At 44.4% G+C, this 129146-nt stretch overlaps 3 protein-coding genes and 1 non-coding gene across 5 annotated transcripts; 1 reads left to right on the forward strand and 3 right to left on the reverse strand.

Moving 5' to 3' along the window:
* Window positions 1-8757: 8757 nt before the first annotated feature.
* VPS35 (VPS35 retromer complex component) lies at window positions 8758-44848 on the reverse strand. Its single transcript, XM_012773853.3, has 17 exons — window positions 44705-44848; window positions 36978-37076; window positions 35433-35529; window positions 34086-34209; window positions 33396-33578; window positions 28566-28779; window positions 25848-25931; window positions 25307-25416; window positions 23310-23406; window positions 23055-23203; window positions 20348-20555; window positions 19778-19933; window positions 17744-17866; window positions 12622-12801; window positions 11740-11979; window positions 11189-11332; window positions 8758-9712 (listed from the first exon to the last, which is right to left on the reverse strand). The coding sequence occupies exons 1-17, from the start codon at window positions 44705-44707 to the stop codon at window positions 9533-9535; spliced, it is 2391 nt and encodes a 796-aa protein (XP_012629307.1). The 5' UTR covers window positions 44708-44848; the 3' UTR covers window positions 8758-9532.
* Window positions 44849-45164: 316 nt separating this feature from the next.
* ORC6 (origin recognition complex subunit 6) lies at window positions 45165-52557 on the forward strand. The gene is made up of 7 exons (XM_012773855.3): window positions 45165-45338; window positions 46549-46678; window positions 47839-48002; window positions 48356-48445; window positions 49555-49667; window positions 50394-50462; window positions 51377-52557. Exons 1-7 carry the CDS (start codon window positions 45274-45276, stop codon window positions 51502-51504), a joined length of 759 nt encoding a protein of 252 aa, XP_012629309.1. The 5' UTR covers window positions 45165-45273; the 3' UTR covers window positions 51505-52557.
* A 5357-nt stretch (window positions 52558-57914) lies between these two features.
* Window positions 57915-120336, reverse strand: MYLK3 (myosin light chain kinase 3). Of its 2 annotated transcripts, none has more exons than XM_075995600.1 (13): window positions 101717-102671; window positions 93134-93218; window positions 90880-91309; window positions 86314-86768; window positions 84922-85027; window positions 84340-84433; window positions 83756-83865; window positions 82712-82853; window positions 72751-72821; window positions 63585-63713; window positions 61788-61940; window positions 60699-60831; window positions 57915-59374 (listed from the first exon to the last, which is right to left on the reverse strand). In XM_075995600.1, exons 1-13 carry the CDS (start codon window positions 102191-102193, stop codon window positions 59315-59317), a joined length of 2445 nt encoding a protein of 814 aa, XP_075851715.1. In that variant the 5' UTR covers window positions 102194-102671; the 3' UTR covers window positions 57915-59314. The 2 variants fall into 2 exon arrangements, with proteins under 2 accessions (XP_075851715.1, XP_075851714.1); XM_075995599.1 differs by lacking the exon at window positions 101717-102671 and adding an exon at window positions 119888-120336 and having other exon boundaries at window positions 57919-59374.
* LOC142862996 (U6 spliceosomal RNA) lies at window positions 119474-119579 on the reverse strand. The gene has a single exon (XR_012913886.1). It is a non-coding gene; the product is annotated as a U6 spliceosomal RNA (small nuclear RNA).
* Window positions 120337-129146: the final 8810 nt, after the last annotated feature.

Here is a 129146-nt window from a genome sequence, read left to right on the forward strand (position 1 = left end):
TGAGCAAGAGCGACACCCCCGTCTCTACTATAAATAGAAAGAAATAATTGCCCAACTAATATATATAGAAAGAATTAGCCGGCCATGGTGGCGCATGCCTGTAGTCCCAGCCACTTGGGAGGCTGAGGCAGGAGGATTGCTTGAGCCCAGAAGTTTGAGGTTACTGTGAGCTAGGCTAACGCCGAGGCACTCGTTCTAGCCTGGGCAACAAAGCAAGATTCTGTCTCAAAAAAAAAAAAAGAATGGTATGAACCTTCTATAACCTTTAACTTTTATATCCACTTAATTTTTTAATGATTTACATATTGAATAAGTAGTTTTAAAAACTAATAAATTAAACAAAATTATCTTTTAACAAACCTAATACTTATGTCTTATAACATTTTTATTAAAAGAATTTTTGTATAGAGTTGCTTTCCTTTTATCTAGAAGTTTTAATTGCATGTACTAATCATGTCAACTCTTAGAAAGACCTAGGAAGTTAAAGTAACTTCGAACTGTTAGTCACAAATTTTACTAGTATTACTAAATATAAAGCTAAGATATTAAGGTATAAGCTTAAACTTATGTTTAAGAACTAATGTGCTAGTATTCCACCTTGTAAATGATCCAGATATTTTATGATTATCTTTGTTAACATAATGACTTCAAGATTTAAATTACATGAAAACTTTATTTGTATTTATTGTATTTGTATTTACCTAATTTATCTATTTTAGCAGTTCATTTAGATCTTAGCTATTAAAAGTTTAAGTTACTTTTCTTTTATTAACCTTTTTTTTTTTGAGACAGAGTCTCTCACTTTGTTGCCCAGGCTAGAGTGAGTGCCGTGGGGTCAGCCTGGCTCACAGCAACCTCAAACTCCTGGGCTCAAGCAATCCTCCTGCCTCAGCTTCCAAGTAGCTGGGACTACAGGCATGGGCCACCACACCCGGCTAATTTTTTCTATATATATATTAGTTGGCCAATTAATTTCTTTCTAATTTTATAGTAGAGACGGGGTCTTGCTCTTGCTCAGGCTGGTTTCCCACTCCTGACCTCGAGCAATCCGCCCGCCTCGGCCTCCCAGAGTGCTAAGATTACAGGCGTGAGCCACCGCGCCCGGCCTGTCATTCACTTTTTATCTTAAAATAAATTGCTATACAAAAATTAATAATTTAGAAATTTTTTCTAGGCAAAAATTTTGTTACAGCAACATAATGTACACATAACCAGCTAGCTTGTAAAGAGTAGGACAAAAATGGACAAGACCAAGGTAAAACCAAAGCTTTCAATTTAAGTTCTTTAACTACATACAACTTTTAGGGCAACTTTGAATCCCTAACAGTACTGTTAATATTAGATGATAGTTACACCTAATATTAGATGATAGGTACACCTAATATTAGATGATAGGTACACCTAATATTAGATGATAGGTACACCTTTTGTGTACCTTTCTACAGGCATTTAATCAGTGGAAGTAAAACTACATTTGCATTTTAAACTACATTTAAAAGACCAAAACAAAAACGTTTTCATAAACCTTTGACGATTAAATTTGGTTTTTTGCTCTACTTGGTGTTTTATTTATTCTAATTTGCTTACACTTAGGTACATTTGCATTTTTACCTTAAAGTTAAATACGTAAGTATTGTAAGTATTTTTGTTGGTAACTCAGATTTAGTGATTATCATTTGACAAAATACTAAATTTACATTACTTATCAAAAATCACACATTATTTTGTCTTTGGCTGAGTTTATATTTTTATAACCTTTATATCAAATCTTTACACCTCAAGAACATAAAAATGCCCAGTAAAACCCAGGCAAAAACAAATGTATACTGACAATTTTGAAAGCATTTTTACTATTACATTACTACTAACATCTTTTTATTTTTTAATAATAACACAGCTTATTTACCAAAGATTACTAAATTCACATGAAGCATTTGGGTTTAATTTATGAGCGCTCCCTTAATTTTAAGCCAGTCCGGAACCACATAAGCACAAACACATAATACAGGCGAAGACATAAAACATACCCAAACATATACACTCTCTCACACACATACACCCACACAAAGTTCTAATAGATTTTACCCTAGAACTCTAGCCATGAAATGGCAACTCAAACTCACCAGTCTGTAAGAGACAGCTGGATTTACATTTCTTCTGATGAGACTGGAACTTGTTCGCAAGGCAAACTTTAGTTGCCCTGACAGATGGCCTAATTAGGCCTGTGGATCAAAGTTTTGGGGAAAGCAGTTTCCATGGCAGTGTGATTAAAAAAAAACAAAACGGGGAGGGGGAGGATTAAAAAACAACAACAAAAAAAAAAACCTTTACCTCTCCCCCCCTTTTTTCTTCAGTTCAAAGAAGTTTTTCAATGTTAACATTTTAGCTAGAACTGGCTGCAGGGTCTCTAGGTAGCCTTTCAATTGTAAATACTGTAAACAATGAGTTATCTTAACATCAGTAGCCAGCAAAGAAGAGAGAGAAATAAGATTGAGACATTTAATAGTGCTAGGTCGACCATTTCAGCTCTGAATTTTCCTTGAAGTAATTTTGCCCTTTCATAAAAACTTGTGCACAAGAATTAGCTATAACGGTTGGGCGCGGTGGCTCATGCCTGTAATCCTAGCACTCTGGGAGGCCGAGGCAGGAGGATCGCTCAAGGTCAGGAGTTCAAAACCAGCCTGAGCAAGAGCGAGACCCCGTCTCTACTATAGAAATTAATTGGCTAACTAATATATATAGAAAAAATTAGCCGGGCATGGTGGTGCATGCCTGTAGTCCCAGCTACTCGGGAGGCTGAGGCAGGGGGATCGCTTGAGCCCAGGAGTTTGAGGTTGCTGTGAGCTAGGCTGACGCCACGGCACTCACTCTAGCCTGGGCAAGAGCGAGACCCCGTCTCTACTACTATAAATAGAAAGAAATTAATTGGCTAACTAATATATATAGAAAAAATTAGCCGGGCATGGTGGCGCATGCCTGTAGTCCCAGCTACTCGGGAGGCTGAGGCAGAAGGATCACTCGAGCCCAGGAGTTTGAGGTTGCTGTGAGCTAGGCTGACGCCACGGCACTCACTCTAGCCTGGGCAACAAAGTGAGACTCTGTCTCAAAAAAAAAAAAAAAAAAAAAAAAGAATTAGCTATAACCAGCTGGAGTCCTAGAAAACCTGGCATGCCTTTGAATCTTTTCATTTACAAAAGTACTTGCAAGTAGAGGCGCCATAAACCAACTGGAGTGCCTAACAGGAGTCATTATCCTTGCTCTTCCTGGTTCTTAAAGAATTTGTTTCTCATTTTTTTTTCAAGGAATTGAACTGTGGTCTAGGGTTTGGTGTCCTGGATCAGAGTGTGCTGCCTGTGGGTGGGGCTCCTCAATGTTTCACCATTGAGTCGGTCCCGCCCTCATAAGTGTCTCAGTTTCTCTCTTTGGGGGCCGACTACCCCTGAGAGGGCTCAAAACAAAACACCGAGTGATCAGCTCTTATATGCGTTTCCTGAAGGAGCCTTCTTTTAATTAATTTGTTGGGGGGTTCCCTATGGGGCTACTTGTGTCTCAGGGAATCACCCCAGGCAACTCTCATTCAGGGCCCTGGTCGCCCAGGGCTGCCTTAGGTCTGGGAGGAGAAAGCTGCCCCTTATCTTCCGAGCTGAGAAACTCAGTCTCTCATTTATCTACAAACAGGACAGTTGGGTTCCTTGCGCAAATACGTAGACAAGCCAATTGAAACTAGTTTTGAGAGGAAAAAAGGCAACGGAGAAAGCCCTTTAGAGTGCACCTCCAAACCTAAATTAGGATCCCAAACAACAATTCCTAGGAAAAGAACCAGCTCAGAATAAACCAAGACCAAAACGGGAGGTCCGGATCTCAGGAGGACTTACCAGTCCCGCTGAGGAGAAGCTCGGAGTCGGAGGCCTCAAAGGGCCATGCCGGTGCCTGGCGCCAAGTCCGCGCTGCTCCTCAGGCGGTCCTGAGTCTTCTTTGAGATCCTGCCGGCTACGCCAACATTGTCAACAGAAAAAAACTCTGCAAAATAATTTTAAAGAGATTTATTCTGAGACAAATTTGAGGACCATGACCCGGAGCCACTGCCAAGAGGCCTTGATCAGTGGACTTGCTGTGACTGGGTTATAGTTTGGTTTTTATACATTTTAGTGAGAAAGGGGTTACAGGTAAAGTCATAAATTAATATGTGGGAGGCATACATTGGTTTGGCCTAAAAAGGTGGGACATCTGGGGGGGGCTTATAGGTTATAGGTGGGTTTAAAGATTCTTTGGACTGTAATTGGTTAAAGACATGAAGCTTTGTCTAAAGGCTTGGAATGTTTTAACATAAGGAGCTGTTATCAGAGAGAAGCCACTGGACATAGATTTGTTGTGTCAATTGAGGGCCTGCAGGTGTGTCTTGCATACCCTTGGGCCTGTTAATGGGTTACAAAGGAAGTCTCTAAGAAGGGAGGGGGCATGATAAGGCAAGTCTGACCTCCTTCCTCCTGGCAGGCAATTTTGCTTTAGTATATTCCTTTGGCCACGAGGGGGTCCATTCAGTCAGCTGGTGGGGGGGTGAGCCTTACAATTTTATTTTGGTTCACAAACCCCATTCTGTATCCACTCTGCCACCTGAGTTTCAGAAAAACATTCATCAACTGCTGTGCCCCGGAACCGCCAAGACCCACCTGCATAGGTACATATGATGGAAATGTCTCCTGTACCCGGTCGCCTAAACCCCTCATACTCCATGAAGTAAAGGTAGTCATAATGCTTCTGTAGACCACTGCCGCCCACTTCACCTTTGCCACAGGGAATCATGGAACCCACATAAGAAACAAGTGAAACAAGTTCCTACAAGTATCTTTATAATGTTGTCTTTGGAATTGTCTAGGGCTTTGGCATTCAAAGAATGGTCCCTGGATCAGCAGCATGGGGTTTACCTGTGGGCTTATTAGAAATGGAATCTCTGCCCCCCCCCCCCCGTTCCCCCCCATTTGCTGAGTTCTAGAATCCACATTTTAACAAGACCCCTGAATGATTAGTGTGTTTAGTAAAGTTTAAGAAGCATTGGTCCAGGGGATGTATAGGAAGATAAAAATGGTTGAGAAAAATGATTTTGTAATACCTTATCTCCTGTGGAGACATCCTATTTTAAAACCACTACAGCTCAAGTTTATGTTAATTTTACCAAATTTATACACATGTCCTATTCAATTCATTTTATTCCTTGATAAGTCTCACCAGTTTAAGTATATTCAACCCTTTTGTTTGTACTAATATATGACAGTATTCAATCACCTTTGTGTGTATATAATTAAAGGTCACAGGCTTGAATAAAGAATGGTAGAAGCCAATTTTACAAAACATACCAGATATTACATTCTCCATTTACAGAAACATACCAGACAAAAGTACTCCTTTCAAATGCAAAGATGCGCCAGCCTAGGTAGACATTTCTGATGCCTCCGGAGATTTTGGAAGGGTGGACCCAGTTTTGTTGTACACTGCAGGGTGACCTAGAGGGGTGGATAGTAGTAAGATCTACCCCAGCCCACTTCCAAATGATTAGTTTTGAATAACAAGCCAGGAAATGTTTTTCTTTAATCACACTCAAGTGTGCACCAAATGTGTGTGTTGGCAACTGAATCAGCGTCTGTCGCCCATCCCCAGGACATCCCCATAGGAAGGCCTCAGTCTCCAGATTTCCCCACCCTTACATTACATGGTCTGGAATTCCCACCATCAAAGACAATTCTGTCAGGAAATCCTTTCAACTCCCTTCTGCTTGAGCCTTATTACCTTCCATTCTCAGAATGAGATAGCAAATGTAATGAAAACCCCTCTGGAATCTAGACTTTGTGTTTAAATCCCCTCTCACTGGCTATGATGGTACGTTTATTCTTTGTGGTGTGTCATATTCTCAATGGCTCTGAGAGTTGCACATGATCTGTGCTACAGCCACTTGTCATTCTCCTTTGAAGTACGTACACTACATGCCCACCCTCTTTTAGCTGCAAATAGCAATTTACAGCCTAGCCAGGGCCCTTAATGGGAAGGGAGGTATCATTAACCTGCTGACCTTAGGGCTTAAGAACCAGTCAGAAGCATGAATTTCCAGGTGAAGACACAATCATCTGGGCTCTCAGAATCACCGGTTTTGAGTGGAGGCAGGAAAGAGAAGATAGGAAGGCCTAACACAGCAGGCATCTCTCATCCAACTCATATCTTCCTCTTAGATTTGTCCTCCTGTGACTGACCCCTCATCATGGAATTTAATGCCATTCAGCACCAAACCTGCCCTGGTTCAGTGCTGATATCCGGTTGTGAAGGATTTTCCCCCCATCTATTAAGGATAGGTATTTTTTGGTTTTTTTTTGAGACAGTCTCACTCTGCTGGCCGGGCTAGAGTGCCATGGTGTCAGCCTAGCTCACAGCAACCTCAAACTCTTGGCCTCAAGGGATCCTTCTGCCTCAGCCTCCCGAGTAGCTGGGACTACAGGCATGTACCACCATGCCCGACTAATTTTTTCTATATATTTTTAGTTGGCCAATTAATTTCTTTCTATTTTTAGTAGAGACAGGGTCTCATTCTTGCTAAGGCTGGTCTCCAACTCCTGACCTTGAGTGATCCACCCACCTCGGCCTCCCAGAGTGCTAGGATTATAGGCATGAGCCACCTCACTGGCCAAGGACAGGTACTTTTTTGTAAGATACAATAAAAATTACTAGAAAAAGGGTGGTAGGAGACCTACAAAACACAAACCCAAATTTTATCATTACATTTAATAGATGTAAAATTACTTTATCAAATTGCTACAAAGTTTTTAAATGCTAAGTCAATTTTTTAAAATAATTCATTACAGACAAGCAAGAGTTTAATTTGCTCAGTCCATGGATCATACCTGTTAAATATGGGGCTGCAGGTCAAGTATTAGCCTCACAAGGCTAAATGGAAAATTGTATTTGAAGTTCCATGAAAATGTACATAACCCTCTCCAGGACTTCCCCAACACCCAGTCACCGAAAGCCCTTCTTCAGTGCTCTCCTGGACATGCCCTTATCATATTCTGTAACCAGGGGTCTGTCTTCACACCACACTAAAATTCCTGAAACTAGGGACGGTATCTTGTTCACCTTTATATTTAGTGCCTATCTGGGATATAGTAGGTGCTCAATTTTTTGTTTGTTTGTTTGTTTTTTGAGACAGAGTCTGGCTAGAGTGCCATGGTGTCAGCCTAGCTCACAGCAACCTCAAACTCCTGGGCTCAGGCAATCCTCCTACCTCAGCCTCCCAGGTAGCTGGGACTACAGGCATGTGCTGCCATGCCCGGCTAATTTATATATATGTGTGTATATATAAATATATATACATATTTTTTAGTTGTCCAGCTAATTTCTATTTTTTTTAGTAGAGACGGCGTCTCGCTCTTGCTCAGGCTGGTCTCTAACTCATGAACTCAAACAATACACCCACCTCAGCCTTCCAGAATGCTAGGATTACAGGTGTGAGCTACCACGCCCAGCTGGTGCTCAGTTTTTACTGAATAAAGAAATCTGTATTGTAAGGAGGCATGGGCAATATATGTAACCTTAACATTTGGACCCCCATAATATGCTAAAATAAATTTAAAAAAAAGAAATCTGTATTAGCAGCACTTTGATACCCTTTGTTTTTTAAATCTGGTCTCTTTACCACAACCCAGAAAATGAGATACTTTACACCCTGTACCTCTGATCCGTCCTCTCCAATTGAGCTCAAATGCAAGTATTCTCAAGTCATCTATTTTTTACTTTTCCAGCTACATTTTACATAACATGTAAATAAAATGGACAAGTCAACCTTTAATCCATAATCAAGTTTATAAAGGATAAATTAACACTTGCAAAGAACAGAAAGGGCTTTGTTGGACTAAGACCACAGGAAGGCTTAACATGATATATTTTAATGGTACTAATTTTATCACTTTAGAAACATTTATTCATGTAAAGCCTAACAAGTGCTAGACAATGGGAGGGCAGATGGTGGGGTGTTAAGTGATATAGTCATTTAAAAATGTCTATAAATTCTTTGCTATTTCTCCCTTCTCGAGGTGAAACTTAATTTCCCGACCTTTGAGTATGGACTAGACTTAATGACTCTCTTCTAATAGAATAAGGCCAAAATGATAGTGTTGCTTCCACAGTTACGTCTTAAAAAGGTACTGTGGTTTCCTCCTTGCTCTCTTTCAGATCATTCACTCTGCGGAAGCCAGCTACCACACTGTGAGGACACTCAAGCCACCCTATAGGAAGACCCTCGAGGAGAGGAACTCATGCCTCTAGCTAACGCGAGTGAGCTTACAAATCAGCCCCAACACTCAGATGGCTGCAGCCCAGCCAAGCTGTCATCCGCAGCCTTATGCAACACCCTGAGTCGGAACCGCCAGTTAGGCTGCTCCCGAATTCCTCATCTGTAAGACTGTGAGATAAATGCTTGTTTTAAGACACTAAGTTTTGGGATAATTTGTTATAGTAGATAACTAGAATAGGTGGTGAGCCTTTTGGGAGTTCATGTGAATTCGTCACACCTTAGGAAACGCAGGGTAAGGCTGAGGAAAGCAAATGGGTATACATGACAAAAGAGTAGATGGTGCCTTGTTCAACAAGTGTTTAAAACTGGAGTTGAATAAGTGAGCTCTATGAACATATGAGAATGCCTATTAAATTCCACAGGGTTCTACTAGCTCCTTTTATCAATCAAGATAGTATGAAAGGAAAAAAAAAGTTCCAAAATTATTAAGAGCAACTTTATTGTTTCACTGGTGCAAAAAAAAAAAAAACTTAAAAAAAACATGATAATTGTGATGCATTTCCCTCTAAATTTACAATAATGAATGTTGTACATAAATTATATAAGATCACATTTTCAATTTTATACTATTTAGAACCAAATTATTTTGATAAATATGACCAGAGGACAACGTTAAGTTCTAAATAGACGGTTGAGTCCAAATATGCAAAATATAGCTTCTGGTTTTGACCATGGTACTTTAAGATTCTCAAACATGCATTAACATATTCTAGTTTTAGGGAAAATATTACACATGGCCTTATGTTGCATTAGGGAAAAAGCCCAAGCTGAATTTCACGTGGTATTCCTTTCTGCTAAATTAATCTCAAATTGGACTAGAGAACAAAGAGACAGACACTTTTGGGTTAGTACTCCCCAGTAATGAAGAAAATACACCATCAACAATGAAACATAACAGAAAAAAAGGAAGGAGAACTTCATTAGTAGCTGAGATAAGTGGTTTTTGTATTTGTTTTTTTACAGGTCACAGGAATTTTAAATAGCAGATCAGTCATGCTACCTGAACACTTATGAACTGAATAACTTTATAAGGTCCTGAAGGTGAGTGTCGGAGGTGCTGGGTAAAACACAGCACAGGTAAGATATGGGAAACTTACCTCAGCATTTCTGAAAGGCACAATCTATGGACAGGAAACCTAGTATAATAAAACCCTTACTGAATATACATGGAAAGGAGTACAGTGAGCTGGTTCCTTTTCAGAGGATGAGACCTTCATAAATTGGCCCCTCAGACTCTGGTGACTCCCGCCTCAAGCGCAAATGCTCCAGCGTGTTATGGAAATGTTTGTTAATCTGCTCTGTTTCTTCACTGGACTCAAGATTTGGGAGGTCTTCTCGGATCTTTTGGATAAGCTGATTTAAAACCTGAATTGTTACCTACAAAAGAATATGTACAATTTCATGATAAACGATGTACCACAAAAATAAGATAATAACACTGTTTTGAAGAGCTTGTGTTACTCTAATCAATTACTTAAGTAATTATGAAAAAACAAAGGCGAGAACATGATTCCTGATTTGAGGAACAACTATTGACTATTCATCAAAAAAAAAAAAAAAGAATCAAGCAAATTACTTAACCTACAAATCTTTTTTTTTTTTTTGAGACACAGTCTCACTCTTTTGCCCGGGCTAGAGTGCCATGGCATCAGCCCAGCTGACAGCAACCTCAAACTCTTGAGCTTAAGCAATCCTTCTGCCTCAGCCTCCCAAGTTGCTGGGACTACAGGCATGTGCCACCATGCCCGGCTAATTTTTTCTACATATTTTTAGTTGGCCAATTAATTTCTTTCTATTTTTAGTAGAGACAGGGTCTCATTCTTGGTCAGGCTGGTCTAGAACTGACCTTAAGCAATCCTCCTAGAGGGCTAGGATTACAGGCGTGAGCCACTGCGCCCAACCTAACCTATAAATCTTGACCAAGACTGTACTGCTGGCCAAGAACGGTGGCTCACGCCTGTAAGCCTAGCTCTCTGGGAGGCCGAGGTGGGCGGATTGCTCCAGGTCAGGAGTTCGAAAGGGAGGCTGAGGCAGAAGGATTGCTTAAGCCAGGAGTTTGAGGTTGCTGTGAGCTAGGCTGACGCCACGGCACTCACTGTAGCCTAGGCAACAAAGCGAGACTCTGTCTCAAAAAAAAAAAAAAAAAAAAAAAAAAGACTGTACTGCTCAAAGGATAATGCATGTAGGAATTATCCTAAACTAGTCCATGATGATAAATCAGCCCACTATTTAGCACTTGCAAATTATTTTGTATTTTTCCAATGGATAGTGATTCTTTTCTTTTGAGACAGAGTCTCACTTTGTTGCCCAGGCTAGAGTGAGTGCCGTGGCGTCAGCCTGGCTCACAGCAACCTCAATCTCCGGGGCTCAGCGATCCTACTGCCTCAGCCTCCCAAGTAGCTGGGACTACAGGCATGCGCCACCATGCCCGGCTAATTTTTTGTATATATATTTTTTAGTTGGTCAATTAATTTATTTCTATTTTTGGTAGAGACGGGGTCTCGCTCAGGCTGGTTTCGAACTCCTGACCTTGAGCAATCCGCCCGCCTCGGCCTCCCAAAGTGCTAGGATTACAGGCGTGAGCCACCGGATAGTGATTATTTTTTACAATACTCCTAAGCGAAAGAGATGAGAATTTTCTTGTACACATTAGTTCTTCAATTAAAGAGACATATCTATGTAGACAGAAAAGGATTTTGCATGATGAAAGAAACCAGTAGGTGGACTTGCAAAGTCTGACCTTGCAGACAAAATACAAAATATCAGAATGATAAGCTTTTGTATGTATCAAATCTTCTAAGAGCAGGAAAGGAAAGTATCAGTTCACTAACAACACTTTATGAATTCACTTACCGCATCATTTTCCTTTTCATAAAAATAGATATATCTGTTCAGAATTTCTATAAACAGCTGCACTTGTAGAGAGGGGTCCATGCACTGATTTGCTATTTTTAGAGCTTTCTTTAGGCACTCCATTACCCTCTTGCCTCCGTGAAGCTAAAATAAACGAGTAGGGAGATAGTGCAGAGATTAATGAACCAAACTACCCATTTTCATACAAACAAATGCAACATTACAGTGTTCTTTTGTGTTTTAAAGGGACACAACAAATTTAAATACTCTTCATTCTTCTTTTTTTTAAATATATAGCTGTATTAAAAAAAACAACAAAACAGGTAGGTAGTGGTATAAACTTGCTATGTTACAACATCCTCAGAGTGGAAGCTTCACCACAAGATGAGACTCTGTATACATTACTGCCCACTTCATTTCTTTTAACAAAACAAAGCAATTTTGTCAGATTTCGAAGCACCCCAAATGTTTCACCTCCAGAGCACAAGGCCATGGCAATCAATCCCCGTTAATGATCCAGTCTCCTATAATGCAGTCAGGAATGGCCTTACCTCCTCCCCGTTTTTGTCTGTGTTTCTGCCAGACCAGAAGAGATGTGCACAGGTGCTCACAGCTCGGCCCTGATCAGGTTTCTTCAGAAGTTTGGATGCAGCAAGTGCACACTGAGTCCTCAAGGGCTCATGATTCTCTTCACTGAAGCACTTCATCCTTTCAAAAGTACCAATGATCAAGGTGATGGCAGCCAGCTGTGCTTTGGAATCACTTATTTCATCTTCATACAGAGAAAATGCCTAGTGGACATAAAGCAGAAAGGATTTTTAGGGACTAACCATCTACTTTTTAAGTGTTTTCCAAAGTCCTTCACACCAAACCTCCATCCTGTGAGACATTCTGCAGTTCCTTCATATCAGAACATGCTGTGCCCTCTCTTGGAGAGGCACAACACACAGCAGAAATGGTAAAAATGCTCACAAGTTGCAATAAAGAAACCTGTTTCAGAGCCAGGTGCGATGATATGCACTCGTAGTCCCAGCTACGTGGGAGGCTGAAGCAGGATGATTACTTGAACCAGGAGTTCTAATGCAGCCTGGGCAACATAGTGAAATCTCATCTCTTAAAAAAAGAAAGACAGAAAGAAAGAAACCCCTTTCAACTTTGTTTAATCCAGAGTTCCTGAATTGCCCTTTTTTCCATGAAACACTTTTACCATGACCCGCTTGGAAATCTTAGATTTCATCAGAACCCAGCACCCAGTTTTGCTGCTCCATATCAGTCAATGACTATAATATTACAGGTTCCACGATGGAGAGAAAGCAGTAGTTACATATTCAATGAAAACAGTAAATACACATGCACTACCACTGTAATTACAAACAAGTGTTTGAACTTAGCGAAACTGACTAGACAACCCAGAAAAGAGAACAGATCATCACCTGGGACATAAATTCATATGCTACTGTTTCATGATTTTCAAAACCAATTTCTCCAGCAGCTAGCGCTCCTTGAAGAAAAAGTCTTAAGGGTAATTCTGCCAGCTCTGCTTTGATCAAAGCACTGATAGTCTGGTGAGCAAATGAAAAAATCTTCTGGCATTTCTTTTCCCATTTGTCATCCTAAAACAAGAAAAAATATTTTAAGTTACCATAAGTTCAAAATTAACTTGCTCAAGAATATCCAACTTATTTAAAGTTCCTAATAGAACAAAACAGTGAAAGCTCTAAGTTAAGCTTACAGTTTTCTTGTCACTTTACTTCTCTGTCTCATTTATGGAATACACAAATATATCAAGAAGACAATCTTTTCAAAAAATCCATTTGACTCTGGGAGGCCAAGGCAGGAGAGTCGCTTGAGCTCAGTAGTTCAAGACCAGCCTGAGCAAGAGCGAGACCCGTCTCTACTATAAATAGAAAGAAAATAATTGGCCAACTAATATATATAGAAAAAATTAGCCGGGCATGGTGGCACATGCCTGTAGTCCCAGCTACTTGGGAGGCTGAGGCAGCAGGATCGCTTGAGCCCAGGAGTATGAGGTTGCTGTGAGCTAGGCTGACGCCACGGCACTCTAGCCCAGGCAAGAGAGTGAGACTCTGCCAGGAGCAGTGGCTCACGCCTGTAATCCTAGCTCTCTGGAAGGCCAAGACAGGAGGATAGCTTGAGGGCAGGAGTTAGAGACCAGCCTGAGCAAGAGTGAGACCCCATCTCTACTGAAAATAGAAAAAATTAGCCGGTCATGGTGGCACATGCCTGTAGTTCCAGCTACTTGGGAGTCTGAGGCAGGAGGATTGTTTGAGCTCAGGAGTTTGAAGTTGCTGTGAGCTAAGCTGATGTCACAGCTCTCTAGACTGGGCAAGACAGAGCAAGACTCTGCTTAAAAAAAAATAATAAAAATTAATTTTTTAAAAATCCATGAGATTGGCTGGGCACAGTGGCTCACGCCTGTAATCCTAGCACTCTGGGAGGCCAAGGCGGGCAGATTGCTCGAGGTCAGGAGTTCGAAACCAGCCTGAGCAAGAGTGAGACCCCCGTCTCTACTATAAATAGAAAGAAATTAATTGGCCAACTAATATATATAGAAAAAATTAGCCGGGCATGGTGGCGCATGCCTATAGTTCCAGCTACTTGGGAGGCTGAGGAAGGAGGATTGCTTGAGCCTAGGAGTTTGAGGTTGCTGTGAGCGAGGCTGATGCCACGGCACTCACTCTAGCCTGGGCAACAAAGCGAGACTCTGTCTCAAAAAAATAAATAAATAAATAAAATCCATGAGATTACTGCCTTTGCAATTTTTGTATATACATTTATTTTTTCTGATCAGAAAAGTAATATTCCTAAATTAGGAAAATACACAAAATCATCCACAAATCATCCCTAAAACTACCACCCAGCAATAAGCACTGGTAACATTCTTTTTTTTTTTTTCTATGTAAATAATGTAACTGGGATCTTTGTGTATGGTTTTGTTTTCTACTTTAAAGTAGCTTACTGAGAAGAGTTAAATAAAATTGGGCTCATACTTCAAATAATTTGGATCCAACTTTTCTTTCACTTATTTTTGTCATAACAATTTTCCTCATGACAATGAAAGAAATTTTAAATCATTTTAATGACTAGAAAATATTGCACAAACTGGATGTAGCATGATTTATTCATTCCCTTTAGAAACTACCTGTAATGCCATAATGAACATTCTGTATACACAAAGCTTTACTGAACCCTAATTACTTCCTCAGTATAAATTCTCAGTAGTGAAATTACTGGATCATTTAACAGTCTACTTATTGCTATCTTTCTAGAAACATTACAGTCATTCACATGCAATTTTTCATAATGGCTATACTAGTTTACATTCCGATCATCAGTATACAAGAATTCCTGTTACTCTACATTCTCACCAACACTTGTTATCTTTTGTCATTTTTATAATAGCCATTCTAATAGGTGTACGTCGTATCTCATTATGTTTTTTTATTTTAGTTTTTCATTATTTTATTTTGAGACAGAGTCTTGCTTTGTCGCCCAGGCTAGAGTGAGTGCCATGGCGTCAGCCTAGCTCATGGCAACCTCAAACTCCAGGGCTCAAGCAATCCTGCTGCCTCAGCCTCCCAAGTAGCTGGAACTACAGGCATGCGCCACCATGCCCGGCTAATTTTTTCTATATATATTAGTTGGCCAATTAATTTCTTTCTATTTATAGTAGAGACGGGGGTCTCGCTCTTGCTCAGGCTGGTTTCGAACTCCTGACCTCAAGCAACCTGCCCGCCTCGGCTTCCCAGAGTGCTAGGATTACAGGGGTGAGCCACCACGCCTGGCCTATTTTTTTTTTAATCTTTTTTTTTTTTTTCCAGAGAAGCAGAGGAATCATTATGTTTTTGATTTGCACTTTCCTGATAATGATTTTTTTTTATTTTTTTTGAGACAGAGTCTCACTTTGTTGTCCAGGCTAGAGTGAGTGCCGTGGCGTCAGCCTAGCTCACAGCAACCTCAAACTCCTGGGCTCAAGCAATCCTTCTGCCTCAGCCTCCCAAGTAGCTGGGACTACAGGCATTCGCCACCATGCCCGGCTAATTTTTTTTTGTATATATATATTAGTTGGCCAATTAATTTCTTTCTATTTATAGTAGAGATGGGGTCTCGCTCTTGCTCAGGCTGGTTTCGAACTCCTGAGCTCGAGCAATCCGCCCGCCTCAGCCTCCCAGAGTGCTAGGATTACAGGCGTGAGCCACCGCGCCGGGCCTTTTTTTTTTTTTTTTGAGACAGAGTCTTGCTCTGTTGCCTGGGCTAGAGTGCTGTGGCATGAGCCCAGCTCACATCAACCTCAAAGTCCTGGGCTCAAGCAATCCTTCTTCCTCAGCCTCCCAAGGAGCTGGGACTATAGGTGCTCACCACCACGCCTGACTAATTTTTTGTTTGTTTCTATTTTTATTAGCCTGGTTAAATTTTTGTATTCTTAGTAGAGATGGGGTCTTGCTCTTGCTCAGGCTGGTCTTGAACTTGCTGACCTCAAGCAAGGCTCCCACCTCGGCCTCCCAGAGTGCTAGGATTACAGGTGTGAACCACCAAGCCTGGCTGATAATTAGTGATGCTCAGAGCCTTTTCACATACCTGTGGGCTATTTGTATATTTTCTTTGAAAAAAATGTCTACACAGATCCTTTGCCCATTCTTTAATCAGGTTATTTGTCCTCTTGCTATTAAGTTGAGTTTCCTATATATTTTTGATATTAACCCTGTATCAAATGCATAGTTTACAAATATTTCCTCCTATTCCATAGGTTGTTTCATCAACCTGCTGTTTCCTTTGCTGTACAGAAGTTAGTTTAATGTAGTCCCACTTGCTTACTTTTGCTTTTGCTGCCTGTGTTTTTGGTGTCAAATCAAAAGAATCATTACCAGGCCCGGCGAGGTGGCTCACGCCTGTAATCCTAACACTCTGGGAGGCCAAGGCGGGTGGATTGCTTGAGGTCAGGAGTTTGAAACCAGCCTGAGCAAGAGCGAGACCCCGTCTCTACTATAAATAGAAAGAAATTAATTGGCCAACTAATACAGAAAAAATTAGCAGGGCATGGTGGCGCATGCCTGTAGTCCCAGCTACTTGGGAGGCTGAGGCAGCAGGATCGCTTGAGCCCAGGAGTTTGAGGTTGCTGTGAGCTAGGCTGATGCCATGGCACTCACTCTAGCCTGAGCAACAAAGTGAGACTCTATCTCAAAAAAAAAAAAAAAAAAAAGAATCATTACCTAGATTAATCAAGGAGGTTTTTCCCTATGTTTTCTTTTAGTTTCATAGATTCAGGTCTTACATGTAAGTCTTCAATCCATTTCAAGTTCATTATTGTATATAGTGCAAAGTAAGGATCTAATTTCATTCTTTTTCTTTGAGACAGAGTCTTGCTCTGTTGCCTGGGCTAGAGTGCTGTGGTGTCAGCTCAGCTCACAGCAACCTCAAAGTCCTGGGCTCAAGCAATCCTTCTGCCTCAGCCTCCCAAGTAGCTGAGACTACAGGCATGTACCACCATGCCTGGCTAATTTTTTCTATATAGATGTTTAGTTGTCCAGCTAATTTCTTTCTATTTTTAGTAGAGACGGGGTCTCACTCTTGCTCAGGCTGGTCTCAAACTCCTGACCTCGAGCCATCCTCCCACCTCGGCCTCCCAGAATGCTAGGATTACAGGCGTGAGCCACCACGCCTGGCCTAATTCCATTCTTTTGCATATGGATACCCAGTTTTCTCAATGCCATTTATCGGAGACTGTCATTTCCTCATTGTATATTCTTAGCACCCTTATCAAAGATTAGTTTACAGTATATGCACGGGTTTAATTTTTGGATGCTATTCTCATGTATTGGTCTATATGTCTTTTTTTATGACAGTACCATACTATTTTAATCACTATAGCTTTGAAATATAGGCTAGTTGCTATTTTTATTGTTATGTTCACAAGTAATTATCTGTTAAAATGCTGGAATAGAGAGTGAATGAGAAACTGGCCTTATAAAAATTGGCCAAAGGTGCTGTGTCATCCTGGTAGGTCTACAGAAAAAATCTGTTTTCTACATTATTAGAAAATTAAGTTTACTAAGGTTTGTTCCTTAACATGGCTGTCCAACTTTCAGGTACATCACATTGAGGTATCTTCTTCAAAACTACACCAATGAAGACTTAAGCCATGATTCTGTTTGAGAAAGAAATAAGTTCATAAAAAATTGCATACAACTCGTGACATTATTCAATCACATAATTTTAGACAGAAATGACTATGCAATGCCGGGCCTTTTCATTAAGCAAAGCTAACCTGAATTAGAACCTAGGAAAAAGTTGTAGCATAAATTTAAACTGTTTTAATCTTTCATTTCTAAGTGTTTTTATGTGATCCCTCAGCTAGTATGTGATTCACCAACATGTTAGGAATATTTAACACAAATTGAGAGTTACTGAAAATGGAATTTTATTATACCACTGTCTATTTTTGTATATGTTTGAAATTTTCTATAATATAAAACTAACATACACACAGTAAGGAGAAACAGAAAGTAGTAATTACATACTTAAAGGTAAACCCACCACTTTAGAATTCCCTTTGTATCGAAAAGCCAGCTGGTATGCTGCAAATACCAAAGGAGGCAGTGTGAAGCGAATCCGCTGATTTCCACCAGCTCCAAAATGTTTTCGTGCTGTGTTTAAAATCTGACCAAAAAAAAAAAAACCAAAACTTTAAAAAACCTTTTTCATACTATGATTAATCACTTATAAAGCAAAGTGGGAGTTCTAATCATCATTGCTACCATTTCGTGAATACCTACAATGTACCAGGCTTTATGATAGGTACTTTGTGTATTTGTGTCCTCAAGTTATCACAGTCACCCTAGAGACAAATGGGGAAGCCTGAGGTTTCGATAGGTTGTGTAACCTGGCCAAGGTAGCTAGTTAGAAATAGATATGGTTGAATATATTTTTATACACACATGTACGAAGTATACTTTGTTCTCAAGAATGCAGGCTCTCTAGTAAACTGACAGAATCACATTTAAAAGGATTCTAATACTTACTGCCTGTGTGACCCTGGGCAAATTATTTACTATTTACCTTCTCTTAGCCATATGCTTCATTTGCAAAATGGGGTAGTATACCTCTTGTAAGGTTGTTGGGAAGATTAAATAACACATATGACCTGTTACCAGTACCTACCACAAGGAATAAGCTCAGAAAATGTTAACTATTGTTGTGACAAAAAACAGCTATATGTATATTGCTGGTATATCATATCTCCTTATTCAGAAAAATATTAAGACCACTTAAATCAAGGCAAATGCCAATGCACTCTAAAAGAAGCATTATGAAGCATGGCTGTTTCTGGAAAAAATACCATTATTTCAGAAAAAAAAGAAATAGACAAGAAAACCACAGAATTCATAAGATACTTTTTAATATGTGTGACACAATATGTGACATATTCAGGTTTTGTAAATTTCTCTGCTATAATACATGGGTAAGAGAGCTAAAGATCCTGTCCTTAAATGTCTCTGCACATCAGAATAACTGATCAGCCATATACATGTGGAAGGCACACTTCCTAACCACTACCTTTGGTATGCAACAGAATATGAAAACACAAACACACAAATACATACAATTTCAAATAGAAATATGAGGATATCAGTTAAAATCTTTGACCAATCAGTCATTGTGTACAGATCACGCAGCTCACAGAACATGATACTACAGGGCTTGGAATGTTTGTTACTAAGCCAAGTCACAGACTGTCATACTAACAACAGAAGCCAGCCTCTTATTTCACCTGATTATGAAGGAGTATGAGAGTGTCAACTACGACAAAGAAAGTCAACAGAGGGAGATAGTTAGGACATATGCATAAGCAAAGGTGTTTTTCATTATAGTAACCCAACAGCCTTATGCATCCAACAATGGGTAAACTACTTTTCCAAATAATAATTAAGCAGCCAATCACGCTACCCTTCATTGAAATAAACTATGCAGTATCCAATACCCACATTCAGGCAACATATTTATTTCACAAAGACTTATTGAAGACTAATGAGAGAACTAAAGAGAGAAGACTAAAGAGAGAACCTCATCTGTTTGTTCTTTATCAGGAAAAAGGGTTAAGGAAAAGGCAAATTGAATTTTAAAATCTTTCACACATTTTCAATGTGACCAACAAATACAACTTATATTTGGAAAACTTGGAAAAATAAAATTGAATAAGGATTATGTTTCTTATGTTTTAAAGTTTACTACAATAAGCAATTAAACATTTCTAAAAGCACTATAGTTCAGATTGAAAATGAACATAGAATAATTACGGGAGACACCTAAAATTACGAGACAGGCTTTTCCGCAATTCTCAAGCAGTATTTAAAAGAAATTAGAGTAACTGACTTGTTCTGTATATTCTTTATAAGTTTACAAACAATTATGCAAATTATGCCATGAATCTTTAATTCAGTTTCAATTCTTCCAAAGCCTTCTAAAGACCAAAAGTCGAATTAAACTTTGAGCACTTCCATATGTGATTTCACATATAGAAGTGATTTCACTAGGAGCTGATGAAGGGTTATAGTAAGAGTTAACTCATACCAAGTACTGCTGATCAGGGTCCTCAGATCGCAGAAGATGAATGAATCGGCCCACAAGGCTCTGCTCATCAGCAAAGTCTTCTGGATCAGGGTCTTCTATAGGTTGATCTGGCTGATCTTGAATCAATGTGGATACCAAATTCATTATGGAGTCCACCTACAACATGAGACACACAAGAAACCCACTGAGGTGAAACCATCAATATATAAAGCCATATTGAAAGTGTTTCCAGTTGTGTAAGTCACAAAATAGTATCAGGAAGATAATTCTTTTTTTCGGTGATAAAGTTGATACGTGCATGTCAATACACACACATATAGACAAAAAAAATCTGGAAAGAGATTCATCAAATGTTAATTAACAGTGGTTATTCTCTTTCTGGTGGGATTGTGTTTTATAATTCTTCTTTATACATTCCAATTTTTTAATTTATATAATGAATAAGCTACTTGTAACTTTCCTTTAGTAGTTAATTACCCTCCCCACCCACCTCAAGTGTCTAGGTCTCCAGGTCTAAAATTGTAACTACACTGTCTATTCCCCTAAAATAGCATGTAGGTATTCTCTTACCTGGTCTTGAGAGACAATTTCTGTGTTATAATCCAGAACATTACTAAGTACATAACAACTCATGCTCTTTCTGGACTCATAGTCAAAGTACTCAAAGAGTGGGTGAAAATGTTTTAATTTCAAGACTGTTAAAATATTGTTGTAAGTGTCAACAGGTATCTTCAAAAGTCTGGTGAGCTCCTTTGAAACAGCACTACTGGTAGCAATACTACAAAAAGAAAAACAGCAGCCCTTTAATGAATAAAATTAACTTTCTATACATACAAATAGCGCTTATTTCATAAGTATTTGAAATTTTTCATTTACACATTAAAGGAAATGGGTCAAGTGAATCACAATACTCCAGAACAGTCCAATGATCTCCTTCAAAGAGGATAAAGATGACTATCTACACACAAACATTTATTCATCTATGATTGTTCTAGAGATACAAAATAAGATCATCTCCAACTCATGAACAGATTGTAAAGCTGTAGTTAAGATGATTGTCTAGAATTTGACAACATTTCTAAGGAAAGTATTTTAAGTAGTACTATGTTTCCCCGAAAATAAGACAGGGCATTATATGTATTTTTTCTCAAGAAGATACCCTAGGGTTTATTTTCAGGGGATGTGTTATTTTCCCCTCAAAGCCTCAGCTTGCAGCACGCACAGGATGGCTGGGACCTGACGGGGGAGCTGACCTTGTTGGTGGGGCTGCCCGCACCTTTCAGGTCACCTCTGGGATAGTAGCTGTCACGATGGGGCAGATAAGAAGGGTTGCTCATCTTCTTTACCACTCCATGACGAAATGCATCAGTTGTGCAGATATGCTGTGTAGCCACGCCCATCACTAGGTCTTATTTTCAGGGTAGGGCTTATATTACACAAATGCTTAGAAATTCTGCTAGGGCTTATGTTTTTTTTTTTGAGACAGAGTCTTACTTTGTTGCCCAGGCTAGAGTGAGTGCCATGGCGTCAGCCTAGCTCAAAGCAACCTCAAACTCCTGGGCTCAAGTGATCCTTCTGCCTCAGCCTCCCAAGTATCTGGGACTACAGGCATGCACCACCATGCCCAGCATATTTTTTCTATATATATTAGTTGGCCAATTAATTTCTTTCTATTCATAGTAGAGACGGGGTCTCACTCTTGCTCAGGTTGGTTTTGAACTCCTGAGCTCGAGCAATCTGCCTGCCTCAGCCTCCCAGAGTGCTAGGATTACAGGCGTGAGCCACCACGCCCGGCCTTGCTAGGGCTTATTTTATGGGTACGTCTTATTTTGGGGGAAACACGGTAGTTTGGTTCCTAGAGCAGCCAATACTATTTGTATGTTCATGATGAAAATAAGTAGAAAAAAAAATCCACACAAAACCAAGAATTCAACAGAATAGAAAAATACAAAAACTGTATCTTCTGTGCCAGATGTTGGTGATTAAGAAAAAGCAGGTTTAATTTAAAGTAATAGTAGCTTGTAGGAGCTACCGAGGACACTGAGGCATATGTGGGCATTTATTATAACCTCTTTAGAGATTGGTATTTCTAATTATTTGGTCTATTTTTACTTTAAAACTCACTTACTGGGGGAAGATATCATTTAATTTTCTCTCACATTTATTCATTTTCTCTCACACTTATCATTAAAGATCTGGAATCTTTTTTAGTTCACAGAAAAATGAGAATGACCAAAAGAAAAAAGGTAATAAAAAGATTAAAAAAAAAGAAGATGACGATGAAGAGGAAGAAATTTTCCTGATGCAGCTGAACCACTGGAAGGGAGATGGAAAGGAAAAAGATGACATGAGGTGAAATTCTGAATAACAAGGAGAAAAGAAGGGGCCTGGCTAGACCCAATTCTAGACAGGAAACTGCCAAGAAAGGCAACAGGATTAGAACTGCCCAGTGGCCACTAGAGGATGCCACAGTTCTAGGAAAGAATAGTTGAGGAAGCTTCGAGTAGGAAACAGCATATTATACTTTCAAAGCTAAAAATACAAAAAAACCCAAAATTTTAAACAATTTAATTCTGCACCTTAAATATGTATATGCCCCTAGTTTCTCACAATTTACTCATCTGTAAGGAAATTATTTCTTATAGAAATACTGCTTGGCCGGGCGCTGTGGCTCACGCCTGTAATCCTAGCTCTTGGGAGGCCGAGGCGGGCGGATTGCTGAAGGTCAGGAGTTCAAAACCAGCCTGAGCAAGAGCGAGACCCCGTCTCTACTATAAATAGAAAGAAATTAATTGGCCAACTAATATATATATTAAAAAAATTAGCCGGGCATGGTGGCGCATGCCTGTAGTCCCAGCTACCCGGGAGGCTGAGGCAGAAGGATCACTCGAGCCCAGGAGTTTGAGGTTGCTGTGAGCTAGGACGCCAGGGCACTCACTCTAGCCTGGGCAACAAAGTGAGACTCTGTCTCAAAAAAAAAAAAAAAAAAAAAAAAAGAAATACTGCTTGACAAAGTTTCCTTACCAGTTTAAAAACAAGCTCATTCATATACAAAAAAGGGGTCTGAACTGGAGACATTGATCCCTGAAGACTACCTATGGTCCATGGGTACCACTCTTTCTTCATTAATGTACACAACCAAGTAATTGGTAACCACATTCTACCCTGATTTGGCGCCAAGTATGACAATCTTAATACATGCTTAAAACAAGAAAAATAAATCTGGGACAAAAAAGTGCCCTATGAAGATTTTCACAAAAATATAACTTTGACTTACTGTTCAAGGTTGAGCTTATTGAATATATCCACTGTTGTTTCTAGAACTTTATCAACATAGTCCACACGATCAGGGTAACATTTCATGGCAAGATTAATTAGAGAGACTTGTAAAGATACAACATCCTCTGAAGGCATGTCCTGTCTTGACTGGAATATTTAGAAAACCATATAATTTATTTTAAACAATTACAAAAGGATCTACCAGCAAAGAAATTTCAAAGTTTTGAGAACTTAGGAGAAAAGCTATACAAACCTGTATCACTGTAGCCACCTGCTGTGAAAATATGTCAAATAGTTTAATATCTGCTGGGATTCCAGGTCCATCTTCACGGTGAGCAAATAAAGCTAACCTAAAAAAGCAAACAATCTTTATTTTAAAAGATATAGGGATTTGGGTAGTGGGATCATGGATGACATTTTATTCTTTATTGCTTTTCTGTATTTTATACGAGTGTATTTCTCCTAGAATAGTAAAAAGGTTTTAAAGGAACACGTTGAGTGTAGTTGATCCTTCCCTCAATTCATCGTTAACTACATGGTTTTGCCAACGATGGCTCATCTCATAGGCTTTCCTACTTTATGCCATACTCAACAGACTTTCAGTAGGCCAATTTAAAAAAACTCTTTGAAACCTAATTAAGGACATATGGAGAGAAATACATTAAAGTGACAAATGTATTCAACAGCCATTATTTAAATAAATAATCTTTAAAAAATAAAAGTACATTGACTATTTTAAGATTCTTCATTTTTACTACTATTAAGTTTAAAATACAACTAATTCCAAAAGTAATAAAGTTAACTTTATTTCCTACATCTTATACTATTCAAATAATGTGTGTTTCATTATTACTAAGTGTCAGGGTCACAGCTACATCTACATTTAAAATCACTACTGACAGGAATGGCTACATGCATTATATCAAAGATGTGAAATTCCAGTTTCTAGCTTCTTGTAAGGGTAGGCCCAATAAACATGTAACTTTGCTGCCTAGAACTAAGCTGATAATTTGGAGAATTCTGTTATATAAATTCTCATACTTTAGAACTAATAATTTAATTACATAGTTAAAAAAATAAGAAAAGGTATTTGCAGAAATAAATCTTCACTTCCATTTCCGGTCTCATGACAATGCTCACAAGTAGGATAGATGTTATACACTACCACACAGCATGGTTGCTAAGGAGTCACTTGTTAAAGTCATTATCAAAGGCTAAGTTTTTATGTTTTTTTTTTTCAAGTTCTATTTTCTATTTTATTTATTTATTTTTTATTTTTATTTTTTTATTTCGGCATATTGTGGGGGTACAGATTTGAAGGTTTCAATAAATGCCCATTTCCCCCCCTCCCCGCAGGCCAAGTTTTTTAATTTTGTTTTTTTTTTTTTCCTTTGAGACATGGTCTTTCTCTGTTACACAGGTGAGAATGCAGTGGTGTCATCATAGCTCACTGCAACCTCAAACACTTGGGCTTAAGTAATCTTCCCACCTTGCCCTCCCAAGTAGCTAGGACTACAAGCATATGCCACCAGACTTGGCTAATTTTTTTATTATTTTGTTTTGTAAAGATGGAGGTCTTGTTATGTTGCCCAGGCTAGTCTTGAACTCCTGGCCTCAAGTGATCCTCCTGCCTCTGCCTCCGAAAGTGCTGGGATTATATGCATGAGCCACTATACCTAGCCCTAAGTTTTATATTTCTAACTAAGTAAGACCAATGGCTAAGAAAATAAAATTTATTTCTTTAAAATTTAAAATTTCTTTAAAATTTAAAAGGGGTTCTTCTAAACATATTTAAAATGATACTTTAAGTATCATTTTCTTAAAATTCTTCTTTAAGAAAATGTGATGATAGGATGATTACTTGAGCATTCTTAATCATCTATATCTTATGGCTACTTGATAAACTCTAAATTAAATCAGTTCTTACTGAAAGATAACTTACATCATGGTAAAAAAAAAACCAAATTTTGTTCTTCAATGATCTCTGGATTTGTAAGATTTAAGTAATAGTTCTGTACAACAATGTCTTTAAATGTCAATGAAGTGCATAGATTAAAAATTCATTATGTCCATGCCTCCTGCACAATTAAAAGCTAAATCTCTTTCATGCCTAACCTAGGCATACCCACACTCACAGAGCTAAATTATTTTAAATATAATGACATTAAAGAATATATATAATGAAGATAGAAACAAGTAATTCACAAACAAGGCTTAGAGCATCTACCCTCCAGTGTTGGAAGGTCTTACCTATCAATTAGAGCAATGATTATGTTTTTCACATTTACATTTTGGTGTAATTCAGCACAGGCCCGAAGAAAAGGATTCAAAGTCTGAAGGTGGAACTCATCAGGGAAAACCTGAAAACCAAATAATTGATGGATATCAGTAAAAACATTTCCAGTAATATTCAGAACTCATGTATGGTATTTAAAGTTCACATATGTAGAAAAAACCATTTTAATCTCATACAACTCAACTCAAATACACTATTTTTGAGCCTCTCTAAACATAAACCCAGACAGAAATATTCCACTAACCAAAGTACACCTAAAATTAAACTAAAGCTAGTAAGACCTAGGACACTCAGATATTACACTTTGCTATATTTTTGAGAAAAAAAAAAACAAAACCACATCAATTCAAAGACCAAGGTTTTAGTTGGTTATAAGAAAAATCTTTATTCAGGAAAGCTTATTTTCTATTCTAAAAAGATTTTTTTCAAAACCATCAAATTTAATGAAAGATAAAATGAGTCATTTTAAAAAATGAAATAAATGTTCTCACCTACCTGAATAATACATTCCATGAGATATTCTTGAGCCAAAGCATCCCTACAATTCACAACTTGCTCCAATATGCCAGTCAAAACAATCTAGGAAAAAAAAAAAATGTAAGAATTCAAAATCCTAAGCTATTCCTTTTTTTTTGAGAGAGAGTGAATCTCACTCTGTTGCCCGGGCTATAGTGCTGTGACATCAGCCTAGCTCACAGCAACCTCAAACTGGGCTCAAGCGATCCTTCTGCCTCAGCCTCCCTAGTAGCTGGGACTATAGGCATGCGCCACCATGCCTAGCTAATTTTTTCCATATACGTTTTTAGTCAATTAATTTCTATCTATTTTTTAGTAGAGACGGAGGTCTCGCTCTTGCTCAGGCTAGTTTCGAACTCCTGGCCTTGAGCAATCCTCCTGCTTTGGCCTCCCAGAGTCCTAGGATTACAGGCATGAGCTACCACGCCTGGCCCTAAGCTACTCCTTTCTTTTTTTGAGACAGAGTCTCATTTTGTTGCCCAGGCTAGAGCGAGTGCCGTGGCGTCAGCCCAGCTCACAGCAACCTCAATCTCCTGGACTCAAGCAATCCTCCTGCCTTAGCCTCCTCAGCAGCTGGGACTACAAGCATGTACCACAATGCCCGGCTAATTATTTTTTCTATATGTATTAGTTGGCCAATTAATTTCTTTCTATTTATAGTAGAGACAGGGTCTCGCTCTTGCTCAGGCTGGTTTCAAACTCCTGACCTCAAGCAATCCACCTGCCTCAGCCTCCCAGAGTGCTAGGATTACAGGCATGAGCCACTGCACCCGGCTGCTAAGCTACTCCTTTAATTAACATATTTGAACTACTAACTTGAAAATCATATTTAAGATTTTTCTCACCTATACTTCATTTCTAAACTTGAAAATTATATACGTTTTTAAAAAAAAAAGTCTTAGCAAAAATTTTTACTTAGCAAAAGAATGAAGCCCATTTTATCAGTTTTTTTCTTTATGGTTTGTACTTGTGTCTTCGGAAATCTTTGTATAATACAAGGTCATAAACATTTCCTTTTTTTTTGAGAAAAGAGTCTCACTCTGTTGCCTGGGCTAGAGTGCCATGGCGTCAGCGCAACTCACAGGAACCTCAAACCTCAAGGGATCCTTCTGCCTCAGCATCCCGAGTAGCCGGGACTACAGGCATGCACCACCATGCCCGGCTAATTTTTTCTATAGTTTTTAGTTGGCCAATAAATTTCTGTTTTTAGTAGAGACGGGGTCTCACTCTTGCTCAGGCTGGTCTGAAATTCCTGACCTGAGTGATCCTCCCCCCTCGGCCTCCCAGAGTGCTAGGATTACAGGTGTGAGCCACCGCGCCCGGCCTCTTCTAATACTTTTAAGTTTTATATTTAGGTCTCTGATCCATTTTTACAGTTTTTCTACAAGATATGTGGGAAGTCAAGGTTCAGTTTGACTGAACTTTGTTTCAGGTTTCAATTGACTGAAATTTGTTTGCATATAGCTGTCCAATTGTTCCAGAACCATTTGTTGAAAAGGTTGCCTTTGCACTTTTACAAAAATAACTGATCATATATATGCAGGTCTATGTATGGATTATCCAATTCAGATACTGGCAAATCTAGCTCACTGCCTGTTTTTACAAACAAAATTTTAGTATAACACAGCCATACCTATTCACTTCCATATGGACTGTGGCTGCTTTTGCACTATACCTGTAGTATTTATTCATAGACCATATGGTATGCAAAGCCAAAAACTACTTACTCTCTGGTCCTTTACGGGAAAAGTTTGGCAATCCCTGCTTTATTCCCTCCATTGATTTACGTGTCTATCCTTTTCACCAATATCACATGAACTTACTATAATTTTTTTTTTTTTTTGAGACACAGTCTGACTCTATTGCCTAGGCTAGAGTGCTGTGGGGTCAGCCTAGCTCACAGCAACCTCAAACTTCTGGGCTCAAGCAATCCTCCTGCCTCAGCCTCCGGAGTAGCTGGGACTACAGGCATGCACCACCATGCCAGCTAATTTTTTCTATATATTTGGCCAATTAATTTCTTTCTATTTTTAGTAGAGACAGGGTCTCGCTCTTGCTCAGGCTGGTTCTGAACTCCTGACCTTGAGCAATCCACCTGCCTTGGCCTCCCAGAGTGCTAGGATTACTGGTGTGAGCCACTACGTAATCCTAGCGGTGTAATTTTAGAGCAAATTTTTTTTAAGAAACAGGGTCTCACTGTTGCCCAGCCTGGAGTGCAGTGGCATCATTGCTTACTGTAAACTTCGAACTGTGACCTGAGTGCTCAAGCAATCCTCCTGCCTCAGCCTCCAGAGTAGCTGGGACCATGCCCAGCTAATAGAGTAAATCTTGAATTCCAGTTGTCTGAGTTCTCCAACTTTGTTCCTCTTTTTTCAAAATTGTGGCTCTTCTGTTTTTTTCATATAAATTTTAGAAGCAGCTTGTTGATTTCTACAAAATAGCCTGCAGGGATTTTAACTGAGATCACACTGAATCTCTGGATCAATTTAAGGAAAACTGCTAACTTGACAACATTAAGTATTCCCACACAGTGTGTCTATCTTTCAGTTTATTTAGGTCTTCTCCAAAAAAAGCCATTTTAAAATGTTTTGCAATGTAGTATTAATTTATTAATAACAAAAATACTTGGATTTTAAAAATAAGATTTAGTTAGTATCTCACAATATAAGAAGAGATGACAGGTAAAAAAATACAAACCTGTTTGTAACGTTCCACATTTACACCTTCCAACTGACTAAGGCGCACCAAATTTGTTCCCACCAAAATTCTCAGCTCTTGTCTTTCTCGTTCTCTTTTTTCTCTATCTCGGCTATGGCCCTGATGTTGCATTCGCACCCAGAGCTTGTTCATTTCCGCAAAGTTGAGTAGTACAAAATCCATGGAATCACTGATATCACCAGTTGTTTCTTCACTGCAAAGAAACAGTTGGAAAAATATTTATATAATATTAAATTACAGGACCAACTTACTGCTACCCCTCTCCTTTGCACATTTCCTTATCTCTGTAATATACCAACATTTTAATAGAAATCCATTTTCAACTTCAGTGGCTCCGTGTTAAATTTCAAGGGAAATAGATTGCAAGGGGAAAAAATGCCAGGCAGAGGACACAAGTTTAAAGGGACAAATTACTTTGCCCAACTCGGACCAACTGGATGTGTTCTTAAGGCAACTCCCTTAATTAAAAAAGGTTAAAAATTTTTTTTTTCCTAACCAGTTACTGACTTAAAAAAAAAAAAAAATTTTTTTTATTTTTTTGAGACAGAGTCTCACTCTGTTGCCTGGTCTGTAGGGCTGTGGCATCAGCCTAGCTCACAGCAACCTCAAACTCCCAGGCTCGAGTGATCCTCCTGCCTCAGCCTCCCAAGTAGCTGGGACTACAGGCATGCACCACCACACTAGCTAATTTTTTCTATTTTTTCAGTAGAGACAGGGTCTCGCTCTTGCTCAGGCTGGTCTCTAACTCCTGATAGCAACCTCAAACTCCTTCCTCCAAAGCTCAAGCAATCCTTCCGCCTTGGCCTCCCAGAGTGCTAGGATTGCAGGTGTGAGCCACCACACACAGCCAAAAGGCTAAAAAATGTAACACTTATGGTATACTGCTAACTACATCATTTTATTGTTGAATGTTTTGTTTTCAAATGGAATGTAAGCTTTTTGAGGGAAGAGACAATGTATTTCCTGCCTTACTTTTCTGTTATCTCCTAGGATGGGGACCTTAGTTTTCAGAATTTATTTTTTTTTATTTTTATTTTTATTTTTTTGAGACAGAGTCTCACTTTGTTGTGCAGGCTAGAGTGAGTGCCGTGGCATCAGCCTAGCTCACAGCAACCTCAAACTCCAGGGCTCAAGCGATCCTCCTGCCTCAGCCTCCCGAGTAGCTGGGACTACAGGCATGCGCCACCATGCCCGGCTAATTTTTTCTATATGTATTAGTTGGTCAATTAATTTCTTCCTATTTATAGTAGAGACAGGGTCTCGCCCTTGCTCAGGCTGGTTTCGAACTCCTGACCCTGAGCAATCTGCCCACCTCGGCCTCCCAGAGAGTTAGGATTACAGGCGTGAGCCACCACGCCTGGCCCAGAATTTTTTATTAATTAATAAATGTTCAAAATGAGGAATCAAATCATAATAAAGCAAATAATCTTATCAATTTCTCTGAATTATTAAGTTTTTATCTTTTCCATACTATTTAAAAATTGATGCAGATATACTAAAAACCACTGAATTCTATATCTTAGAAATAAAATACGGCCAATCATGGTGGCTCACACCTGTAATCCTGGCACTCTGGGAGGCCGAGGCAGGAAGATCCCTCAAGGTCAGGAGTTCAAAACCAGCCTGAGCAAGAGCGAGACCCTGTCTCTACTACAAATATAAAGAAATTAATTGGGTTGGGCGCAGTGGCTCATGCCTGTAATCCTACCACTCTGGGAGGCCGAGGGCAGATTGCTTGAGGTCAGGAGTTCGAAACCAGCCTTAGCAAGAGCGAGACCCCGTCTCTACTATAAATAGAAAGAAATTAATTGGCCAACTAATATATATAGAAAAAATTAGCCGGGCATGGTGACGCATGCCTGTAGTCCCAGCTACTGGGGAGGCTGAGGCAGCAGGATTGGTTGAGCCCAGGAGTTTGAGGTTGCCGTGAGCTAGGCTGATGCCATGGCACTCTAACCCAGGCAACAGAGCAAGATTCTGTCTCAAAAAAAAAAAAAGAAAAGAAAATAAATTAATTGGCCAAATAAAACTACATAGAAAAAATTAGCCCAGCATGGTGGTGCATGCCTGTAGTCTCAGCTACTTGGGAGGCTGAGGCAGGAAGATCACTTGAGTCCAGGAGTTTGAGGTTGCTGTGAGCTAGGCTGACGCCAACACACTCCAGCCCTGGCAACAGAGTGAGACTCTGTCTCAAAAAAAAAAAATAAAAAAGAAATAAAATAAATGAATAAACCTTTTACAAAAAGAATTAAGTTCTTCAGTCTGGGACCTGTCACATGAACAGCTTACCCAGTCCACAGCCTGCTGACCATCCAACATTGCTGTGGGATAAAAGTACAGTAGACTCCTATACTGGAAAACTGGTCACGCAAGAGACAGAAGTCTCTCTTTTGTTTTTTTCTTTTTTGGAGTAATATCTAACTTGTGTGCACAGATAATTAAAATCACTTAGGCTGGGCGCGGTGGCTCACGCCTGTAATCCTAGCACTCTGGGAGGCCGAGGCGGGCGGATTGCTCGAGGTCAGGAGTTCGAAACCAGCCTGAGCAAGAGCGAGACCCCGTCTCTACTATAGATAGGAAGAAATTAATTGGCCAAGTAATACATACAGAAAAAATTAGCCGGGCATGGTGGCACATGCCTGTAGTCCCAGCTACTCGGGAGGCTCAGGCAGGAGGATTGCTTGAGCCCAGGTGTTTGAGGTTGCTGTGAGCTAGGCTGACGCCATGGCACTCACTCTAGCCAGGGCAACAGAGTAAGACTCTGTCTCAAAAAAAAAAAAAATAAAAATCAAAAAAAAAATAAAAAAAAAAATATCCTTAATGATAGCATTTAAAAAAAAAAAGAAAAAAAAAAAAAATCACTTACATTCCAGTGTAACTAGCAGCCCATAAGTCTCACTCTGTTGCCCAAGCTAGAGTGCAGTGGCGTCAGCCTAGCTCACAGCAACTTCAAACTCCTTGACTCAAGCGATCCTCCTGCCTCAGCCTCCTGAGTAGCTGGGACTACAGGCATGCACCACCATGCCAGGATAATTTTTTCTATATAGTTTTATTTGGCCAATTAATTTCTTTCTATTTTTAGTAGAGACGGGGTGTCGCTCTCGCTCAGGCTGATCTCAAACTCCTGAGCTCAAACGATCCCTCCGCCGCCTCGGTCTCTCAGACTGCTAGGATTACAGGCATGAGCCGCCATGCCCAGCCAAAATGTAACTTGTGGCCGGGCGCGGTGGCTCATGTCTGTAATCCTAGCACTCTGGGAGTCCAAAGGGGGCGGATTGCTCGAGGTCAGGAGTTCAAAATGTAACTTGTGTTAAAAATCATACTTTAAAAGAATATTTATGCCGGGCGCGGTGGCTCACGCCTGTAATCCTAGCACTCTGGGAGTCCGAGGGGGGCGGATTGCTCGGAGGTCAAGAGTTCAAAATGTAACTTGTGTTAAAAATCATACTTTAAAAGAATATTTATGCCGGGCGCGGTGGCTCACGCCTGTAATCCTAGCACTCTGGGAGGCGGAGGCGGGCGGATTGCTCGAAGTCAGGAGTTCGAAACCAGCCTGAGCAAGAGTGAGACCCCGTCTCTACTATAAATATAGAAAGAAATTAATTGGCCAACTAATATATATAGAAAAAAATTAGCCGGGCATGGTAGCGCATGCCTGTAGTCCCAGCTACTCCGGAGGCTGAGGCAGGAGGATTGCTTGAGCCCTGGAGTTTGAGGTTGCTGTGAGCTAGGCTGATGTTACGGCACTCACTCTAGCCTGTGCAACAAAGCGAGACTCTGTCTCAAAAACAAAAAAAAAAGAATATTTAATGTAGTAGAAAAATACTCAATTATATTATTATTATTATTATTTTAGACAGTCTCGCTGTGTGTTCGGGCTAGAGTGCCATGGCATCAGCCTAGCTCACAGCAACCTCAAAATCCTGAGCTCAAGCAATCCTTCTGCCTCAGCCTCCCAAGTATCTGGGACTACAGGCATGCGCCACCATGCCTGGCTAATTTTTTCTATATATTTTTAGTTGGCCAATTAATTTCTATTTTTAGTAGAGACGGGGTCTCACTCTTGGTCAGGCTGGTCTTGAACTCCTGACCTCCCACCTCAGCCTTTCAGAGTGCTAGGATTATACGCGTGAGCCACCACACCCGGCCAAAATATAACTTGGGTTAAACAATCATACTGTAAAAGAACATTTATGGCCGGGTACAGTGGCACACGCCTGTTATCCTAGCACTCTGGGAGGCTGAGGTGGGTGGATAGCTTGAGGTCAGGAGTTCGAAACCAGACTGAGCAAGAGCAAGACCCTGTTTCTACTACAAATAGAAAGAAATTAATTGGCCAACTAATATATATAGAAAAAATCAGCCAGGCATGGTGGTGCATGCCTGTAGTCCCAGCTACTCGGGAGGCTGAGGCAGCAGGATTGCTTGAGCACAGGAGTTTGAGGCTGCTGTGAGCTAGGCTTACACCACGGCACTCACTCTAGCCTGGGCAACAAAGCAAGACTCTGTCTTAAAAAAAAAAAAAAAAAAAGAACATTTAATGTAATAGAATAATACTCAATATATTAAATGAGAAAATCAGGTTCTGATAATCCAAAGACATAACTTACATGGAGCACATTTTGGATCATACCACATACTTTAAGGAGTTCTCTATCACAGAGGAAATCTATACACAAAGTGCTACCAGTGGCTGACTATGGGTGGGAGAATTATTGATATTTTTAAATTTATATACCCTTTTCTATACTTTTATATATTATACAATTAAAAAACATTACGACTAAATCAAGAAAGAAAATCACTCACTCTGTTGGCTCTCCTTCATCAGGTAAGATATTTCTGGTACACTGAAGAAGATAATTTCGAAGAAATAGACCCCTCAAGGGATGCTGCACACCACGGCACATTTCCACCAAATCTTTCAGAATATCTTTCCTGGACTGAGGAAATGACTTGACATATACAACCCCAACTGTGATCAACAGATAACTAGGAGAATTATGAGAAAGCATTTGATTTCAGGAATTAAGAATTTGATTATTTCTAAACACACTGAATATAAACATATTAAATAAACAAATTAAGAACTATGTTTTCTCCTGTACAATGAAGGAAATATTATCTGATTTAAAATGTAACCACTGCACTGACCAACTCCTAAAAGTGTATATGGGTACTACATATAGATACATATCACCTTTAAATGTATCAGAAAGAGAATAATTGTCATCATATTAATTTTTCTAGTAGTCAAGATATTACACAAAATAGCATATCTACGTTTTCTATCACTAAAATTCTGCAAATAACTATATAAAAAGTAAATTTAATTACAATAAAACTTTAAATAACAGTGTATCTACCAAAATGTTAATCTCAATTTGTTAAGAAATTAAATACCATTAAAAAAATTTTTTTTTAAAAGACTGCTAATTTTAAAGGACATAACAAAGTGGGAATGCAGATATAAAAGTCCTCAGATCGTTAATTACTTACAGCCTTGGGATAATGTTTCCAGCATACTGTACAAGTTCATAGAGATCTGCCACCTTTCTTCCTTTAGCAAACTCATCTGTCAGGTAGACCTCCAAGTAGTGTAGTTCATCAGAAATAGCCATATCTTTTAATAATGATTAAGGACTAAAAATAAAGATAAGCCAACCTAAGTAAAACTCTGAAACTTGTTAGAGTCATTAAAAGTACTGGGCAGGCCGGGCGCGGTGGCTCACGCTTGTAATCCTAGCACTCTGGGAGGCCGAGGCGGGCGGATTGCTCAAGGTCAGGAGTTCAAAACCAGCCTGAGCGAGACCCCCTCTCTACTATAAAAATAGAAAGAAATTAATTGGCCAACTAATATATATATATATAAAATTAGCCGGGCATGGTGGCTCGTGCCTGTAGTCCCAGCAACTCGGGAGGCTGAGACAGCAGGATTGCTTGAGCCCAGGAGATTGAGGTTGCTGTGAGCTAGGCTGACGCCACGGCACTCACTCTAGCCTAGGCAAGAAAGCGAGACTCTGTCTCAAAAAAAAAAAAAAAAGTACTGGGCAGATATCTTAAATCTTAGTCCTTTAAGAGGGAGTGCTTAAGTGAAGATAATTTCAGTTGGGCTTTCTAACTTCAAAATAAATGTTTTAAAGGATATCTGGTGAAACAAAGCAGTAAATACGGTGATTACCTGTCAGATTACTAACAAATTTTGAAATGGCAAATGATTGAATTCTTTTTCATTTCAGAGTCCTATATGACAAATTCTAAGCAATAAAGAATCCATCTGCTTCATGAAGGGTCTGAAAATTAAGATACGCTGCATGGGTAGCTCATACCTATAATCCTAGCACTCTGGGAGGCCGAGGTGGGGGGAATGCTTGAACTCAGGAGTTCAAGACCAGCCTGAACAAGAAAGAGACCTTCGTTTCTACTAAAAATAGAAAGAAATTAGCCGGGCAATTAAAAGTAGAAAAAATTAGCCAAGCATGGTGGTGCATGCCTATAGTCCCAGCTACTTTTAGGAGGCTGAGGCAGGAGGATCGCTCAAGCCCAGGAATTTGAGGTTGCCGTGAGCTAGGCTGATGCCACTACACTCTAGCCTGAGCAACAGAGTGAGACCTTGTGTCAAGGAAAAAAAATTAAGATATAACAACCCATTTAAAGATGTTTAAGCATAGATAAAGAGTATTCTGAAAGCTTTTTTCTCATTTAGCATATCGACATGGAAAAGGAATACCATTTGACTACGACAATGAAGAATAATGTAACTCCAGAGAAATTTAATAAAGAACAAAATTGGTCTTATCTAAGAAGTATGGTCCAAATGTTTGTTCTTCGACATTCAAAAGATACAAAGTTCATAGTAGCTCTTTGGTGATAACATAGAAGTCCGGAGTTCACCAAGCATATTAGAAGCATGTTTCAGAGCATCCATAAGCTTGTTTTTGTCCTACAGAAATACCAAGAGAATAGATCAGAATCCTTAATTTAAATAAACATTTATTTTGGTTGTATAAACTTTTCTTCTTTTTTATTTTTTTAAAATTTATTTATCTTCTTTATTTTTTCAACTTTATTTTAATCAACTATTAGGTTGTATAAACTCTTTACATCAAGGACTTGTTGCATAGTTTTAAAAGTATAAATCCCTTAAATTATTTTAACCACATTTTAAAAAATCAACTTTAGTTTCACCTTGCTTTCTCTTTACAAAAAAGAAAAAGATGCATGATTCCTCACCAGGGCTAGAGAGCTTGGCAAGACTTACATATCTAGGACTGTGAGCTTCCGGATAACACTAATCTTTTCAGCCCCTAGAGACTAGGAAACTAGCTCCATTAATTCACATTTTACCTGCAATAAAAAGAGCTTGCATTCCAATTCTTTTGAAGCTAAGACACTATCCTGACAATGGCTTTGTCATACGTTAAAGACCCTTCAGAGCTGTGTGAAATGATTACCATGTAAGTTTACTGTCTCCTATGTTCCTCCCAATGTCCACATGCTCCACTAAACTCATAAATGAAGACAGCTCCTTGAGATATAGGACACACTACCCATACACACAAAGAAAAAGAAGCAAAGAATAGCAAATCCATTTTCTCTGTTCCAAGACATTTATTTTTCATTCCAAATTTGTTTGCAAGGAAACCTATACAAGATACAAGAGCATTTTATTAATACTAAGCTTTAGAAACTGTAAGACACTTTACAAAGTATCAACATCATAATCATCATCACAGCAACTTATGGGTTGAAGTACTAACCTATTCAGTTCAATTCCTTAAATTTTACTCCAGAAGATCTACAGTATCTTCATAGATTGTCCCCTAGCCTATCTTTTAGAATATGAAAATATATAAGTAAGTATTAAGTATAATTTTTAGCTAGTTTCTGCAATAAACATATCTATTCAAGATAAAAATCAAGTTTTTGATTTTTTCAAGATAAAAATCAAGATACTGAAGGGGGAAAAAAGCTGAATAATTCAAACTGAAAGCATTTAAATACATTTAACACGCATTTACTGGGTACCCACTATTAAATATATGTCAGGTTTGAAGTATAGAACCAAAGAGTCTAGTAATTCAGGTCAGATAATGGCGTGGTGACAATACAGTAACATGTAAATAAAAGGCAGGATCTCTTGTTCTCATGAGCTTACATTCTAAAAGGGAAGACAGAAAACCCCAAACCATAAATATCAATATGAGTAACCAGGGCTCTCTGTTGACATTGCTCCAGAGTGCTTGAGAGATGTGGGACTCAAGACAGATGCTGGTGGACACTGAAGATTAGATTTACCAGAAGCAGCGGTGCTACTAACTTTAGAAAACACTACAGATGCTTTCTTAGGAACACAAACTGCACCTGTGCCTCCGATATTTTCATTCTTACCAGGCATCTCTTCATCTGGAATGACTGGACCTTCACAGCCTGTATAGCTTCATCCAGTAGTTTTTCCTGCTCATCCTGAGGCGACTGCTGTGTTGTAGGCTGAAAAAAAAAATCCATTAATGTCTCATAAGCACATTTTTCTACCAAATCTGTTATTTCTACAGATCTAGCCATAGTCCTCTCCAAGACTTTCACAAAGGCTCATTCCAGCTCTATATTTCAAACCCATTTATCAGTTTTTGACAGCTACTGAACACAGAGCTGTGCCCAGTCACTGAAGTTAACAGCATATGACTGATGAAGGAAAACAGTAGTGTATGAAGAATCGCCTTCCTCAGAAACTGATTCAATATTCTTGTGGAAGTAGTTCATGGTTATGTTCTGCTAATTAAACCAGAACATAGTCATCCAACCAATCTAAATCTTGTGACAGGTATAGTCTAACTCAAATCTCTTTTTTGAAAACCTCTCGGCCGGGCGTGGTGGCTCACGCCTGTAATCCTAGCTCTCTGGGAGGCCAAGGCGCATGGTTGCTCAAGGTCAGGAGTTGGAAACCAGCCTGAGCAAGAGCGAAACCCCATCTCTACTATAAATAAAAGAAATTAATTGACCAACTAATATAGAGAGAAAAAATTAGCCGGGCATGGTGGTGCATGCCTGTAGTCCCAGCTACTCGGGAGGCTGAGACAGTAGGATTGCTTGAGCCCAGGAGTTTGAGGTTGCTGTGAGCTAGGCTGATGCCACGGCACTCACTCTAGCCTGGGCGACAAAGCGAGACTCTGTCTCAAAAACAAAAAAACAAAAAACAACAAAAAAAAACCTCTCCTTTCTATGAGAACAATGACCACCTGCCTCCTGCCCAGAAATATATAACAAAGGACTAAACAGCTTAGAAATAAAATAGCTGAAATTATTGTTACTGACTTAAAGTAGAAAATGATAGAGTACTTTCCTCAAATACCTAGCTTATCTCATTTCAAATATATGGATCTATAGCTATAAAGCACAAAATATATCTAGATACTCTTCTCTTTGCCATCAGCAAAAATGTGCTTGTAAAATGAATTAGATCTCCCTGTCCAGTAGAATTAACCACTACTTTATGCTGTATAAACACTGTGTTTACATCTCTACCATAGCATGTGTAACATTATAATTATAAATGATGGTCATTTTTACGTCCTTGGGACACAACATATAATATATATAATGTTATATATATATTGCTATATATAATGTTCACTTCATGAATGAAGAAGTTGGTTTTAGAATGTTTAGAGTATATATTCAACAAAAAAATGACTAAAGAAGGAAGTATTGATACATGCTACATGAATTAACCCATTCATGAACCCATTCATAACCCAAATGTTATGCTACATGAAAGAAGCGAGACACAAATGGTCACATTTTGTATGATTCCATTTATATGAAATATCCTGAATAGGTAAATCATCCATAGAAACCGAAAGAAGATTGATGGTTACCAGGAGGGGGGGGAAGTAATTGTTTAACAGGTATACAGGGTTTTCTTTTGGGATGAGGAAAATGTTTTGGACCTAAATAGGGGTAGTTGTTGTACAATACCACAAATGTACTAAATGCCACTGAATTGTTCACTTTAAAATGGTTTTTATGTCAAATTCACCTCAATTTTTTAAAAAAGACTAAAGACAGAGTCCCTCCCACACAATGAACCCAAAAGGTAGAAGGCAAGGACTTATACATAAACATGAAAGTAAAATCTGGTCTGTTTCATTAAAACAATCAAAACAAAACTTCATTTTGGGACTAACAAACATTAGCCACTTTAAAACTAAAATAGCAGCTGGGCGCGGTGGCTCTCGCCTGTAATCCTAGCACTCTGGGAGGCTGAGGCGGGTGGATTGCTCGAGGTCAGGAGTTCGAAACCAGCCTGAGCAAGAGTGAGACCCCGTCTCTACTATAAACAGAAAGAAATTAATTGGCCAACTAATATACATAGAAAAACTTAGCCGGGCATGGTGGCGCATGCCTGTAGTCCCAGCTACTTGGGAGGCTGAGGCAGGAGGATTGCTTGAGCCCAGGAGTTTGAGGTTGCTGTGAGCTAGGCTGACGCCACGGCACTCACTCTAGCCTGGGAAAACAAAGTGAGACTCTGTCTCAAAAAAAAAAAAAAAAACTAAAATAGCTTATAAAAGCTGAAAACTCCTAGTCTAATTTTGGAATAAGAAAAAATTAATTGAATAATGAGCAATGCCAATGCCATGTATCACTTTTTTTTTCCTCTGACAAACTCTAGTACACTGAATTCTGCTACAGTCTCCTTCAAAATCATAAATAAATTTTAAAGAAAAAGTTAGGCGTCTTTTAAACTTTGTTTAAAGGGAACATTAATTATACAGCAGAACTATTACCATAAAATGCTGGTTTCACAAGGATGACATCACCATTTAAGGATTCTGACTTAATGAAATTTACTATTTATCATGGTCTAGTCCTCTGAGAATTTTAGTGAAACAAAGCTATCATTTAGTTCATTTTTTTTTTTTTGTCTTGAGACAGAGTCTCACTCTGTTGCCTGGGCTAGAGTGCCGTGTTGTCAGCCTAGCTCATAGCAACCACAAATTCCTGGACTCAAGCAATCCTTTGGCCTTAGCCTCCCAAGTAGCTGGGACTACAGGCATGTGCCACCATGCCCGGCTAATTTTTTCTATATATATTTTTAGTTGGCTAATTAATTTCTATTTATAGTCGAGACAGGGTCTCTCGCTCTTGGTCAGGCTGGTCTCGAACTCCTGACCTTGAGTGATCCTCCCGCCTTGGCCTCCCAGAGTGCTAGGATTACAGGCGTGAGCCACCGCACCCAGCCCAAAGCTATCATTTAGATTGTTTTATTTTATTTATCATTTTATTATTTAAAATATAAAATAATTTAATTGCTTTAACTTTTTTATTCTTTTTTTCTGTATGTAAAGATGTATTACAATCTTATAGATTGTTTTAGCTCCTTACCTCCAGATGTGATAGATTTAATAATAATTTTAATCAATGGATTTCATTAAGTTCAAATGGTCAACTTAGGGATGAGGTATGATAGATACATCAGGGTATTTTTATAATAATTCCTTTTTTATTGTGGTAAAACATACATAAAATTTACCATTTTAATCATGTTTAAGTGTACAGTACTTAACATTAATCACATTTAAGTGTACAGTACTTAAACATTAAGTACATTCACATTGTTGTACGGTCATTAACACCATCCATCTCCTGAACTTTTTCATCTTTCAAAATGGAAATAGACACTCTATACCCATTAAATTCCCTGCCCCTGCACAAGGCAATTCTTTTTGTTTTTCCTCTGAGTTTGACTACTCTGTGTACCTCATATAAATGAAATCATACAATATTTTTCCTGTTGTGTTTGGTTTATTTCACTTAGCCATGTTTTCAAGGTTCATCCATGTTGTAGGACGTGTCAGAATTCCCTCCCTTTAAAAAGTGAATCATATTCCATTGCATGTATATACCACATTTTGTTTGTTTGTTTGTTTTTGAGACAGTCTCACTATGTTGCCTGGGCTAGAGTGGCATCAGGCAGCTCACAGCAACCTCAAACTCCTGGGCTCAAGCGATCCTTCTGCCTCAGCCTCCCGAGTAGCTGGGACTACAGGCATGGGCCATCATGCCCAGCTAATTTATATATATATATATTTTTTTTAGTTGTCCGACTAATTTCTTTCTATTTTTAGTAGACACAGGATCTCACTCTTGCGCAGGCTGGTCTTGAACTCCAGACCTCCAGCAATTCTCCCGCCTCAGCCTCCCAGAGTGCTAAGATTACAGGGGTGAGCCACCACACCCAGCCTATTTTGTTTATCTATCCATTCATGGATTGATGTATAGGTTGCTTCCACCTTTTGGCTATTATATGTAATAATTTTTATTATATAACAAATGAAACTGTGGCTATATAAAGATTACAAACAGTTCCAAAAATATTAGTATAGAATGACTAGAAAGCTAGAAAGATTCAGTGATCTATGAATAAATGAATAAAATTTTAGCAAAATTCTTTTTTTAAAAGGCCCAGGTGGAGGCTGCCAAGGTGTGGCCCAGGTTGGGGCCGCAAAATTCTTCTATTTTGTATCAACTGGACTTAAAATTAATAGAAATGTAAATACAAAACATTGAAAATTACAGCAGACAACTGATTACAAAGTAGGCTACAAATGAAGAACTAAAGCAGGGGTCCTCAAACTTTTTAAACAGGGGGCCAGTTCACTGTCTCTCAGACCATTGAAGGGCCGGACTATAGTTTAAAAAAAACTATGAACAAATTCCTATGCACACTGCACATATCTTATTTTGAAGTAAAAAAACAAACAGGCAAAAACACCCGCATGTGGCCCGTGGGCCATAGTTTGAGGACGCCTGAACTAAAGCTATAATAAACAAATGGACTTTTACATATTACTCATAAGACAATGTAGTTATATTATCAACAGCTATTCTAAGGGCTCTTCTTCATGCTCTTCCTGGGAAGGAACAGCTATTATATGAACATATTATAATTAAACGCAAGCCAGGCAACCAATGTCTCCTCACACATTAAAGTGGCTTTCCATTTGCAAATAACTGCTTAACAGCTGCATGGATCAAAAAAACAAAAAAAGGAAACAGTATAGAATCAAGATCAAATGAACAATTGTGATTAGGCTCATTTCAGCTTGAGAACCAGAAACAGGCCTCTCAAATCTACAGTTATTGTGTTTCCCCGAAAATAATACCTACCCATAAAATAAGCCCTAGCAGGATTTCTAAGCATTTGTGCAATATAAGCCCTACCCTGAAAATAAGACCTAGTGATGGGTGTGGCTACACAGCATATCTGCACAACCCATGTATTTCATGGCAGAGTGGTAAAGAAGACGAGCAATGCTTCTCATCTGCCCCATCGTGACAGCTACTATCCCAGAGGTGACCGGAAAGGTGCGGGCAGCCCCACCAACAAGGTCAGCTCCCCGGTTAGGTCCCAGCCATCCTGTGCATGCAGCAAGCTGAGGCTTTGAGAGGAAAATAACACATCCCCTGAAAATAAGCCCTAGGGTGTCTCCTTGAGAAAAAATAAATATAAGACCCTGCCTTATTTTCAGGGAAACACGGTATAAGGTGAACAGCAAAGCAAAGTTTATCACTTACAAAGTGATCACTTACAAAATGACTCTACATTCAAACAATGTACTTTTGTTTCCTCTTATATAAAACAGGGACAACAAGAGTACTTGCACCACAGTTATGAGGAATAAATGAAATGACACAGAAAAAGCTCAAACCACTTAGTAACAAGTAATAAGTGTTACAATTATTATCACATCCCAATTAAATACAAACTATTATTTCCATCTATCCTGGAAACCTATTTGTTGGTCAATCTCCTCACTCAAATGCTGTAGATGTCATCTGACAATACAATGTAAACCAATTGTAAAATGAAAACTAATCTCACAATGATATAAAATTTCATTATGTAAATGAAAGTGCTATTTAAAAATGATGACATGGAGCAAATTAACAACTGAAGTAGTAAGAATGATGAGGAGGGAACTTCAAAATATAATTTGAATGCCAACTGGTGCTAACTTCATTTTAGCAATACATCTCCCCAGAAATCCTATGACAGCACACTTGAACATTCAATTCTCCTGGCTTCTTCTATTGGCAGGTAATACCCTTTCTTCTCACAAAGGGAATTTTTGTCCACTCTCCTTAGAGTCTGGGTTCAAATGTTACTTTCTGTAGCCTTTCTCAATCTCCCCAGGCAATTCTCTGTCCCTTCACAACCCCAAAGCACTGAGTTGACAGTGCTAGTAAAGCAATCCTCACACTACATTACAGTAAGTTCCACCAGCACATTTCTCCCACTACTAGACTCTTAAGTGCCTGGCACAGCCCATGACATTGAAGGCACACAAGATATCTGACAAACTATATTGCTTCCTAGAATTTTAGGACTGAGAGGGGCCAAGGAAGCCAACATTTTTTTTCAGATGCAAAAGTGAGACTCAAAGAAGACTGAGTGACTGGTCCAAATTATAAAGACAGAGGCTGTGAAAGGAATGACACTGAAGTTTCCTTTCCCAATAAAACTCATGAGGACAGAACTGTGTGTCTGGCTCATTGCTTCCAAACTGGTTCACCTAGCAAAGGACTGAGGTGTATGGTAAACTCTCAAGTGTTTTCCATTAAAAATCACTATAGGCCGGGCGCTGTGGCTCACGCCTGTAATCCTAGCTCTTGGGAGGCCGAGGCGGGCGGATTGCTCAAGGTCAGGAGTTCAAAACCAGCCTGAGCAAGAGCGAGACCCCGTCTCTACTATAAATAGAAAGAAATTAATTGGCCAACTGATATATATATAAAAAATTAGCCGGGCATGGTGGCGCATGCCTGTAGTCCCAGCTACTTGGGAGGCTGAGGCAGAAGGATCACTCAAGCCCAGGAGTTTGAGGTTGCTGTGAGCTAGGCTGACGCCACGGCACTCACCCTGGACAACAAAGCGAGACTCTGTCTCAAAAAAAAAAAAAAAAAAATCACTATAAATGTCAATCCATAAATGTTGAGAAATAGACAAATCCTAAAGTCAGATCTTATCAGTCTTTTATCAATTCCCAATTGCAAAAATTCTGAGAAATTAGCAAAATTACCTTGTATGACCATAAATTATATGAAAGTAGTGTAAGTCAAACAGTTAATATTTTCTGACAGTAACACATTTAAAGTGAAATCTGTTTCCATGCCTACGGGTTTACAGAAGCCTGTCTACAATAGAGTGAATAAGACAGTTACAACTGACACACAGCACACCAACATTAAAAACATTATTCATACAAGCAGACTATGTCAAATGCTAATAAAGTGCAAGTGATAACTTGCCTCTGTGGGGACTAGAGACAAGGGTTCACATTTTGAGGAAGTTCAAGTTTAGCGGCCAAAAGCCAAACCACGATTTGCTGCCATTATGGAGAGAACCTAAGGAAAATGATTACTTCCACCAAGTAAAATACTTGGATTTCATCAATGGGACAAGAGAACCAGGGTGCCCAATGAACAAACACTAAAGAACAATCAGTCTCCTTTTCGACTGTCAGGATTAGTAGAAGACAGTACGACTCCTTCCAGGAAATTCACGTAAGCAGGTGCCTAGAATTCTCTGACAAACACTGCAGCCGAAGGGAACTGTGACGCCAAGAAAGGCCAGGAAACCATAGCGACCCTCCAGCAGGGCGTGGGGCCGGCCCAACACAACTAGGCACAAAAGTGTTAACCCAACATCTGGAAGGATCCCGGCGCCACCACGAAGCCGCAGGCCCTTGGCATTCCCCTAACCCGGCCAGATGATCAGATCTAGGGCTCGGGCTCCCCTCATGGCAGGGAGGTGGCTGATTCCATGAGAGGTGGATACAGACCTGCAGGGACTTCCAGAGCCTACAGACCGAGTCACCCCTACAGAGAGGCCACTCCACCTGAGACAAACGGCTGCAGCCAGGAGCCACCGCCCACTGCCGCCCGGCTCAGCCGCCTGCGGCCTTCTCGGCCTGTCCCCCACCTCACAAGCCAAGCCGGGCTGGTGTTAGCCCCAATCAGGCTGCACGGCCTCTACTCCGCCCGAAGGGCTCCAGGGCGGCGAGAGAGAGCAGGGTATGCAAGGGTCCGCCGGGGCCCACCGCCCCCTCATCACTCACCATGGCGACTCCCCAGAGCCTGCAGCAATCAGCACCCACCCAGCGAGGAGCCTCCCGCGGTCATGTGACGCTTCCCCCAAGCCCCGCCCCCTATAGCCCCGCCTTCAGGCCCTGCAGCCGGCTCCTCGATTGGCCTACTTCTAGGAACGCAAGTCTCGCGTGTTTATTGGCCCTTGACACTTCACGCTAGACTGACGGACCTGGGAACTAACCAATCTCTCCACAGTGTGTTAGAGTGGCGGGGGCGGGGCGGAGCGGAGTAGTGGGGATCGTTCGGCGTCAGGCTGGAGACAGCAGGAGGGAAAGACGCTGTGTGATGAGTTTGTCAAGAAGGAAGGAATCAGAGAGGAAACCGCCGGTTTACGTTCACTGTATCCGCCTTGGAAAATGCACTCACGGTGCGCATGCGCAAAATCAAGACCAGGATTGGCTTGTAAAACGGTCTTAACATTTTGGTCCAACCAATACAGATGCACCAGGGTTGGGAGCTGGCTCTCACTGGACGGCGCTGAGTCTGCGCGCGCATTTCGCCTCGCCCCGGCCAACCCCGGGTCGTTAGCGTGTCCGCTATGGGGTCCGGGCTGATCGGGCACCTGGCCCCGCGCCTGGGCCTCGCGGAGCCTGGCGTGCTGAGGTGAGTCCGGGCACCCACGCCTGCCCCGCGACCCTGGCCCTCCGACGAGGCCTGAGCCTTTCCCGGGCAACGGGCGGTGCAGGAGCTCCAGGGAGCTCCTGGGCCGCGCGACGTGTAGGCCCTTCTCTAAGGAAAACTTCCCGGCAGTGGGTTTCCGTGAGAGGGCGTGGAGGAGCGATCGTAGACGGCCCTGGGCACTGCCGGCTCGGGGGGAGCTAGCGCAAGTGGTAGGTAGGAAAAGGAACAAGTCGGGGGGAACGTCCGTCGTTCCGTGGACTTTCAATGAGGGCCCTGCAGAGGCCACGGTGTGTGATGGCGAGAACCGTGAAGAACGTTCCACAGGGTGACGTGCCGGGGCGACTGGGAGGCTGGGCGGGGCGCGGCCTGGCCTGGCAGCTGCCTTTCACAAAAATTCAGAAAAGGGCTCAGAGGAGGTGATACAAGGTGCCAGGCGAGGGAAGATGTGAGAGTGGTGCGAGCAGAGACTACAGCCTGTGCAGAGGCCTTTAGATGGGGAGGATCTTTGCATGATCAAGGTAGAGCCTTGATCATGGCGGTTCAAGGTAAAGCCATTGTGGTTAACGGGTGGAGAGCGGGACCAGGCTCAGTGCCTCAGCAGTCAGTTAGGTGAGGGAAGGGAAGGAAAAGAACACGTCTTTAAAGATTTGCAGACGGACCTCCAGGACTGTAATCATTTAGAACAGCGGTTCTCAACGTGTACTTCCTGGACCAGCAGCAGCAGTGTCTTGGTACTTGTTAGAAATTCCTGGGCCCCATCCCACGCCTACTGTCCAGAAACTGGGGACGGGACATGGCAATCTGTTTTCACTAGCTGGTGATTGTCCTGTACAGTAAAGTTTGAGAACCACTGCTTTAAAAGAAGTTTGGGGTGGGGAACCCTAGTCTAACCTGCCTGCCTCTGATAGTTCATGTTTGTTCCAGTAATGGAAGGAGCAAAGAAGGGATTTTTCCCCCCCTGGAACTTTTGCCTGAAAACACTTGAGCACAGTGATGTCTGGAGTCAGGGTGCTGGTTCTGTCTTTTAGAGCTTCCCCTCCCCAAAGAATGTGAGCTTCATTCCCAGACCCAAATAAACTTGCACAGTAGTTAGGCACAGTATCAACTCCACCAGGCTGTATTCATTGTTTACCAAAGTATTGGGCAAACTTCTGAATGAAAGTTTTAGTGAACACTTTGCCCTTTAAACTAGGAAAGCAGAGGAGTACTTACGACTGTCTCAGGTGAAGTGTATTGGCCTGTCTGCACACACTACAGAAACCAGCAGTGCAGTCATGTGCCTGGACCTTGCCGCCTCCTCTATGAAGTGCCCCTTGGACAGGGTAAGTAGGTCCCACTGAATGAGTAATCTATTATAACATTAGTTAACCATTACATTTAAATTTTTGGTTGGACTAGACCCCAGTCAAAACTCTTGTTTTAGAATTTTCCTGGCTATTCTCATATGTTATTCTGGATAGACTTTAGAATCATTTTGTTGGGTTGGAAAAAAAGATTTTTGCAATATTTTCTTTACTCTTCACTATCTGGTTTCTCTGACCACGTCTTTCTTTACTAGAGTTCATCTTCTACGCTACTGCTAACATAATCTTTCTAAAGCACATACTTTAAAACCTATGTTTTTCTTCCATTATCACAGTGATTGGGAGAACAAGCTTTGGAATCAGGAAGAGTCACATGTTGGGATCAAATCTCAACACTATTTACTAGTTCTAAACCTCCAGTTTCCTCATCCATAAACTGGGGATAAAAATACCCATTTCACTGGACTTTTGGAAGATTATACAATATATTGTATGTAACACACTTAACACAGTATCTATGTCATAGCAATACACTCATGAAATGGTAGTATTAGAAACAATGCTGTGTTGGCTTGCCATTATCATCAAACTCTCCAGCCTATGTTGACCCCTGACCTCAAACTGCAGAATTCACTTAACAGACTGTGTACTTTAGTCACTAGCAGCTTTATAAATACATTACCTTTTTTTTCCTGTAGTGCTTTTCTGGCAAGCTCCATATTTGTCTTATGAGTTATATCCTTTCTGAAGTTTCCTTGACTCTCCCTTTCCCTACTCCACACACATACCCTCCCCTCCCCATTCCCACTACTTTTCCCTTCATTTTCTTAATAAATTGCACATTGGCACCTTTCTTGAAATACAAGTACCCATATAAGTAGGTGTCTCCTACCATTTTTTACTCATAGCTTGGTTACATTAATACTATGTAATAATTTTAAATTATCTGGATATATGCATGACTGCCTTTATATAATATGAGCTCTTTGAAAGCAGTACTTACTCTGGCTGACATGATTACTATTTTTTGACTAAATGAAGCTAAACCTTTAGGTAGACTGACTTGCCACAGAACTGATTAATTTTGAAAACTTGATACCACTTATTAAACAAGTGTTTAAGGGTACCAATATATAGAACTTATGATTTTTACGATGTGTGTGTGTTTCCTTTCAAAGGCTTATTTAATTAAACTTTCTGGTTTGAACAAGAAGACATATCACAGCTGTCTTAAATCTTTTGAGTGTTTACTGGGCCTGGATTCAAATATTGGAATAAGAGACCTAGCCATACAGTTTAGCTGTACAGAAGCAGTGAACATGGCTTCAAAGTTACTGCAAAGGTATGGGGCATAAAGAACCTTAATTGAAAATTTATACTGATAAAGCAAAATCACCCAGTATTATATTCTGATTTTCAGTCTTTAGGCTGGTCCGAAGGTAGTGAGTTATCTCACGTGATTGTTCACAGTCAGTTACAGATTGAACTCCTTGTTCTACTACTTTCCCCCCTCCTCACTACTGCACTTGACTAGTCTTAAAAAAAAAAAAAAAAAAAAAAAAAAAATAACTAATATGCCAAAGTAACACAGCACATCTCATGTGTTTTTAAAATGTTGTAAGTTCTGATTTACATCTTCAGTCCCTTTTGAAATATTTTCTAACAAAGAATGCTGCAAACACTGTTCCCCCTTAGCTATGAGTCCAGTCTTCCCCAGACACAGCAAGTAGATCTTGACTTATCCAGACCACTTTTCACCACCGCTGCACTACTTTCAGCATGCAAGTAAGTGTTCCTTTTACCATTCAGAAAAGTTCCCAACTAATAGGTGCATTTTTCATTTTCAAAGAATACTTATAATTTAGTTGATTTCAACTCAGAGCATATTTTCCTCTATATATAACATTGGTAATAGTGGCCAAGTTCCCCATTTATCCCATAATGTAGTTGACAACTTGGTACTGGTGATGCCAGAAATCCACTTGCCAAGTGGCATAAACTGGTATTCTGATCTCAGAGTCTGCCTTTTATGTAAGTGATGAAATCTGTCATTGAAACAGTGTTCATGTGTGATCTCCTGGGTTTTTTTTTTTTTTTTTTTTGAGACAGAGTCTTGCTCTGTTGCAATTGTTGATGTCTTTATCTAAAGTTGTCTTATTTTATCTTGCTGGAAAACTCCTTAGAAAACAAAATGTAGTTGGCCCTTAAATAATAGGTTTCTCACTACCTAGCCTAATTTTGGTATGCTTGACTTTATTAGCTACATACCCAGGAGTGATTAATGACATTTGTAGAAAATGTCCCTTTAATTCAACAAAGGTATGTGTGTATGAAGAGGGAGTGTGGCTGTTATTGTAGAAAACAGAATAGTCAAATAATCCCACTTTTGAAACCATACTACACTGAGTAAAGAAAGATTTGAGAAGGTCTGCTTTCCTGAATAAAAAGTTTGTTTTCTGTTTTTTATTAGCGGTGCTTTGTTACTAGTAGGGTATTTTGTTTGTTTTTTTTTCAGGATGGGGTGGGGAGTATCATGGATTAAAATGAGTTGAACACTTTTTAAAAAATGCTATGATTGTCATTCAGCAAATTAATAACATCTGAAATTTACTAAAAAGAGTGTATAAAAGCACTACAGCAAATGTCTTTTATGTGCCCCTTTTGTTACAAAACAAATTCCATGTGCATTTTAACTCAGTCCAATAAAAAAAAAAAAGCTTTAAAAGGCAAATTTACTTGGTTATAGTTAATGGCATGTTTGGAATAAGGGAAAAACTAGACAGTTGGGGGTTCTTACTAAAGCATGGGCAAACAGGAAATAAGTTGATGATCTGGTTGGCCAGAGAGGAAAACTATTGGTCTTGAGCAAAGCAACTTATGAAATTCTTTCATAGGATTCTAAAGCTGAAAGTGGATAAAAACAAAATGGTAGCCACATCTGGTGTTAAAAAAGCCATATTCGATCGACTGTATAAACAATTAGAGAAGATTGGACAGCAGATTAACAGTGAGTATTCTGTAGTTCAAGAATATGTCATTTTAAAATGTAGACTTGCTGGTAAAAGTCAAATATTTTTAAACTTACAAACTGGCTGCTTCCTAAATTCTATATTACATGTGGACCAGATATGTTTTTAGTGAGAAAATTGGGTTTAATATTAATTTTTTTCAAGTAAAATAACTTAATAACTTTTTTTTTTTTTTTTTAATTTTTTTTTTATTTTGGCATATTATGGGGGTACAGATTTTAAGGTTTCAATAAATGCCCATTTCCGCCCCTCCCCCCAAAAGTCTGAGTCTCCATCATGACCATCCCCCAGATGGTGCACATCTCACTCACTATGTATGTATATACCCGCCCCCCTCCCACCTGCCCAATACCCTATTACTGTAGCACCTATGTGTCCACTTAGGTGCTACTCAGTTAATACCAGTTTGCTGGAGAATATATCTAATAACTTTTTTAAGACCTATGATTCCATTAATCTGTGCCTGGAAAATAAATTCTTTATTAACATGTTCCAGTGTTAAGTGAACATAAGCTAAAATAGAAGTGATTCTCAAGTCTGACCAGAGAGGCCAAAAAAAAGAGAAGGCCAAAATCTTTTGCCTTCTACTTATCCTCATATTTTGTCAGTCAAGGTTCTAATTTTTATTTGTGATCCAAAATATGCCCAAATACTGAAATTGAGAATGGGAGAAATTAACCTTGATAATACTTTTTTCCTTAAAGGAGAACCTAGTGATTCAGCTACTCCACCACGAAAAAAAAAGAAGACAGTGATTGAACCCCCAGCAAAGGGTAAGTTTTACTAACTCTGAACTGACATTGTAATTAGTGCATTATGGAGTCCGGTGAGGGTTAAATGAGATAATACTATTAAAGTGCTTGGTTCACTGCCTACAAAACATGCGATAAGTGCTTGATAAATGTTAGCTATTGGAAGTCTTGGAATGCTTGGAATATAAGGAAGAGAAAAAGGTGATAGTTTAGCTGGGTGCGGTGGCATAAGCTTGTAGTCCTACCGTGTTTCCCCGAAAATAAGACCTACCCATAAAATAAGCCCTAGCAGGATTTCTAAGCATTTGCACAATGTAGGTCCTACCCTGAAAATAAGACCTAGTGATGGGAGTGGCAGCTCAGCATATCTGCACAACCCGTGCATTTTGTCACAGAGCGGTAAAGAAGACGAGCAGCCTTTCTTATCTGCCCCATGAGAGCTCTCTTACTCAACACGAGAGAATAGGGCCAATGGTTCTAAAGGAAATAGAGTCACAAGAAATTCAGGATGGAATTCGGGGTTTGGAGAGTTATGATGATGTTCCAGAAGAAGACGACTTAACTATATGAATAAATGTAGATTGTTGTACCGTACTTGAAAAAAATAACACATCCCCTGAAAATAAGCCCTTAGGGTGTCTTCTTGAGGAAAAATAAATATAAGAACCTGTCTCATTTTCAAGGAAACACAGTAGCTACTTGCGAAACCGAGGTGGGAGGATTGCTTAAGCCCAGGAGTTCATGTCTAGCCTGAGGAACATAGCAAGACCCCATCTCTTCAAAAAAAGTGATAGCTGCTGTTTCTGCATTTCATTTCAGTATTTTATTTCCTATTACATTAATTAAAGTAGATACTTTAAACAAGTTTGCTTTTTTCTTATTTTGTTACTAAACATAAGAATTTTGAAATTATGTTTGATAATTTTCTCTAATAGAAATAGAGGAAGTAATAGAGATGCCACATAAACTGCAGAAAGATGAAGATCTGACACAGGATTATGAAGAATGGAAAAGAAAAATTTTGGAAAATGCTGCTAATGTTCAAAAGGCTACAGCAGAGTGATTTCAGCTTCCAGTCTGGCATGTGATGCAAACTAAAGTACAGTGCCACCTCCAGGAAGATTTGAGCGCTTTGGAATTTTGTTTGAACTTTTATAACAAGGATCCTAAGACTGTTGCCTTCATAACAAAGAAAGCAGCACTGGGGCTAAGTTCTGGGCAGGCTGGCCCTGATGTGGGCAACATTAGATCAACTACAGTGCCTGACTGGAATAGCCTTATGTGCTCCTACAGAAATGGAATCGGAGCCATTTTGCTTTGTTTTGTGTTGAGTGAACGGCAGTCTCCTGTCCTATCCAGAACATAAAATTCAGGCTAAATGGAACCTTACAGATTTACTTAAGTTTTTGTGTTAAGTTTTTTGGTTTGACTAAATCAATATGTTATACAGCCTAAGTTAATAAATGTTATTTTTATATGCATTCAAATTGCACTTATCAGATTGGGGAAATCCTTGTTATGCTAAAAGCTATGTCTACTCTAGCAGGAAAAGAGGCACACTGCTCAACAGAGCACAAACTTGAATCAGACTTCCTGGGTTTAAAACCCTGCTCAGCCACTTACCACCTGTGAAACCTTGAGCAAATTAATTAGCTTCTTTATTCCTCATCTATAAAGTAAGAATAAAAATGGTACTACCTCATAGTATAATTCGAAGGAGTGTCTGAGCCAATACGTGGAAACCATTTAGCACAGTACCTGCTATCAATATTTAGTAAGGCCGGGCGCTGTGGCTCACGCCTGTAATCCTAGCTCTTGGGAGGCCGAGGCGGGCGGATTGCTCAAGGTCAGGAGTTCAAAACCAGCCTGAGCGAGACCCCGTCTCTACTATAAATAGAAAGAAATTAATTGGCCAACTGATATATATATATAAAAATTAGCCGGGCATGGTGGCGCATGCCTGTAGTCCCAGCTACCCGGGAGGCTGAGGCAGAAGGATCACTCGAGCCCAGGAGTTTGAGGTTGCTGTGAGCTAGGCTGACGCCACGGCACTCACTCTAGCCCGGGCAACAAAGTGAGACTCTGTCTCAAAAAAAAAAAAAAAAAATATTTAGTAAATATTAGAATGTAGAGAAAATCTCACATAAAGCATTAGCACCTTATTCTAAAATTAAGCAATACATCAAGGTTTATTTTCCATTATACCTACATACTGGAAAATGTGACTTTAGTGTAAATACTGCTTATTTTAAAACCATGGAGGCCGGGTGCGGTGGAATCCTAGCCCTCTGGGAGGCCGAGGCGGGCAGATTGCTAAAGGTCAGAAGTTCGAAACCAGCCTGAGCAAGAACGAGACCCCGTCTCTACTATAAATAGAAAGAAATTAAATGGCCAACTAATAAATAAAGAAAAAATTAGCCGGGCATGGTGGCGCATGCCTGTAGTCCCAGCCACTCCAGAGGCTGAGGCAGCAGGATTGCTTGAGCCCAGGAGTTTGAGGTTGCTGTGAGCTAGGCTGAGGCCATGGCACTCACTCTAGCCTGGACAACAAAGTGAGACTCTGTCTCAAAAAAAAAAAAAACCATGGGAAAGGACCTTTATGAAGGTAAGAAGTTGCTAAGGGAATCATGCCAAACATAATTTTCAGTAAAATTAAGAATACATGATCTTATTAAATATTTCCATGATGGCCAGGCACGGTGGCTCACGCCTGTAATCCTGACACTTTGGGAGGCCGAGGCAGGCGGATTGCTCAAGGTCAGTTCGAAACTAGCCTGAGCAAGACCCCGTCTCTACCAAAAATAGAAATAAATTAATTGACCAACTAAAAAATACATATATACAAAAAATTAGCCGGGCATGGTGGCGCATGCCTGTAGTCCCAGCTACTCAGGAGGCTGAGGCAGGAGGATCGCTGAGACCCGGAGATTGAGGTTGCTGTGAGCCAGGCTGATGCCACGGCACTCACTCTAGCCTGGGCAACAAAGTGAGACTCTGTCTCAAAAAAAAAAAATTTCCATGATGAAGTGATTACATCTAAGTTTTTAAAAATGTAATCGGAATGGCATCAATAATAATAGTGATTGCCTTTTATCTGCTAGGAGTAAGGGATAATACCTATTGCACAGACCTAGAATGATTAAAGGTGATTTTTCTTCTTTGCGCTTTTTCTTTTTTTGAGACAGACTCTCACTCTGTTGCCCGGGCTAGAGTGCCATGGTGTCAGCCTGGCTCACAGCAACCTCAAACTCCTGGGTTCAAGCAATCCTTCTGCCTCAGCCTCCCAAGTAGCTGGGACTACAGGCATGCGCCACCATGCCCGGCTAATTTTTTGTATATATTTTTAGTTGGCCAATTAATTTCTTTGTATTTATAGTAGAGATGGGGGTCTTGCTCTTGCTCAGGCTGGCTTCGAACTCCTGACCTTGAGCAATCCTCCCGCCTCAGCCTCCCAGAGTGCTAGGATTACAGGCATGAGCCACCGTGCCCGCCCTTTGCGCTTTTTGATTGTAGAAATTTAGCAGACTCAGACTAAAGAAATACTACAATGAAATGTTCCCAACATAAGCATAATGTCTGGCAAAGTCTGTGGGTATTGGGGCTTGATCATCACCTTTGGAACCACACACAGAGGACTGAAATTCTGGCTTTGCCACTTCTCCCTTTAAAAAAAGCTCAAAACCTTACTGAACCTCTGTTTTCTCATTTGTAAAATAAAAAAGCCAGGTGCCATGGCACATGACTCTAGGCCCAGCTACTCTGGAGGCTAAGGCAGGAGGATCACTTGAGCCTAGTAGTTTGAGGCAGCAGTGAGCTGATTGCACCTGTTAATAGCCAGTACACTGTACCTGGGCAACACAGCAAGGCCCTGTCAATCAATCAAAAATAACAATACATAAAGAATAAATAAATATAAATAAAAATAAAAAATCTGTCTTGTGAAATTTAAAGGTCATATTATATTATAAAGTGTATAGCACTTAGAAGGCATTCATTAAGTAGTAGCTTTTGTTACTTTGGTCTAAAATGGATAAGTGATCATTTATTTGAAGAAGGTGTATAATTTATTTGTTGACAAGATTTAGATGTCTAGCTTTGAGTCAAAAGCAACGTACTCATCATGTAAAATTAAGTACATTTAATATTTTTAATTGTAAAATATACATGACAAAATTTATCATCTCAATCTTTTTAAGTATACAGCTCAGTAGTGTACAGTCACTGTTTTGCGACCAATCTCCACAATTTTTTCATCTTGCAAAACTGACTGCCCATTAAACAACTCCCCATGCCTCCTCCTTACTCCCTGGCAACTATCATTCTACCTTCTGAATTTGACTAAGTGCTTCTGAATTTGATAAGTGGAATCAAACAGTATTTGTCTTTGTGACTGGCTTATCTCACTCAACATAAAGTCCTCAAGTTTCATCTATGTAGCATATGTCAGACTTTCCTTCCTTTTCAAGGCTGAATATTCACTTGTATATACCACATTTTGTTTATTCGTTGGTCAATGGGACACTTGTGTTGCTTCTCTTGGCTATTTTGAGTAATGTTGGTATGGACATGAGTGTACAAATCTCTTGAGGACGCTGCTTTCAGTTCTTTTGCGTGTATACCCAGAAGTGGGATTGCTGGGCCAAATAGTAATTCTAAGTTTTTGAGAAGCTACCATACTGTCTGTGGTAGCTGCACCATATTATAGTCCCACCAATATTGCACAAGTGTTCCAGTTTCTCCACATCCTTGCTAAAAAACTTGTTATTTTCCAAGGCTTTTTCTTTTCCTTTTTTCCATGGTAGCCATCCTAATGGGTGTGAGATGTTATCTCCTTGTGGTTTTGATTTGCATTTCCCTAATGATTAGGGGAAAGATGTGGAGCATCTTTTCATGTGCTTATTAGCTGTTTGTATATTTTCTTTGGGTAAAAGTCTATTTAAGTCCTTTGCCCCATTCTGAATCAGGTTATTAAAAAACAATAAAAATTGTTTGAATTTCTGGAGTTTTTTTATATCGTCTATGTCCTAATCCTGATCAGATATATGATCAGCAAGTATTTTCTCCCATTAAGTTGCCTTTTCTCCTTTAATGCACAGAAGTTTTTAATTTTGATGTAGTCTAATTTATGTTTTTACTTTCATTGCCTGTGCTTTGCTGTTATGTTCAAGAAATCATTGCCAAATCCAATGTCATGAAGTTTTCCCTGTTTTTGCCTAAGAGTTTTATTGTTTTAGTTCTAACATTTATGTTTGATCCATTTTGACTTAATTAAGTATATTCACTTTTAAATTACACTATTAAGATGTGATTCTGATAAATCTGGAAATTTTGAGTCTTGTATATTACAATATGAGAATAAATATAAGTACTGTTTGTGACTTATTCTTTGTTTTTTGGGGTTTTTTTTTTCTTTATTTTGGCATATTATGGGGGTACAGATTTTAAGGTTTCAATAAATGCCCATTTCCCCCCCTCCGGGGTTTTTTGTTGTTGTTTTTGAGACAGAGTCTCACTCTGTTGCCTGAGCTAGAGTGCCATGATGTCAGCCTAGCTCACAGCAACCTCCAACTCCTGGACTCAAGCGATCCTCCTGCCTCAGCCTCCCAAGCAGCTGGGACTATAGGCATGCACCACCATGCCCGGGTAATTTTTTGTATATATTTTTAGTTGGCCAATTAATTTCTTTCTCTTTTTAGTAGAGACGGGGTCTCGCTCTTTCTCAGGCTGGTTTTAAACTCCTGACCTCGAGCAATCCGCCCGCCTCAGCCTCCCAGAGAGCTAGGATTACAGGCGTGAGCCACCGTGCCCACCCTGAGCATGAGTTTTATTTGGATACATATCTATCAAAAGTGGGAGAATGGCATTTCCCCACACCCTCACCAACTCTTCACCAATCTGATAGGTGAAAAAAGCCGGAGGCAGATACCTTTTCAAGTTTCTCTGCCCAGCAGTTTCCAGTGGCTGTTTATTCAAATGGAAAAGTGATACCAATACAGCTGCCATCTAAAAATTTTTGAGCTATGTACACACCAGCAAAGTAAAGTACTAAAAATATTCAGAAAATTCAAGCTTTGCAAAAGCTCTCTCGAATTTAGGTTCAGGGAGGCTGAAATCCACATTCCCTCTCACTTGTGTGGGCTTGGCCTACATATATCCTTCAAAGGGACTTTGGAGAGAAATTGTTTCTCTATGTAAAGAATAATAGCATAGAGGAAAAATTAATTAAAATTTGATAGATACAGAATTCTCTCTAGATCTGTCCTGTCAAAGATAGATGCCACTAACCACAGCATTTAAAATGTGGCTAATGCAACTGCAGGATTGAATTTCTAATTTTATTTAATTTTAATCAATGTAAAAGTGGATACTCCAATTATTGGAAAATTTTTAAGTATGTTTCAAACAACTTGAATATGTAAGTATATTTTTCAGCAGTAAATTTTATAAACTCTAAATACAGATTAAGTAGTATGGTCAATGAAAACCTAGCATCTGAATTGTTATTTTTTTTTAGAAACAGGGTTTCACTCTGTTGTCCAGGCTGGAATGCAGTGGCACAATCATAGCTCACTCTAACCCCAAATGGTTGAGCTCCTCCGATCCTCCACACCCAGCTAATTGTTTCTTTTTAGAAGTGGGGTCTCGCTACATTGCCCAGGCTGGTCTCAAACTCCTGGCCTCAAGTAATCCTCCCACCTCAGCCTCCCAAAGTACTGGGATCACAGGCTTGAGCAACCATGCCCAATCTCAGCATGTATTTTAAGTGTAAAATATATGCCAGATTTTGGAGACTCAGTATGAAAAAAGAATATAAAATATCTCTATAGTTTTATATTGATTACATATTGAAATAATTTTATATTAAATTGAATAAATTATTAAAATTAATTTCAATGGGTTGTTTTTAGAGGAGCTACTAGAATTTTTAAATTATGTATATGGTTCTCATTCTATTTCTGTCAGGCAGTGCTGCTCTAGATCAAGGTAATTAACTACCTTTTTCTGGGGAGAAGATTCACAGCATTCCCCAAAGAATCTTAAGCCCCAAAGATGGTAAGAGCCGTCATGCCGTACAGAACCGCAGAATGTCCTCTCCAGCTCCTTCTGGAGGCTGCCCTCAAAAAAACCTTTTTCAGAAAGACAACTGACATTTAAAAAATAAAACATTTTGCCAAATCACTGTTACTGTCTCATCAAAGGGCAGTTTCCAGCAGCCATCTCTTCTGATACTCATTCGTTAACTGGCCCACCTGGGGTCGACCTAACCATGCTGGTACTGAAAATCTTAGCTTCCTACCAAGGCTTAGCATTCCAGAGGACATTTATAACTGGAGAACTGCAGAAGCAAGACAACCGCTCCCCCTCAGCCCCCCTCTCCATACCCATGTCCTGTGTAATTTTTAGTAATAAAGTTCCCCTTTTAATCATTTTGTAAATTGGTTAAGTGTTTAAGTATACACATATAGAAGTTTATAAATGTGTCGCTCACCATGCTGGGAACAGTGTCATTTCAGTGAATGGATGCGCGGCCAGTCTGCAATGCACGCAGTGAAGCACTGACATTTACAGGTGACTCTTGAACGGCGCGGGGTTGGTAGTGCCGACCTGTGCAGTGGAAACTCCAAGGATGATTTTTTGACTCCCCCGAAATTTAACTACTAATAGCCTACTGTTGACCAGAAGGCTTACCAAAACATAGTCAATTAACACATATTTTGCATGTTATATGCATTATATACTGTATTGTTACAATAAAGTAAGCTAAAGAAAATGCTATTAAGGAAATCATAAGAAAGAGAAAATATATTAACTATTCATTAAGTGGCAATGGATCATCATAAAGGTTTTCATTTTCATCGTCTTCGTGTTAAGCTGAGGAGGAAGAGGGGGAGGGGTTGGGCTTGCAGTCTCAGGGATGACAGAGGTGGAAGAAAATCTGAGTATAAGAAAATTTGTGCAGTTCAAACCGTGTTGTTCAAGAGTCAGGTTTACATGTATATAAAAAGTGTATATTTAAAGAATAACAATATTAAAAGTGGTATATCCTTAATAAAGTATCAGAAGAACAATTTTCCTTTATTGTCTCGTGAAGTATCATTGATGTGTCTCTCTCAGAAAGCTGAACACCCTTATATTCTTATCTCTCATATATTGCATATTGCTTTCCAGATTATAAGACCAGAAACAGAAATTCATAGCCAAGAAAGAGAGCTCAGGACAGGGCAGAATTGGGAGACAGGGTTGAGGTGTGTATAGATTTAACAAGCACATTCAAAATGACCATTGCTCTGATTTAGCATGATAGTTGATATATTTTGAAATTTCAAACAATGACATTGATTCTCAAAAGGGAGCATACATTAAAACAAGTTGGAGGATCACTGTCGTGGATCCATGTTGCTTGACACCAGAGTAGGGTAGTAAAATGTCAGCTCACACCCAAGCAAATCAAAATCCTAGGAATTCCTTATACTGGAGGAGATAATACTGAGTAGCATGCCCCTGTGAAATAGTCTACAGAGCTCTTTAATCAGAGTAAGTTTAGAATATAAATTTGACACATGCAAAGTAGGAGCTTTCCCACCTACCTAAAGCATGCCTACACTTACCACCAAAAGTAGGTTACTTGAAAAGAAAGGAAACACAGCATTTCAAACTTAGTGATCTTACAAGGCAGAAAATAGTTCTTAGGATGCTTTCTTTAGAGCCATTTTTCATCCACAAGAAAGGCAGCAGCCATAACCTTTCTTGACAAAATAAGTGGAATTGATAAGATAAAAAGCAGATTATTTAAAATCTTGAGTCATCTCTTCACTTCACTTCACCACTGGCTTCAATAACTTCTGGGCCCATTGGAACAGCAGAACTGAAGATTAGGGACAAGTTGGAAATTTCCTTAACCTGTTGGCAGCAGTCACTACGTAGAAATGTTTCTTGAGACAAAGAGAGAAGAAAAGAAAAGGTGTATTTTTAGACTAATGTCTTTAAGAGGAAACAACAAACGGATTTAAGTGAGTCTAGCCACTTGGGTTTGTTTAAAATGGATAATCTAAAGGGGAATAATTTTAGTAGAACAGTCACATGACTCAGAGGCATGTTTGGAGTAAGTATCAAATGACAAGATAGGTTATTCTGCCCTTTTCACATAAACGACGGAGCACCCTACAACAGTTTTTAAAACTGCAGTTCACAACCTACCAAGGAGTCATGAAGTCAAATTGGTGGGTTGTGGTCAGCACATTTTAAAAATGAAACCAAATGACATAGAATAGAAACTATCAGAGTGCATCACACTCAGAGCAAATGTCTCAAGATTTCTGTACCGTGTATGTGTACACGTGTACATATGTGCACCTGTGTACTGGCTCCCTAGGTATAGTGTTTCGTTTTTGTTTTTTGATCCTCAGTGAGGATCCAAGTCAATAGCAAAATGTCAGAAAGCCACTTTCCTGGATCACAATTGCTTTGAAGATAGGTTTTATATCCACGGTACCAAAGAGTTTTGTTGTAAACAACATTATAAAGTTTTGAAAGCTTAATAGGGCTTTCCCATCCCTCATTTCTTTTTTTTTCTTTTTTCTTTTTTTTTTTTTTTTTTTTTTTTCTTGAGACAGAGTCTCACTCTGTTGCCCGGGCTAGAGTACTGTGGTGTCAGCCTAGCTCACAGCAACCTCAAACTCCTGGGCTCAAGCAATCCTCCTGCCTCAGCCTCCCGAGTAGCTGGGACTACAGGCATGCACCACCATGCCCGGCTAATTTTTCTATATATATTAGTTGGCCAATTAATTTCTTTCTATTTTTAGTAGAGATGGAGTCTCGCTCTTGCTCAGGCTGGTTTCGAACTCATGACCTTAAGTGATCCTCCCACCTTGGCCTCCCAGAGTGCTAGGATCACAGGCGTGGGCCACCGCGCCCAGCCCCATCCCTCATTTCTGAAATGTGAAGGAATCTGGCCTCATGCTACAAGCAGTTGGTTTAGGAGTTTCATTGCAATTGCCATTGAGAACATATGCTTAAACTTCATTTTGTCACTTCAAGAGTCCATATTAAGTACAAACCAAATGTAACTTTATGTCAGTTATTTTTGGTCTGTGGTATTTCTAAATCAAGTTAACAGCTTTTGACACGAGAGAGACTTTTCCCCCTAAATAATCTTTCTGTTTAGAATCAAAATATAAGTAAAGATTTAACTACAATTCTTTCAAAGAACAGATTAAGAAGATAAATGCTGCCTTTACTAAAAGAAAAACAAAATACCTTCCATTTTCTCTGAGCCATGTATTTCTGCAGCAATAGTTGGGATTTGAGACCAACTTTGGATCTTGAAGCCTTGGCAGGCAGATTATTCAGCCACTCATGTTTCAGGCACTGTGCGGCACTCATTCTGCAGCTGTGAAATCAAACAGCAGTCAAGACTTTTAGTCAGGATTGCCTTTTCTAATCCAAAAACCTGTTAGATCATGTAGGAAGCCTGAGTCAGTGGAAGATTAATCATTTAGGTAGATTCAGGCCATGTACCAAAGAGGAAACTCCTCATGCCTAAAATTCCCCTCCTTAGCAATGCCAGAAAGTCGTCAGCAAAATGTCACCTGAGCTCTATGGAGGGCATATGTCCCAGTGACTAATCGCCACCTCCCCAGGGCCAGCTTTGAGGCGGGCAGCAGGAAGCACACAGCGCCTGGAGCTGCCCTTAAGCAGCAAAAGAACAGGAGGCTTGGGAGAAGCTCCTGTCTCCTTCCAGAGTGTAAAGTCAACTCGCTCATTTGAACTAGAAATTGTTTTTCTTCTCACATAACTTTTTAGTCAGAAAGAAACAAAACAGTGAAGGTGAGGGAAATGTGAGCTGTCTTAGAGGTCAGACTGTTGGGCCTTCCCTCTGGGTTATTCATACACCACCTTTGGTTATTTCCAGTTATCACTTTATGTCTGAGTATCAGAAAACCCCAGTGGCTCACCCCATGACTTCGATATAGGTGCTGGAGCCTAAGTGGACCTTCGCCATAAGAAATGAGGTATTCGGGTCTTTTATTCTTGAGAATAACATCTGCACATCTCAACTTTTTTTCAACCGTATCCTATTACAGGTGATAATAACTTGGAGATAGGATCAATTTGCAAATACTCCCCTTTCTAAAACTGTATTTTATGGTCCTAGTTGTTTGCTTTAAATTGGTTTGCTTTGTCCCTTTCTCTGCTCCCTTTATTGTTCCAAAGCAGCAGCAGATAAAGAAATCCTGAACAGAGCCAGTTGTGGGAAGAAAGGACCTTAGCTGCAGCAGTCCTGCCCAGCACCCAGACCAGGGGCTGCCACTGGAACGGGTCATGGGTGAGAAGCAGTGAAGGTACCTCTTCTCTTTGACCAGCAACCTGGAAACAAAGTCCTTGGCCTCCTCGGACAGCCCTTCAAAGGTGTCAGCGTCGAAATCCCAGCTGCAGTTCACAATGAAATTCATGGTCTCTGCATCTGTTTCCCCTAGAAATGGGGACAAGCCACTGAGTCTGCAGAGGAGAGAAGGGACCATGAGTGTGTCCCCATGCCGACGTATGTGCCGACACACCGACAGGACAGAGAAAAACTTACAAGGTCCGAGTGGCCCTAACCAGAACCGAGAGGGTTCAAAAGGAGAGCACCACCACCTCTCCGCAGTCCGCTGTGCTCGCTGAGAGGAGGAAAGCAGGCTTGGCATGTGGAGGCAGGAAGAGCATCTGGAATAAATCCCGTCATGCTCACCTCTTTTCCCCTCATTCCCTGGGTCCCGGGTCAATACGCTCAGTTATCAAGTACAAATACATTTAATTAAAAATAATAATAGCTTTCCAGGCCGGGCATGGTGGCTCCCAGCACTTTGGTAGGCCAAAGTGGAAGGATCGCTTGAGACCAAGAGTTTGAGACCAGCCTGGGCAATACAGGGAGACCCTGTCTCTACAGAAAATTTTTAAAAATTAGCCAGGTGTGGCAGCACAGGCCTATAGTCCCTGGGGAAGCTGAGGCAGGAGGATCACTTGCACCAGGAGTTCAAGGCTACAGTGAGCTGCGATAGCACCACTGTACTCCAGCCTGGGCGACAGAGCAAGACCCTGTCTCAAGAAAAGAAAAAAATAGCTTTCCATGTCTATGAAACCACTAGGCTCATTTAAAAATCTATCTCTGCCTCAGGCCAAAGGAAAACTAGCTTTGTTAGGCTCCTGCTAGAGTGCAGGCAGGGAGGCAGGACAGCCTGAGGGCTGGCCTCGGAGCTGTCAACACCCAGCCCGGTGCAGCACACACGGGGCGGGGACACTGGGCAGCAGTGGCATGACGAGAAGAAAACATGACTTTGTGGCCTCTAAGGAAGTAGCCAAGGGAAGTCCACAGTTGGCGAGAAGACAGCAGGGAGCACGAGGTCAGAAGTGACGAGGCTGGGTGACGCAGCAGTGTCCCATTCTGCCCACCCCTCAGCCCTCTGGCGGCCCCAGCCCGCTTGCACCAAGGCGCCTGCGTCTCTCTGCCGGAGGGTTTCCTCTCCAGCCGAAGCTGGCTGTGCCCGCCCAGAAGTCCCAGGAAATTAATTCTACCCCGGCCCCCACCCAGGATCAGCCCACAGGCGATAACTAACAAGAGCTGATATAGAAGCACCCCAGCCCCGCCCCCAGGTGGAGTGACTCCGGGGGTGTCCGCAGTGGATTGCTCCCGGCAGAAGGAGAAGTCTAGTTGCCCACAGTTGGGCCTTACTCCAGGGTCATTATCATTATTACTTTTGATTATTTTCAGTTATTACTTTATGTCCGAGTATCAGAAAGACTCGACTGCTCAACTCAGGACTTTGATATAGCTGCTGGAGCCCAAGCAGGCCTCATAACCAAGAACGGAGACATTCAGACCTTTGTTCTGGGGAATAACATGGGCATGTCTCAACTTCTTGTCAACATTAGCCTATGACAATGATAGCTTGGACAGAGGGACAATTTGTAAATATAGTAACTGACACACTGTTACTGGCTGGCCACCTCTCCCCACCTCACTACCCCACCCCTCTATTGGGGGTTCCTGGAGACACCTCCCAAATAAACTACTTGTACTCAAATTTTTGCTGCTCCTAAGAGTACCCAGAGTGGGGCAGATGGCCCCATCCCCACTCTGGAGCCAGGCCCCTAAGCACTCACAGCATGTAGGTGATGACTCCCACGCTCCACATGTCCGTGGGGAACGAGACGAAATCATAGTTGACGACTTCTGGAGCCAGGAACTCGGGAGTGCCAAAGTTTACCTTCAGCTTTTCCCGAGGCTTGTACCTGGGGAGGAAGGTGCAGAGAACCATGGGAGTGAGGCCTGGGAGAAGATGTGGGTGCTGGGCCTAACTCCCAGTGGGAGGCAGACACCCCACTCTTCCTGAGAGCTGCGCTGCCTGCACCTCACACCCACGCTGCACAGGTGGTTTACTGGGGAATGACCACACCCCAGGGCCCCAAACGTCAAGCTTTTCTAAGTCAGCGGCAGAACTGGAAACCACAGTCCTCTTCTACACATTTGCAGTCTGAAAAGGAGAGAAGATCTGTGTGTCTTACTCAGCACTGCAGCCACATGAACAAGAACAAGCAAACAGGGAAGAAGCCACTGGGGGGAGCAGCTCTGCGGGTGTGCATCATGTGCTTGGAGGGGCGACTGTAAAAATCAGAGAAAGAGGAAAAGATGTTCATCATCACTAATCATTAGGGAAATGCACATCAAAACCACAGTGTAGCCGGGCGTGGTGGCTCACGCCTGTAATCCTAGCACTTTGGGAGGCCGAGGTGGGCGGATTGCTCAAGGTCAGGAGTTCGAAACCAGCCTGAGCGAGACCTCGTCTCTACCAAAAATAGAAAGAAATTAATTGACCAACTAAAAATATATATATACAAAAAATTAGCCGGGCATGGTGGCGCATGCCTGTAGTCCCAGCTACTCGGGAGGCTGAGGCAGTAGGATCGCTGAGCCCCAGAGATTGAGGTTGCTGTGAGCTAGGCTGACGCCACGGCACTCACTCTAGCCTGGGCAACAAAGCGAGACTCTGCCTCAAAAAAAAAAAAACACCACAGTGCGATAGCACTTCACACCCATCGTGATGGCTACCAGATAAAAAAAGAAATGGAAGATAGCAAGTGTTGGCAAGGATGTAGGGAAATTGGAAACCTGTGCACTGTTGGTGGGTACACAAAATGGTGCAGCCACTATGGAAAGCTGTGGAGGCTCTCCAGAAATGAAATGTAGATTTACCATACATTCCAGCAATTCCACTTCTGGGCATAGAGCCAAAAGAATTGAAAGGAGGGTCTCTAAAAGATACTTGTACACTCATGTTTATAGCAGCATTATTCATAGTAGCCAAAAGGAGAAAGCTACTCAAGTATCCACTAATAGATGAATGGATAAACAAACCAGTATAAACACACAATGGATATTATTCGGCCTTAAAAAGGAAGGAAATTCTGACACAGGCTACAACATGGATGAACCTTGGGGACATTGTACTGACTGAAATAAGCCAGGCACAAAGGAATACTGTACAGTTCCACTGAAAGGAGGTCCCTAGCATAGGCAAATTCACAGAAACAAAGTAGAAAGGTGGTTTCCAAGGGCTAGGGACAGGGAAAATGTGGAGTTATATAATGGGTGTAGAGTTTCGGTTTTGTTGTTGTTATTGTTGTTGTTTTTGAGACAGTCTCACTTTGTTGCCCAGGCTAGAGCGAGTGCCGTGGCATCAGCCTAGCTCACAGCAACCTCAAACTCCTGGGTTCAAGCCATCCTCCTGCCTCAGCCTCCCGAGTAGCTGGGACTACACGAATGCGTCACCATGGCCGGCTAATTTTTTTTTTTTTTTTTTTGAGACAGAGTCTCGCTTTGTTGCCCAGGCTAGAGTGAGTGCCGTGGCGTCAGCCTAGCTCACAGCAACCTCAAACTCCTGGGTTCAAGCCATCCTTCTGCCTCAGCCTCCTGAGTAGCTGGGACTACAGGCATGCGCCACCATGCCCGGCTCATTTTATATATATATGTATCAGTTGGCCAATTAATTTCTTTCTGTTTATAGTAGAAACGGGGTCTTGCTCTTGCTCAGGCTGGTTTCGAACTCCTGACCTCGAGCAATCCGCCCGCCTCAGCCTCCCAGAGAGCTAGGATTACAGGCGTGAGCCACCCCGCCCGGCTTTAATTTTTTCTATATATATTAGTTGACCAATTAATTTCTTTCTATTTATAGTAGAGACAAGGTCGTGCTCTAGCTCAGGCTGGTTTTGAACTCCTGACCTCGAGCAATCTGCACACCTCAGCCTCCCAGAGTGCTGGGATTACAGGCATGAGCCACTGCACCCGGCCTAGAGTTTCAGTTTTGCAAGATGAAAAAGTTCTGAAGATTGGTTGCACAACAGTGTGAATATACTTAACACTACTGTACAACTAAAAATTAAGATGGTAAATTGTTCTTTTTAAATTTATTCATATTTATTTATTTTAAATGACACATGAAAACTGTATATACTTATGATATACATGATGTTTTGATATACATTGTAGAATGGCTAAATCAAGCTAATTAACATGTGTATTACCTCACACACTTATTTTTTTGTGGTGAGAACACTTAAAATCTATTTATTCCCTTAGCAATTCTCAAGTATGCAATACATTGTCATAACTATAGTACAGAGAATCCATTGAACTTAGTCCTTCTGTCTAACCAAAATTTTGTACACTTTCCAACATCTCCCCACAGCCACCCACCTGCCCTTGATAACCATTGTCCAACTCTCTACCGCCACGGTTTGTCTTTTGGAGTCCATGTATACATGAGATCGTATATTTGTCTCTCTGTGCCTGACTTATTTCATTTAACATAACATCCTCCAAGTTCATCTGTGTCATTACCAATGACAGGATTTCCTTCTTTTTTAAGGCTGAATAGTATTAGATGACATATTTATGCCACATCCATTGCCGGACACTAGGTGGTATATGTTATGGTATGTATTTTTTACCACAATTCCAAAAAGAAAGAATTAGAAAAAGTTATGGACGTGAAGTTTAAGCCAGGCTAGCAGCTGATGGCTGAGTGATTAAGGGGGTGGTAAACAGTGTTTTTTAGAATCATTCTTGAAGCAGAAGAAAATCTCTAGCTAAAATTCAGCAGGCACTTTCTATTAGCCGGGCACTGTGCTGGGAGTGTCACATGCATTATTGTATCTTCTCATCCTCACAACAGCCTTATGAAAGAGTGAGATTACTGTCCCCATCTTATAGATGAGGCAGTTGAGAATAACAATAATAAAATAAATGTTCTGCTAATACATCCTGCTTCCTTTAAACCCAGTTTTCAAGGGGCAGTCTCCTCTCTTCCCGACTTCCTGAAAGCCAGGCAGACACAGATCCAGCCTACCCCATCCAGTGAAGGAGCTGCAAGGTGGCCAGCGGGAAGCCAGGGAGCTGGATGAGAGTGCAAGCTCTCCCCTGGCAGCCTGCCCCCCTTGCACCTGCACCTGACCCAAGGCGAGAGGAAGAGCCTGCCCTTTCGAGGAGAGAAGGCCCATTCTCTCAATCCCTGGAAGCCACCTTCCCAGCTGCATTATTGTTCCCAATGCCCCACTGTGCCCTGTATCCAAATCTTGTGTCATGCAGCTTTGTAGTCCCTTCCACTACCCACGGATGCTGGCTTGGCCATGGAGTTGCTTCAGCCAAGGGAAGGTGGGTGGAAGTGACCATTGGCCAATACCAAGCTGGGCCATGGGAGCTTACCCTCTTGCTCCTCTGCCCTCACCATGAGAAGAGAATAAGAGGCACAAGAGGCATGCGGTGGCTCACGCCTGTAATCTTAGCTCTCTGGGAGGCCGAGGCGGGCGGATTGCTCGAGGTCAGGAGTTCAAAACCAGCCTGAGCAAGAGCGAGACCCCGTCTCTACTATAAATAGAAAGAAATTAATTGGCCAACTGATATATATATAAAAAATGAGCCGGGCATGGTGGTGCGTGCCTGTAGTCCCAGCTATTCGGGAGGCTGAGGCAGGAGGATTGCTTGAGCCCAGGAGTTTGAGGTTGCTGTGAGCGAGGCTGACCCCATGGCACTCACTCTAGCCTGGGCAACAAGCGAGACTCTGTCTCAATCAATCAATCAATCAATAAATCAATAAATAAATAAATAAGAGGCACATGGAGCAGACTGTCCTCACTGACCTGCATCCTGGATCCAAGTCCAGCTGAGCTCAGCCTGCATCTCACTCCCAACCAGGGGTGTGGGGGTGAATTAATCAGCTCTCTGGATTAAAAAAAAAGTCCCTGGTTTGTAGCATTTAATTTCTGTGGTATGGTGGAGATACCAATTTTACCATGGGCAATTTCAAGGTACCATCATGATGTCACTGAATGAAGACTTGGGAAGAGCTGTACATTAGCACACAGCTCTAGAGTATTTCTACCATACAGACATAATAGGCACAAACAACCTCTTGAGCATAGAACATAGTAAAAGTAGCAAAATAATTAGGAAGTCATGAGCTTTGAATATTTAGTATCTTTGGTTTTAATATAATTTATTTAAGTATAAGTTTATATAATTTAATTTTTTTTTTTTGAGACAGAGTCTCGCTTTGTTGCCCAGGCTAGAGTGAGTGCCATGGCGTCAGCCTCGCTCACAGCAACCTCAATCTCCTGGGCTCAAGCGATCCTCCTGCCTCAGCCTCCCGAGTAGCTGGGACTACAGGCATGTGCCACCATGGATGGCTAATTTTTTCTATATATATTAGTTGGCCAATTAATTTCTTTTTATTTATAGTAGAGACGGGGTCTCGCTCTTGCTCAGGCTGGTTTCGAACTCCCGACCTCGAGCAATCCGCCCGCCTTGGCCTCCCAGAGTGCTAGGATTACAGGCGTGAGTAGCCGAGCCCAGCCAATTTAATTTTTAAATAATAGCTATGTTTAACAACTGAATCACAAAATTCCTTATCATGAGCTAATATAATAAGTACTAGTTGAGTTGGGTGGACATACCACTACCCAAGCTGACTCACAAATGTGTGGATGAGAATAAATTATTTCTGTTTTAAGACTCTGGGTTTGGGGATGGTTTGTTATACAGCAGTATTATGGCAATAGCTAACTGATACATTCACCCCAAAGCTGGCAAAATATCATCAATACCCTCTTCTTCAGATTCCTAACACAAGTCCATCTGTGACCATAGGGTAACATTGCATGTCACAGCCTCACAGGGCTTGGCATAGGCACCCCCTTGCCCTGCTAAAGGATCTGATGAAATAGGATCTTTTGTGCTCTAATTTCAATCTAAGCACTGGACGAGGGTCAGGAGACTCCCAACATGCTGGAGACTTAGCTTAAGCAAGATAATTTCCATTCTGTCCCCAGCCTTAACCCTTGACATGTTGACACTTAGATCCAGGATGGCTCTCATTCCCTGCCTGGAATAACCCTGGTCCCTCTTGCTGGGTGTCATCAACTCTGAAGGTCTGTATGCACCACCCACTACACCAGGGCCATGCCGCCACTGAAAATCTGAGCACCACCCAGAAATACAACCTTATTTTCTATAGTTTGTATTAGAGGGAATAACTGGTATTTCCTTCCTCTTTACAAATTTTAGCTATTCTACAATGTAGATATGCTTTCTCAATCTACACATCCTCTACAGATCCTTCCTCTTGGAAAGGCACAGTGCCCAGGAAGCAGGCCAGTTTGGGAAAAACCAATTTGGCAAAAGCCAATTTGCCTAACAACTGATAGCTGAATGATCCATTTCCCAGATAATTGAGGAACCTGTGTCTCTGTCAGCCTAGCCCCAGTGAGTGCAGTTTCCTGAGCTGTGTGTTTTAGGCACTTGCATGTCACCAATGCCCAGTAATTTTATGTAAGTGGCCTTCTCTCTCTTTTTTTTTTTTTTTTTTGAGACAGGGTCTCATTGTGTCACCCAGGCTGGAGTGCCATGGCACCATCACAGCTCCCTGCAGCCTTGAACTGCTGGGCTCAAGGAATCCTCCTGCCTCAGTCTCCTCAGTAGCTGGGACTACAGGTGCTACCACCACACCTGTAGTCCCATCTGTGCCACACCACAGCTAATTTTTTAAAATATTTTTTTGTGGAGACAAGGTCTCGCTATATAGCCCTGCTGGTCTCAAGCTGCTGGACTCAATTGATCCTCCTGCCTCTGCCTCCCAGAGTGCTGGGATTATAGACGAGCACCACCACACCCTGCCAGAGCCTTCTCTTAAATATCGCTCCCTACGTTTGTTTACTTGAACTTGCCCCCTGCCGCTGCTCCTACCAGAAAAATTGTCATGAATGCCTTTGACTTGTCTGACGGTTTGTACTGGATTGGCCACTCAACAGGAAGGCTTTTGAATAGCTAATTTTTAGAAAATTGACCTATAGACCTTTTCACCTCCCCACCAGGTAGGACTCAGTGGCCTATAGGATAGTGCTCAAACTCATCCAAGTGTGAGCCTAGCATTCAGGACTCCCCATTAGTGCTCTCATCTTATACCATATCTTCCCCTGGACTAGCCTGTTCATACACAGTGCACGTCCTACTCTTAGCCCCAGAACTCACACTGTCCCCGCCACCTCCCTTCTAGGCAGTGCTGTGCTGGAGCCAGCTGTCATGGGTGCGCCAGTCCACAGTGTGCATCCCCTCCAGTTCTGTGTTCAGTGACATCGTCTTAGTATCTTGAAATTAGCAAAATTGGCAAATATTATACATCAACCCCATCCTCTCTCACTCCCCACTTGTCCTCAGCTGGCACGTGAACATCTGCCGGCATACCCATGTCTGCAGACACCAAGTCCTGTCCATGTGTCCTCGGACTGCTCAGAGCAGGCTTGCCTGACTCCAGCAGCTTCTGGTGGTGGCTTCTTGCTTTGAGTTCATAGTGCTGTGCCTGTACATGCTCCCGTGGCAATGGGTCACCAAGCACGGGGGCATGCGGTGCACATCAGTGTGCATTCTCAGTGTAGACTATACTGCCCAGCAGGGGGCACAGATTGGTTCTTGGGAGGCCAAAATCTTAGCTATTGCAATGGGTTAGTGCTCTCCAAAGGCCTGCATATGCAGATACACAGTACATCTGTGGCATTACATTTTATGGGTTGGGGGACCAGGCAGTAGAAAGAACGTCTAGAAGGGCCCACTGAGGGGCAGGCGGCGACAGTGAAGACAGGCTGAGAAACGCTGCTCTAGGGCGCGACGTGCAAGCCTGCAGAACGCACTCCAATCTTATAACACGTTATTTGGGAAAATATTAAGCAATTTTTTTACACTATGGATTGAATGTGATCTTTAAGTGTTTTGGTTGGAGGGATTTTATATTGTTCATGAAATACATACACTGAGTAATAGAGATCCTCAAGGTACGGTGGCATGACACGAACTTGCTCCTGCTATTACACTAACAGCATGCGGAGCCCTGAAAATGCATCTTCACCCTGCAGATTTACCACTTCAACCAGAGGAGGAGTGAGCTGGGAAGACCACGCTGTGGTCTGGATGCTCCCTGGGAGGCAGGCGCTGGAAACCAGAGCTGAGCTCAGGTGAGCAGCTCTGCCACCACGGGGACGAGGCCCTGCTTTCGGCCACTCATGGCTGGAGTGAAGGGCACTGCGTGGCTCACAAAGTAACAACACAACTTCTTGGTGGGAAACAGCCATCAAGACAAAAAAATTTCAGGAAGAGTTGAAAATTCAGTTTTGGTGTAAAGTGCTACCCAGAAAATACGTGATTTCCAGGGAAATGTCATTCTTGGAGGCAACAGAGTTCTGGAGGAAGGCGCACAACTTATGGACTGTGGGTGCTGGAAGGTTTGGGGGCAGCTTTCCCAAATGCCAGGGTCTGCTATGACCACTGCTAAAGCCCACACCACCAGGCGTGCATGCCCCGGGCAAGAGCCTGCAGAGAGGCACAGTATTCAGCATGTGTGGCTGCACGGGATTGCATAGTAAGACATGCAGACGTGTAGATAACACGCCACTAGGCTTTTACCGTTTTAGATATTTAAAAATATTTTAAGATATTTTAAAAATTACATACATGGTCGGGCACGGTGGCTCACGCCTGTAATCCTAGTACTTTGGGAGGCTGAGGCGGGAGGTTCCTTTGAGGCCAAGAGTTCAGGACCAGCCTGAGCAGGAGGAGCTAGACCCTGGTCTCTACAAAACACAGACAGCTCACGCCTGTAATCCTGGCACTCTGGGAGGCTGAGGCGGGCAGATCGCTCGAGGTCAGGAGTTCGAAACCAGCCTGAGCAAAAGTGAGACCCCGTCTCTACTATAAATAGAAATTAATTGGCCAACTAATATATATACAAAAAATTAGCCGGCCGTGGTGGTGCATGCCTGTAGTCCCAGCTACTCAGGAGGCTGAGGCAGGAGGATTGATTGCTTGAGCCCAGGAGTTTGAGGTTGCTGTGAGCTAGGCTGATGCCACGGCACTCACTCTAGCCTGGACAACAAAGCGAGACTTTGTCTCAAAAAAAAACCAAACAAACAAAACAAAACAAAACACAGACAAAACACAGACAAATTAGCCGGGCATGGTGGCGCATGCCTGTAGTCCCAGCTACTCAGGAAGCTGAGGCTGGAGGATCACTTGAGCCCAGAAATTTGAGGTTGCTGTGAGCTATGATGATGCCACTGCACTCTAGCCCAGACAACAGAGCAAGACTCTGTCTAAATAAAAAGAAAATTATATACAATGTTTATCTGTGCACTGAAACTTGAGAACTAACCACCCTGATAGGATGGGTTCACGCTGCCCATGTTTATCTCATTTAATCATCATAACTTCCCCCTTGCTAGCAGGTAATATCATTATATCACCATTTTACCAAGATTTAATCCAGTCATGAGTGGCTCCGGAGCCACTGACCCATGGTACCACTGTCACCTATGTGCTTTTGTATCTAACCTAGTCATTTCCTGGAGGGCAGGGGTGGAGATGGCTGCATCACACAACTCAGCACAGGATTCCCTGGTGCCTAGAGGCCTGCGGGAATCAAGAGAACTGAGCTGCCCCCCCATGAAGACACCCCCTTTAAGCATCACTCCCCTCTGCTCAGATAGGTGGTCTGAGGTACAGTTAATCCCACAGCACACCTTTAGGGAGAAGCAGAGCCCACAGCACAAAGCCAGCCCTGCAGCAGCAAAGGCCTATCTGCAAGTCGAAGGCTGCCAGCCTCTGAGAGCGGCGGTTTTCTTATGTCAGTCTCCAGACTCAAGCATTGGCCGGCCCAGTAGTAACCATACCCAAGAGAGCCACAGAGTCCCCGGAGAGTTTTGTCAAAGTGTCTAAAACAAATCTCCTTACCTTCTGGCCAGCCCAAAGTCAATGATCTTAATTTGGTGTCCTGTCTGATTGACGCACAGTATGTTCTCCGGCTGAGAAAGGAAGAGAAGTCTGCTTAGCCCAGTTAACAGCTAGGGAGGCCTGCAGCCCCACACTTACTTGGCTGTCGGCCTCAGTTTCCCAGCCTCCAAAGGAAATGAGTGTCTCAGACAGCCCTACAGGGTTAGATACCCAACGGAAATAAATGGAGCGGGCTGGTAGGACGGTAAGGCCTGGTGTGGACTGTGGGCACCGGCAGAAGCCTGGCCCGGGTGAGAGGGCAGCCACTGCTCAGCTCCAGGCGCAGGTCACCTCGCAGGAGCACGGGCACAGCTGCCAGGGCTTCTCAGTCCTCAAGAGAAGCCAGAAATTCAGGTTTTTGTGTGAAAATTCCATGCTTCTAAATGTCAACAACTGAATCACATTTAAACACACATTCCTCCCACAGAGCCCCTCACGCTGCTTGTGTGAGACGACTGGCCTGGGACAGTGGTCCCAGAATCCAGCTGCACACTGGAATCGCTGGGAGAACTTTTAAAAGCCCCAGTGCCCAGGCCAAGCCCTGCCCAATCACATCAGAATCTCAGGGCTGAGACCAAGACACCACTGGTCTGGCCCAGGAGAGTGGAGCTGCTGAGCGTCCACCTGCCACTTCGTGTTGACAGCTGTGACCCGTGGGATGGGGGTGGTAGCCTCCGCACACTTCCTTTTAGTCATTCAGATCAGCTCTGAGGCCCTGGGAGCCTGGAAGGCCGCCGCTGCTGGAGCGCGACAGTCGGCGTGCGTGCAGGGAGAGGCTGCGGGAAGCTGCAGGGGTCGCGGTAAAAGCCCCTGGACACTGAGCGTCCGATGCCTGAGGCCAGGGGTCCGTTACCTGGTTCTGTAGCCCCAGGTGAGTCCCTTCCCATTCCTGAAACCCCAGTGTCTCCATCTGTAAAATGGGAATAATACACTCTTCCTGCCCGTTTCCCTGGGCGAGGGGAGGGTCGAATGACCTAATATGCACGAAGCCGCCAAAGCAAACGTGGGGCACTGTCCTTCCCCAGAGAGGGTTTTGTTTTTATTTATGTTGCAGTGGGGCTGTGTGATTCTCAGATACGTGTGGGGAAGTGGTGTTTAACAGCCTCCATGTCGTCTTTATAAGGTCTAGAACAACACTGTCCAATAAAAATATTATGGAAGGCACATAGATAGTAATTTAAAATGTTCTAGTAGCCACATTTTAAAAGTAAAAAGATGCAGGTGAACTGAATTTTTATAACATAAATAATTATTATACCATAAACTTCACCATTTTAACATGTACGATTCAGTGACTTTTACTATATTCACAGAGTCGTGCAATGATCATCATGATCTGATTTTAGAACATTTTCATCACCTCCAAAAAAACTCAACCAACCCCACACCCACCGTCACTCACTCACTCCCAATCCCGGCAATCACTAACACATTCTCTTTGTGGATTTGCCTATTCTAGACATTTCATGTAAATGGAATCATAAAATATATGGCATTCTGTGTCTGGCTTTTCACTTAGCATGTTTTCAGAGTTTATCCATGTTGTACCATGTGTCAGGACGTCATTCCTTTTCATGGCTAAACGCTAAACATTATTCCATTGTATGGATACCATATTTTGTTTATCCATTTAGCAGTTAATGAACATCTGGGCTGTTTCCACTTTTTGTGTATTGTAAGTAATCCCGGTAAGAAGATTTGTGTATAAGTTTTTGTATGAATTTATGCTCCTTTTTTTCTTTTTTTAAAGTTATTTTTTCCTGCATCTCATTACATCAAGAAACTTATGTTTCACTTCTCTTAGGTGTACACCTGGGAGTGAAACTGCTGGGTCATAGGTAATTCTATGTTTAGCATTTTTATGAACTGCCAAACTTTTAAAAATGGAATGCACAGTTTTACAATCCCACTAGCAATGTATGAGGGTTCCAATTTTTCCATAGCCTCGCTAATATTTCTTGTCTGTCATTTTTACTTTTTTTTTTTTTTTTTTTTTTTTTTTTGAGACAGAGTCTCACTTTGTTGTCCAGGCTAGAGTGAGTGCCGTGGCGTCAGCCTAGCTCACAGCAACCTCAAACTCCTGGGCTCGAGTGATCCTTCTGCCTCAGCCTCCCGAGTAGCTGGGACTACAGGCATGTGCCACTATGCCCGGCTAATTTTTTTTATATATATATATCAGTTGGCCAATTAATTTCTTTCTGTTTATAGTAGAGACGGGGTCTCGCTCTTGCTCAGGCTGGTTTTGAACTCCTGACCTTGAGCAATCCGCCCGCCTCGGCCTCCCAAGAGCTAGGATTACAGGCGTGAGCCACAGCGCCCGGCCCATTTTTACTTTTTATGTTAGTCAGTCTAATGGGTATGAAATAGTATGCTAATGTGATTTTGATTTATATTTTCAGAATGACTAATGATGTTTAGAACCTCTTTATGTGCTTGTTGGCAGTTGTATATCTTTATTGGATAAAAGTCTATTCAAATCCTTTGACCATCTTTAAATCTGGTTATTTGTCTTTCTATTATTGAGTTATTATAGTTCTCTATATATTCCATATATAAGTCCCTTATCAGACATATGATTTGGAAATATTTTCTCTCATTCTGTGAACTGTTATTTCTTTCTTGATGGTATCCTTTGAAGCACAAAGGTTGTTCATTTTGATGAAGTCTAATTTATCTATTTTTTTTTTTGAGGCAGGGTCTTGCTCTGTTGCCCAGGCTAGAGTGCAATGGTGTCATCATAGCTCACTGCAACCTCAAACTCATAGCTCAAAGGAATCCTTCCTCAGCCTCTCAAGCAGCTGGGACTAGGGTTGTGCACTACCACACCTAGATATTTTTTTTTTTAATTTTTGTAGAGATATGTTGCCCAGGCTGGTATCAAACTCATGGCCTCAAGTGACCCTCCTGCCTTGGCCTCCTAATGTGCTACAATTACAGGCAAGAGCCACAATGCACAGCCTATTTTTCATTTCTTGCTCATGCTTTTGGTATCATACCTAAGAAATTATTGCTTAATCCAAGGTCATAAAGATTTATTCCATGTTTTCTTCTAATAATTTTACACTTTTAGCTCTCACATTTAAGTCTATGATCAATTTTTAGTTAATTTTGGTATGTAGTATCATTCTTTTACATGTGGCTATTTAGCATGGTGTCCCAACACCATTTGTTGAAAAGACTACTATTTTCACATTGAATTGTCATGGCAATATTGTAAAAATTGAATTGACCATAAATGTAAGGGCTTATTTCTGGACTTTCAATTGTATTCCACTGATCTGTATGTCTATCCTTACACCAGTAATACACTGTTTTAATTTCTGTAGCTTTGTAGAAAGTTTTGAAATCAGGGGATATAAGTCCTCCAAATTTGTTCTTTTTCTAGATTGTTTTTGCTATTCTGGGTCCCTTGAATTCCCATCTGAATTTTATGATCAGGCTATTAATATCTCAAAAGAAGCCAACTTCTTATGATTTTGACAAGGATTATGCTGAATATTTAGATCAACTTGGGGAATGACTGTTCACCTTCACAATATTGAATCTTTCAATCCATGACTATGGGATGCCTTTCCATTTATTTAGGTCTTCTTTAAATTCTTTCAACGTTGTTTTATAGTCTCCAGAGTATAAGTCTTGCACTTATTTTATTAATTTTTTTCTGTCTTTTATTTTTTTATACTGTCACAAATGGAATTGTTTTCTTACTTTTATTTACAGATTGTTCAGTGCAAGTATATAGAAGTACAATTGATTTTTGTACTTTTTTTTTTTTTTTTGAGAGAGAGAGAGTCTCACTCTGTTGCCAGGGCTAGAGTGCCATGGCATCAGCCTAGCTCACAGCAACCTCAAATTCCCAAGCTTGAGCAATCCTTCTGCCTCAGCCTCTTGAGTAGCTGGGACTATAGGCATGCACTACCATGCCCAGCTAATTTTTTTTTCTATATATTTTTAGTTGTCCAATTAATTTCTTTCTATTTTTAGTAGACACGGGGTCTCACTCTTGCTCAGGCTGGTTTTGAACTCCTGACCTCAAATAATCTGCCCACCTCAGCCTCCCAGAGTGCTAGGATTACAGGCGTGAGCCACCGCCCCTGGCTTGATTTTTGTATATTTGGTTTTTCTTTGGTTTTTTTTTTTTTTTGAGACAGAGTCTCACTTTGTTGCCTAGGCTAGAGTGAGTGCCGTGGCGTCAGCCTAGCTCACAGCAACCTCAAACTCCTGGGCTCAAGCGATCCTCCTGCCTCAGCCTCCCGAGTAGCTGGGACTACAGGCATGCGCCACCATGCCCGGCTAATTTTTTGTATATATTTTTAGTTGGCCAATTAATTTCTTTCCATTTATAGTAGAGACGGGGTCTTGCTCTTGCTCAGGCTGGTTTTGAACTCCTGACCTCAAGCCATCCGCCCGCCTCGGCCTCCCAGAGTGCTAGGATTACAGGCGTGAGCCACAGCGCCCGGCTGTATATTTGTCTTATATCCTGCAACCTTGCTGAATTTGTTTATTAATTCAAGTAGTTTCCCCTCCTTAGGATTTCTTTATACAAGATCATGTCATCTGCAAAGAGATAGTTTCACTTCTTCCTTTCCAGTCTGGATACCTTTATTTCTTGTTTTGCCTAATTGTCCTGGTTAGAACCTCCAGTAAAATGTTCAACAGAAGTTGTAAAAGCAGACATCCTTGTCTTGTCCCTAATCTTAAGTTTTTCTTAAGCAGAAAGCATTCAGTCTTTTACCATTAAGTAAAAAATTAGCTGGCTTTTTTTCACATATAGCCTTTATAAGGTTGAGTAAGGATTCTTCTATTCCTAGTTTATTTCTTGTTTTCATCATGAAAAATGGTTGGATTTTGTCAAGTGTTTTTTGTGTATCTATTGAAATGATCATAGGATTTCATCCTTTCTTCTATTAATATGGCATGTATTACATTGATTTTTCATATGATTTTCACATGTTAAACCAACCTTGCATTCTTGGGATAAATCCTACTTTGTTATGTGTCCTTTTTATATTATTTATTCAGTTTAATTGTTATACGTCTGTTCAAATTTTCTGTTTCTTCTTGAGTCAGTTTCAGTAGTTTGTGTCTTTCTAGGAATTTGCCCAGTTCATCTAGGTTACCTAACTTGCTGGCATACAATTTTTTATAGCATTTCTTTATAATCTTTTTTTATTTCTGTAGGGCTCTAGTGATGTCCCATCTTTTACCCCTGACTTTAGTCACCTGAGTTTTCTCTCTTTTTGTCTTCGTCAGGATAGTTGAAGATTTGCCAACTTACTTATCTTTTTAAAGAACCCACTTTTGGCTTGATTTTTCTCTATTCTTTTTCTACTTTATTTATTTATGCTCTAATTTTTATTTTCCCTTATTCTGCATGCTTTGAGTTTAACTTGCTCTTCTTTTTGTAGTTTCTTAAGGCAGAAGTTTTGATTATTGATTTGAAATCTTTCTTCTTTTTAATATAAGTATTTACAGCTAGAAATTTCCTTCTTAGTTTAATCTGCATACCATAATTTTTGATATTCAGTGTTTTCATTTTCATTCATTTCAAAATATTTTCTTTTTTTTTTTTTTTTGAGACAGAGTCTCGCTTTGTTGCCCAGGCTAGAGTGAGTGCCGTGGCGTCAGCCTAGCTCACAGCAACCTCAAACTCCTGGGCTCGAGCGATCCTTCTGCCTCAGCCTCCCGAGTAGCTGGGACTACAGGCATGCGCCACCATGCCCGGCTAATTTTTTTATATATATATATATATCAGTTGGCCAATTAATTTCTTTCTATTTATAGTAGAGACGGGGTCTCGCTCTTGCTCAGGCTGGTTTTGAACTCCTGACCTTGAGCAATCCGCCCGCCTCGGCCTCCCAAGAGCTAGGATTACAGGCGTGAGCCACCGCGCCCGGCCTCAAAATATTTTCTAAAACTTAATTTTTTTAATTTTTAAAAGTTTTTATTTTTAGACACAGATCTCATTTTGTCACCCAGGATGAAATGCATTGGCACCATCATAGATCACTGCAGCCTCAAATTCCTGGGCTCAAGTGATCCTTCTACCTCAGCCTCCTGAGTAGCTGGGATTACAGGCACATGCGCTACCATACCCAGGGAATTAAAAACAATTTTTTTTGTATGGATGAGGTCTCACTACGTTGCCAAGGCTGGTTGCAAACTCCTTGCCTCAAGTCACTCCGCCTCAGCCTCCCAAAGCACTGGGATTACAGGTATGAGTCACTACACCTGGCTTAAAAATTAATATTAATAATATATTTTATTTAACCCAATATATCCAAAATATTATCATTTCAATATAAATACATTAATGAGATATTTTCCATTTTTTTCCTATTAAGTCTTTGAAATTCAGTATGCATTTTACGCTTATAGAGTATCTCATCAGACCCTAGGTTAATCAGAAAACTGTATTTAGATTTCATGAAATTTAGAGTTGAAAAGTAAATTCACATATCCAGGTTGTTCTAAACATACTAAAAGTTTTCTAATAACTGAATCAACTGTCAGTTTTAAATTTCAAATTAATTTAAATTAATAAAATTAAAAATTCAGGGCCAGGCACCGTGGCTCATGGCTCTAATTCTAGCACTCTCAGAGGCCAAGGCGGGAAGATCGCTTGAGTTCAGGAGTTCGAGACCAGCCTGAGCAAGAATGAGACCCTGTCTCTACCATAAATAGAAAGAAATTAGCCAAACAACTAAAAATAGAAAAAATTAGCCAGGCATGGTGGCCCATGCCTGTAGTCCCAGTTACTCGGGAGGCTGAGGCAGGAAGATCGCTTGAGCCCAGGAGTTTGAAGTTGCTGTGAGCTAGGCTGACGCCACGGCACTCTAGCCCAGGCATGAGAGTGAGATTCTGTCTCAAAAAAAAAAAGAATTAATGGGGTGTGGTGGTACACACCTGTACTCTCAGCTATGTGGGAAGCTGCAGCAGGAGGAACACTTGAGCCCAGGAGTTTGAGGTTACAGGGAACTTTGATGATGTCACTGCACTGTAACTGGGCTGACACAGTGAGATCCTGTCCCCCTCAAGAAAAAATAAAAAACTCAGCTTCTCAGTCATGCTAGCCATGTTCCAAGTGCTTAATAGCCACATGCATTGGACAATGAGTCTCTGGAGCTCTTTCTCCATCTTTTAATCCATACAACACTGTCCCTAAGAGATGGCTATATTTATTCCCCATTTTACAATTGATGAGCTTAAGGAACTTATTCCAAGTTTCGAAACCAGGAAGGGGTTCAACCTACACAAGCCCTGCCCTTGGCTGGGAAACGGGCCTCAGCAAAGCTTACATCTCTGCTGCAGTCACAGTTGAGCTGCCCCAAAGTTAGGTCCCTGACCCAGAATCCCAGAGCAGTTTTCCTAACCTCCCACCTTCACAGAGTAGCTGGTCCAGAAGCCTTAGAATTAGCTCTAGTGAGCAGAGGGAGCCTGAGGCCAGTTTCCCACTATCTCAGTCATTTCTCTGAGTACTCCAACTTTACCATCTGATGTCAGTCAGGAAAGACAGAAAGAGTAGTGTACCCCCAAAGGTGCAGCCAACCCACTTCCCATCTTCTGTGGGAAGCCACTGGCATTAATCCCATTCCTGAAATGAGTTGTAAAGAAACACAGTCCCGTTGTCCCAGTGGAGTGGAAAATGGCCACCATGGATCAAGTGCTTACTACCAGCCAGGCATTGTGCCCAGCGCTTTATGTACGGAGACTCCTAGGAGACAAAAAAGTGCAGTGCAGTCATTCAGCGGACCATCACAGGGCCTTAACCACTTCGGGACCAGCTTCGACTGCAGCAGACAGCCACAGGTAACTTTAGCCGACAGCTGTGATAAGATTTTTCTAATATTTCATTTATCAAAATAAAATTGTGAACATTTAAAAATAACATAATGAAACATATGTGTATGTGTTACCTATTCTGATTTACATTACAAGGAAAGCTGCCTGTAAAGTAAAACAAGCCTTCAGTGCTTCCAAGCTTTCCTCATCACACAAGAACAAAACGGACTCGCCGTCAACGCAGCGCAGACCGCCGTGGGGACTGTGAGCGCGGCTGTGGGCGAGGTGTCGCGGCCGGTGAGCGCCATCCCGAAGTGGTTAAAGAGAATGAGGAAAGATGTCTACACTGTATTACGACTAACTTTAAAAGCAAGCTTAGGCCGGGCGCGGTGGCTCACGGCTGTAGTCCTAGCGCTCTGGGAGGCCGAGGCGGGCGGATTGCTCGAGGTCGGGAGTTTGAAACCAGCCTGAGCAAGAGCGAGACCCCGTCTCTACCATAAATAGAAAGAAATTAATTGGCCAACTAATATATACAAAAAAAAAATCAGCCGGACCTGGTATAGCATGCCTGTAGTCCCAGCTACTCGGGAGGCTGAGGCAGGAGGATCGCTTAAGCCCAGGAGTTTGAGGTTGCTGTGAGCGAGGCTGATGCCACGGCACTCACTGGGCAACAAAGCAAGAACTCTGTCTCAAAAAAAAAAAAAAAAGCAAGCTTAGAATCCCAAAACAACAAATGCTGGTGAGAATGTGGAGAGACAGGAACACTCTTACACTGCTGGTTGGACTGCAAATTAGTGCAACCTTTGTGGAAAAGAATTTGGAAATACTTCAAAGAGCTAAAAATAGAAATACCATTCAATCCAGCAATAGCATTATTAGGCATCTACCCAAAAGAGCATAAGACATTCTATTATAAAGACATCTGCACCCGACTGTTTATGGCAGCACAATTCGCCATTGCAAGGACGTGGAAACAACTCAATTGCCCATCAATTCATGAGTGGATTATTAAAATTTGGTATATGTTTACAGTGGAATATTACTCAATTCTAAGAAACAACAGTGAGCTAGCACCGCTTATATTATGCTGGATTGAGCTTAAGCCCATTATCCAAAGTGAGGTGACACAAGATAGGAAGAACAGGCTCCACATATCCTTGCCATCAAATTGGTACTGATTAACACTATGGTGCTCAAATGGTGGTGGTGTTCACCAGGGATTTGTGGGTCGGGGGGTAGACCCACATCTGAGGGATGTGGTGAGCAGTGTGGAGGGGAAGGGCATACCTCTAACCCTAGCTAGGGAGAGGCAAAGATATAAAATGCAACCAAAATGTTTGTACTCTCATATTTTCTTGAAATAAAAAAAAAAAAAAAAAGCAAGCTTAGGCTAAGTGCGGTGGCTCACACCTATAACCCTAGCATTTTGGGAGGCCAAGGCAAGACCATTGCTTGAGACTAGAAGTTTGAGACCGGCCTGGGCAAGAGAGCAAGACCCTGTCGCTATAAAAACAGAAATTATCTGAATGTGGTGGCTCACACCTGTAGTCCCAGCTACTTGGCAGGCTGAGATACGATTGCTTGAGCTCTGGTGAGCTATGATTATACCACTGCACTCCAGCCTGGCAACAGAGCAAGTTCCTGTCTCAAAAAAAAAATTTTTTTTAATATTTTTAAAAACAAGCTTAAAAACAAGACACATCATAAGATCTCCCTTGTGTGTGAGTGTGTATGTCATGCCAGCTTGCTCAAAGAGATCTCTCAGCATGGAAACCAGGCGGAAGAACTTCCACTGTGTATTTTATACATTATATTGTACATAAGTGTTACCGCAAGCATATGTTCCTTTTTGAACTTTTGAAAACTAATCTTAAAGATATTTTTAAAGGAATAAAGGTCATTGTATCATTTACTTTTCAAATAACAACTAAAGAGGTGCAATCACCCCATGTTGCAGATGGACGACCTGAGGCTGTGAGGGGCAGCACGCCTGGCCTGCCCTCCATCCACAAGTAGGAAGCGGCAGAGCCAGGAGTGGACGCCTGGACCACCCTCTGATGGCAGAGCTGTCAATGGCGAGGGCACACCAGAGGCTCAGGAACTGAGGGCCCCACCACTGCGCGCCCAGGGCAGAACCGACCTTGAGGTCCAGGTGCAAGACGTACTGCTGGTGGAGGTAGCGCACACCCTCGCAGATCTGCTTGGTGAACAAGACCACGTCCAGTTCAGTCAGGTGGTACTTCTCATCCGTGATCCGGTCGAAGAGCTCACCCCCGTCCACACTGCCGGCACAAAGGGAGAGGCAGGCACCAGACTGAGCAAGGCCCTCCGTGTGCACTGTCAGCACCAGAGGCCGAAGGAAGCCAGCTCAGGTAAGCCCGGGGTACACCCCTGGTCACAGGGCCACCGCCACTGCCCCCTGAGATTTCATCAGGACCTTTGCTCGAGCTCACTCCCAGCACAAACTATGCGTGGTGAAAGGAAGCGACAGCTGCAGGGAAGAGGGGACAGCCGTTAATGCCAACAGTCCTTGCCACTCTGGAGGATCTAGACTAGCGTGGCAAACTCTTCACCAAGGGACCCAGCTAGTACCTACATGGCAAGAAGCGTAAGTGAGCAAATCGGACCCTATGTGAGATGCAAGTTTCTGAAAACACACGGCCTTTAGCTCATCTTTCGCTTTTCCACTTTTGATACAGATGTGGCATGGCAGACTGCTCAGCCCTGCCAGAGGCGACGGCAGCACAGCACAGGCAGGCCCCGCCCCGCCCCGCCCCGCCCCGCCCCCGCCCCGCCACGCCCCGCCCCGCCCCCGCCCCGCCCCCGCCCCCGCCCCCGCCCCCGCCCCCCCACCCCGCCCCGCCCCCGCCCCGCCGCCCCGCCCCCGCCCCCGCCCCGCCCCCGCCCCCCCACCCCGCCCCGCCCGCCCCGCCCCCGCCCCCCCACCCCGCCCCGCCCCCGCCCCGCCGCCCCGCCCCCGCCCCCGCCCCGCCCCCGCCCCCGCCCCCGCCGCCCCGCCCCCGCCGCCGCCCCGCCGCCCCGCCGCCCCGCCCCCGCCGCCGCCCCACCGCCCCGCCGCCCCGCCCCCGCCCCCGCCCCGCCCCCGCCCCCGCCGCCCCGCCCCCGCCCCCGCCCCCGCCGCCCCGCCCCCGCCCCCGCCCCGCCGCCCCGCCCCCACGCTCACCACTCCATGATGAGGGTGAAGCTGCTTTTGCTCTCGAAGGCGTCGTAGAGCTGGATCAGGTTCGCGTGTCCGAGCTGGTTCATGATATTGATCTCGTTCCTCACGTCCTCCTAGGGAACCAGGGGACAGGGGTTTCCAAGCAAATGGGTCAGAATCGGAGCCAGCTGGACCTCCCAAGACAGACACACACGCACGCACACGCACCCCTCATCCTTCTTCAGTTTCCTATTCTCACACCAGCCCTCCTTGACTCACCACTTGAACCTGATTCTTACGACAGAAAGGACCTTAGCATGACCCACCCATTTCACAGATAGGAAGCCCGAGGCCCAGGAAGGAAAGGGCCTTGTTGCCAGGGTCCCGCAGGCACCTTGGCAGACCCTGCCTGGAGGCCTGCGCGTGCGCAGGCGAGCCTGGGCCGGGGGCTGCGAAGGGGACGCGCCGACCGGACCGGGGAGCCCCGGGAAAGAGGCGGGAAGGGCAGCGGTGTCCTGTCCAGCACGGACGCGCCCGGGGCCCTGAAGGAAGTGAAGGAGTCTTGGGCTGGCCAGAGGGACCCGGCCAGCCCAGGGCAGATGCCTCACCCGGTCCCTGGCGCTCTTCACTTTGATGGTCTTGGCTGCCAGGGGGAGGCCTGTGGACTTCTCTGTGCACCTGTGGACCTGGCCGAACCGGCCCCTGAGGAGACGCATCCACACAGCAGGCTCAGAGCCCCAAGGCTCACCCCAGAGTGGCCACCCCGACCCCGGCTCCCTGGTCCTCTCCCTCCTCCACACGTGGCATGTGGCCTGCCCCGAAGCCAGCGCGCGCTAGCAGCACCTCTGCACCAGGCTGCCCCGAAGCCTGGAAGGCAGTCCCCACCCATGCCGCGCGGCCTGTCCTAGCCCCTGCGCTCACAGCGCACGGGCCACCTGCACCCCAGGGCACATCCCGCCCCTCGCCTCGCCTCGCAGGCCCCCGCACTCCAGAGGCCCCTTCTCATCTCCCCGCGTCAGCTCCTGCCACCCCCATGCTCTGCCGCCCTCCTGGCCTCACCCTGCCCACGCACGCCAGCCCCCGGCCTTGGCTTCCCCGGCCGGTTCCCGAGCCCCGCGGAGCAGCGCCTGCTCCCTTCTCCGGGTGCGCCCGCGCCGCGCCCGCCCTCCGCAAGGCCGGCGCCCACCTACCCTCCCAAGACTTGGTGCTGGCACACTGTGTAACCCGCCGACATCGAGGTCTCCTTGACACTCACCACCCGGTGTTCGAAAGGGGCTGGTGGGGCCAGACTGTCATCTGTTCAGGGGACAACGAGGAACCTGTGAGCCTCCTACACGCAGCCTGCACCTCTCAGCCACCCGTCCCAGACCCGCTGCACCTGCTCCACCATGCCCTTCTGACAGCCTGGCATTCGGAAGCCTTTTCTCAAAACCATCTCACCAGAGCACCCATTTGGCAGAGGAGGAAGCTGAGTCTCAGGTGAGGTCACACAGGGAGCCAGTGACAGAGGGGATTCCAACCCGGGTCTCCCAGCACCTTCTCCCCCGCAAGGTGGAGAAGTTAAATCCAGTCTGTTCATGAGGTTTGGAAGGGATCCGGGAGGATCGGTGCGGCCGCAGGACACGGCGCATGTGGACAAGGACCCTGCGCGGAGTTGGGGGCAGGGGCTGCTTTAAAGGCAGTGTAGTGACGGCTGCGGAAAGCGGCCAGGGTGGAGAGAGGGGAGGCTGCTGGGGACAGACACCCGCCTCCTCCCCTCCCCTGTCACCTGCCCGCACCGCCGCCGCCCAGAACCAGAGGCGGAGAGCGCAGCAGAGCCCATGGGCAGCCCCGGGCACAGGATGGGGACAGTGGGTCTGGAGAAGAAACCGAGGACGCTGGCAAGGGAAGATTTTTAAAAAATGGTTTAGGGTTGTTTTGGTTTAATCTTTTCCTTCAGAGGTAATATGAATACATAGAAATATTGCAGGAAATAGAGAAAAAGAATAAAACAGAATCCAGAATATGCACCAAACAGCACAACCCAGTCTGTGCGGCAGGGCTGGCGTCTGGTGGGGCTTGTCCCTGCCTGCCCTTGATGCAGGAGCACCCAGAACATTCCACCAACTCTCGGACCAAAGAAGGTGTGACCCTGGGGCTGGAGGGGTTGAGGGCCACTGGGTCACAGAACACAAGGAGCCACCAGGTCCGCAGCCCCCCCTCAGCCCTCCTGGCGAGGCCCAGCTTGCTGGCTGTGAATGCGCGCTGGCTCTGCACGCCTCTGCTTTTTAACAGGGGCTTCTTGTTTCCATCCAACCTGACACCAGTGGTGGAAAGCTTGGGCAGCAGGTGGCTTTCAGAAATCCACCCAGGTGGGCCATGTGGGTACCTGCCCCCACCACTAGAGCCCATCCGAGCTCAGCCCTCCGCATCTCGGCACCTTGGTCCCCACCCCAGGATGTCTCAGAAGGCTGTTCCCGAATCTTGGACACCCCAGACCTGCATATCTGTCCCTGGAAGCTGCAGCAAGGCCCCTCCGGAGTCGGGCCTGCAAACCCACTCGCCTTGGGACACACATCTAGCCAGGCAAGGGCCTCACTTACCCAGAACCACGCGGCCAGCCTCAGCACCCAGGGGTGACCTCCTTCCTGCCTCCGCTGTTCCTGGGCTGCCCGCCGTGCTATCCTTCCTGGGCTCAGGGTTTCTTGTTGCCCCCGGGCCTTTGTCCTGCTGCAGGCCCGGGCCCCCGGCAGCTTCATCTTCTTCATCCCTCCTGGCCAAACTCGGTCTCTTGGCGGGCTCGGCCCCAGCCCCCCGAGTCCCCTCCGCCTCTGCTCCCCAACGGCTGTTCCTCTCCTGCGGCGGGGAGAACACTCCGGCTCCCTGGGGCGTCTGTTCTCCTGACTCAGTCCCAGGAGCTTGGAGGCAGCACCTGGGTCCAAGTGGGTTCTGCTCACCTGGATGGGCAGCTGCTGGAGCCTCTGTGGGTCTAAGACTGCCACCTCCTGTCACAAGCAGCCCCCCAGGAGTGTCCGTCTCTTGCACATGGATGGAGGTCCTGGGGCAGAGAGAAGTACGGCCCCAAGGTTAAGGACTCGGGAATCAGGACAGACCTGGGTTCAAAGGCCTACTGCTGCCACCACTGACAGTGGCCTCTAGGCTCAGTTTTCTCATCTGTAAAATGGGGACTCGAGGGTTGTTGTAAGAATTAGCTTATGGTTGGAACTAGCTGATTCCATCCCCTGCCCCTCTGGATCCCTGAGCTTCTCTGCCCAGGCAGGACGCCAGGGCAGGGGCTGGCTTCAGGGGACAGTGGTGCCGGCAGCCCTCAGGATTCTGCTGGATGACGGGCCAGGGAAGGCCGAAGGCAGCCTGCAGACAGGGTGAGGACGGAGCTGTGAGGCTCTGTGAGGCTCCCCGCAAACCTGCTTCTGCCGCAGGAGGATCGTGGCCTGCAGGTGCGAGACCTGGGCTCTTCCCACCTTCCTCTGGGCACCAGTTACCCTTTCAGTTAAGTGAAGAGAAAGAGGAACCAAGTCGAACAGCACACTGGCAGCTCCAGGTCAGGAGCATTTAACTAAGATCAGGCACTTGCTCAAAACAGACTGGATTTTCTGTTTCTCTTGAACAAACAGAAAGCTGCTGTGCTGAGCCTTGTGCATTCTCTACCTCCCCACGGGCCCTGCCACACCCTGCAATGCCACTGGACCACTCCACTCATTTCCACCACCCCGAACCAGCACTGGGTTTATAACCCCAGCTGGAGGTCAGGCAGGCCCGCGGAGCCCTGGTGCTCAGCGGGAAGGACATGAGCCTGCTGGCTACGTCCCCAGGGCCCCCTCTCCCCTCAGAGTTGCTGCCCGCTCCAGCTGCTGCTCAGCGGGCTTCCTTCTGACGGTCACAGGCCCACTGACCTGGGGTCTATGTGTGTTGGGGGTGGGGAAAGGGTGACAGTCTGGCATGGACTGGGTCTTGGGCAGGGACTCAGGTGGCCTCAATTCTGGTCTTAGCTCTGCCTTCTGGTTGCTAGACAACTTTGGACAGTCCAGCCTCAGTTATGTTCTCTTCTATCAAACAGGAATGGCAATACCTCATACATGTGCTGAGACTCAACTGTAAGAGGAAAGCACAAACGTAGGGTTTTAAAAGTGAGGCCTAGGCTAGGCACAGTGGCTCACGCCTGTAATCCTAGCATTTTGGGAGGCAGAAGCAGGAAGATTGCTTGAGGCCAGGAGTTCAAGACCAGCCTGAGCAAGAGTGAGACCCCATCTCTACAAAAAATAGAAAAAATTAGCCAGGTGTGGTAGCTTGTGCCTGTAGTCCCAGCTACTTGGAAGGCTGAGGCAGGAGGATCACTTGACCCTGGGAGTTTGAGGCTGCTGTGAGCTGTGATAATGCCACTGCACTCCAACCCAGGTGACAGAGCAAGATCCTGTCTCAAAAAATAAAAATAAATAAATAAATAAAAATAAAAGTGAGGCCTAAAATGGCGCAGTCACTATGGAAAACTTTGGAGTTTCTTCAGAATTTAAAAGTCGAATTACCATATGTTCTGACAATTCCACTTTTGGATATATGTCCAAAAGAATTGCAAGCAGGGCCAGGCGCGGTGGCTCATGCCTGTCATCCTAGCACTCTGGGAGGCCGAGGCGGGCGGATTGCTCGAGGTCAGGAGTTCAAAACCAGCCTGAGCAAGAGGGAGACCCCGTCTCTACTATAAATAGAAAGAAATTAATTGGCCAACTAATATATATATATAGAAAAAAAAAAAGAATTGCAAGCAGGGTCTCCAAGAGATATTTGTACACACATGTTCATAAAGGCATTATTTATAACAGCCAAAAGGTGAAAACAACCCAAATATCCACTGACAGATTAATGGATAAGCAAAATGTGGTAAGTATACAATGGAATATTAATACTATTCAGCCTTAAAAAGGAAGGGCATTCTGGCACACTATGACATGGGTGAACCTGAGGGCATTATGCTAAGTGAAACAAGCCAGTCACAACGACAAACACCGAATGAACCCACTGACACCCAAGCCCTAGAGTATTCAAACTCAGGGCAACAGAAAGTGGAAGGTGGTTGCCAGGGGCTGGGGGAGGGGACACAGGCGGTTATGATTTAATGGGTACAGACTTTCAGTTTTGCAGGATGAAAAAGTTCCTGAGATCTATTTCACCACAACATGAACACACCTAACACTACTGAAATGTACACTTAAAATGGTTACGATGGTAAATTTTGTTATGTGTTGTTTATGGTAATAAAAAAAAAAGAAAGAAAACAGCAAGGCCTCTGTCCAGCAGCTGGAAGGCCACCGCCCTCCCTGAGCTGCTGAGCCTCTGAGTGCACTTGTGCCCGGGCGCTTCTGCGAGACTCAGCGGTCTGTCTGCAGCCAGGCGCTGGGCAGGCGGCAGAAATCCTCCAACACTGCGCCCCTTGGGACTGAGCATGGGTCGGCGATGACAGGGCAGGGTAGGAAGGACGACATCCAGGTGAAGCCACTCCAAACCTGGCTGGCTCAGGCTCATCCCAGACTGAGAGGCAGAGGAAATGGCAGCAAGCCAGGTGCTGGAGGAGCAGCCAGGTGGCCAGCTAAGAAGTCCAGCAGCCACTGCTCCCCCTGGGTCTTCACATCCAGGGGGCATGGGTGACCCCAAAGGCACTGCCACGAGGTTCCACGCCACTCAGTAGCCTTAGCTTCCCTGCCCACAGTGCAGCACGCCGTGGCAGCACTGCCATCAGCTCCAGCTCTGCGCCAGCACGCCCAGACACCGCCTCGGGGTCCGCTGAGCCACTGCCCGTCAGAGCTGACACTCGACTTCAAAGCAAGCCAATTGTCCTCAAAATAGATCCCTGTCTGGGTGAGGAAAGGCAGGTACTGACGTCCCCACCCTGAGACCTGATACAGGTCTAGCGGACCTGAAATTCAGCTCAGGGCTGCAACTGAGACTGAGATATTTTCTTCTCACTCAGAATCTCTTTGGGGCCCCTAACAAGTTCATAGAAAGTTCACCCCAGCCCTAGATTCCACATTTGGGACCCTGGCCTGGACCCTCCCTCTGGCTAGTCAGTTCTCCTGGGAGGCTCCCATTTCCTTCCAGAGCAAAGGCAGACACATGATTTGGGCTTTTCTGCCAGTCACCACGGAGAGACACCAGCTCCCCTCCCCGAGCCAGGTCTCAGGGTCTAGGGCAGCCCGGGGCAGGTGCAGGAGACGCCGGGCCCTCAGCATAACCTGTCGGCCCACCACCCCGGGCCAGGAGGTGCTGCCCACAGGGCTGGGGAGGGCCTGGGAGTCAGCGTGTCCATGCCACGCGGCGTCCGTGCATCTGCCACAGGTCCTGAGGCTGCGTCCAAAGAGTCTGGTGGCTGCCCACACCTGCGCCTGCAGACCTCTGATGTCACCCTCCTGCAAGCCCAGGCACTCGCCTTCCCTCCCGCCCCAGAGGAGGCAGGACGACGCAGTGGCTGGGGACGTGGATTCCGGAGCCCAGTAACCCAGATTCAGATCTCTATGAATCTCTAGCTGTGTGGCCCTGGGAGCCTGAGTTTCCTCACCAATAAAATGGGGGCAACACCACATTCGGCTCCTGGGGATGTGAGGGGAATGTGATGAGATGGTGCTGGCAAAGCGTCTGGCCAAGGCCTAGCACACGGGAGGTGCTCCACGAGCCCAGTTTTAGCTATTACTGATCTAAGAGCTAGGGATTCTCAACCTTGGTCCCCTTGGTAATCCACCTGGGGAGAAGTTTTAAAAAAAAATCCAGTGCCTGAAACTCATTACAGGCCAATTAAATCAGAATCTCTAGGAATCTTTATTTTTTAAATTCTCTCCACATTATTACTTGAGCTCTGATGTTCAAGACCAGCCTGGATAAGTATAGCAAGACCCCCTCACAAAAACCCCAAATAAATAAATAAATAGATAGGTAGATAGATAGATAAATCTCCCCCAGTAATTCCAGTGGCCAGCAGGTGAGAACCAGTGCTCTAGGCCCCCAAACACTGGGCCTGGACCTTCTCCTGTCTTCTCACACGGCTAGCCCAGCACCGTGCATGCAGTGGACGCTCAATGTGTGTAGCTGGCCCACTGGCTCCACTCCAGCCAAGAGGCTGCAGTTACTTCTTTCCCTTTCCCAACCTGGAAGGCACCCCTTACCTTGGAGGAGTTCCTCCATTGTGGTGAGATGCCCTGGCCTGGGCTGGCAGTCCTGGAGGCCCCCGGGGTGGGGGGCTGGGCCCTGAAGTCAGGCTCATGCCCTCCTCTGAGGGCCTAGAGTCAGGCCTGCCGGATGATGTTCCTTGTCCTGTACTTGATGCAACCTCCTGGCTGGTGGGGACCTCACTGACCCTGTCGGGTGCCACAGGCAATTCCAGGCCAGTCCCGGGGTGTTCGCCGGAAGTCTCAGGAGCCTTGGCCCCCCATTCTATGGGGAGTGGCAGGTGGCCAGGAGGCACCTGGCTGGGGCCAGGAACCCCCTGCCCTGGTGAGGCCTCTTCCTGGGTGAGGTGATCAGCTCCCATCCCTGAAGCGCTGACCTGGGGCAGCCTCGCCACTGTCCCCTCTGGCAGGTCCACCTTCTGGCTCTCTAAAGGAAAACAGGCAGGATGAAAATGCACTCCCACATGGAGGGTCTGTCACACAAACAGTGCAAAGAACATGCACAAGGCCAGTTGGTGCCCATGTTTGTAACAGCTGAAGACTGGAAACAACTCTATGGCCATCAGTAGGGGCTGGTTGACTAAACCATCGTCTGTCCACACAAGGAGTGTTGCACAGCCATAAAAATGGAGAAGTTAATACCTCTAGATGGAGCCAGGGAGTGAGCTCAGGGTATATGCACTAGCACGTGGAAACACCAAGGGGAGAAGAGCGCGTGTGGGGTCGTGTTCACCTAAGAAAGGTGTGCGTGCCTGCGCACGGAACCACTCACACTGTGGGCCAAATAGCTGGGCCTCAAAGGGAAGATAAGACAAAAAATTTTAAAGGGTCACATATTGGGGGCAGAACACAAGGATAGGAGCTAGACTTTTCTCAATATACCTTGTTTTGTCTATTTGACTTTGGGACCATGTAAATATTAGGCAAAATTATAAAAGAAAATTAAACTTTATAAAAAGTAATCCATAAACATTTAAAACATTTAACTATCAAGTTAGTGCCACTGCCCATACAGAAAGGAAATACAGTTGACCCTTGAACAACACAGGGTTGAAACGTCTGGGTCCACTTATATGCAGACTTTCTTCCACTTCTGCAGCCCCTGAGACAGCAAGATCAACTCCTCCTCTTCCCCCGACTCTGCGAAGATGACCAGGATGAAGACCTTTGTAATGATCCACCTCCACTTAGTGAGCAGTCAATATATTTTCTCTTCCCATGGTTTTCTTAATAAATAACATGCTCCTTTCTCTAGCTTACTTTATTATAAGAATACAGTATATAATACATGTAACATAAAAATATGTATCAATCGACTGTTTCTGTTATCAGTAAGTCTTCCAGTCAACAGGAAGCTATTAGTACTTACATTTTGGAAGACTCAAAAGTTATGTATGAATTTTTCAACTGCGCAGCAGGAGGTCAGCACCCCTACCCCTGCATTGCTCAAGGGTCAACTGAGTGATTTCAAAACATAGCATTTGAATATACATCTCTAGCGGGATATACATAAAAGACAAAATGAACTGCAAAAAAAAAAAAAAAGCAGCCAGGCACAGTGGCTCACGCCTATGATCCCAGCACTTTGGGAGGGCAAGGCAGGAGGATCACTTGAGGCCAGGAGTTAGAGACCAGTCAGGGTAACATAGGGAAAATCTATCTCTACAAAAACTAGAAAAAATTAGCCAGGCATGGTGGTGCACCCTTGTAGTCCCAGCCAGTCTGGAAGCTGGAAGGAGGATGACTTAAGCCTAGGAATTTGAGGCTGCAACAAACTGTGATTGTGCCACTGCACTCCAGCCTGGGTGACAGAGAGACCCTGTCACTAAAAAAAATAAAATTAAAAAGCATCGAGGCGGGCGGATTGCTCAAGGTCAGGAGTTCAAAACCAGCCTGAGCGAGACCCTGTCTCTACTATAAAAATAGAAAGAAATTAATTGGCCAACTAATATATATATATATAAAAATTAGCCGGGCATGGTGGCGCATGCCTGTAGTCCCAGCTACTCGGGAGGCTGAGGCAGGAGGATTGCTTGAGCCCAGGAGTTTGAGGTTGCTGTGAGCGAGGCTGACGCCATGGCACTCACTCTAGCCTGGACAACAAAGCGAGACTCTGTCTCAAAAAAAAAAAAAAATTAAAAAGCAGCTTAAACAGTTTTTCAGTAATCATATTGTGAGTGGTATTGCTGGTATGTTTGTTCTGAAGCTGTTGTGCATGCAGTGTGGGATAAAGCAAATGGGTCCCGCTCACCTTCCCACGGTCCCCCGGCTCCAGCTTGCACACCTCCGGTGCTCAGCTTGGGTTTTGCTCCCTTCTCTTCCACTCGCTCTTTGTTCTAAAATAACAACCATAAAAACTAGCATCATCATGATCCAGGCCACAAACATTTGCTGAGCACCTACCATGTGCTGAAGATAAAGGGGCTTAGGTCGTGGCACAGGGTCTCACAGTGACTCAGAGGGTAGACATTGCTATTAGCATCTTAAAGATAAGGACACTGGCCGGGCGTGATGGCTGACGCCTGTAATCCTAGCACTCTTGGGAGGCTGAGGAGGACGGATTGCTCAAGGTCGGGAGTTCGAAACCAGCCTGAGCCCAAGCAAGAGCGAGACCCTGTCTCTACTAAAAAATAGAAAGATATTAATTAGACAACTAAAAATATATAGAAAAAAATTAGCCAGGCATGGTGGCGCATGCCTGTAGTCCCAGCTACTTGGGAGGCTGAGGCAGGAGGATCGCCTGAGCCCAGGACTCTGAGGTGGCTGTGAGCTAGGCTGGCACCATGGCACTCTGGCTCGGGCAACAGAGTAAGACTCCGTCTCAGAAAAAAAAAAAAGAAAAAGATAAGGACACTGAGGCCCTCTCCAGGTCATAAAACTTAAAAGCGGAGGAGCCCAGTTTCAAACCCGAACGCGTGTCCTTGCCACTGCCTCCCCGCGTAGCTGGTGAAGGGTGGGCCCAGCCCTGCCTCCCCGCGTAGCTGGTGAAGGGGCCCAGCCCTGCCTCCCCGCGTAGCTGGTGAAGGGTGGGCCCAGCCCTGCCTCCCCGCGTAGCTGGTGAAGGGTGGGCCCAGCCCTGCCTCCCCGCGTAGCTGGTGAAGGGGGCCCAGCCCTGCCTCCCCGCGTAGCTGGTGAAGGGTGGGCCCAGCCCTGCCTCCCCGCGTAGCTGGTGAAGGGTGGGCCCAGCCCTGCCTCCCCGCGTAGCTGGTGAAGGGGGCCCAGCCCTGCCTCCCCGCGTAGCTGGTGAAGGGTGGGCCCAGCCCTGCCTCCCCGCGTAGCTGGTGAAGGGGCCCAGCCCTGCCTCCCCGCGTAGCTGGTGAAGGGTGGGCCCAGCCCTGCCTCCCCGCGTAGCTGGTGAAGGGGGCCCAGCCCTGCCTCCCCGCGTAGCTGGTGAAGGGGGCCCAGCCCTGCTGCGGGGCCTAAACGAGCTGGACCTCTACCAGGGATGGAAAATAAACCTAATCTTCAAATGTCAAGGCAGGTCAACTGGTCGCGGTTACTGGTTCTGGAGCCGAATAATAAAATCCAGGCTCAGGAGAAGAGTGCCGGGGTCAGGGATGCGCGTGGAGCTGGGCGGGCAGGTCTCGCAGCCGCCCCGTGTGGTCTAGCCGAGGCTAGAGCACAGGCTCCTGAGCAAGACTTGCTGGGTTTGAACCTCTCCTTTACCACTTGGCCAAGATCCTTAACTTCTGTGCACTTCACTTTTCCGTCTACGAATTGGGTTAATAACATCTGCCTTGCAAAGTTCGTGGGAGGATTTGGGAGGTTAATTTGTGGAGTGTCCTAACAAGTAAGCCCAGCACACAGATTTTGTCCTGCTTGAGCTCAAGAGCTTTCAGTGCTAGATGAGCCCATAGTAGGATGCCCCGTGCCTGGCCCAGAGAAGCTCTGGCAGCTTTTCCTAATCTGAACGGCCCACACCAGATCAGGCCTGGCGAGCACAGCTTTCACCCCTCACACAGTCTGAAGCGTGCGAACATGCTCAGCATGGCCCAGCACTAAGCTATCAAGCACATTTTTCTAGACAGCCTGGCCTCTTTGTGGGTCCCCATGGTGCTGCTGGGTCTTTTGAGCCCTTGACTGGTAAAGTCCCTAAGACAACTCCTGACACAGGTCACAGCAGCAGCTCTCGTTACATCCCAGGGCTGGGCTGGGGCCCCAGGTACAAGGTCCTCACCAATAAAGCTCCTTCTCCTGCCTTGGCCGCAGAGGCCCTTAACTGGGAACGCAGAGAACAAAAGCATCTACATTTTTTTTGGCAGGCATAGCATTTTAAAAATTTTAATTTGTTTTCAACATTTAAAATCTAGGAAATTTTTACATTAAACTTCTAGGGTCCTTTTTGGGGTGGTAGAATTGTTCTATATTTTGATTTTGGTGGTGGTTACATGGGTGTATACTATATATTTAAATATATAGTATATATTGGAACTATATATTTAAAATGTACATTGGGCCGGGCGTGGTGGCTCACGCCTATAATCCTAGCTCTCTGGGAGGCCGAGGCGGGTGGATTGCTCGAGGTCGGGAGTTCGAAACCAGCCTGAGCAAGAGCGAGACCCCGTCTCTACTATAAATAGAAAGAAACTAATTGGCCAACTAATATATATATAGAAAAAATTAGCCGGGCATGGTGGCGCATGCCTGTAGGCCCAGCTACTTGGGAGGCTGAGACAGAAGGATTGCTTGAGCCCAGGAGTTTGAGGTTGCTGTGAGCTAGGCTGATGCCACGGCACTCACTCTAGCCTAGGCAACAAAGCGAGACTCTGTCTTAAAAAAAATAAAAAATAAAAAAAAAAATGTACATTGGATGGACATGGTGGCTCATGCCTATAACCCTGGGGCTTTGGGAAGCCAAGGTGGGAGGATCACTTGAGGCTGGGAGTTGGAGGCTGCTGTAAGCTGTGATGACGATGCTGCATTCTAGCCTGGGCAACAGAGTGTCTCAAAAAAAAAATGTGCATAGTTTGTGTGTTTGTATGCATTTTATTATATGTAAATTATACCTTAATAAAATAATTATTATTTAATTAATACACCTTAATAAAACCAATTAGAAAACAACTCTAGGTTCCCAGCTTGTCTTAAAAAAATGTAAAGATCTGGCAACTCTAGGCCCAAGTGGCAAAAATTGGCTAGGACTGTCCCTTTAACTGGGGCACTGTCGTCCTCACCTCTCCCAAATGCCTCTCTAGCTGAGGGTTGGTCCCATCGTCTTTCCCACACTGTGCCTGCTTTCCTCAATCTTATCACCTACTCATCCCTTTGGGATTCCGGACACCAGGCTTTGCCCTCTTAATGGCACGGACACTGCACACTGAGAACACACAGCTCAGCACTGGCACGTGGTAGGCACTTAATAAAAACTTCGAGCTGCTGTTATCACAATTATCACCAGCGTCATCAATGTGGCCCAGATCCCCTGCTCGGCAGACAGCTCTCCCTTACCCTTCTTCTGCAGGCTCTGTCCTGCCACCCCCGGAGCTGGGGCAACTGGAGGCATTCTCGCGGACCTCCTCCTGTTTCACCCCACGGGTAGAAAGGGACTTGTGCAGACTGTCCTTCAGCAGACCTTGTTGGACTCAAGCTGTCCGCTCCTCCCCTCTGACCTTAGCACAGGCAGGCACACAGGCACACATGCACACACGACATGCAGCTGGCTGGTCTTCAGGGCTCAAGCTTCTGGTCTCTGCCTTGTCTACGCATCCAGAAGAAGCAAAGGAGACCTCAGACACCATTCTTGAGGACTGATGCATCTGAACAGCCTGACTGTGATTCCAGCCCGCTCTGAGCTGGATAGGTTCAGTCTTCCAGCAGAGAGCACCAGGCTTCTAATTATCTAATTCACTGTTGCAAGCAGATAAAGTGCCACTGGCCACTTCAGAAGATCCAAATAGGACTTTCATGAAGTCCTGGCACAATTTCCAAATGTAACGGCCAGTGCTAGGATTTAATTCAATTTCTCTTATGACTGCTATGCCCCCATTCTGTAGGAAACACAAAGAAGGTCCTAAGAGAGTCTCCATAAAGCATAGTTCTCAGCACTGATGATGCATCACATAGCTGTGGCATGTCTCAGTCTGCCATCCATTCTCAAGCTGATCCTGCAAGATCAGCCCCGGCCTTGGGACATGGAGGGAAGTAGAGGCTTCCTGTCTTGGGCCAACAAGCAGCTGACAGCCAGGTGGAGAGATGGGACCCAAACTTGAAGGTAACTACTGATATGTGTATTAAACACAAGGACCAGAAGAGAGGTCAATCGAGTGCCAGTAAGCAGCACAGACAACAAATTTTGCAAGAACTCAGAAAAGAGAAAGTTCTAAGACCACTACCCCCAGAAATGCCTAAATATTTGCCACAGGTACAATAGCTAACTTCATTAATAATGAAGCACTGCCCGGGCACAGTGGCTCACGCCTTTAATCTTAGCACTCTGGGAGGCCGAGGCGGGCGGATTGCTCAAAGTCAGGAGTTCAAAACCAGCCTAAGCAAGAGCAAGACCTCGTCTCTACTATAAATAGAAAGAAATTCATTGGCCAACTAATAGATATAGAAAAATTTAGCCGGGCATGGTGGCACATGCCTGTAGTCCCAGCTACCCGGGAGGCTGAGGCAGGAGGATCGCTTGAGCCCAGGAGTTTGAGGTTGCTGTGAGCGAGGCTGACGCCACAGCACTCACTCTAGCCTGGGCAACAAAGCGAGACTCTGCCTCAAAAAAATAAAAATAAAAAATAATGAAGCACTTTAACAAATCAATAAGAAAAAGGCAAAAAAAAAATAGGAAAGAAGGAAAAGGTCATGTGCAGGCAGTTCACAGAAAATACAAAAGGTTTTTTTTTTTTTTTTGAGTCAGATTTTCACTCTCTTGCCTGGGCTAGAGTGCCGTGGCATCAGCCTAGCTCACAGCAACCTCAAACTCCTGGGCTCAAGTGATCCTCCTGCCTCAGCCTACCGAGTAGCTGGGACTGACTACAGGCATGCACCACCATGCCCGGCTAATTTTTTCTAAATACTTTTAGTTGGCCAATTAATTTCTTTGTATTTTTTAGTAAAGACAGGGTCTCGCTCTTGCTCAGGCTGATTTTGAACTCCTGACCTTGAGTGATCCTCCTGCCTCGGCCTCCCAGAGAGCTAGGATTACAGGCATGAGATACTGCACCCAGCCTACAGAAGGTTTTAAACCTATGAATGATGTTCAGTCTTCTAGTGAAAGGAATATAAATGAAAGCTGCAAGATATATCATTCTATCTACTTCTGGTTATACTTGGAAATTTTCCATAATAAATAGTTTTAATTTTTTTATGAATTCAAAAGAAGAGTTAGCTTTAAGAGACATATAACTAATTGCCTTATTTGGATCTGATTCAAATAAACTATAGAAATTTTTTAAAGTATAAGATGATTAGGGAAATTTGAACTGACTTTGGCAATACTAAGAAGTTATTCTCGGGGGGAGGGGGCGGGTATATACATACATAATGAGTGAGATGTGCACCATCTGGGGGATGGTCATGCTGGAGACTCAGACTTGTGGGGGGAGGGGAGGAAAGGGCATTTATTGAAACCTTAAAATCTGTACCCCCATAATATGCCGAAATAAAAAAAAAAAAAAAAGGCCGGGCGCGGTGGCTCACGCCTGTAATCCTAGCTCTCTGGGAGGCCGAGGCGGGCGGATTGCTCGAGGTCAGGAGTCCAAAACCAGCCTGAGCAAGAGCGAGACCCCGTCTCTACTATAAATAGAAAGAAATTCATTGGCCAACTAATATATATACAAAAAATTAGCCGGGCATGGTGGCGCATGCCTGTAGTCCCAGCTACTCGGGAGGCTGAGGCAGGAGGATCGCTCGAGCCCAGGAGTTTGAGGTTGCTGTGAGCTAGGCTGACGCCACGGCACTCACTCTAGCCTGGACAACAAAGCGAGACTCTGTCTCAAAAAAAAAAAAAAAAAGAAGTTATCATTCTCTATTTAGGTATGATAACGATATCATGACTATGTTTTTAAAAAGAGCCCTTATCTTTTAGATGTAAATGCTGAAGCATTTATGGAAGAAATGATCCCATGTCTCAGATTTCCTTCAGAATAACCTGGAAGTGAGTGAAGAATACACGAAACGGCCTTGGCCTCCAGTTGATGGGTGAAACTGGGAAATGGGATCACAGGGTCCATTATCTTAATCTTTATTTTTAGAAATGTGTAAAACCTTTCATATTAAAATATTAAGAAAACACATGCACAATAGATCTGATTTTTCATTCACTGGACAGGCAAATGCAAAAGCATTCTCAGACGTTATTGGTAGGAGACTAAACTGGAATAACTTCTTTGAAGGTTGGTTTGGCTTTATCTATACAAACTACCCATTGGCTTAGCATTTCCAATGCCAGGGGCATGTCATGCAGGTAAACTCACACTCATGTTCAAAGACATGCACAAACATACACAGATGGTCACTGCATCATTATTCAGAACCACTAAAAATCAGAAACAATACAAACAAACAAGGATACAGGACTGGTTAAAAAATTACAACCCATGCCCCCAAATGAAGCATTCCACAACACAATGGAATATTATTCAATTCTAAGAAACGACAGTGAGCTAGCACCATTTATGCTATCCTGGATTAAGCTTAAGCCCATTATCCAAAGTGAGGCGACACAAGATCTGGAAAATGGGCTCCATATATACGCGCCATCAAATTGGTACTGACCGATTAACACTTGCTCAAATGGTGGTGGTGCTCACCAGGGATTCGGGGAGAGGGAGCCCCACATCTTAGGGATGTGGCGTAAGGGAATGCCTCTAACCCTTCTTAGGGAGAGGCAAAGATATACAATGTGACTAAAATGTCAAAAAGAACACTTTTATCTGACGGTGGGCAGGTGGGAGTGGGGAGGAGGAGGGGAAGGGGGTGTACTTATATAAGGGGTATGGTGCACACCACCTGGGGTTTGGACACTCTTGAAGCTCTGGCATGTCAGGCGGAGGTGGAGGGGAGGCAGGGGCAATACATGTAACCCTAACAATATTTGTACCCCCATAATATGATGAAATAAAAGGAGGGAAAAAACCCAAAAAACAAAAAAAAGAAAATATCTTCAGTCAAAACCAAAAAAAAAAAAAAGAAGCAAAAATGAGCTTTCTAGGTACAAATATGAAACAATGCCAAAAATACATTTAAAAAAATCAAGCCAGAACATATGAATAATATTTAAGTTAAAGCGGAACAGAGAGGTGGTGTGCACAGCGACCACGTGTCGACACACAGCGCTGGCTGTACGGATCCAGGGGGAGCCAGCACCTAGACTGCCTGCGGGGTCGGGCTGTTGTTTGGGGACTAGAGGATGGCATAGGAGGAGATGTATGCTCTTTATATGACATAATTTTTTTTACCATGTGCATATTAAATAAATTTCCTTGTTTAATGCTGTTGATTAGATTCATTTTTATCAGATTATATTCATGCCTTGGTATCCATGGGGGATTGGTTCCAGGGCCCCCCTGCATATACCACAACCTGCAAATTCTCAAACCCCTGAAATAAATGGCAGAGTATTAGCATATAACCTATATACCCATCCTCCCAAACACTTCAGCTCTTCTCTAGGTCACTTATAAGACCTGATACCATGTAAACGCTATGTAAATAGCTGTTACACTGTATTGTTTAGGGAATAGTGACAAGAAAGAGGAGTCTGTACGTGCTCAGCACAGACACAGCCGTCGTAGGCCTAATTACATTTTCCTCTCACTGTCGGTAGAATGCAAGGATGCGGAATGTGCAGAAATGGAGTGTCGACTGTATTAGATTAATTTTCTTCTTTAAAGCTGAGGTTGGTTACCAGTAGCAAGAGCAGTGGGCCACATCTTCCCTGTAGGCCAAACTCTCAGGGGCTGCACAGACAGCGGGGAGCCCGGGTGGAGGCTGCTCTGGGAGAAGCTGCAAGGCGGGGGTGGGGGGGTGGGCTCTGGCCTGGGGCTGCAGGGAGGGAAGGCACAGCCCTGCTTTCCCGCCTCAGCCTCAGTAGCCCACACAGGGCCAAGTCCAGACCCCCTTTAGACCCCAGCTCCTCTCTTGCCAGGGCTGGCGGATAACTGCGGATCGGAAATGATGGCTCCATCTGGTCTGAGTGCTGCTAAGTGGCTGACCCTTAGCTGCTCCCAAACAGGGTGTTCCCTCTACACATGTCGCCCCCAGCCTTCTCCCAGCAGCCAAGTTTCCATCAGCCAGCAAGTTTGATTATGCAACCCTTGGGAACAGCGGCTGCCAGGAATGCCACCCTCCACCCTCAGGCTCTGGCTCCTGCCTGTTGTCCCCCATGGGTCACTGTCAGCATTCACCTCCCCAAGGCAGCTGCACACTCCACCCACTCTGGGACAAAAAGCACAAGGCTGGGGACAGGAAGTACGGGTTGGGTTTCTGAGTAGGGGCTCCATCAGGTCAAACTGACCTCTCTCCACCTGTCCCCACCGCAGGTGTGAAGGAGCAGAGAGGAGCCCCGAGAGGAAGAGAAGCCATGGGGATATCAAACCTCTTCTCCCAAATTGCAACGTGCGCCCCACTTCTGGGTTCCTTAGAGCTGCCCAGGCCCGCAGTCCTGGCCAGAGCACTACCTTTCCTTTCCTCCCGCCGGGAGTGGCAGGCAGTGTCCTGCCTGGAACCCTCTATGACCTGTAAGGTCCACGCTCTCCTTTTTCCCACCACAGGTCACACCGGAAGCAGGAGAAGGGGACAGCATCCTTCCAGCTCTCCCGAGACTAGCTGCCTGGCCAGCCTCCCCACCAGGGCCCTGGGCCTCCTCTTCAGCCAGGACAGGGAAGCAGAAACCAACCTCCTCGGGGCCACTGGCCAGGCTGCCTTTCCTGCAGGGGACACTCCGTTGCATGATGAAATCCACCACCGTCGAGTTCTGGAACGTGGCCCCCACCAAAGCGATGGCACTGTCCACAGCCGCCACCATCCTGAAGAGGGCTTCGAGCCTGGCACCGTGCTGGGCGGCATCCTGCTGCGTGGCCCTCACCAGCTCCAGGACCTCCGGCCACCCGGCCTGAGCGTCAGCCGGAGGGGCACCGTCGGCCCCCGCCGGGCCCAGAGCCCGGGAGGCCTCCAGCCGGTGCAGGCCTTGCTCCAGGTGGCCCATGCCTCGGCACACGCACTGAAGTTTCTCTGTGATGTCTTCTTGGAAATGCAAGAGTTTGTCCACCTTCTCGTTGAGCACGTTGAGCTTCTTGTCCATGGCGGTCAAGCAGGCCTTGCCGGACACTGGCAGCCCCCGGGGTCCCCGACCCTCCTTGGAGGCTCCTGACATCCTGGTGCAGGCTTGACACAGGCGAAGGGAAGAAACGGAAGAGCTGCACACCTCTGGTCTTCACTGAGGTGACAGTGCCTGGAAGCTCATCGTCCTGGGTAGCCGACCCGTCCCTACCCGGCGGCACCGACCCGCAGCCCGCAGGTGTCCGGGCGCGGAGGGCCGGGTTCTCTGGCCTGTGCTTGGCTTATCTCCCGCTCTGCCACAGCCACAAGTGACAAACTGCGTTTGGCCCAGGCCCTTCTCCTTGGGGCTGCTTTGACATCACAGCAGCATTTGACGTTCCTCTCTGAGAGGCTGCTGACGGGCAAACATTTCAAGAATCTGCCCAGGCTAGGCAGGACTCGTGAGCTGAAGCCGAAGGTTAGGGAGAAAGGGGCTTTTAGGTACAGACACTTACGGAGCTGGGCTCTGCAGGACGGAGCAGGGCGTCAGGGGCCGAAGCACTGAGGCCACACACACCGAATTTACAGTAAAAAGCCAGACCAGAACAGAAGGCAACACGAGACCATGCGACAAAGTGCTGATTTTTGCTATGATGAAACTTTTCATGCTTCTGTAAATTACAAACAAATTGTGGGTGCTCCTACTTTGCTGATTCCAAAAACATGTGTTCAGACTGCCCGTGGGCTAATCTGCAGGTGCCCCCCGCACAGGGCCCTCGGCCACCAGTCCTGTACCTAAAATAGAACCAAGGGACAATAGCCTAGGCTGCTCGCCAAATGCCATCCCAAGGGTCGTGTTCCTTGCAGAGCCCTCTGGGGGACATTCACCAGAGACCCCTGCCCCCACTCATGACTATGCCGACATCGGACACCCAATTTCTAAGCTGAAACAGATTCAGCAGGTCCCTCAAGAGCAACAGGGCCTGTGTTTCCTGTGATTTCCAAACATTTTAGCCTCAGAAACCCTAAATTCTAATGAAAATTTTTACAGACGCATCAAGAAATAAACCAGACACAAGCAGAGATGCCCAGGTTGTCACCAAGGTGGGGCACACAGGGGCAGCTCAGAGCCCCCAGGATGTCGCGGAGCTGTCTGTTGTACACAATTTTCATCCAGCCCCTCAACAGGAGGAAGCGAGGCCCAGAAAGGGCAATCCGCCCATGGCCGCCCAGCTCACAGCCTCCCGAGGATGGTGCAGTCACGGTCAGCACTGGCGCCGAGGAGGGGGCTTTAGTGTCCCTCTAAGCTTCCCCCTTCTGAATAAAAGCAATTATGATAAACGGACCAGGAAATCTGACATATGAAAGCACCAGTAGGTGGTTTTGCTATTTAAGCCAGAGCTAATTATCAATACAAGGCACTTGCTGTGCAAATGCAGTTTGAGCACAGTCCCTTCTGCCTATCTCTCTGTGCCCCCGAGTGGCCTGCATAGAAATCCAAACCCATCTTGGGGAGCACAGCCGGGGCGTTGTCGGCAGAAGGGCCGGAGCATGCTCAAAAGAGTACTGGTCTGTGACGTTCCTGTGACTTCAAGCAAATGCACAAATATAAACACAGCCTCCTTAGAAAAAGAAATTTGGGTAGTAACACCGTGCCCCAGCCCCTCCTGGACATTCACTGTGCACCTCAGTGCGACCTCCTCTGCCATAGAAAAGAAACGGCATCTGACATCGCTTCCCACACTTCACAGTTCTCTGGGGAACCAGGATTCTCTGGATCAACCCTTGGGAAAGGGCCACCTGGAGAAATCTCTGGAAGTCTAACACCCAGCCCAAAGCCTGTCTCCCAGATGGTGCCGATGATGTTTGTGGAGTGAAGTTCCCCCGGGCCTACACAGAGCCCAGCTTCTGGAAGCGACTTGGTTGTTTCTGCTGCTATGGAGATCGCTGGAGCAACCAGCACCCAGGCAAGTCTGGTTATTAAAACCTGGAAAGTTATTAAAACCAGATGAACCCAAGGGAAGCAAATGCCCCAGACACATATTTATATCAAAAGTTAATTAGAGGCCGGGCACGGTGGCTCACGCCTATAATCCTAGCACTCTGGGAGGCCGAGGCGGGTGGATTGCTCAAGGTCAGGAGTTCAAAACCAGCCTGAGCAAGAGCGAGACCCCGTCTCTACTATAAATAGAAATTAATTGGCCAACTAATATATATAGAAAAAATCAGCTGGGCATGGTGGCGCATGCCTGTAGTCCCAGCTACTCGGGAGGCTGAGGCAGGAGGATCGCTTGAGCCCAGGAGTGTGAGGTTGCTGTGAGCTAGGCTGACGCCACGGCACTCACTCTAGCCTGGGCAACAAAGTGAGACTCTGTCTCAAAAAAAAAAGAGGATGTTATGGACAAAGACCATAGAATAAAAAAAAAAAAAATAGAGGTCTTGGAAATTAAAAATATACATGCTAAAATTTAAAAGTTTGATATAAGGTAGAAAATAAAACTAAGATAATGTCCCAGAAAATAGAACTAAAAGATGAAGACATATACAAAAGAAGAGAAAAGATGTCAGGCAATGGGTCCAGCTGGTCTCACATCTAATTAATTAAAGTTTCAGGAGGAGAAACGGGAGAAAGAGGGAAGGAATTTATCAAAGAAATACTACAGTCATGAAATTTTAGAATACAGGCATAAAGAGATTATAAAAGCTCCCTGAAATTTAAAAGAAAAAAAAAGTCACATACTACTATGGTTTGAATATGTGTCTCCTTCAAAACTCATGTTGAAATTTGATCCCAAGCCGGGTGCAGTGGCTCACGCCTGTAATCCTAGCTCTCTGGGAGGCCGAGGTGGGCGGATTGCTCGAGGTCAGGAGTTCGAAACCAGCCTGAGCAAGAGCAAGACCCCGTCTCTACTATAAATAGAAAGAAATTAATTGGCCAACTAATATATATAGAAAAAATTAGCCGGGCATGGTGGCGCATGCCTGTAGTCCCAGCTACTCGGGAGGCTGAGGCAGAAGGATTGCTTGAGCCCAGGAGTTTGAGGTTGCTGTGAGCGAGGCTGACGCCACGGCACTCACTCTAGCCTGGGCAACAAGCAAGACTCTGTCTCAAAAAAAAAAAAAAAAAAAAATTTGATCCCAGTGTGGCAGTACTGAGAGGTGGGGCTTTTAAGAAGTGATTGGATCTGGAGGGCTCTGCCTCATGCACGGATCAGTATATTCATGGATTAGTGGGTTATCATGGAAGTAGGATGGGTGACCTTACAAGAAGAGTGAGCTGAGCAAGCACACTTAGTCTCAGCACCACATGATGCCTTGTGCTGCTCCAGAACTCTGCAAAGAGGCCCCACCAGCAAGAAGGAGCTTGCCAGATGTTCCCCTTAACCCTGGACTTCTCCGCCTCCATAACTGTAAGAAATAAATTCCTTTTCTTTAAATTACCCAATATCGGACATTCTGTTATAAGCAACAGAAAACAGACTAAGACACATACCAAAGAACTGGAACCAAAAATGACATCAGATTTCTTAATCTACAAACAGCTGGAAGATAGGCTGAGTGTAGAATTTCAGACTGGAAAGCATTTTCCCTCAGAATTCTGAAGACATTGCACCATAGTCAGAGGACAAGATAAAGACTTTTATGATTTGCAAAAATGCAAAAATGTTTATGCATGCTTTCTAAGGAAGTTGCTTTGAGGATATACTCCTGCAAAATGAAAGAATAAACAAGTTAAAAGAGAAAGAAGAAGAAGAGCTCTAGGAAACAAAAGCTTCAACCTAGGTCCAAAGCTGAAGCAGGAGAATGGAGAGTCCCCAAAGGAATGACTTCAAGGAGGAAAAAAGCAGTATACACTATAATAAGATTAAAGATCTGTAGCTAAATGTTAAGAGTGTGGGCCTGAGCAAGGAGTCAGACTGGATTTAACTCCTGTGTTTGCCAGCAATCAGTCAGAATCATGGGACAGTGTTTACTTAACCTGAGCCTGCGCTTCCTGGCTTCCTGTACCACAATAATACTACCAACACACACACTTCAAAGAGTGCTCAGGGGTTCCGTGAGAACATGTGGAAGGCATCTAGAACAGTGCTTGACACATAGGAAGTGCTCAAATATTAGCCATCAGCGTGATGATGGCAGGTAAGGAAAAAGAAATTAAAGATGCCAAGAAATCAGACGTCTTAGAAAGAATGAGATTAAAGTACAATAATTAATGTTTTTAAAGTTCAATAATTGATTTAGCAATAACTAATATTTGCAGCCATAATAAAGTAAACCCCCCCCCTTTTTTTTTTGAGACAGAGTCTCGCTTTGTTGCCCAGGCTAGAGTGGGTGCTGTGGTGTCAGCCTAGCTCACAGCAACCTCCAACTCCTGGACTCAAGCAATCCTTCTGCCTCAGCCTCCCGAGTAGCTGTGACTACAGGCATGCACCACCATGCCCGGCTAATTTTTTCTATATATATATATTAGTTGGCCAATTAATTTCTTTCTACTTATAGTAGAGATGGGGTCTCGCTCTTGCTCAGGCTGGTTTTGAACTCCTGACCTCGAGCAATCTGCCCGCCTCGGCCTCCCAGAATGTTAGGATTACAAGCGTGAGCCGCCACGCCCGGCCTAAGGTAAACCCTTTATTAAGTAAAAACAGAGACACATCTATTGTGATCATGGGGGAGGGAGAAGGGAGGGGTGAGACAGCCAGATCTTCATTTATCCTAATAGGAAGTTAATAGATCATGCACAGAAACTGACAATGAAGAAATATGGAGGCAAATATCAGAAGAAACAGCCAAAAGACTCCAATGTGTTCACCTGTGGAGACCAGGACAGAACAGATTACACAGAACTCGGGGCACATGTCTAAGGGGCCAAGTGCATGGCATGCTTTGTCCACTTGTGTCTTTAAGTGGCAGTGTTGCAGCACGTTGCAGTAAAGGGTCTTGTTCTAACAAAAGCAAATATGACAATTTTCCAAGAGAGGGAAGTGGCCCTTTCCTACTTCACGCAAAATGCCACATGGGCTAGCTGCATACCTGGCACTTAACTGCTCTGAACGCAGCTTTCCTGGTCCCAATGGGGGCTCACGAACAGTACGATCACCACAGGCCGTGTGAGTGTTCATGTAGGCGACACACTTAGCACGCGCTGGCGTGTAAGAGCATGCGAAGGGCAGAGGTCGCCACTGCCATCCTTAAGACCAACCTCAGCTTCTCGCACTTCCGCCTGAGGCGATCAGCCCAACAAGGCAGCACTGTGCTCCCTCCCCTGCTCTGGGTGGGTGCAGGAGCAGGAAGCCCTAGGGGACCACGTCCCAATCCTAAGCCCACCCCCCGGCCCGGGCCCAGCCCAGGCTACCTCCCGCATGCACTGTTAGCTATGTGCACTCAGAAAGTGCAAACACCCGCTTACTTGAGAAAGAACACAGAGATGAAAAAGAACCTCAGAATGCTGCCCAGAGTTCAGTGAGGACAACTTCGGGGTAACTGCCCCGTGGCATTCTGCGCACTACACCCTGCACGAGTTGGGAAAAGCCCAACGGACCATCCCCAACTGTACCCACAAACCAAAGCTTTCGGTTGATTGAGTTTCTTGGTCCAAGAAGACCCAGGTCTGGGGAACAATTGTTACCAGGGCTCCCTTAGTCCTGCGATCCTACCAATTGTTCCTCAGGCTCCTACTTCAAAGCACATTGGCCTGGAGCTGCTCTTACCGCACATATCTGGGTGTGACCCGACGCCCGCTGCTGGCCTCTGGTGCTGGGACTGTGCAGTGCTGGACTGGGGCACAAAGTCCCCATCCTGCAGCCACCAGGGCTGTGCCAACTCCGTGTTTACTCTGCCTGGAGATGGATGCTGCCCAGCTGCCTGGAGCACCAGGAATGTGGTGGGCTGGCCTGCAGGGATGATTTCTCTAGAACTCAGGCAATAGCGATAAGCCTGGCATTTCCTCTTATCTCTGACCCTGTCCCAGGCCCCAGAGGCATCCAGAGGCTTCACTTGGTTATCTGCTTTGCTGGGCTCTATCTGCCTCTTGGGGGCCTACTTCCTGCATTGCTTAGCAAAGTGTCCCATGGTGAAGCAGACACCCTGTGGTCCACGGAGCAAGGAAGGCCGGGAAGGAGTCCTAGCAAAAAGCTGACCTGGGCCGGGCGCGGTGGCTCACGCCTGTAATCCTAGCACTCTGGGTGGCCGAGGAAGGTGGATTGCTCGAGGTCAGGAGTTCGAAACCAGCCTGAGCAAGACCCTGTCTACTAAAAATAGAAAGAAACTAATTAACCAACTAAAAAATATATATATAAAAAAAATTAGCCAGGCATGGTGGCGCATGCCTGTAGTCCCAGCTACTCAGGAGGCTGAGGCAGGAGGATCGCTTGAGCCCAGGAGATTGAGGTTGCTGTGAGCTAGGCTGACACCATGGCACTCACTCTAGCCTGGGCAACAACAACAACAACAAAAAACAAAACAGCTGACCTGAGTTCAAAACCCAAGAGTTCAAAATTGGTGCAGGTGACCAGGATTTGAGCTGGGGACACTGGGCTTCAGGTAGTCCTCCAGGACAGAGGGAAGTCCTGACCAGCAGCAGATGTCTCGGCCGCCCTGCTTTGCTTCAGTGGGGCTGCTTGACCCTGGATGGGGCCTGGTCAGTCACCCCCAGGCTGGGAGGGTCCAGCTATTGCCTCCCCAAATAAAACTATTTCAGAAACAACAAAGACAGGACCTCGGGCCGGGCGAGGTGGCTCACGCCTGTAATCCTAGCTCTCTGGGAGGCCGAGGCGGGAGGATGGCTCGAGGTCAGGAGTTCGAAACCAGCCTGAGAAAGAGCAAGACCCCGTCTCTACTATAAATAGAAAGAAATTAATTGGCCAACTAATATATATATATATAAATTAGCTGGGCATGGTGGCGCATGCCTGTAGTCCCAGCTACTCGGGAGGCTGAGGCAGAAGGATCGCCTGAGCCCAGGAGTTTGAGGTTGCTGTGAGCTAGGCTGACGCCACAGCACTCACTCTAGCCTGGGCAACAAGCGAGACTCTGTCTCAAAAGAAAAAAAAAAAAAAAGACAGGACCTCGTGGCGCAACGGTAGCACGTCTGACTCCAGAAACAATGAAGGGGTTGTGGGGGCGCCTCGATGGAGCCTCGGCGGCGTCTCAGTGGCACAACAAGAAAAGAGTCCCCCCCCCTTCGTGTGAAGTAGGGTGAGGCAATTAGCGAACAGCACACATCTGTTTATACTCATACCTCCGCTTATCTCTTGGGTTGTGAAGAAAGGCAAAAGGGAGGTGGGATGCGCAGGGATCGCGCAGGATACAAAGAAAATTAATCACTTCAAAGGTCAGCTCATGGCCAGCGCGTGATTAGTTTGTGCCTTGCTAGGGCCCTTTGGGGGGGGGGATAAAAGGCACCCCGCAATTCAGGTCGGGGTCCTTGCCTGCGAGAGTGGCCACTGCGTTGGTGCTCTGGGGCTTGGACCCTGGCTAGCCAGAAAATAAACCTCCTCTTGTGTGATCGCATCCTCGATGTCTCTGCTTCTCTGTCCGGTGGGGCTGTGGAAGGTCGGTCCCTAACATTTGGGGGCTCGTCCGGGATTTGCCTTCCCCACAGACTACCGGGTAGAACTCAGGGCTGAGGGAGGAGTGTGAAAATCCACCCCGGACTAGCCGGGTGTGGTGTTGGGCAAGGGACGCGGAATCCCCTTGCAGGACCCCGGATCAGGACGCCGGCACAGGACCTAGGCGGACGCGCTGGTGGGTCACCGGTCGGAGCCAGGCGGAGACGTCCTCTGGCCCCGTTGGGACTCCAGAGCTGACCTTGTAGCCTAGGGCTCGGTCAGGAGGAGACCGGGGAGTAGGTCCGGACCAGATTAGGTTGTGTGTTTACCTCACTGTCTACTTGTCTGTTGTCTGCTTTGTTTGTCGCCGGCTTTCTGTGTGTGTGTGTGAGTGAGTGTGACATCTCTCGTTGGCTTGTTGGAGTCTCTGGGTTCTGTGGTTTCAGCCCGAGAACCCATCAGGGTTGCATGGGTTTTCGGGCTGGGGCCGTGGAATCAGGGGACCCACGAAAAGATCTGCAGGGGCGACTAGAACCCCCAGGTGAGTATTCTCCTGCATGGGCTGGCAGCGCACAGTGTATCTCCTGCCACCCGTGCCAGGAGTGGCTAGTGCGGGAGGGGCACGGCCGTTACCTCCGTAGGGAGTGTGAAAGGCTAGGGATTCAGATCCTTGTCCCCAGGGCCCCAACTGCAGAATATCGGTTTGCACATCCGCCTATTATCAACTAGCCATGGCACAGGCTCTAACAACGCCGTTGTCTATCCTGGTGAGCCATTTTAAGGATGTCAGGGCAAGGGCACACAACCTGTCCCTGGAGGTCAAGAAGGGAAAGGTTGTTACCCCTTGTGAGGCCAAGTGGCCCACGTTTGGAGTAGGGTGGGCCAGGGAGGGCTCGTTTGATGCCTCCTTGATCGAAAAAGTAAAAGGGGTGGTATTTGGCCACCACGGCCACCCTGATCAGATCCCCTATATTGTGGTCTGGCAAGACTTGGTTCGAGACCCGCCACCCTGGCTGAAGGCCCTCCTACCTGCCCCGAGGGGAAAGGCGGAAGTTCTGGCAGTTAAAGAAGTCAGAAAGGAGGGGGCACGGAGTCCGCGGTCCGTTGGGACGCCAGTGTTGCTGGACTCCAATCTCTACCCAGACCTGACAGGTCTCAAATGGAACGCGCCTCCACCCTATAACCCCGGTGCAGCCTCTGCGGCTACCCCGGCCCAGGAGGACACGGGACCACTGGCAGCGGGGCCGGCCTATGGGACCAGACAGCGGACTGGCCGGGCCCCAGATCCGGAGCCCGTAAAGGCGCTCCCTCTGAGGGCAGTGGGACCCCTGGGGAAGGACAGAGCACAGACATTCCAATATTGGCCCTTCTCCACCAGTGATCTTTATAATTGGAAATCTCAAAACTCAAACTTCTCCCAGAATCCGGGAGACCTAATTAATCTTTTAGACTCTGTTCTTTTCACTCATCAGCCCACCTGGGATGACTGCCAGCAGTTGCTTAAGGTGCTCTTCACAACGGAGGAAAGAAAAAGGATTCAGGGGGAGGCGAGGAAGCTGGTTCCGGGGAGGACGGCAGACCTACTACAAACCCACAAACCATGACCGAACTTTTCCCCTTGAACGGCCGCTTTGGGACTACAATGAGGCTGAAGGTAGGGAGCGTCTCCAGGTCTACCGCCAGACTCTGATGGCCGGTCTCTGTATGGTGGCACGAAAGCCAACTAATTTGGCCAAGGTAGATGTTCGTCAGGGGCCAGAGAGCCCGGCAGCATACTTAGAGAGGATCATGGAGGCCTTCCGGCAGTACACCCCCATAGATCCCACTATGGAGGAGAGTAAGGCAGCTGTTATGATGGCGTTTGTCAATCAGGCGGCCCCCGACATTAGGCGCAAGGTGCAGAGAATAGATAGATTGGGCGAGAAGACTCTGCAGGACCTGTTAGAAGTGGCAGAGAAGGTCTATAACAATAGAGAGACGCTAGAAGAGAGGTTAGAGAGGATCAGGATAAAAGATAGAAAATTCCAAGCTGGGAAAGCACAGAAAGCAAACAGAGATGGCTAAAATCTTGCTAGCCGCCACAAGATGGGGGCAGATAGGGTCAGAGGATAGGAAAAGGCCCCGGCAGAAAAGGCTAGGTAAAGATCAATGTGCCAATTGCAAAGAGCATGGACATTGGGCCTGAGAGTGCCCCAAAAGAAAGGGGGGCGAAGACTTGGAGGTCCTAAAAAAAGTCATGGTTGCAGGACAGGTGATAGACGAATAGGGAAGATGGGGTTCGGTCCCCCTCCCCAAACCTAGGGTAACTTTGCAAGTGGAGGGGAACCCAGTCAGCTGCCTCATAGATACAGGAGCAGAACATTTGGTACTAACAGAAGACACAGAAAAATTGTCCAGTAAGACCAGTTGGGTGCAGGGGGCAACAGGAGCCAAACTATATCGGTGGACCACATGGCAGAGATTGGATTTGGGTTCAGGATAAACTCGCCTACCCTGTTCAACAAGGTCCTCCATGATGACCTTGGGTTTGCGGAAAAGGCTCCACCTCTGTATGAAGGGTTTAGGGCGGGGCGAGCATGAGAGTGGACTGTGCAAATGGAAGACGCTTTTCAGGCCCTGAGGGCAGCCATGCTGGAAGCCCCGGCCCTAGCACTCCCTGATCCTACAAAAGAGTTTCACCTGTTCATAGACGAAAAGAGGGGAATACCCAAGGGGGTACTCACACAGGCCCTGGGACCCTGGAAGAGACCAGTGGTGTACTTGTCAAAAAAACTAGACCCGGTGGCGGCAGGGTGGCCAGTGTGTTTGCGAATCATCGCAGCCACGGCCCTGTTGGTCAAAGACGCTGATAAGCTCACCCTAGGGCAGCGGCTGCAGATCACCACCCCGCACGCCATAGAGGGGGTTCTGAAGCAGCCACCGGGACGGTGGATCACAAATGCGAGGCTAACTCATTACCAAGGGCTTTTGCTGGACGCACCCCGCATCGAGTTCCGGGCCCCTGCCGCCTCGAATCCAGCTACGCTTCTGCCAACCCCCGCTGCAGCCGCACCTGAACGTGATTGCCTTGAAATCCTAGCCGAGACCCAGACGACCCGTAGAGACTTGAAGGATCGCCCCCTTCCAGGTAGCGACCTGACCTGGTTCACGGACGGAAGCAGTTTCATCCGGGACGGACGCAGGTACGCAGGGGCGGCCATAGTAGATGACCAAGGTAAACTTGTCTGGGCGGCACGCCTTCCGCAAGGGACATCTGCTCAGAAGGCAGAACTAATAGCGCTGACGGAGGCTCTTAGCCGGGCCTGAGGAAAAAGGCTGACGGTGTACACTGACAGCCGCTATGCCTTTGGGACTGTGCACATACATGGGGCCCTCTACAGGGAAAGGGGCTTCATCACGGCAGAGGGAAAGGAAATTAAGCACATGCCTGAAATACTCCACCTACTAGAGGCTGTTTTGCTGCCAAAAGCAGTGGCGGTAGTCCATATCCCGGGACACCAGAGCGGGGATTCCGTGGAAGCGCGGGGCAATCGGAGAGCAGACGCTGAAGCTAAGAAGGCTGCAGAAGGCACTCCGCAGCCAGACATCCTGCACCTTAGCCTGCCACCCCCAGGCATGGGACAGTTGCCTCCTCTGCCGGACTGTAGATGAGGTCTGGGCCTCAGAGCAGCTACGTGAAGATGGCTGGTTGCGGGACGAAGGGCATCGCCTAATAGTGCCAGAACTCTTAGGACGCCACCTGTTAGAGCACCTGCATCAGACCACACATCTAGGGAAGAGAAAGATGCTGCAACTGCTGGACACTGCTCAACTAAGGTTCAAGTCACAAGGACGGGTTCCAGATGACATCATCAAAAGTTGCCGAGCCTGTCAGGTCATGTAGCCAGGGAGGACCAGAGGAACCCATGCAGGTACAAGGGAAAGGGGGAGGCAGCCAGGACTATTTTGGGAAGTGGATTTCACAGAGGTCAAGCCTAGAAAATACGGATACCGATATTTACTAGTCATGATAGATACGTTTTCCAGATGGGTAGAAGCCTTCCCTACAAAAGGAGAAACAGCTTTGGCAGTAGCTAAGAAAATATTTAAAAAAATAGTCCCCAGGTGTGGACTGCTGGAAGGGATAAGATCAAATAATATCTGTCAGGTTAGTCAAGGGCTGGCCCAGGCTATGGGGATAGATTGGAAATTACATTGTGCATATAATCCCCAGAGCTCTGGGCAGGTAGAGCTAATAAATAAAACAATAAAGGAGACCCTGACTAAATTGGCCCTAGAGACTGGCGGAGACTGGGTGACCCTCCTTCCCTTCGCCCTGTTCCGAGCCCGGAACACCCCTTATCACTTGGGTTTAACCCCTTCTGAAATCATGTACGGCACACCCCCTCCTGTAGTTCCTAGGATGAGCCCTGAGGCTCTTCCGGGACATCCCAAAGAAGTGTTACAAGCGGTGCAGGCTCTGCAACGTGTCCACAGTCAAGTATGGCCGGGCCTCCATGCTATCTACCGGCCTGAGGAGGAGGGTGCCGGACACCGTTCCGCCCACACCAGCCAGGGGACTGGGTGTGGGTGAAACGGCATAACAGCAGAACCCTTAAAACCAAGGTGAAAGGGCCCCTATCAAATTATTCTTGTTACCCCCACTGCTCTTAAGGTTGATAGAATAGTAGCGACCTGGATACACCACTCCCACGTGAGACCTGCTAATAAAAAAGACCAGGAGCGGTGCCAGGACCAGTATAGAAAGCAACTGCAGACCCGAAGAATCCTCTGAAGACCAGACTGACCCGAGTGGCAGTGACAGCCCAGGACCGCTGACACAGACTTGGACTGGGGTTGTGGCATCTAAAGATTGACTGGGTGACAAACATGGACGGGTCGCGGTGGGGGGTTGGTTATTGTGTTTTGGGGATGTTGTGATTTTCGTCCAATGTTTTTGGGATAGAGACCTACAGCTGTACTTACTGCCCCAAACCCCCACCAACCCCATAACCTTACATGGGTCTAAAGATTACTGTATAATGGTGTTAGTGTTCCCAAAAATAATATACCACACTGAGGAGACAATGTATGAGGGCACAGTAGGGCGAAGAGTCACCAACCTAATTTTTAAAAAAAAAAGAGAACCCTTCACAGCCATAACCCTGGCTACTCTTTTTGGCTTAGGGACAATAGGAGCAGGAACTAGTATCTCTTCTCTGGCAATGCAGCAAAGAGGGTTTAATACTCTGAGGGCAGCTGTTGATAAAGATATTTCAAGGATAGAAGATTCAATTTCACACTTAAAAAAGTCTTTAACCTCCCTCTCAAAAGTAGTTTTGCAAAACCGGAGAGGGTTAGACTTGGTGTTCCTGCAACAGGGACGGCTATGTGCGGCCCTCCGGGAGGAATGCTGTTTCTATGCCGACCACACAGGGGTGGTAAGAGAAGGGCTTGCTCGTCGCAAACGAGAGTACGAAGAACAAACAGGTTGGTTTGAGTCCTGGTTCAATAGTTCCCCCTGGCTGACTACTCTGATTTCCGCGCTTGTAGGACCACTAGTGATCTTACTCTTAACCCTAACATTTGGGCCCTGCATATTAAACAAACTCATAAGATTTGTAAAAGACAGGGTCAGTGCTGTTCAGCTCCTAGTGCTGCAACAGCAATATCAAAGACTTAATGCGGACCTAGGACTTATAAATTACCCAGAAGACGAGCAAGAGTGCTCACCGGCGATGTAAAGGAAAGGGGGAAATGTGGGGGCGCCTCGATGGCGCCTCGGCGGCGTCTCAGTGGCACAACAAGAAAAGAGTCCCCCCCCCCCCTTCGTGTGAAGTAGGGTGAGGCAATTAGTGAAAGCACACATCTGTGTATACTCATACCTCCGGTTATCTCTTTTTTTTTTTTTTTTTTTTTTTGAGACAGAGTCTCGCTTTGTTGTCCAGGCTAGAGTGAGTGCCGTGGCGTCAGCCTAGCTCACAGCAACCTCAAACTCCTGGGCTCGAGCGATCCTCCTGCCTCAGCCTCCCGAGTAGCTGGGACTACAGGCATGCGCCACCATGCCCGGCTAATTTTTAATATATATATCAGTTGGCCAATTAATTTCTTTCTATTTATAGTAGAGACGGGGTCTCGCTCTTGCTCAGGCTGGTTTTGAACTCCTGACCTCGAGCCATCCGCCCACCTCGGCCTCCCAGAGAGCTACGGTTATCTCTTGAGTTGTGAAGAAAGGCAAAAGGGAGGTGGGATGCGCAGGGATCGCGCAGAATACAAAGGAAATTAATCACTTCAAAGGTCAGCTCATGGCCAGCGCGTGATTAGTTTGTGCGTTGCTAGGGCCCTTTGGGGGGGATAAAAGGCACCCCGCAATTCAGGTCGGGGTCCTTGCCTGCGAGAGTGGCCACTGCATTGGTGCTCTGGGGCTTGGACCCTGGCTAGCCAGACAATAAACCTCCTCTTGTGTGATTGCATCCTCGATGTCTCTGCTTTTCTGTCCGGTGGGGCTGTGGAAGGTCGGTCCCTAACAGGGTGCAGAGCCCACGAAGCCTGGGGCACACAGTGAGGGAGAAGGGATGACGCCCTGCCTGTGCCGAATGAGATGCCAAGAAAGGCTCCCGGCCAGAGCCTCGCGGAGTGCCCTGGGGAGGCCGCCGCAGCACCGTGGGGCCGCAGCCCCTGGCCGAGAGAAGGCGCTGCCGGCGTCTGAAGCTCGCTCACAGGCGACTGCCACTTTAGCTGCCAGGCCTTACTTAGGAGACGCTGCAGATTGCTATGTATCACCCCACTTTGAGAGGGGAACAATCTGGAGAACTTGAGTGGCTCATCCAAGGCCACAAAATCAGAAAGTCACAGAGACAGAGTTCTCACCCATGTTCCTGACTTCTACCGTCCTGCCACAGGAGGGACCGCCAGGACTGTAGGTGTCATCTCCTGTATTTTGTAGACTCTGAAACCTAGAGAGGGGAAGGGACTTCCGAAGGACACATGGCAAGTCAATGGCAAAGACAGGACCAAGGGTGAAACCACTGTCCTCAGAGCCCCGGAACGGCCGTGGTGACCCGGGCGGAGGCTGTGGGGAGACGGCGGCTCTGCGCAGGGCCGGGGTGGGGTGGTGCTCGGGCACCAGCTGGCTGCTCTTCCACACGCAAGGTCTACGCCTTGTCTCGCCTGGCTGCCCAGAAAGGAAATAAAACAACAGCCACAGTCCTGACAGGCTGAATCAAGGAATTGCGCTTGGGAGTAACACCGGGGCAAGCCAGCCCCTCTGAAGCTGCAGAGAGGGAGACAGCAGCTGCGCGGGACCACGCCTGGGCCTGGGCGAGTGCCGGCCAGCCTCGGTGGCCCTGGCTTTGCTCCAGGACCTCATGTCCTCTGCATGCAGCTCCCTGCCCTGGTGAGAGCATCCTTATGCCATCTCCTCCTCCCCACGTGCGGAGTCAGACTGCCCCCTGCCTACGCAAGGTCAGATGGAATCAGCCTGAAAATACTAGAGAAGGAAAAAGCAGCACCTTCAGGAGCCAAGTCCAGATCAGCAGCCATTCATTTATTCTGTCCTTCACTAAGCAACAACACACACTTAGGAAAAAAATTAAACATGAATATTTATTGAGCCAGGCACTGTGCTACATCCTTACATAAACTACCTTATGTGCTTCTCACAACAATTCTAGGAAGAAGAAACCGTCGCCCCTGTTTTACAGACACGCAAACTGAGGCTTGGCGTGACGAAGGCGCTTTGCGAAGTCAGTGTGAGAACCGGGTTTGAGTGCAGGAAGCAGACTCCAATGTTTGCATACAACTGGAAGAGAAACTTTCTGTGTTCGATCTAGAACCTGGCTTTGTCTCTGGGGGGCTGCATTTGCCAGATGCTCATTTAGAAAACCCAATTGTCCTTTTGCAGGCTGGGGCTGGGCCAGCGGCGTCCTGCCGACACTGCCTGCCCGCCCTCACTGCGCGCCGGCGCTCGCTCGCCCGGCTCTGCGGCTGCAGGGCCTGCGTCCTCGGTAGACAAGGGGGTCTGGAGTCCCCCCACCCACTAACACAGAACTTTGAGGTCCTGCTTCACCTGCCCCGGCTGACAGGAATCAGGGAAGAGCTGCAGGTTTGATGTTATCTTACTCTCCTCAGCCCGCCACAGGCAAACCCTGTGCTAAGCAGGCAGCTGACTGCGACCCTGTGACCTCTGAACTCTGCCTGTGCCACGGGAGACCGGACAGTCTGCGTGGGAGTGAGGTGGACACTGCGGAGCAACAGACGAAGTGGGGCAGTTGCTGGCTGCGAGGCACAAAGGACATGAGAGAGACGGGCAAAACTGAATGCTCCCCAGTGCTCCCGGCCCTGGTCAGGCTCACATACTCTCCCCTCAGGCCACCCTACCCTCTGAGGACAGCCCAGTCCAGGATGTTTGCTATCAAATCTGAAGAATTTGTAGCGGAGGTGGGGCCTGGGGGTGCGTGGTGGAGGACTGGGTTGATCCAGGCAGCAAAGGCCCAAGAGTGGGGCAGGAAACAGGGAAGAGACAGACACTGGACAGGGACTGGGATTGGGGCGTGACAGACCCTCAGGCAGCTCCAGACACGGGAGAATAGGTGAGGACAGGAGGAGGGTCTGGAAAAACGTCTGCTGGGGAGATGAATGGTCAAGGGAACCCCGGTTGGAAGGGCACTGTGGCCATGTCTGCAGAGGCTCAGCCACACGGTGCCAACTAATTCGGGGTGTCAGAAAGAGGCAAAGAAACTGGGGAGGGCTTCCTGGGGGAAGTGGGACTTGAGCCGAGCCTTGAGAGGGTGGGCCAGCAAAATTAGGCAGAGACTTTTAGAGCTGCAGCAGCAAGATGGGAAACAATCCCATGGAACCTTTGAGGTGGGGAAGCACTGGACAGTCAGTGTTTAGGAATGAATGGAAGTGATTACCTGGGGAGGTAGGGGAGAGGGATTGGCCTGAGGGGACACAAAGCTACTTCTGGGATGGAGAGGTTTTATGCTTTGGGTGTTGTCACAAGGGTGTGTGTATATATTAAAATTCCACAGGATGTAATATGTGTGTATTGCACTGTGTTTAAGTTATGCCTTAATCAAGATTAATATGAAAAAAAAGGAATGGAGGATGGATGGGCCTGGCTGGGCCTGGCTCCACACAGAAGCAAGTGTTTACCCTTCTGGGAGGGGTGCTGTTGCCAAAACACAGGGCGCTGAGGAAGGGGAGCAGCATCTAAGAGAACAAGCCTTTGGAGGCCGGAGTCCCACAGGCCCCCCCGAGGAGACCCTAAGCTTATATGATGCTCTTCCCAGATCCAATGGGTGAAGACCACCCCAAAAGCAGTCACAAAACAGCAAGTACATACATTAGAATCCCATTTTTGTTTAAAATATACATGTATACCAGTACAGTTAATTCTGCATAGAAGAATTACAGATGATCTTTATTTTGTACATTTCATTTATATTTTTTTCTCATTTTTAAGAAATGAAGTATATGTGTTATTCAACAAAACTTTTTTTCCTATAATAGTCATCATTCACCTAGACCCACAGGAATTATTCCAGACAGCAATATATACAAGAGAAAGGTTTAATTAACCAAGAACACAGAGTAATAGACTCTCTCAGGACCCCAGTTGACAGAAAACATTTAATAACCTTATAGGGAGGTCTGAGGTCAATTGCTAAGCCTTAAATGAACAGAAAACGTGTATATTTGACAGACTCAGGACTCCTCAGAAGTAGCAAATCCCATGGGGAACGAGCAACTATTCCTCTTTGTGCTTTGTTTTTGAAAGGGATACCCCATCCGACTTGGGAAGAAATATTCCAGGCTCTATATACAACTCATAAACTACATGGTAGAATTAATTTGGAAAATTTTTTTTAAATATGGAACACATTGCAAATTTGCATGGCATCCTTGCTCAGGGCCATGCTAATCCTCTCGGTCTCATTCCAATTTTAGTGTATGTGCTGCCCAAGTGAGCAAAATTTAGGAAGTTTTTTAATGCAAAGTTGGCAAACATTTGGGAACAAACACTAACTGTAGCATTCTCCAAGGATTTAAGTGTCTGTATTGGCAAACACGGATATAGGTGGAAAACAGTTCTGAAGTCTGAATTACACATGCAATTTCCCCAACCTGTATAAAACCAGAGACAAATCCATACGCACAAATCTGAGAGCCGTTCCTTTTTCTGTTTGCTTTTGATCAGATTTCTCAAAGTGCATTCTGGTCTGCATGCCCCTAATACACTGCTGAAACAAACACACAGCGAGTTTGCTATCTGCACTTACATACCACCTTCCAGCCATGGATCCCAAGTGGTCGGTCAGAAATACTATTCTCCTGCGTCTCCAGTGAGATGCGTAAGTATTGTTGCCTCCATCTTATCCGCAGATAAAGCTGGGCGCAGTTAAGTGACTTGTCAACAGGTATAGTCCCAGACAAGATCCGTGCAAGTCACCCTCTGGCCCTACCTTCCTCTGCTGCCCGTGTCTTTGAGCTTCTTTGGCCTCCGTTTAAGCCATGCCCGCAGACCATTACTGCCCTGGTGATGGAGGCGGCATTCTATTTCCTGCCCTGAATCTGGCCGGGGGCCCTGACCGCACTGCATTTAGCCACAAGTGCATCAGCCATGCGTGAGTGGGGACAGCTTGGCTCCTTGGAAACCTAAGTGGTGTGTCAGCTGGCCCAGGCCTGCTGGGAGCCACTCCAGCCGCGCTGCTAATTCCTCCATCACTTGGCCAGAGCAACCCACGATGAAGGCGATGACGTCTCCCGGAGCTGGGTGAACAAATGGGAACACCTCAAAGCCCAACCCGCTGCAGTCTGGCCCTCAGGGAGAAATAATCCTTAGACGCCTAGGACCCCGCCCCTAGACCAAAAAAGCCCTCCTTCTGCTCATTTCTGTGAACAACTGAAGACTAAACTCTGATCTTTTTCTATTGCTAAAAACTCCTTCCTAAGGAGGCCAGCTGGGGGCAGGCTGACAAATGGTAAATTCCCACTAAACAGCTTTTGTTAACCAAATAAAGCGGTGGTTACTTCCCAACCTGATTCTGGTATGGCATTAACATCACCTAAAAGATAAGAGGCCCCTATCTTAACTCAAGCATCCTAGCAGATGCCTATTGTAAATTTAAAGCATCTTAAAGCATCCTAGCAGGCGCCTATCATAAATTTGAAATGTCCTCTTGTCTGGACCTCCCAGAGTGCCCACACCCTTATCTTAAAGTAAGCATATCCTTTCTGGTCTTCTAAAGTCTAACTCTCTCAGCCAATTGCCAGACAAGAAATCCTTAAACCCACCTATAACCTGTAAGCCCCCCTTGGAGATGGCCCACCTTTTTGGCCCAAACCAATGTATGCCTCTCATGTATTGATTTGTGACTTTCCCTGTCTCTCTGAACATGTATAAAACCGAACTGTAACCCAGCCACAGCGAGTCCACTTGCTCAAGGCCTCTTGGCAGTGGCTCCGGGTCATGGTCCTCAAATTCGGCTCTGAATAAATCTCTTTAAAGTTATTTTACAGAGTTTGGCTTTTTTCCTTTGACCCAACAAAGCAAAGGTCATTGATTATGACCTGATAAGCCACTCAATTTACACTTTTAATTCCCAGTTGCAGGCCAGACTTGGTGGCTCACACCTATAACCCTAGCACTCTGGGAGGCCTAGGCAGGAGGATCGTTTGGAGCTCAGGAGTTTGAGACCAGCCTGAGCAAAAGCAAGGCCCTGTCTCTACTAAAAAAATGGAAATTTGCTGGACAACTAAAAAATATATAGAAAAAAATTAGCCAGGCATGAACATGCCTGTAGTCCCAGCTACTCGGGAGGCTGAGGCAGGAGGATCGCTTGAGCCCAAGAGTTTGAGGTTGCTGTGAGCTAGGCTGATACCAGGGCACTCACTCTAGCCTGGGCAACAAAGTGAGACTCTGTCTCAAAAAAAAAAAAAAAAAAAAAAGAAAGAAATTGGAGGTGGAGGGGTTTTTTTGGTGCTATTTAGTCAGTAAATGCCATATATTGTCACTTTTAATTAACTTCAATTTATTTGCCTCTAAAATGCTCTGTTAACCTTTCTGGCCACGTACATCATGTGAACTCCAGGCTGCGTTGGTTGAACTGCCCTTCCCGGGAGCCCCGGAGCACCCTGTGCACACTCCTATCAGAGCCCCTTAGTGACCATAATACCTAACCTCTTCTGAGCATTCACCTGTGTCAGGTACCCTGCCAAGCATTTAAGTATGTTAATTTTTGAAATACTAGGTAAGTACCCATTAATATCCTTGTTTTACAGATCAGGTAGTTAAGGCTAAAGAGGTCACAAGGTCACCATGTTCATTTCCTCTGGCAGCTGTAACAAATTACCACAAACTTAGTGGCTTCAAAACAACAGAAATTTACTCTCTCACAGCTCTGGAGCCCCAGTTCCAAACCAGCAGTACTGGGCCAAATTCAGGTGTCGGCAGGGCCACGCGTCCTCCAGAGGCCCCACTCGAGAAGGCATTCCTTGCACCTTCCAGCTTCTGGGGGCTGCTGGCAGCTCTCGGTTTGTGGCTGCGTCACTCCAGTCTGCCTCCACGATCACACTGCCTTTTGCCGTTCCGTGTGCGCAGGTGTCAATGACTTTTTGCCTCCTTTTATTCTAGACATGTGATTGCACTGAACACTCACCTGGGTAATCCGGGATAATGTCCCCATTTCAAGACCCTTAATCACATCTGCAAATTTCCTTTTTGCCATATAAAGTGACATTCATAGGTTCCAGGGATTAGGATATGAATGTCTTTTGGGGGGCAATTATCTAATCTACCACAATCACTCATCTAATAGGTGATGTTTGCAGATTTCTCTTCTCGTGTGCTCAAGAGAGTTCACTGGTTAAGTGTAAATGTGTAGGCCGGGCACCGTGGCTCACGCCTGTAATCCCAGCATTCTGGGAGGCCGAGGTGGATGGATCACTCAAGGTCAGGAGTTCAAAACCACCCTGAGCAAGAGTGAGACCTCATCTCTACTAAAAATACAAAGAAATTAATTGGCCAACTAAAAATATATAGAAAACATTAGTCGGGCATGGTGGCGAATACCTGTAAACCTAGCCACTGGGGAGGCTGAGGCAGGAGGATCACTTGAGCCCAGGAGTTTGAGGTTGCTGTGAGCTAGGCTGGTACCACGGGCACGCTAGCCCAGGCAACAGAGTGAGACTCTGTCTCAAAAAAAAAAAAAAAGTGTGAATGTGTAGCTTAGCGCTTAGCAGTTAAAAACCCCAGGCTTTGGCACCAGGCAGACCTGGGTTTGAAGCCCAGCTCTACCAGTACTGCAAAGTACTGTGTGACTTTAGCAAGTAACTTAACCTCTCTGGGCCTCAGTTTCCCCATTAAGGCCTACTGTGTGGGATTGTTTTGAGGATTAAACGAGATAATGAATGTAAAACCTTTTTTTTTTTCTTTCTTTCTTTCTTTTTTTTTTTTGAGACAGAGTCTCACTTTGTTGCCCAGGCTAGAGTGAGTGCCGTGGCGTTAGCCTAGCTCACAGCAACCTCACACTCCTGGGCTCGAGTGATCCTTCTGCCTCAGCCTCCCGAGTAGCTGGGACTACAGGCATGCGCCACCATGCCTGGCTAATATTTTCTACATATATTAGTTGGCCAATTAATTTCTTTCTTTTTATAGTAGAGATGGGGTCTCGCTCTTGCTCAGGCTGGTTTCAAACTCCTGACCTCGAGCAATCCGCCCGCCTCGGCCTCCCAGAGTGCTAGGATTACAGGCGTGAGCCACCGCGCCCGGCCAACTTAAAGTTTATACCATCATCGCTTTATATTTAGGAATACTAATAAAATTGGTGACTAACAATTCAAAGTTACTTTAACTTCCTAGGTTTTTCTAAGAGTTGACATTATGATTAGTACGTGTAATTAAAACTTCTAGATAAAAGAAAAACAACTCTATACAAAAATTATTTTAATAAAAATGTTGTACAACATAAGTATTAGTTTTGTTAAAAGATAATTTTGTTTATAGGCATTTATGGAAATAAACTTTCCTCTCAGGACTGCTTTAGCTGTGTCCCACAGATTTTGATAACTTGTGTTTGATAACTTGTGTTGTCATTTAGTTCAAAAAAAATCTTTTGATTTCCATCTTGATTTCCTCGTTTATGAAGTGATCATTTAGTAGAAGGGTGTTTAGTTTCCATGACTTTGTGTAAAAATGAGAGTTCCTGTTAGGGTTGATTTCAACATTTATTCCATTGTGATCTGAAAAGAGACATGGTATAATTTCTATTTTTAAAAAAATTGTTTGAGACATGCTTTGTGTCCTAGGATATGGTCAATCTTAGAGAATGCCCCATGAGCTGATGAGAAGGACGTATATTCAGTGGTTTGGGGTGGAATGTCCTGTAGATGTCAGTCAGGCCCATCTGTTCTAGAGTTCTGTTTAAGTCCATTATTTTGTTTAATTTATTGGTTTTTGAAACTACTTATTCAATATGTAAATGATCATTAAAAATTAAGTGGATATAAAAGTTAAAGGTTATAAAAGGTTTATAAAAGTCTTAACTTATAGTCAAATTGTTTAAAATTTGAAGGATTTGTTTATAAGATTTTATTAAAATTAACGTTGATCATTAATACACTAATACAATGAAATTTGGTTTTCTCTTTTAGATTGTCATATGATATTAATAGAAATAACAAAAGATTTTTTTATTCACCTTTTAATAAACTGCAAAAAGGGAAGGGAAGGAAAAAAAAGGCACAGATTCAGCTTCCTTATTAACTTGCACTGCAGTCTGTCTATTAGGTCTTGTTTGAGACACTGAGTCTCCTTTCTAAAATAAAAACCCCCCAAAACAGGATTTTGGCATTAATATATATTTAAATTATTAATTTGGCTATAATTTCATAGTAACCTACAATCTTGTTCATGACAAGTGTCTTATAAACAATTCATTCAACCTATTTCACATCTTCAAAAAAAGAAAAGAAAAAAACAATTCATGACTTCCTACTTTTTAAGCTTTCACTAAAATTTAAAGTTACTAATAATAAAGAATTCCAGTCAGTGCGTGTAATTCTATATATAAGGTGTACCAAAAAAATAAGATTTTTTCAATAAAAAAATTATAAAACAGAATGTGTTCTTATTAAAATAATATAACTTTGTCTAATTCAGAGGTTATTTAAGGGTTAAATCAAAATAAGTTTAAAAATAAAAACAAAACTCTACTTGTGTAAGAAAAAGATGTACAGGGACAATGAATATAGAAATATATTTTTGGTAAGAAAGGTTAAACAGAAAGAATAATTTAAAAAAAGGATCTTGCATAAAATTTTTGTCCTAAAATGACTGGTTATTTAGGAAAAGGGAATGTTAGGACAAAATCGAAAGTTTCAAGGTATGTTTTGTAGATGGTGTAAGGTACGTGCAGGTGAGGATAAAGTTTATAAAACAAAATTAGTTAAAAAGAATTTTGGGCCGGGCGCGGTGGCTCACGCCTGTAACCCTAGCACTCTAGGAGGCCGAGGCGGGCGGATTGCTCGAGGTCAGGAGTTCGAGACCAGCCTGAGCAAGAGCGAGATCCCGTCTCTACTATAAATAGAAAGAAATTAATTGGCCAACTAATAGATATAGAAAAAACTAGCCGGGCATGGTGGTGCATGCCTGTAGTCCCAGCTACTTGGGAGGCTGAGGCAGGAGGATCCCTTGAGCCCAGGAGTTTGAGGTTGCTGTGAGCGAGGCTGACGCCACGGCACTCACTCTAGCCTGGGCAACAAAGTGAGACACTGTCTCAAAAAAAAAAAAAAAAAAAGAATTTTGGCTAAAACAAAGATTTCTGTCAATATTAATTTACTCTTAATGAAATAACATGGTGTGTACTCATTTTTAATTCTATAACATGTTTTTTTTCCTTTTAATATAAAAAGTAATGTAGTACAAAAGGGTTTTGTTTAATTTTGGTAATTGGCCTAAAAAAAAATACAAACATTTTATGCTTTGTCAGATAACCCCTGTGCTCTCTTTATTAGGTTTTGACTAACTAAAAAAAACTAAAAAAGGATTAAGATATATGTCCATATAACTTTATCACCTTTAGATTTATTTGATGTCTATCTCTCTCTTTGTTAAATTATTTTATAGTGGTTTGTGATTATATATGAACAAATTCTTTAAGCCTTTGATATCTGACGACCTTTCCAAAACTTAAATTCTAAATCCAGCCTTTTGACCTTAAACTAGCTTTTTATACATTAGGATCACTAAAAGTCTAAGACAGACCATTAGATTTATTTGATGTGTCAAAACCATCCAGGGAACATTGTCAAATATAAAATGGTGTTTAACTTTCTTTGGGCTGTACTTGTATAAGTATGTTATTAATATACTAGTATTATAAAATATTGACATGTCTTGGTATGTGTATCAGTAATAATTATGGTTATTACATAAATTGCTATATATCACAAAATAACCAATTTGGTTTGTCAACTGTATGTAACCATGGCTGGTCAAGTTTTATCATCTTTTAAGTTATTATTTTACTTTAGTTCATTTCAGAAAGTGGTTCTTTCTAGCTAAGTCTAAAATTGGCTTCTTCAAGTAAAGGCCATAGAAAGGACTGACAAATCCACTTCAATACTGATTTCTAAGAACTTTGGAGATTATATATACCACTGGACTAAAACAAAACGAAGTTCCAAGACTTTAACTTTAATCAAAAATCTGATATGACCATGAGTATAGCTAACTCAAACCTCACGAGATGGAACTAAATTTTCATATAAAGACTCTTTATTTAAAATATTACTAATTCTTTTGTTTTGTTTTCCAGAGTCCTGACACATTTTAGGTAATTAGCAAGTTTACCTCATCTCTGGGACCTTAAAGCCATGGAATCTGCCAAAGCCCTGTTCAAATGTCCTCCCTCTGAGCCCAGGGAATATCGAGGAAGAGGGGGCATGCCAGATTGTAAGGGCCAATTCTGAGGGATGGAATTAGTTTAGACCCACCAGATACAGGAGAGATGTGCAAAAGCCTAAAGGAATACTAAATGAAATACTTTGTCTTTTCAGGCCACATGCTGCAGATATCCATCCCAATCATAAAAGTTCTTTTTTTAAATTTTTTTATTCCTTTAAAGCAGCCTATATCTGTAATAAAAGTTCTTTTTTTCCTGCTTCTTATACACTTAAAATTTACTGAGTGTAATTTTTATCTGTTATAGATTATACAAAAGAAAATATAATGAGTAATTTATCAGTCACCCTAGTATAAATTACTAAACTCCCTTAGCTTAAATGTTAATTAATGATGCTTATATTTGCTACAAGTCTACCACTACAAGTATCTCAATACTTGTAGGTAAATTAGTTTTGTACCTTTGCCTTTGATATTTTGCATTTTACTTTTATGTCATCTAAAGGATTTTAGAGTATTAATGAGTGCCTGTCTACCTCCCATCCTGTATGGCTTATTTAATTGGCTATAAGCCCCAGTTTAGCTCTTCAGTCCTCTGGGCCACAAAGGTCCCACCGAGGGACTAGATGGACCCAGGACAGGTAGCCACACCACCCTGGGAACGGATGGGACAAAATGAAAGTTTGGCCATAGATGCTGCCTATGACAGATCTTGGCCAAAAGGGGGGAATTGTGAACTAAAATGCTCACCCTCCCCCACCCCGCCACCAGGTGACTAAATGGACCCACTCCTGGCCAAAGGAATATTCAAGGGCAAAGTTGCCAGCCAGGAGGAGGGAGGTCTGACTTGCCTTATCATGCTCCCCTCCCTTTGTTAGGGACCGGCTTCCTGCACCCCGCCAGGCAGACGAACAAAGACACCAAGGATGCAATCACTCAAGAGGAGCTCTATTTTCTGGCTAGCCAGGGTCCAGGCCCTAGAGTGCCAGCGCAGTGGCCGCTCTTACAGGCAAGGACCCCGACCTGAATTGCAGGGTGCCTTTTATCCCCCCCCCCCAAAGGGCCCTAGCAAGGCACAAACTAATTACGCGCTGGCCATGAGCTGACCTTTGAAGTGATTAATTTTCTTTGAATTCTGCGCGATCCCTGTGCATCCCACCTCCCTTTTGCCTTTCTTCCCAACCCAGGAGATAACCGGAGGTATGAGTATAAACAGATGTGTGCTGTTCGCTAATTGCCTCACCCTACTTCACACGAAGGGGGGGAAATTCCTTTCTTGTTGTGCCACTGAGACGCCGGCGAAGGGCCATCGAGGCGCCCCCACACCTTCTTGGAGACTTCCTTTGTAACCCATTAACAGGCCTAAGGGTATGCAAGACACAACCGCAGGCCCTCAATTTATGCAACAAATGGTGGCTTACCTCTGCTAAACAGTTTATGTTAAAACATTCCAGGTCTTTTGACAAAGCTTCATGTCTTTAGCCAATTACAATCTAAAGAATCTTTAAACCCACCTATAACCTGGAAGCCCCCGCTTTGGGATGGCCCTCCTTTTTGGGCCAAACCAATGTATGCCTCCCATACATTGATGGCTTTACCCATCACCCTTGTCTCTTAAAATTATTTTGCAGGCTTTGGCTTTTTTTCCGTTGACAAATCCTAACTGCAAATACAGTTTTACTTCCACTGATTCAATGCCTGTAGGGAGGTACACAAAAGGTGTTTCTTTTCTTTTTTTTTAATTTATTTTTTTATTTTAGCGTATTATGGGGGTACAAGTGTTATGGTTCCTTATATATTGTTCATACCTCCCTCCCCCCTCGAGTAAGAGCTTCAAGCGTGTCCATCCCCCAAATGTTGCAAATCTTACTTGTTGTAGTTGTATATACCTCTCCACCTCCCCCCTCCCACCCACAAAAGGTGTTTCTAACTCTAACTTACTATCATCTAATATTAACACTACTATTAGGGATTCAAAGTTGTCCTAAAACTTGTAAAGAACTTAAATTGAAAGCTTTAGTTTTACCTTGGTCTTGTCCATTTTTGTCCTACTTTTTCCATACAAACTAGCCAGTTATGTGTACATTATGTTACTGTAACAGTTTTGCCTAGAAAAAATTTCTAAATTATTGATTTTTGTATAGTAATTTAAGATAAAAAGCGAATGATGGTTAAAATCCATGAGAATCTCAAAGCAGTCTTACTCAAGTTTATACACTAAAAATTGTTTTGACACTATTTAGATTGTTTTTTTAAAACAGCTTAATCTTGAGTCTCATGTAAAAAGCATGTTACCACTTTGTATCATTGTTTGAAGTGCTAACAGTTGGTGCTGAAAGTTTTTTTTCCTCAGTCTACAGCCAGGTGATCTTATGTTGATGGGATTCAAAAAAACTAGCTTAAAATAAAGGCTTCAGAAGCAAAATTTTCTGACCTTGCCTGCCTCTTGTGCCAATTCTTCCCTGAAGCTAGCCATAAAACCTAAAATTATTTTATGTAAAATGGCCATAAAGCAATTCTCTGACCTACTTAGTTTTTACTTTGTTTTACTGTAAAACCCCATGCCAGAAAGGGCTTTGTCCTAACCCAGAAGGGAAAAATGCACACTCCAGAGGCCAAGGAGAATCTAAATATAA

Source organism: Microcebus murinus, chromosome 20 (genome assembly GCF_040939455.1).
Source record: "Microcebus murinus isolate Inina chromosome 20, M.murinus_Inina_mat1.0, whole genome shotgun sequence".
Classification (NCBI taxonomy): domain Eukaryota; kingdom Metazoa; phylum Chordata; class Mammalia; order Primates; family Cheirogaleidae; genus Microcebus; species Microcebus murinus.

What these genes read in the sequence shown, in the direction of transcription:
- VPS35 (XM_012773853.3), bottom strand. An exon ending in GGAAACATTATCCCAAGGCT is followed by an intron (nt 33,579 to 34,085) that starts GTAAGTAATTAA and finishes TAATTCTCCTAG; the next exon opens with TTATCTGTTGATCACAGTTG. An exon ending in ATGAAAAGGAAAATGATGCG is followed by an intron (nt 9,713 to 11,188) that starts GTAAGTGAATTC and finishes ATTCTTTTGTAG; the next exon opens with GTAACAATTCAGGTTTTAAA.
- ORC6 (XM_012773855.3), top strand. Translation starts at nt 45,274, where the DNA reads ATGGGGTCCGGGCTGATCGGGCACCTGGCCCCGCGCCTGGGCCTCGCG. An exon ending in GCGGAGCCTGGCGTGCTGAG is followed by an intron (nt 45,339 to 46,548) that starts GTGAGTCCGGGC and finishes CCTTTAAACTAG; the next exon opens with GAAAGCAGAGGAGTACTTAC. An exon ending in TGAAGTGCCCCTTGGACAGG is followed by an intron (nt 46,679 to 47,838) that starts GTAAGTAGGTCC and finishes TTCCTTTCAAAG; the next exon opens with GCTTATTTAATTAAACTTTC.
- MYLK3 (XM_075995600.1), bottom strand. Translation starts at nt 102,193, where the DNA reads ATGTCAGGAGCCTCCAAGGAGGGTCGGGGACCCCGGGGGCTGCCAGTG. An exon ending in AGCCGGGGGACCGTGGGAAG is followed by an intron (nt 91,310 to 93,133) that starts GTGAGCGGGACC and finishes GTTTTCCTTTAG; the next exon opens with AGAGCCAGAAGGTGGACCTG. An exon ending in GACTTTGGGCTGGCCAGAAG is followed by an intron (nt 63,714 to 72,750) that starts GTAAGGAGATTT and finishes CTTCCTCCCCAG; the next exon opens with GTACAAGCCTCGGGAAAAGC.